The sequence below is a fragment of the Capra hircus genome, chromosome 18 (assembly GCF_001704415.2).
Source record: "Capra hircus breed San Clemente chromosome 18, ASM170441v1, whole genome shotgun sequence".
Classification (NCBI taxonomy): domain Eukaryota; kingdom Metazoa; phylum Chordata; class Mammalia; order Artiodactyla; family Bovidae; genus Capra; species Capra hircus.
Genome location: NC_030825.1, coordinates 25,107,790 through 25,238,042, shown reverse-complemented (window position 1 = coordinate 25,238,042; position 130,253 = coordinate 25,107,790). Strand labels below are relative to the sequence as shown.

The window sequence follows — 130,253 nt, the reverse complement described above, 5'->3', positions numbered from 1 at the left end:
AAGTTGTGTCCAACTCTTTCGAGACCCCATGGACTGTAGCCCGCTAAGCTCCTCTGTCCATGGGATTTCCCAAGCAAGAATACTAGTGAAAAAGCGAAGTCGCTCAGTCGTGTCCAACTCTTTGCGACCCCATGGACTTTAGCCTACCAGGCTCCTCTGTCCGTGGGATTTTCCAGGCAATAGTACTGGAGTGGATTGCCATTTCCTTCTCCAGGGGATCTTCCTAACCCAGGGATCGAACCCAGGTCTCCCACGTTGTAGACAGACGCTTTACCATCTGAGCCATACTAGAGCAGGTTGCTATTTCCTTCTCTAGGGGATCTTCCTGACCCAGGGATCAAACCAGGTCTCGTGCACTGGCAGGCAGATTCTTTAACACTGAGCCACCAGGGAAGCACTTGGAAACAATACATTTACCCCAAATGACTGTATGAACTTCCTAGAGCTGCTGTGACAACGTATCACAAGCTGGTGGCTTTAAACAAGTTCCGGAGGCTGGAAGTCTCAAACTGAGGTGTCTTCAGGGCCTTCTCCCCATGAAAGCTCCAGGAAAGAATGCTCCTGTGCCTCGCAGCTTCCAGTGTTTGAAGGCAATCCTTGGAGTTCCTTGGCTCGGAACCGCGTGGCTCCAATCTCTGCCTCCACTATCCTGTGGTTGTCTTCTCTTTGTGTGTGTCTGTGTTGGACTAGGGCCCACCTTAACAGACTCATCTTAAATAAATTACATCTACAAAGACCCTCATTACAAATAACTGCAGATCCTGAGTACTTACGGTTAGGACTTTAACATGTCTTCTTTGCAGGGGGGATACAATTCAACCCACAACACGTACCAAGATCTCTGCCAGTTCTAGCCATTGCTGTTTTCCAAGCTGATAACTGAACGATGTCCTCAAAGACAAAGGCAGTTGAAATGTTGCCATGAATGACCCAAGACTAACAGTGCTCAACAGCCTACACTGGTCCACCCAGAGGTCCATTAAGGGGAGGTGTGGATGCCAGATGCAGGGTTTCCTCCTCTCATTTAATCTGTAATATGCTGTTCTGGCCAGGACACCTGAGCATGCATGGTGCTAGGTAATGTACCAGCCTATCTGAGCAGTCTGTGGTTTGGTTCCAAAGCTCAGGACCCTGAGATTGTCATGTACTTTCTCCTCCCTGCATGCATGCATGCTAAGTTGCTTCAGTCATGTGCAACTCTTCACAACCCTATGGACTGTAGCCCACAAGGCTCCTCTGTCCATGGGATTCCCCAGTCAAGAATACTGGAGTGGGTTGCCCTGCCCTCCTCCAGGAGATCTTCCTGACCCAGGGATCAAACTCATATCTCTTATGTCTTATGCAGTGACAGGTGGGTTCTTTACCACTAGTGCCATCTGGGAAGCCCTTTAATATTCTGAGTTGTTTCAGATGGAGCCTGAAAGCTTTCTGGTGGTTTCTCCTGATTGGTATAGGATTAAGGACCATAGACCTCTGGTGGTATCTGAATTGAAGGTTGGTCTTCTTTATGTGATACAGCTTTGAACCAAATCCATTCAGCTCAGATGATATCATATGATATTTAGATTTTTTCTCTGGTACACCAATTATAAAAAGAATTAAAATTTGACTCCTATTGGAATGGATTTATTAGTGGATGTTGGGGATAAACAGGAAGCCATTGCTTAGCTTTCCTTTATGATTCAAGGGGAAAATAATAATTGGTTTGATGAAAGCTCGAGAAAATGAGCTTGATTTTCTTCCCCCCAGTTTGGAGTTCTGGGGTTCATGTTACTGAAGTATCCCTTTTAACAAAACTGAAAAGCATGCTTGTTCTGAGGAAAGGAATTCATACTCAACAGGACATAGTAGCACTCAAGGCTGCTGCTAAGTCACTTCAGTCATGTCCGACTCTGTGCGACCCCATAGACGGCAGCCCACCAGGCTCCCCTATCCCTGGGATTCTCCAGGCAAGGATACTGGAGTGGGTTGTTATTTCCTTCTCAAATGCATGGAAGTTAAAAGTGAAAGTGAAGCCGCTCAGGCTTGTCTGACTCCTAGCGACCCCTTGGACTGCAGCCTATAAGGCTCCTCCATCCATGGGATTTTCTAGGCAAGAGTACTGGAGTGGGTGCCCTTGCCTTCTCTGAGTAACACTCAATAGACCTCCGCTTTCCCACCCCACCCCCCATCCAAACTACATTAATAGCTGTTGTTTGACCCCCACCTGGGATGAATCAGAGAGCGTCCCTTCATTCTACTTCTCTCCGGCTGCTGTTTGGAAGGAGAAGGAGCACCCATCTCTCCCATTCCCCCTGGTTCTACCTCTGCCTTTCTCCACGCATCTGCACAGTGGGTGTCCCAGGGCAGGAGGACAACATAGTCAAGATCTCTGCTAAGCTTTGAGATCCTTGGAAGGAAAATACCAGATTATATCCACCCGCGTTTCCAGCTTTCCCAAAGCTCAGACAGTAATGTCAGCTTTCAAGGAAATACTTTGTATTTGCATAGGCTGTTACACTTTGCAGGGTTTTCTCTTGCTTTCTCTCATATGCCCTCTCACGCTTGCCCTTTCTGTCTCCCCTTCCCTCTTTCTCTCTCTCACACACACAGAGTCTGGTCTGAACCAATTCACAAAATCTCAGTGACTTTATGCAAGTGAAGTAACAGCCTCTTTTTACAAATAAGGAAACTTGAGTCCCCGAGAAAGTGAGAGATGTGACAATATGTCAGAAGAAGGGAAGCCCCTCATAGCTCAGTTGGTAAAGAATCCTCCTGCAATGTGGGACATCCGGTTTTGATTCCTGGGTTGGGAAGATCCCCTGAAGAAGGAAATGGCAACCCACTCCAGTATTCTTGCCTGGAGAATACCATGGGCAGAAGAGCCTGGCAGGCTATAGACCATGGTGTTGCAAGAGTTGGACATGACTTGGTGACTAAACCACCACCATTATAATTGAGCTCAAGGCAGAAAATGAAATCATTCTCCAAAATGTCCTCTAGGGGCCAGACAGCTGTAGAACAAGACCTGTGATCTGGTTCTTTCCCTTGTGAGCCATTTATGTTTTATGTTTGAATGTTCCCACAACTGTCCTGCATTTGCCAAACTAGCTAGTAATGCCTGTGGTGCAGGCATTGCAGGGTGATGATGGGGAAGGGGGTAGTTTTGGCAGATTTAAAGGCAGCTTACTAGCTGGCTGGGTTTCTGTTTACACACAGTTTAAACAAAGAGTGAAACTGTCACTGGGGAAAGTGACAGGGCATCTCATTGGAGATTCCTATGCTTTGTTTCTTCATCCAGAAACTCTGAAGTTGAGAGTATTCAGTTACTTATGCATCCAGAAATAACATGGCAGAGTTGAGGAAGTCACGCGAGGCCTCTAAATGTGGCAGAATTTGGACAAAGAGGAAATATGATGTGTGAAGATAACATTGATACAGTATGAGAGGCTTGGGGGATTACTGAACAAATGTTGGGTTTTATTGCAGGTTGAATCTATTGTCTGAGGAAACACTTGTGCTCAAATAAATTTCCTGCATCAGAAATCCGTTTTAGTCTCCTAAACTTTCCCTTGTTCATTTTGTTTGACAAATCATTTGTTCTCCTCCAGTTTGTGAGTCTAAAAGGAAAGTAACCCTGAATAGGGTGAAAAGTGATTTCAGCAGTCCCTGCCAATGTTGTTCATAAGGCCTATGTTTACCTTTCAAAGGAAATTGCTTTTCCCCAACAACGGTGCTGCACACAGAGATTTGGCGTTAATTCTCTCAACTTAGGGGCTTCCCTGGTGACTCAGAGGTAAACCAGTGCAGGAGACACAAGAGATGCGGGTTCAGTCCCCGGACTGGGAAGATCCCCTGGAGGAGGACATGGCAATCCACTCCAGTATTCTTGCCTGGAGAATCCTATGGACAGAGGAGCCTGGTAGGTTACAGTCCATAGGGTTGCAAAGAGTTGTATCTGAATGAAGTGACTTAGCATGCATGCATCTCAACTTAATTTGGAGCACCTTCTAGTTTAAAACATTGACAAGCAGGTAACTGAATCTAAGAAACTTGGAAAAATTTGAAAATGTTTATTATGAACGTTTTCCATTGAAGAAAACTGTGTGTGTGTGTGCAAAATAAATTTAGAGGATACTTCTGGCTTTTCTACTATAGAGAAGTTGAATTCCAATTCAGCAATGCTAATTCAAACAACCACTTTGGAAGGAATTTAATCCTTCCCCCAACTCTAGCTCCCCAAACTCACTTGAACTTTCTCCATCAGACACATTTGCTTCATCTTTCTATCAATTCAGCAAAAATGCATCCAGTGACCTGTGAAGCTACCTACTGGGAAAATCAGTCTAGGTTAAAACTTACTAATGTTAAGAATATGAGAGTATATCATTAAGATTATATGAACATCAACAGGATAACACAGGAATATTAAGAAAAAATTTATTGCAACAAATTAAACAACTTAAGTAAAATATATAAATTTCTTGCAAAACACAACTTGTATTGACTTCACCAAATGCTAGTGAGAATGCAGGGCCATTGAGGTTTTTATTCATTGCTGAGGGGAATGTAAATTGGTACAGCTACTTTGGGAAAACGTTTTACAGTTTTATGCTTCTGGTGTCAAATTTCAAAACTCTTTGCCTCTCCATAGAGCACAAAGGTTTTCTCACACATTTTTCTCTGAAAGTTTTATAGTTTTGCATTTTACATTTAAATCTGTGATCGCTTTGAATTAGTCTTTGTAGAGGGTGTGAGGTTTAAATTGAATTTCATGTGATAACATGCAAATAAATTAATTACCTGTCAGAATAAAACTCAAAACTCTATTAAGGATGATAGCCAAGTCTAGACACTCGATAAGGTGGCATCTATAATGTACAGGATAAACTGTACACATTTGCGTACATAAAATAATTTGCATAAAGACATGTAAAGAAGGAAAATATGACCCATTATTTGGAGAAGAATCAGCCACTGTAAATAGACTCAGGAACGACACATAATGAAATAGGAAATAATGACTATAAAACTACTACTAATATTATAAGTATACTCCAGACGATTAAGAAATCTGTGAACATAATGAGGGAGCAAATAAGGATTTCTCATTAGCCAAGTGGACTTCCCTGGTGGTTCAGTGGTAATCCACTTGACAAACAGGAGATGCAGATTTGATCCCTGGGTTGGGAAGATCTCCCGGAGAAGGAAATGGCAACCCACTCCAGTATTCTTCTGGGAAATCCCATGGATGGAGGAGCCTGGTGGGCTACAGTCTGTGCTTGGTCACTCAACTGTGTCTGGCTCTTTGCGACTCCATGGACTGTACCCCACCAGGCTCGTCTGTCCATGGGGATTCTCCAGGCAAGAATACTGAAGTGGGTTGCCATGCCCTCCTCAGGCTACAGTCTATGGGGTTGCAAAAGAGTCAGGCGCTATGTAGCAACTGAACAACAAACTGGCCAAATAGAAACTAAGAGAAGAGCCAAACAGGACTTCCCTGGTGCTCCAGTGGTTAAGACTCCACACTCCCAATGAAGGGGGCATGGGCTCCATCTCTGTCTTAAAACATTTAAAAGAACAGAAAGTTTTTTTTAAATTATCAGAGGAGGATTTTTTTTCCCCCAATCTAGAACCCAGGCCAAGACAGAAAAAATTTCCTCACAGTCTTTATTTGCCAGAAGATGAATTTTTTTAATTCATTCTTTTACTGAGAGTAGCCCTTCAAGATTTTTTTTTTCTTCCCCGAGATCTCAGTTCCAAATCCCCACATCATATAAACACCTTTTGTCTCCCATAGCCACAAAATATAACCCTCCTGATTATTAAGATTGCTAAATGCCCCCAGGTCAATGATAACTCAAGCCTTCACACAGTTCCAGAGTCCAGCTCTGTTTTCATTTTTGACCTCTGAGCATTTCCTTTAGTTTCGTGCAAGCTCAGTTACATATTTCAAATATGTTGGTGACATTTTGCTTAACATTCTGGGGGTTTTGAGGCCAGAGGGTTTTCAGATTATCTAGTTTCCATGCTTCTGGAAACTTAATTTTTTACTTATTTTATGGGTTCAGGTTACATTGGCCTAATCAAAAGTTCCCTCACTTAGAGCCAGGCAGCCTTGGGTTTGATTCAGCTCCTGTACTCACCAGTTATATAACTCTGAGCAAGTGACAAAACCTCTCTGAGACTTATTCTCTACATCCGTTTCAAGGATCATAATCCCAAGTTTTCAAAGTTTGTTGTAAAGATGATCTCTATTCTAAATACAAGGCACAGTAAGTCAAAGATACAGTTATCATATTCATTCTTCAAGTACTGAGTGTTCACAGGTATACCCTCTAAGTACTAGGAATAATAGACAATAAATACATGAATAATATATTATATAAACATTATAATATATAAATATATATTTGTTATACATGTATATATATATAAACAAAGCCCCCAGAAGTTTAAGTGCACTAATAAAAAGAGTAATAAGAAGAGAAGCAAAAAGCAAAGGAGAAAAGGAAAAATATAAGCATCTGAATGCAGAGTTCCAAAGAATAGCAAGGAGAGATAAGAAAGCCTTTCTCAGCGATTAATGCAAAGAAATAAGAGGAAAACAACAGAATGGGAAAGACTAGAGATCTCTTCAAGAAAATTAGAGATACCAAGGGAACATTTCATGCAAAGATGGGCTCGATAAAGGACAGAAATGGTATGGACCTAACAGAAGCAGAAGATATTAAGAAGAGGTGGCAAGAACACACAGAACTGTACAAAAAAGAGCTTCACGACCAAGATAATCACGATGGTGTGATCACTCACCTAGAGCCAGACACCCTGGAATGCAAAGTCAAGTGGGCCTTAGAAAGCCTCACTACGAACAAAGCTAGTGGAGGTGATGGAATTCCAGTTGAGCTATTTCAAATCCTGAAAGATGATGCTGTGAAAGTGCTGCACTCAAGATGCCAGCAAATTTGGAAAACTCAGCAGTGGCCACAGGACTGGAAAAGGTCAGTTTTCATTCCAATCCCAAAGAAAGGCAAAGCCAAAGAATGCTCAAACTACCGCACAATTGCACGCATCTCACACGCTAGTAAAGTAATGCTCAAAATTCTCCAAGCCAGGCTTCAGCAATATGTGAATTGTGAAATTCCAGATGTTCAAGCTGATTTTAGAAAAGGCAGAGGAACCAGAGATCAAATTGCCAACATCCGCTGGATCATGGAAAAAGCAAGAGAAAAAAGAAAAAGCAAGATGTTTCAGAAAATCATCTATTTCTGCTTTACTGACTATGCCAAAGCCTTTGACTGTGTGGATCACAATAAACTATGGAAAATTCTTCAAGAGGTGGGAATACCAGACCACCTGACCTGCCTCTTGAGAAACCTATATGCAGGTCAGGAAGCAACAGTTAGAACTGGACATGGAACAACAGACTGGTTCCAAATAGGAAAAAGTACATCAACGCTGTATATTGTCACCCTGCTTATTTAACTTATATGCAGAGTACATCATGAGAAACGCTGGGCTAGAAGAAGCACAAAGGCCCCGAGGCTGGAACAAGATTGCTGGGAGAAATACCAATAACCTCAGATATGCAGATGACACCACCCTTATGGCAGAAAGTGAAGAGGAACTAAAGAGCCTCTTGATAAAAGTGAAAGAGGAGAGTGAAAAGGTTGGCTTAAAGCTCAACATTCAGAAAACGAAGATCATGGCATCAGGGCCCATCACTTCATGGAAATAGATGGGGAAACAGTGGAAACAGTGTCAGACTTTTTTGGGGCTCCAAAATCACTGCAGATGGTGATTGCAGCTATGAAATTAAAAGATGCTTACTCCTTGGAAGGAAACTTATGACCAACCTAGACAGCATATTGAAAAGCAGAGACATTACTTTGCCAACAAAGGTCCATTTAGTCAAGGCTATGGTTTTTCCAGTAGTCATGTATGGATGTGAGAGTTGGACTCTGAAGAAAGCTGAGCACCGAAGAATTGATGCTTTTGAACTGTGGTGTTGGAGAAGCTGAAACTCTAGTACTCTGGCCACCTCATGTGAAGAGTTGACTCATTGGAAAAGACTCTGATGCTGTAAGGGATTGGGCGCAGGAGGAGAAGGGGATGACAGAGGATGAGATGGCTGGATGGCATCACTGACTCGATGGACATGAGTCTGAGTGAACTCTGGGAGTTGGTGATGGACAGGGAGGCCTGGCATGCTGGGATTCATGGGGTTGCAAGGAGTCGGACACGACTGAGTGACTGAACTGAACTGAACTGAATAAAAAGAGTAAAGGATAAAGCAGGGAGACCAGCAAAGGCAATGCTTCGCAATAGTTAGAATGAAGGTCCTAGATGCTCCATTCTGGCTTTATCCTCAAGTCCCTCAAACTCTCCTTTATTCAGCATTTACTTTGTTCTGAGAGCAGAGATGTGACTGAAAAGGCCACTGCAGCAGAGGGACCCATGAGAACTAGAAAATGCATTCTTCATCACTACCCACAAAGGAAAAAGTTTACTATAGTATCTGGATATTCACCTCTTCTTTGGTACAGTAACTGGACTGTTCCTACAGGAATGTTTCAGGGTTTTCAGCTGACCTATCCTGGGCCCATGTCATGGGTTCCATGTCAAGAAGGGGTTGGGAGGGTTTCCTTGGCTAGGCTGTGGTTCGCCAATCTTTCTCAGCCACTGCTTGGAAGGAACCATTCTGAACCACCTGTTTCTCTTTAAGAACTAAGTCAAAATTTCCCACAAGAAGGAAAATAAATGGCAGATGCTCAACCTACAAATTTTATAAATCAGGCAGCTTTACTACTTTATATAAATTATCAGAAGCATGACCTTTGGAATCAAGACATAATTGGGTTTAATTGCAAGCTCTATCATTTAATGAATGACTTAGGGGTAGTTCTAAATTTTGTTTAATAAAACTAGGGACAATAATACCTTTGTTTCATTGAGTGTTTAAATGTGTATTTGCCTGTAAATCACTTAGCATAATGCCTGATACATAGTAAGGACTCCAAATTGGTATTGTTATTACTTATTGTAATAATCAGTAAGTCTATTACTCTCAAAGGGAAAAATACTCTTAAAAAGATGAAGCCTACTTACCTTGAAAAGATACGAATGTATAAACTACTACATGAAGTTAGAATTATTCTATGGTATCTAGGATAATAATTCAATTTTTTCCTGTAATAAAATTAGTTTAAAATAAAGTTAATAATTATAAAATCTTTAGGAAATTTTTCATTTTAGAATTCAAAAAGTATAAATAAGCCCCTTAGCAAACTATTCATAATTCAAAACTTATCATGGAATATAGAACTGGTTATTTTTAATAGTCCCAAGATGAAAATGAAACTCATAGTTTCAAAATCTGAAGTATGATCACATGATTATGTTACAGTTATCTGAAGGAACCTTAGGCATACATTTAAAATTTTACATTTCCAGAGAATTTTAATGATACTAGAAAATGTTACATTGCAAGTGGAATAGTAGGATATAAATAGCATATACATTGTTAATGATATATATACAAGATATGTATGTAGGATATATGTTAAGAACTTCGTGATGGCCTTTCCCTTCTATCAACTCACAGCATGGCATTGACAGAATACTCTGGTCTAACAACTGAGCAAAAAATGGCAAAGTCAATCCAAGCGAACAGAAAAGAAAAAAAGAATTATAAATACGTCTGCATTCCTAGGAAAGGGCTTCTTACTAGTAACTTTTTATCCTCTGTAGTGACACCCTTATAAGGATTCCACAAGGACCTTTGTGGTAAGGAGCCCATGTATTCTAATAGAGTCAGTGGTATATCAATTAACTGCCATCAACTAACCACCCTGCATTTCTAACAGTCTGAAAGGGAGAGTTCCTGAGTCTGAGAATCAGATAGCCATACTGCCATGCTTCATACAGACAACACACTATACGTCTTCTAAAAGGGGCTCATTTACTCCATTAGAGGTAGTACTACTAGCGATCATATTCAGCCTTCCAAGACTCTAAAAACACTGGCAGAAGAGAATTAAATATACATAAAGCAAGCAACTTGCTCTGTAAACATTCAGTGTGTCGTTATCCTTCAATAGAACTGTTCTGATTGAAAGTTTTATGGTGTATAAGTCTTAGGATCTAGTATTTCTCATTTCAAAGAGTAACTTGGGTCTTTAAAACTATTATATAAAAGCACGGTGCATTTAACTGATTTAATGAAATTTGATTGCTTAACTTTAAATTCTAAGAGAAGAGCCTCTTCGAAGAAAATCTTTATTTAGATGGCATGAGAGCAGAGGCCTAGTTGGTAGTAATACTAACAGTAATAACTTGCATTATTACATACACTCCATCAGTCAAAAGTCAACTTTAGGAATACGAACTATTGCTGCTTTGGCTAAAATTTGAGTCTTTCATTAGAATAAAATTATGTGTGATATTTCATAAGGCTTAAATGCAAACAAAATTGATTGATCACATTCACAAACATACAAACTTACATTCAAACCATATTAAAAAAAGTATATTATATTTGAGACAAAAATGGCAAAACCAGAATTTTTAATTGCCAAGAATTTTATATAGCAAGTTTGTTCAGTAACATAATAAAAGAGGAATAGTACATTGGCAGGAGTGGAATTAAAGAACATAAATATTACTCTGAAACAGTAAAACAATGGGATCACTTTCAAGAGCCTCATAGAAAGCTTGTAATTTAAAATGCTACTTTTTCATGATTAATGGGATTAACATGTGACTTTTCCATGATAAAAATCAGGATACCTGAGTATTATATATATTCAATTCCATGTGATAAACAATATTATAAAGATGAGCTTTCCTAATCACTTAAGCAATTGCTTTCAGCTCATTCCATTCTTTGTCTAAATAGCTTGCTGTTGCTACTGCTGCTAAGTCACGTCAGTCATGTCCGACTCTGTGTGACCCCATAGACAGAAGCCCACCTCTGTCACTGGGATTCTCCAGGCAAGAATATTGGAGTGGGTTGCCATTTCCTTCTCCAACGCATGAAAGTGAAAAATGAAAGTGAAGTCACTCAGTTGTGTCCGACTCTTAGCGACCCCATGGACTGTAGCCTACCAGGCTCCTCCGTCCATGGGATTTCCCAGGCAAGAATACTGGAGTGGGGTCCCATTCCCTTCTCCCTAAATAGCTTAAGATATGTAAAAAGCAAACAATCATACATATATACTTAAGGATGAAACTTCTTAGTAAGCATGCATGACATATAATATAGTGGCATTTGAGGGAAATTATTGCTTAAACTAAAGGAAAAAAAATTGCTAAATTCCTGCCTGGGGATTAAATTGCGGTCTTGCATTAATAAAGTAGGTTTTTGGATTTCCTAGCCTTTGGTGATATGTTAGAACCTTCCTATTTTTCCTGTTGATATTTCAGGCAAGCTCTCAGATGTTAAATAATCTGTGTGCAATGCAGGAGACCCAGATTCGATCCTTGGGTCAGGAATATCCCCTGGAGAAGGGAATGGCAACCCACTCCAGTATTTTTGCCAGGAGAATTCCATGGACAGAGGAGCCTGGTGGGCTACAGTCCACAGGGTAGCAAGGGTTGGACACAAACAACTGAGTGACTGACATTTTTCACTTTCATTTTCTCAAATTTGAGAGGACACTTAATAAAATTCCCACTTAGATAGTAAAATATATTAATTCTAATATTATGTAAATAAAGTAAATCTGATTCATTTACTGGGCAAGTACTACATTCTAAACTACCCAACTAAAATGAAACTAAATTCTGTGGCAAACAATTTATTTTCTCATTATACAATTAATGTTACCTTCAATAAGGCAATTCCCACATAGCCTTTGGCCACAGTTGTTGTCTTTAAAACAAAGTTCTAAATCTGTAGATCTCAAAAAAGGGTATGATTTCCATAGCACATGGTTAAGGAAATCAACAATAGGGATGCATGCTCAAGAGAATATGAGTTTTTAAGGAGTCTTTGCCAACAAAGGCCCATCTAGTCAAGGCTATGGTTTTTCCAGTGGTCATGTATGGATGTGAGAGTTGGACTGTGAAGAAAGCTGAGCACCAAAGAATTGATGCTTTTGAACTGTGGTGTTGGAGAAGACTCTTGAGAGTCCCTTGGACTGCAAGGAGATCCAACCAGTCTGTCCTAAGGGAGATCAGTCCTGGGTGTTCACTGCAAGGACTGATGCTGAAGCTGAAACTCTAATACTTTGACCACCTGATGCGAAGAGCTGACTCATTGGAAAAGACCCTGATGCTGGGAAAGATTGAGGGCAGGAGGAGAAGGGGACAACAGAGGATGAGATGGTTGGATGGCATCACCGACTCAATGGACATGGGTTTGGGTGGACTCCGGGAGTTGGTGATGGACAGGGAGGCCTGGCGTGCTGCGGTTCATGGGGTGGCAAAGAGTCAGACATGACTGAACGACTGAACTGAACTGATCTAATTAACAGAGCTCTCCCTTCCAATCCCCCCACATTCAGTGATCCAAGAAACTGAAATACAAATGGAAAAGATGAATCTGTGAAATTAAAGGTATAAAATTATGCAACATTCCTCAGGCTCTTCATTCTTATTTCCAGAATGGGAAGAAATTAGAATTAACAGAATACAACCTTATTTCTTTAGAGGAAGGTAGATGAAAAAGTGTCTATACTTTAAAAATTTTTACAGTGTTGATTAATGCTCCTCAGTAAACAAGGGAGGTCATTTCATTTATTTGGATATGCAAACTAACCTGGAAAATCCATAAAAATACCTTTCTCACCAGTAAGCCAATCAGTATAGCAAAATATTGTATAAAAGAAAAGGAATATTGATAAATACATGTGAATAGAAGTCTTTTAATAAAGAAAAATCTATCATTTTTATAAAAAAGCTATTTTAAACATCATCCTTACTCAATCACAAGTACAATATTACCAATACATGCCTTTGAAATTTCAAATAAAAGCCACCGCAGTTTCCTTATTAGGAATATTTGTTTTCAGTCGACCTTTTTATCTGAGGTGCTTTCTTCATGACTTTCAGGGCTGACTTTATTACTTACAACTGAGGGAGTTGCTTGGACTTCTTCTGGTAATGAAAACACATGGCATGTCTGGAGATCTAAGTAGGTTGTAAATATCTTAGCATATTCTGGATGCTTTAGGGCAAAACTTTTAAATTCCTCTAAAAGAGGAGAAAAAAACAAAATTCAATAAATTGAGATAAATCTTCTTTTGGCATGATGCAGATTAACACATGATCTTAATAATATAATGATTGCAAAAGTCTATTACTCAACCCTTATAAATTATACAACTGCTTTGGCAGATAGTTTTTTCCATTATCCAGTCAAGTTGAAGATATGCATACTTGATTCTCAAATAGATAAGCTAGAGGATTTGTGCATACTGTATTCCGGGAGACATGCATGAGAATGTTCACAGCAATGTTATTCATAATAGGTGAAAAATGGAAACAATTCAAATGTTTGTTAACAGTTGAAATAGAGAAATAAATCCTGGCATATTCAGAGAACATAATGCTGTACAGCAATGAAGATGAATGAATAGCTTTGTTGTAACAATGTGGATAAATCTTAAAACCATAATGTCGAATGAAAAAAGCCAAATACACAAGAACACATGTGGTATGAGGCTACTATGCAAAATTAAAAAACTTAGGCAAAACTAAAATTTATTTAAAATTTGTACTTTTGTGGTGAAATGCTAAAGGAAAGCGGGCAGAGATTCCTTTTTAAGTCAGGTGAGCAGTTCCCTCCTTTAAGACAGAGGAAGGGGTTGTATTTTTGGAAGGGGTGCATGGAGCCTTCTAGAGTTACTGAAAAATTCTATTTCTTGATCTGAGTGGTAGTACACAAGGGTTCATTTATAAACCTTCATTATGCTCCATGTTTATGTTTTATTGTTATATATAATTTTATTATTTCTCTATAATAAAAAATGTTTAAGAATTTATTCTCCAGGACTTTCTATTGTGCTGTGCTGTGCTTAGTCACTCAGTCGTGTCCAACTGTTTGCTACCGCATGGACTGTAGCCCACCAGGCTTCTCTGTCCATGGGAATTCTCCAGGCAAGAATGCTAGAGTGGGTTGCCATGCCCTCCTCCAGGGGATCTTCCCAACCCAGGGATGGAACCCAGGTCTCCTGCATTGCAGGCAGGTTCTTTACCAGCTGAGCCACCAGGGAAGCCCAGGACTTTCTATTACTGACTTTTAAAATGATTTTAACCTTTAAAACTGGTAAAGAAATGAACCATGTTGAAAAGCTGAGCCCTGCCTGACTTATGATCAGTAAGAACAAGAAGAGTGTACAATATAGAATAATCGTATCACAAGACCCCTGAGTCATGGGCCTCCTTTTATCTCATGTGTTTTGATTTGCGACATAGGTAGAGTATAGAAATTAACTTATTAACCATCAGAATTTGAACCTTAGGCCCCTAATAGTTTCTGAAATATGATGCTACCCTCAACTTTGAAATCTCTCTCTCCTTTTCTGTTAGGATGGAGAAAGCTTTATTGAACTTATATAGCAAAGGAAGTGTGGTCTCTGAATAAGCTTGCTATTTGACTCTCTAATAAAAAGCTTTTAACCCAATATCCTATTTCTATCCATTAAAAAAAATCCTCCGATAACCAAGTGTCTACTTCATGGCACATTAGAGTACCTAGCAATTCTTGATGATATAAACAGGTCTTAGTGATGAGGAAGTTACCACATTGAGCCCAGATCATTCTCTGTAATTACAACATTATTTTGTATTAATAGACTTTATATCTCCAAATCAGGTAAGTTATTAATTATTCTTTCTTAACACCCAAAACAAAGATTTATCTGCATGAGTCTATTTCAGTGATGGAGGTAAAGTAGACGTTAAGTGATTTCTAAGATACATAGGCAGGAGAGTTGATCTACAGAAACTATGAGATTTAATTTTAAGACATGTGCTCTGGTCAAAAGATGAAGGTCTCTGTCTTCTTCGGGGATGCCAGTGGCATTAAAGAGTAACTCATTTCTAGAAGTGCTATGAACTGGCGATAAGTGGAATTTGGGCATTCATTTTGCTAAAGGAAAACCAAGAATAAAAACTTAAATGATCATATTTAAATAATATAAATGGCCACATTCATGATAAATTTTTATACCTATTCTTTCATAAAATCATATTTAAATACCTCAAACATTCCTGCAAAAAAAAAAAAAAAGTGGGCTTGCCTAATATTGGGGAAGAGGAGATATTCTTTGTATTCTAAAAAGTAAAGTATTGAATTCCAAAAATCAAAGTAGATTTCTATTAAAAAAATATTAAAATCAACAGGTAAACATATGACTGCCTACAAGTAATTCTCAGTATTAGCTTCCATTGAAATAATAATTCAAAATAGTTTTTCAAAATGTTGTAGCTTTGAGACTTCTTTGTGGTCTAGTGGTTAAGACTTTGTCTTCCAATGCAGGGGGTGTGGGTTTGATCCCTGATAGGGGAGCTAAGATCCCCCATGCCTTGAGGCCAAAAAGTCAAAGCATAAAACAAGTAATATTGTAACAAATTAAATAAAGACTTTGAAAATGGTCAACATAAAAAAAAATTAAAAAGAATACTAAAAAAAAAATGGTAGCTTGGAGTAATACAGTCTAAATTATGCAATGAAAATGGCTAGAGAATTAGTACACATGAGGTTTATGACTCTTTAAGTTTACATCAGTACATACTTCCCATTTTATCCTTTCTTATTTTTTTTAAATGAACTTAATAGAGTAAGTGCTCTAGGCATTTAATTATCTAAAATAGAAGAAAAGATAGCCAAATGACAGTAATTAAAAACAGAGAGTAAGCGTAGTATGTGATCTAAAGCCCCCATTCAGTGAAAGTTATCAGGCTGAAACTCTTTGAGCAGCAGAAGGAAAAAGGCATTCAAGAGGAATCCTCCTCCAGCCCACCATAGAAGACTGGGGAAGATAAGCCATGTCTATGACCACATCAAAGCTCCACCAAGTTGTGTTTCCCAAGAACATTATGAAATACATGGAAACTGATGAACCATTCCTTCATCCCTTACAGGACTTATTTTTAAATTTTTGTTTTTACTTAATTTTATTTGTTTTTATTTTTTGGCCACATCATGAGGCATGAGGGATCTCAGTTCCCCAATCAGGGATCAAACCTGCATCCCCTGCCTTGGAAGGGCAAAGTCTTAACTACTGGACTTCCAGGGAAGTCCCAAGGGCACTTACTTTAATTCATGGACTTGAGTCATCAGGAAAAAGGCTGGTGGACAGACCTGCCGTCTGGCCTCAAGGTCTTCCTCCATGATAGTCCCTCCCTTACAGGGTTGCCATCAATGTGACATGATATAATGAACGTGAAAGCTCACCTAAGCTACTAACAGGAAACATTAATAGATGGTTTAGTTACTGTTATTACTGTGGGCCCCTCAGCCTGTATCCCTCTACTGTGGCTACAACTCTGACATTTTCTGGTGAATTCTTTGCATCTTGAGAACATAAGAATAATGAAGAGTACTGATTGAATAGGCCTGCTGTAAAGAATAAATGAATTAATATATATAAAATGTTTGAAGAGTGCTTAGCATATGGTAATTTCCCAATAATTAGCTTCTACCATTACACCACTACTACTATTACTGGTATCATCATTGTTACTATTATTTCTATCAGTAACATATTAGAGGAGGGAAACAACACTTGTATGAGGGTCAGTCATAGTCTGGATGTCCTCTTCATACACTGAATCAGGTGCCAAACTGCCTACTCACCATAGGAAATAGAGTCCCCCTGAGCTATTTCCTTGAAGAGACCAGAAACATCAAGGTCAGGCACTCCAAGGGAAGCCTGCAGGATGGTGGAGAACTCTTCCTCTGTTATGAAGCCATCCTCATCAACATCAAAGAGCTGAAGGAAAAAGAAAATAAAACCTAAGAACGAGCTCCTCCAGAGCAATGGCAGTATGGAATAATCTTGGAAAATAAATTCTTTAGTAATTCAGACATTCACTGTGCCAGGGGCTTGGGATATATGTCTATATGTATGATCTCCGCTGCCTTCACAATACTTACAGTTTAGTGGTAGAAAGAGATAAAATTAAAATAGGGGCTACAACCGCAGTAAGCACAGAAGCACATGGGGGTCCTCTGTAGAAAAAAATGAATCCTACCTGGAGAGGTCAGGGAAGGCTTTATGCCATAACATGAAGGAAATATACAAGGAATATGCAAGGAATATATAGGTATTGGTAGGTGACTGCTTGGGGCTCGAGTCAGGAGAGAGAAAGACAACCAGGAACCAGGAATCAGATCATAGTGTATCATCTAACCCTGCAGGATGATCATGGGAAGGACTGTGGCGTGATTGACTGTGAACTGAGGGAGCTCTCTAAGGAAGAGGGTGGAGGATGGATTGGAGGCAGAAGGTTGAAAAGACTTCTGTTCTTGTTCAATCGCTAAGTTATGTCCAACTCTTTGCAACCCCATGGACTGCAGCATGCCAGGCTTGCCTGTCCTTCAGTATTTCCTGGTGTTTGCTCAAACTAATATCCACTGAATCTATGAGACAAGAAAAACAATTAAGAGTCTGGGGTGGAGAAGCATGAAGGGCAGGAAGAGAGAATTTATAAGGAAACAAAGGTGGGACTTGCATTTCAGTTAGAGGTCTGAAGTGATAGAAAATAAGGAGCCGGTGATGGCCGAGGTGTTCTGACTTGAGCAAGGGGTGAAAATGTTATGTTACCCAGACTGGGAGAACAGGTACCCAATGAGATCAAGGGTTAGACCTGGACAGGTAAATTTGAATCAGAAGTGTCAGTTAGAAGTCTAGCACATCAGCACAGGAGAATGATGAGCCTTGAGATATGAATTCAGGTAAGAACTGAAACTATGTGTTTGAACTTCTCTGTGGAAAATGCACAAAGTAAGGCAGAGTCCTGGATACTGTAAAAGTTGAGGTGTGTGCAGGGAAGAGGAGCCAGCAAAAACAATAACAAAAGCAGTCAGAGTGATGGAGAAGCAGAAAGAAAGAACATGCATCTTGGGAGCTAGGGGAGGTTCTTAGGAAAGAGGAAGATACTCTGACTGTGGTAATGGCCAACACAGTAAAATGCCATAGGAAGGCCAAGCAAGGAGCAAAGAGGTTTGCTGGATTTGGTAGTTAGGAGATCCTGATGACAGATGGTAATGGGAATCAAGGAATGAATAGATGTGAGGTATGGAGGCAAAGGCACGGGCTCTTCTTTTAAGAAATTATGGAGGGCTTCCCTGGTGGTCCAGTGGTGAAGAATCTACCTTGCAATGCCTGGGATACCAGTGGGTAACATAACTCACTTTTACCCATTTGCTCAAGCCAGAACACCTCGGCCACCACTGGCTCCTTCTTTTCCAGTACTACAGACCTCTAACTGATATGCAAGTTCTGTTTTTGCTTCCTTATAAATTCTCATTTCCTGCCCTTCCTGCTTCTCCACCCCAGACTCTTGTTTTTCCTGTTTGATCCCTGCTCTGGGAAGATCCCACATGCCACAACTACTGAAGCCCGCTCACACTAGAGTCTGTGCTCCACAACAAGAGAAGCCACCACAATGAGAAGCCCGCACGCTGCAACTAGAGAGTAGCTCCTGTTCTCTGCAGAGAGAGAAGCCTGCTCAGCGACAAAGACCCAGCACAGCCAAAAATAAGTAATTAATTTAAAAAGAAATTATGGAATAAAGGGCAGGAGAGAAATGGGGTAACAACCATGCGCAAAAGGAGGCTGCCTACAGGAAGGGAGAGACTGAATATGTTTATAGGCAGAGGGGAAAGGGTGGGATACACTGAAAGTCAAGTTGCAAATCAGGGATAGTTGATATGTCATATTCAAAATCTTCTCTAGGGTATTCACATTTTTTAAATGATATCAACACTAAATCGTTGCAGGCACTGATCCAACATGTTCAAATCCCTTCACACATTCATTTAACCCTGATGACAGTCTACCCTAACGAGCCTTATGTAAGGGAGGGGTTGTTATTAGTCATATCTCACAGATGAGAAAGCTGAGGAACACAGAAGCCAGGCAACTTTCCCAAGGTCACAGAGCTTGTCGGTGGTCAAGCTGGCACTCAAAGGCAGGCAGATAATATCTAGAGCTCCTGCTGTTAAGGTATCCACTTCTGACCAAACACACAATCAAAAACAGGCAAAGGTAAGGTGTGATAATTGCGAAATGAACAACAAGCAAATATTGAATAGTGCTTTAATTGTCCACTAGGGTGGGAGGCACGTATAGATGTGAGGTATGGAGGCAAAGGCACGGGCTCTTCTTTTAAGAAATTATGGAGGGCTTCCCTGGTGGTCCAGTGGTTAAGAATCTACCCTGCAATGCCTGGGAGAAGGCAATGGCACCCCACGCCAGTACTCTTGCCTGGAAAATCCCATGGATGGAGGAGCCTGGTAGGCTGCAGTCCATGGGGTCGCTGAGTTGGACACGACTGAGCGACTTCACTTTCACTTTTCACTTTTATGCATTGGAGAAGGAAATGGCAACCCACTCCAGTGTTCTTGCCTGGAGAATCCCAGGGGTGGGGGAGCCTGGTGGGCTGCCGTCTCTGGGGTCGCACAGAGTTGGACACGACTGAAGCGACTTAGCAGCAGTAGCAGCAGGGTGGGAGGAGAAAAACAGAATTTGAAGTTGTGATTTCCTGTCCCTTGATGAGAAGACACAGACTCCTAGTCCATTTTCTACACTCAGCCCCTGAATGGAGGATAAGACAGTTGCAAAGTACAAAGCGCATTAGCATTTGTTTTCACAAATGGTAGCCCCAGGGCTCTTTATGGGCCTCGGACTTCAGACATGAACAGCCAGGTTGTCACACATCCCACTCCCATAAATTCTAAGTTTTCTATAAAAGTCTTCCATTCCTAAACGGTTCTCACCAACTCATCAAATCGTCTAAATTCCTGCCACATTTGGTGCTTTGATGGCTCTCTCTTCTGTATAAGTTCCCTTCACACGTCCATCCTGGGGCTTTTACTTCCTATCACAGTCGTTGTGACAAAGGACATTTTGCCACAACGACCCTATAATACCCTTCCATTTCTCTCAATTCCTCACATTCCCAATAGTCTCTTTGCTACACAGTTCCCAGATCTCAGGTAAATCCCATCCTCTGGGCTCTGGTAGAAGGTTTAACATCCCAGTTTCCTTGGAGAATAGGGGAATGCTATCTCCCCAGTGTACAGAATGCTGCAGGACTCTGTATCCATTCAGCCAGTCTCTGTATCTTGGTTGGAGCATTTAATCCATTTACATTTAAAGTAATTATTGATATATATGTTCCTATTGGTATTTTCTTAATTGTTTTGGTTTTGTTTTTGTAGGTCTTTTCCTTCTCTTGTATTTCCTTCCTATAGAAGTCCCTATAGCATTTGTTTGTAAAGCTTATTTGGTGGTGCTGAATTCTCTTAACTTTTGCTTGCCTGTAAAGCTTTTGATCTCTCCATCAATTTTTAAATGACATCCTTGCTGGGTAGAGTAAACTTGGCTCTGAATCAAAACATCCTGTCTTCCCTAGCAAGCCTGTGGTTCAAGACCACCAGGACCCTGCCTGGAATCTGAATGATGAACAGAGTTTGTAGTTTGTCTCTCTGACAGCAGTGCCCAAGGGAAACGTAGAGCAGTTCCCGCAGCTGGGACCTCTGGAGCTGCCTGCTTCAGGGTCTTCCCAGGAGGCCTGCTTGTTGTCCTCACAACTGATTCCTCAGCCAGTCTACTGCTAACGACTGAAGAATGCTGACTAATATTCTACCTCTAAAGGTCACCATGGTGATGAAATACGATCAAAGATGGGCAGTTAACTGTGAAGCATTACTCAAATAAAAGGGTGAGAATGGATCCTGTATATATAAAATGATACTGCTAAATGAAAAGCATAGAAGCATGCCAAATTCATTGTCAAAAACATCAAACACCCTTGAGAAGGTTAAAAAAATAACCAAAATAAAGCGTGACACTTGCCTTACTGAAAAAGAGAGCTAATTATAGTTTTAGGTTCTCCTTTCCTTTCCCTACCTCTCCCCCCAAAAACCAAGGTCTAGGCTAGAGAAAAATCTCAGGACTTCTTTAAAAACAATAATTACTATGATTAAGGGCCAAATTTTCTATCAGGTCTTTCATTGGTAAGCCCAAAGTGACCACTTACCCAGCTGAACTTATAATCACACAGACAATCCCAGAACAGGAACAGAAATAACTGGATGGGAATAAGTTAGCTATGTGCATAATTTTAGGTTTTACAATGAATAAGTATGTAAAAGCCAAAAGTTTTCAACTTGGAAAGTGTTCTGGCCCTCTCCTTGTGACCATCTGCTAAGCATCAGCCTCTTAGTTTCCTTATAGTCCCGGCAGTTAATTCAGTTGAAAACAATCTGAAATAAAAAGTCAACTTGGGGGCTCTCTGTCAATGACAAAACACATGGCAATTCCTGAGGCTATCCAGGATGGTCTCTAAGACATGAGAAAGGACTCTGGGAGGAAGAGAGCCTTCCTGAATAATAGAGGGGAAGACACTTGTTGAGGGCACAGTGGGATATCCTTCTCTGAGAAAATCAGGAAGAAATAAGAGTAGGAAACAGACACGGGGAAGGCCCTCAGGCATATGGTGGATGAAGCAGAGACTCAAGGGGCTGAATGATAAAATAGTCCACATAACATGACTTAAAAGACACATAGTGAAATCAAGCTTTTATTTTACTTGAGAACAGAGCATGTATGATTAGAATTTGTAAGGGAATATCCCATTCAAATACAAATTAGATGAAGCAACTTTCATCTCTAAAGAATTGAAATACACTTTGGGAATGTATTCTTTCCCTTTTTGCACATATAAGTGATAAATGAAATCTGAGTTCTCATCATTTAAACCTCCATTAAGTTCTGCTGGGGATGGGGGACATGGATTTTATTCATTGCCCCCTAATCCCCCATCCTGCTATGACAATATATATGACGTAATAGGAAAACATACAGGGTGGAAATCCAAGACATCATGGTAGAGAGGAAAGGTTCTTCATCTAATTTATATTTGAATGGGATGTTCCTTTCCAAATTCTAATCATACGTGCTCTGTTCTCAAGTAAAATCAAAACTTGATCTCACTATGTGTCTTCTGAGTTATGTATGTGGACTCTTATCACTTGATACCATCACAACAAAATAAACTTCATCAGGAAAAGATTGCCAAAAACATCTCTGACACATAGAGTGAGAAAATAAGGATGGGTCAAAACCTTCTGCATGGCAAATTAGGATGACAAGAGACAGGTCGTGTTTATTTATACAACTCACTTTGGGGCTCCCAAACCAGGAGGCTGAAAAGAAATAATCTTTAAGCTAATTTATTAAATCACCTGCTCTTCAATCTTGATGCTGCTAACTGGGCTGCTTCCAAAGACTTTTTTTGCTTAAACGGATGCTTGTGTTTTCTTTATTCTCAGTAGCGATTGTCTTAATCACATTATTCTTGTGTTCATGTCACAGCAAATCTATAAACACTTGTAATGGATGTACTGATTTTCAAATAATACACTTAGAGTCAACACTTGTTTACGAGACAGATCTAGATGCTTTCAGTGGGGCTGACAGTACCTTAAATGCCACCTGGATGATCTCCTCTGTGTTGGCGGGGTTGCACAAGACAGCCAGGCCAATTACATACTCTCGGAAGTCGATACTGCCATCGTGGTTCTGTGAAAGGATGAGCGAAATCAATTAGCAGGGCCATTGGTTGAATAACTATTAATCACAAGGCGAAATTCAGGTATGCCATGCAACTCAGCATCATTATGAACTAAGTCTATTTGGAAAAAAGCTCGCACTGAGATAGAACAGCTAGTGAGCAGCCCAATTCAGAGGGAAGAAAAATAGATTTGTGTTCAGTGATAGACGTAAACATTTTATCACTGAGGGTCATTAAGAGTGATTCTATGGATATCAGCATGGGGTTTTGAGCTCAGCCTTGATGGGAGTCTCTCTGGGAGGCAGGATGGAGGATTCATTCCTAGGTGAGACCAAAGCCTTCATCCCGCCATTGATGGTGGGCATGCCATGATGGCCAACACTCAGTGGGTCACGAAGAGACCCTCTACAGGTAGGAAACAGAAGGGAAAGGAAAAGGGCAAATTGAGGCAATAATCACAGCTACATTCTTTCTTCTTTCCAGGCTTAATCTGCAATAAAGCAGGAGCAAGTAAGCAAACATGAGCAATGGCAAGGGCCCTTAGTGATATCAGGCCCTGGAAGATCCTGCACTTCTAAGCCTCTGGAAACTATAACTAATTCATACGATGTTAATATCTATACACTTCAGCAGGTATTTCATGATGGCAATACAAAAGGATGGGTTGGTAATTCTAATCCACGCTGATGAACTACTCACCTAGACAGGAACACTGAGGGGATGAAATGTGGAGAAAGGAGAGAGCTTAAGGAAGAGAGGGAGAAAAGAAGAGAGAGGCAAGGAAGAGAGGGAGGGAAGACAGAAGGAAGAGATAAAAGAGGCAAAACTAACAAGAAGGGGAAGAGGAGAAAGGAAAAGTGACAGGGAGAGCGGAAGAGAAAGATGGAGGAGGAGAGAGAGGAGTAGGAGGGAGAAAGAAACAGAATAACAAGCACAATAATTATAATCCCATGTGTGAGATCATTTTGGCAGCAAAATCTTCAAGTGATGAGTTTACAGATAAGCTCTGAACTAGTAACAACAATGGAGAAGGCAATGACACCCCACTCCAGTACTCTTGCCTGGAAAATCCCATGGATGGAGGAGCCTGGTAGGCTGCAGTCCATGGGGTCACTAAGAGTCAGACACGACTGAGCGACTTCACTTTTCATGCATTGGAGAAGGAAATGGCAACCCACTCCAGTGTTCTTGCCTGGAGAATCCCAGGGACGGGGGAGCCTGGTGGGCTGCTGTCTATGTGGTTGCACAGAGTCGGACATGACTGAAGTGACTTGGCAGCAGCAGTAACAACAAAGTTAGTGTGCTACTTGATAAGTAAGCAGACTTTTGGTACTGATAAGACCATAATTAGGAGTTCCCCTAGGGCAAGGGTTGCCTTCCCTTTTCTGTGCAGTGTGTTCTCACTGCCTAGCACATACAGGTAGGTGATAAAAACCATGCTACCTTTTCCTCATCTACCCTTACCTACTACTTTGGATTCACCTTAACACATTCAGGCAGTGTTCTTCACTAGAGTTTCACAGATGAGCTTGAAAGGGAAAGCCTTGAAGCCCCTGAAAGGGTGTGCCTTTTCTATATGTACATTATTTTAGGGAAGATTTTTGTAGCTTTTATGAGTTTGGTTTTGGCTTTGTCATGGTGGCATGTGGGACCCAGTTCCCTGACCAGGGATTGAACTCAAGCCCCCTGCAGGGGAAGCATGGTGTCTTACCCACTGGAGCACCAGGGAAGTCCCCTGTCAGCTTCTCAAAGCAACCAAGTCTATCACCATGTTACCTTTATTTTGCTGCAGGGTAGGAATGAAAAAAAGTAATTTACCTTCACCAACCAGCCCGCTGGATAAGGTAGAAACAAAGGTTTCAAGAGTTCCCTAAAGTAATAGGGTTTCTTCCTGAGATTAAAAACTCAGATCTGACTTCCATTTTTGTCTGATTTATTGTTGTTGTTGTTGTTTAGTTGCTAACATGTCTGACTCTTTTATGACCCCATGAACTGTCGCCTGCCAGGCTCCTCCGCCCATGGGATTTCCCAGGCAAGAATACTGGCTTGGGATCTCCAGTATTTCCTTCTCCGGGGATCTTTCCGACCCAGGGGCTGAACCCATCACTCCTGTACTGGCAGGTGGGTTTTTTTCACCACTGATACACCTAGGAAGGCCTTTTGTCTGATTACCAGTCTCTAGAAGAGTAATTTTTTTCCTTTAATCAACTTCATTGAGGTATCATTTACAGTCAATAACAAGCATTAGTTTTCAGGGTAGAGTCTGAGGTTCTTTGAAAAAATGTAGACACCAGGGTAACCACTACCACAACTGACAGCGACATTTTCATCACCCCGGAAGTTTCCGAGATGGTAGACTTTTAAGGGACATAAATATTCCTTGTTGTGACTCTATTTAATTTTCTTATGTACTATGGAGGGCTGTTGTTCATTAGGCCTTAGAGGTTGAATAGCTTATTGAATATGCCTAATAAGGCAAATTTCTTGTGCAATTGGTTTTTTCCAGTAAGAAACAAAGAAGTGTTAAATACAAGTTCTGAAGAATAGATATAAGAATGATCTATGACTATATTCAATATCCTGTGATAAACCATAATAAAGATATGAAAAAGAATGTGTATATATATATATATGTATAACTGAATCACTTTGCTGTACAGCAGACATTAACACAACATTGTAAGTCAACTTAATATTTGATTAAATAAATTTTTAAGAAGAGAATATCTATGGACACTGAAGATACAGCGATAGGTAGTATGGCTACTACCTATTGAAATACGCCTTTGAATTTATTGATGGCATCCAATTTTTATTTGCACTACTAAATCCAATGTTATAATGCAGGTAAAGCATTATAACTTATTTTTCAACGGAGCACCAGAAATGTAAAGAACTCTTAATACTACTGCTATTGATTTAATTAGTAATAGTAATATTACTGCTATTCACAAATAAAGGTAAAATTCTGGACCCCTGATTTTCATTAAGTTTTATATGAGTGGCTTTGACTAAAAAAAGAATATTAAAGCAGACTCTTGATAATCAATTACATGAGAAATTATATGTGAGTTTTTATCCTAATAATGTGAAGGAAAAAACATATTATGGAAATTATTCTGAGATATTTTATTACTGGACTAATAAAACAATACATTTTTTTATACCATACAAATTCAGAATAACAAAATTTTGAACTGAGGTGTATCTTAGAAATCATCCAGTCAACTTCCTCATTTTTACTAATAAAAAATTAAGATATAAGTTTTACTTGAGGTCACAACACTCACTATTGCCATAATGACAATTAACATTTAGGTAATCTGACTCTCATTCAAATTAAAGCAGGTCAATGATAAAATATATTCAAAAACAGATAATAAACAGTGTAAGTAAAATGCACTCCTTTAAATTTTCAAGTTTAAATTAGTCCCATAGTAAAAAAAAAAAAAAGATTCCTCAAATCTGTGGGTTTGTTCTGTAAAAATCAATTGAACTTCTCAGGAAAAGTACTATTATTCAAATTCAATAAACTCTCAGTTATACAGGAGAGTCCAGGAAGAGGTACTGTTTCCCTCAGTATTCTTATTAAGAGCATATTTCTACCTACCTGCATAATTACATTATCAATTGCTAGGAATTAAATTGTTTTAATCCACTTAGCATTAAAACTAGACATTTAAAAAAAGTAATTCTGAAAGCACTACAGGATCAATAGGTATATTTAATATCAGTGCCCTGCAGGTGCTTGAGCAAATATTTTTTAAGGCCCTACTGTGGGTGAGTTGTGTAGTATTACTGATGAAATTTCTAACTGAAGTTGATATATAAATCAACTTTTACAAACACAAGTACTATTACTCAAAAAATATTTTTAAGGTGAACTTTGAGATGATATACAAATTTTGAATGTTTTTGGACATTTGCTGTGTTTAGGTACAGAACACACAGTTCTTTTTCCTGCTGTTACAAGTTATCAAATTCAGTGGATTGTATCAAGATTAAGGTGTATTCCAAAATCATATGAGATACTTTGCAATTTAAAAGTGTAAATGTATAATGTAACATTTAAACAAAATCATTATTATTTTCTACTTACTAGATTGATTGCATTGCTCTTAAAAATTTTTAAATGATAGAGTTATATGAATCAAAGTCCTTCATCTTAGGCTATCAGTAGTTTTCCATGTAGGAAAGGCAAAATTTTAAAAAAGTGTTAGGTAAACTCTTCCTTTTATATTGAAAATCTGCCTTTAAAACATCAACTGAAAAAAAAAAACATTGAATGGAAACTAAGAAATTCAATCACTTCTTAAGATAATTGGTTTGACACAATGCCAAAGGTTGGGTTACTTAGAAAAATCCAGACTTTGGACTAAATTTTCTGGGGTCAACTCTAGTGCCTTGGGTCATCTATACAAGTTTAATACAAATTCATAAGAGAATAACAGAGAAACTTAAGTAATTTCAGAATGTTTTGCCCTGGCATGCAGGAAGAGAATCATAAAAGTAGTAATCCTTTAACGTGAAGAGGAAGAGAAATACTCAGTACCCCTCCTAGTGTGAGATAATTGTCTTAACTTTCATAAAACATTTAGAACAAAGTGAGGGGAGAAAAGTGGGCCTACATTTTCTTTTCCCCAACCATCACGTGGAAAGGTTAAATTATAAACTTAATATTCTTAGACCTTAAAAGGCATCTTGGCAGCTTTCCCCTTTCCTGGCTACATTACTACATCCATGCCTAACATATTAGTGGCTTTATTCTAAAATAGGGATCCTGGTATTAATGTGTGGTTGCTGGCAGCAGCCTCACTCTTATATAACCACACCTGGTTTAAGTAGCTCCTCAGACCAAGCTTAAATTACAACTCTCTTGAGGAAAGTGGACGTGATCTCTGTGTTTGGCTCAACTCAGAATCACACATATGTGGTATTTAATAAATATTATATGATGGTGATGATGGTGTACACAGAGGCCAAATGCCAACCTCTCTCAATTTCAATGGGGATTTCTAACAGGCAGCTGAGTCTGTTAATAGGCCAATTACATAATTTTAAGAGTTACAATTTTCCTCTAAATGAGTCAGAAAGGAAGGATTTATCTTTGAATTTAGGATGATCTTCCAAAGTAGAGTAGAAGAGAGGGAATGAATTAAAAACCAGCGAAACAGGAGGGGTAGAAATCAATTATATAGCAGACAGATGAACGGAGAACTTGCAAATGAGCCCTCTCTAGCTGAGTCCACTGGCCAGGGGATTCCAGATTCTGGTTTACCCTGCTATCAACACCTGAATCAAAATGAAGAAAGCCAGGGACTTCCCTGGAGGTCCAGATGTTAAGGCTCCATGCTCCCAGTGCAGGGTGCTCAGGTTCGATCCCTGCTCAGAGAACTAGACACGTGCTGCAGCTAAAGATCCCGCATGCTGCAATGAAGATCCCATGTACCACAACTAAGACCCGGCGTAGCCAAATAAATATTGAAAAAAGAATAAGCCAAACCGACGGGCATTCACAAGGAAGGCCTCTGCTTTTGGGGTGGCAGTTTCTCCAAACTCCTATCTTCATTCTTTTGGACACTGGCAACAATGACTCCTGCGGGGCCTCAGTTTTCAGCTGAGGCTGATATGAAAAATACAGTAAAACAGCCTAAACCTTAAAGCACTGTCAGACAACCTTGGTTGCTCATTAGAATCATTTAAAGCTGGGGATCTTTACTCATCTTTGAGCCCCACCTCTAAAGATTTTTCCTTTAACTTGTGTGGAGTGGGACTCAGCTATCACTATTCCTGAAGAGCTCTCCCAGTGATTCTACTTGCAGTCAGGGCTGAGAAACACTGCAATAAAGACTCAGCAACATTTATATACATATAATGATTTATATAAGTGTACATTTATGTACACATATGATTTGTGTACATGTTCTTTTTTTGTTCTCTTTGTTTACTTTTTTCCCTGTCTGCGGATTTCAAACAAATGAAAGAATATTCCTTGCTAGGAGGCAGGGCAAGACATGACAAGAGCTGGCTAACATCAGCTGGGCATGCCTGATTTTGTGTGTGAAGTACATGTAAGAAGGATCATTTTGATTCATTAAAGCAATCAGTGACATTTCAACTACGACCACACCCTTTCATTCCTCAACACTCTCGTCGTCTATAAATATATCAAAACAAAACTTTTACATGTTTATTTTACTGAAAAAATAAGACTAAAGAATTCTAGATTTTAGATAGCTGCTCCACCATTAAAAAAAAATAGTACCTTATATAAAACTGCTTAATTTCAAATTTCTGAGCCTGTTTCTGTACAGTTAAATATGTTTTCAGGAAAGCATATTTTTAATGTAATGGGAAGACCAGACATGAATTAAGAGAAAGACAGATTTTGAATTTCCCACCTCCTCACCTTTTTGAAGGAAAAATATACATCTCTTGAGAGCTTTCTTGATTTATCCTAGGATTTTTCCCCAAATCTCATTCTTAACAGTAACAACAACAAATTCCCCGCTCTTTGGAATTAATTCACCAAACAAGCAATGACCTCTTAAAATGTACTCCATGAGAGCCTACCCTGCATGCCTCCCCATCACATATATAGGTCCATATAAATTCCAAATCTCAAAAAGCCAACATACAAACCACTTAGAGTATTTTTCATGAAAAATCTGTTTTAATTAAGCAATAAAGGGCAACACAAGTTCAGAAATAGGTCCTGTTGTGAAAGAACTCGGCAGAAAATGACAGCTCCAGATGGGGTATCTGCAACCATGCAGAGAGAATGGCTAGGCTTCTAGCAGTCCTATCCTCCAGGGAGGGGCCTGACTTAATGCCCACTTCAGGAATACATGGTCAGCTGCAGCCACTCTTGGATAGAAACCTGAATCAGGCCATCTGCATCTCTATCCAGGGATTTGAAGGCACGGAACATGGCATCCAGGCGAACCAGGCAGCTGATGAAGTTGTTAAAGTCCATACTTCCATCCTCCTCGGTGTACCGGCGGACAATCATTTGGTAAAGTTGCTCATTTAGCTGGAAGCCTGCTGCCTGCAGAGCCCCCCGAAGCTGAGAACTTCCCAAAAATCCAGATTGGTCTCTGTCATACTGCTTGTAAACACACTGCCATTTCTTGATGTTGTTCCAGAGATACTTAAATTCTTCAAAGCCCAGCTTCCCAGTCGTGTCACTGTCCATGACAGATACAATGCTCCGGCAGGTGTCAAGACTAAAGCCGTCAGACTTCAGATCCTTGTGCTTAGAAAGGACTTTGTTGAGAATATTCATTAGGTCAGTGGCACCCACCTCCATGTCTGGTCCAGCCAGCTGAGCAAACTGTTGCCGAAAACGCCTAACTTCCTCACTTTCATTGGCCTCCACGTTGGTGAAATGTTGCTGAGTAGGTGGTGGTTCTGGGCTATACTGAGCAGCCGCAGCTTCACTGATAAAATTCACAATTCCTCCAACTATCCCTCCAATATTCCCTCCTCCTCTTCTCTGATCGCCTCCTCCAAGAAGGCCTCCAAGGGCTTGTCCAAGACCTTGATTTGCTCCTTCCAATAGAGCCTTTGCAAGAAACATGCTTTTGGTTTATCCAGCAAGGATAAAAGCTGCTGAAATCTTGGAGGTGGTATGAGAGATGAAATGGAGTCTAAGTAGCTTACATGTGGAAGAACTGGCTTTTCTGTACCTGCCTGCACTGTACCACACCCTGGGGTGTGATGCTTCACCTCCTACTGAAGTTGCCTGAATTCCACTAGGTCCTAGCTCCTGCCATTTTTCAGAGGGCCTCAATAAAATATTCCTAAATTATAGTATATCTGACAAATTAGAAGAAATCATGTTTTAAGTATAACATATTAAACTATAGATTTTTATATGCTGTTAATTATTCTTAGTTCTCTTTCTCAGCAGATGACATGGATTTTCCTGGCAGAAGAAAGTAAATGACCTAAGGATATCAAGAATTTCTTCTCTAAGGAATATTTATTGCTAGGGCACAACTGAAGAATTCTTGGGCATTAGAAAAATTTTTATCTAATTCTCTTCCTTCAGCAGATTTGCAATATCTAATGTTCTTAAGAAAAACTTGGAATGGAGATTTTTTAAAATGCAGGGTCCCTAGATCCCATGCTCTGAGATTCTGATTCTGCACAGTTTGGTATCGCATTCATGATCTACATTTCTGGAATCTTTTGGAAGTGTAACAGTCACATAGAAAACTGCAAAAATCACAAATGTATAGCTCAAAGAATTTCACAGACTGCAAATAGCCCATGTTATAATACCCAGATCAAAAAGTAGAACATAAGCAGGACCCCTGAAGCTTCCTCATGTCTCTTTCTAGGTACTCTCCTCTTCCAAAGGTAACCATTATGCTGACCTCTAACACCACAGATTCAATTTTGTACTTTAAATAAATGGAATCATAAAGCACATGCTTTTTTTTGGTATCTTGCTTTTAAATTTCAAAAAACTGTGGTAAAATACATATAACATAAAATTTACCATCTTAACAATTTTTAAGTATACAGTCCAGAGGCATTAAGTACATTCACATCGTTGTGCAACCATCATCACCATCCAACTCCAGAAATTTTTTTCATCTTGCAAAATAAACTCTGTCCCCATTAAATATTCCTTCTCCCCCTAGGCCCTGGCAAGAACCATTCTACTTCATGTTTGTATGAATTTGACTGTTTTAGGTATCTCATATAAGTGGAATCATACAGTATCTGTCCTTTTTGTCTGGCTAATTTCACTTAGCATAATGTCTTCAAGGTTCATCCATGTTGTAGCACGTGTCAGAATTTATTTCCTTTTTAAAGCTAAATAATATTCTATTGTATGGATATAACACTTTGTTTATCCATTCTTCCACTGATGGATGCTTGGGCTGCTTCCGCCTTTGGGCTTTTGTGAATAATGCTGCTATGAACATAGGTGTACAAATTATTTCTTCAAGTCCTTACTTTCAAATCTTTTGGATGTATACCCAGAAGCAGAACTGCTGGATCAAATGGTAAATCTGTTTTTAATTTTTTGAAGGACCACCATACTATTTTCCACAGTGGCTACACTATTTTACATTCCCATCAACAATGTACAAGGGTTCCAATTTTTCCTCAGGCTTTTTTTTTTAATCATAGCCATCCTGATGGATATGAGATGATATCTTACTGTAGCTTTAATTTTCATTTCCCTAATTTTCATAGACCTGTTGGTCACTTGTATGCCTTCTTTGGAGAAAACGTCTACTCAAGTCCCTTGCCTATTCTTTGATGGGGTTGTTTGCTTTCTTGTTGCTATTTTATAGTTCCTTCTACATTCTGGATATTAACTCCTTATCAGTTATATGATTTGCAAATATCTTCTTCCATTCCATGAGCTGTCTTTCCACTCTGCTGATACTGTCCTTAATGCATAGAAGTTTTTAACTTTTATGTAGTCCAGTTTATCTAATTTTTCTTTTATTGCTCATGTTTTTGGTGTCATATCCAAAAAATCAACAAGGAATCCAATGTCACAAAGCTTTTCCTCTATGTTTTTGTCTAAGGCAAAACATAATAGTTTTAGCTCTTATGTTTAGGTCTTTGATCCATTTTGAGTTAATTTTTATATATGACATAGGGTAAGAGTCCACTTCATTCCTTTGCTTGTGGTTATCTCAGCACCATTTGTTGAAAAGATTATTCTTTCCCCATTGAATGGGCTTGGCACCCTTGTTGAAAATCATTTGTATGCACACACATGAGTTTATTTCTGGGCTTTCTATGTTATTCCATGGGCTTATATATCTGTGTTTGTGCCAGTACCACACTACTTGGATTACTATAGCTTTGTAGTAAGTTCTGAAATTTGGAAGTGTAAGACTTTCAACTTTGCTCTTTTGCAAGACTATTTTGGCAATTCAGTCTCCCTTGAGATTCCATATGAATTTTAGGATGGATTTCCCTACTTCCATTAAAAAATGTTGTTGAGACTTTGATAGGGACTGCACTGGTTCTTAGATCACTTTGTGTAGTACTGACATCTTAATATTGTCTTCTAATAGATGAACACTGATGTCTAATCACTTATTCATGTCTTCCTTAATTTCTTTCAACCACAGTTTGCAGTTTTCAGTGTAGAAGGCTTCCACATTCTTGGTTATATTTATTCCTAACTATTTTATTCCATTTAATGCTTTCTTACTTTCCTTTTCAGATTGTTTATTGTTAGTTTTCAGAAACACAACTTAGTTTTGTGAGTTGATTTGTATCCTGCAACTTTGTTGAATTAGTTTATTAGTTCTAACGGTTATGCGTGTGTGTTGTCTGCAGGGTTTTTTACATCTAAGATCATGCATTTTGTGATCAGAGATAATTCTACTTCTTCCTTTCCAACTCACATTCCTTTCATTTCTTTTCTTGCCCAACTGTTTTGGCTATGACTTCCAGTACTGCTTTGTATAGATGCAACAAAAAGCAGGCACCTTTTCATGCTCCTAATCTCAGAGAAAAAGTTTTTAGGCTCTTACCATTGAGTCTGATGTTGGCTGTGGGCTTTTCATACATGATTTTTATTATGTTGGGGTACTTTACTTTTATTCCTAGTTTGCCAAGTGTTTTTATCTGAAAGAGTACAGAATTTTCTCAAATGCTTTTTCTGTATCAATTGAGATAACCATGTTTTTCCCCTTCATTCTGCTAATGTAGTTTATTACATTAACTGATTTTTCCATGTTGAACCACCCTTGCATTCAAGGAATAAATCGCACTTAGTCATGATGTAAACTCCTCTGTTGAATTCTGTTTGCTAATATTTTGTTCACGATTTTTGAATCAGTATTCATATGGACATTAGTCTTTAGCTTTCTTTTCATGTACTGTTGACTCTTGAACAAAATGGGTTTAACTATCTGGGTTCATTTCTACTAGGATTTTTTTCAATATGTATGTACTACAATACTACACCATCTGAGGTTGTTTGAAACTGTGGATGCAGAACCATGGATACATAGGGCTGATTTTAAAGTTATATGCAGATTTTTGACTGTATGAGGGGTTGGTTCCCTTAACCCCTGCATTGTTCCAGGGTCAACACTAGTATCTTTCTCTGACCTTGGTATCAGGATAATGTTGGCCTCACCGAATGAGTTAGGAAGTATTCCTTTCTCCTCAATTTTTGGAAAGAGTTTGAAGAGGACTGATACTTAATTCTTCTTTAAACATTTGGTGGAATTCACAAGTGAAGCCATCTGGTCCTGGGATTTTCTTTGTTGGGAGGTTTCTTTAAAATTACCCATTCAACCTTCTTACTAGTTATAGGTCTGTTCAGATATTTTATTTCTTTGTGATTCAGTCTTGGTAGGTTGTACATTTCTAGGAATTTGTTCACTGTATCTAAGTTCCCTAATTTGTTGGCACAGAGTTGCTCATAGTACTCTTTCCTAATACCTTTGTTTCTGTGAAGTTGGTAGTATTGTCCTCTCTTTTCTGATTTTGTGTGTCTGGCTTTTTTGCTCAAAATTACATTTGTGAGATTCGATTTTTTGTTTCTAATATGTATCTTGAAAAGTCAGTCTATGACAGGTAGTCTCAGACAATACCTTGAGAAACCTCAGCCTGACTAGGTAGTGTCAGAGTACAAGTCCTCCAGAAGTCTCTGGAAATTCTATTGGTAAACTCAGGGAAAAGTAGCCAGGATGTAACTAAATCATTATATCTCTGAGCATTTTGGACTTCAATTTCAATCTCCAAAATGATAATAATAGTATCTCCCTGTCTACTTTATAATGATTCATTTATCATTTATCATGCTTCAGGACTTAGACTCAATATTTAAGAGAGAAAGATTAATGCATCAGGGTCACTGTGCTCATGGGTAAGAAGACCTACAGAAAACTAGGTGTTGTAACTATAATCTGAAGTCTATTTCACATCTATACCATTAATACTAAACTATTACATTTTTATATAGTATTTGCATTTAATATTCTTTGGTATCTATGTCTCATATAACTCCTCTGAAAGACACAAAACACTCAAGATAAGGAAAGAAAAACTCAAGAGATGTTAAGCTACTTTGAAAAGGTCATATAGCTAATGTTATCTAAACAGTGGATTATCAAACCACTATGAGTCCCCAAAGGGGGAGCAATAAGTTCTGTTGAGGCAAAGGATAGGAGAACATTTACCTTTAGACTGTAGCCCACCAAGCTCCTCCGTCCATGGGATTCTCCAGGCAAGAATCCTAGAGTGGGTTGCCATTTCCTTCTCCAGGGGATCTTCCCGACCTAGGGATCGAACCCAGGTCTCCCACATTGCAGGCAGATGCTTTAACCTCTGTACCACCAAGGAAGCCCTTATAGAAAAGGTAGGCCTAACTATAGGCTAAGTCAGAGTTCTCCAAACAGACAAGGGATATACATGAAGGGGCGGTATTGTGAAAAGACAGAAGAACTAAAGGATGTGTGGAATTCAATAGATGGTAAATAGTTCAACATGATGAGAGTTTATTGCTGGAAATGATGGGAGATAAAGGCTCAATAGGATAGAATGAAATTGGAGAGGACTTTGAACAGCCATTTGACAGAGTCTATCTCACAGGCTACTGTGGAAACTCCTAAGCTTAGAGTATGAAGTCAAATAGTACTCCATTATATGAATATATCACAATTTTGGTTACTCATTCACCTGTTAGTGGATATTTAGGTTTTCTACTTTGGAACTATTATGTATAGTGTTGCTAATAGCAATCATGTGTCACTGTTAACTTTTTAAGTTCAATAACTTAATAACTTTTTAAGTGCAAATAGGAGATTAAACGAAAAATTACTTCATAAACTGTATAATTCTTGAATTAAATAGTGATTATTCTATCTATGACTGGAGAGAGAACAGTAGCTGGGAGACCCTGCTCTGTGTAGGACATGGGGGCAAGGTCTCCTTCTGCCACACCTGTTTTGTATAAAATTCTCTGCCAACTAGTTTTATGGCACTAGGACTCCAATAACTGGTCTCAGGGGCACCATGAAACAGTCTCTGTAAATACCAAAGGCGAAATGTCTTCCTTTACCACACTGAGGAAGCACCACAAAAGGACTTCTTCCCTTTAGGGGATTACAAGGGGCCATCTGGCCTCAGACAGATTTAAATCCATTCATATAAGCTTCTCTCTGAGGAAATTACATGGGCTTTGTTTTTATGATATTGCAAAATTAACTTGACAGCATCCATTGCCATATAAAATGTGCCTCCTTATGCCCATCTGAAGTGTTTTTTGCTGAAGTTTAAATCCAATTCTTCTCATTTATTTTCTGTGAAGATGGAGAGCATTTGGCTAACAGTTTCTCATAAGCCATCACGGAATAAAAGACTGTTATTAGATTAACAAGCCTTTTCTTCTCTGGACTATTTAATCCCCTACGGCTATTTATTAGACCATTAATAGGAACTTTGGTTGCTGTCTGGGCGAACTCTACTATCCAGATCTGGAGAGAAAGAGTAGGAGATGAGGCCACATTCAATGGAAAATTTAACCTCAGTTTGAGGGGGGAAGAGTTACTGAACTTATTGAACTTAAAAAGTCAATAGTGATACTCAGATGCTATTAGCAACACTATTCATGATAGTTCCAAAGTGGCAACAACCTAAATATCCATTAACAGGTGAATGAATAAACAAAAATATGATACATTTATATAATAGAGAACTATTTGGCAATAAAAAGGGATGAAATTACTGATAAATACAACAACACAGATGGACCTCAAAAACTGCCAGACATGAGACTATATATTGTAAGATTCCATTCATTGAAATGTCCAGAAGAGGCAAATCTATACAGACAGAAAATCACTAGTGTTGATTCTAGACCAAGTCTAGAATAACACATGGGGACTTACAACTCTACAGTGGTTGCCTAGAGATGGGAGATAAGTAGGTGACAGGAATGAACAGTTAAGGACACAAGGAATAATAATGCAGTGATAGAAAAACTCTAAAACTGATTTATGGTAAACAATAAGAAAATCATAGAACTGTATGCTTAAAATGGCTGAATGTAAAATACGCCTCAAGAAAGTTATTTTTTTAAAAGTCCAAAGACAGTCTGTAGTAAAAAGAATACTGAACTAGGACTTCTGGTCCCAGTCCTGTGACTAACTAGCTGTGTAGTCTTGAGCATGCAACTTCCTCTCTTGAGCTGGAAGCTTTCTGCAAAATGAGGAAGACGGGCAATTTCACACTAACCATCCTTTCAGCTCGAGAATTCTGAGTCTAGATCTTCATGTGCTATGAAGTAGCAGCTTCATTCTTGCATTCTGTTTCCTTCTCATGCCTGAGTATTTTTATGCAATATATGAATTTAACTTCGTCTTTTTGTTGGGTCTGATTCTATAACTTTTAAAGACATCCTTACTTACTCTCATTTTTGCTTTGACGTACTGTCTGGTTTTCAGAAGTATTTCGACAACCTATCAAGTATGTTGCTCCTCCAGACAGAATTGCAAGGTGGGGGGACTGCAGTGGTTAAAACACAGAAGGACACATGGCTCCCACTTTCAATGAAGGCTCTCTGTCAAGTGGGGCTTTCACCTCACTACAACATGATCTGAACCAGACCTTCCTAATTTATTGATGAGAATGTCATGTTGCATGAAATCAAAAGCCTTTCTAGAGTCCATATGCTAAGTCACTTCAGTTGTGTCTGACTCTGTGCAACCCCATAGACGGCAGCCCACTAGGCTCCCCTGTCCCTGGCATTCTCTAGGCAAGAACACTGGAGTGGGTTGCCATTTCCTTCTCCAATGCATGAAGGTGAAAAGTGAAAGTGAAGTTGCTTAGTTGTGTCCGACTCTTAGTGACCCCATGGACTGCAGCCTACCAGGCTCCTCCGTCCATGGGAGTTTCCAGGCAGGAGTACTGGAGTGGGGTGCCATTGCCTTCTCCGTATAGATAATATATATTTCTTCCTTATCATCTTGGACTGTCACTCTGTCATAGGAGGAAATTAAATTGGTCTGACACAATTTGTTCTTTACAAAGCCCTATTCTTTACCTCCTTACACTCTTCGAGGAGGCCAGCAACTGCGCACTTGCTCCAATAAAAAAGTTAAGCTTTAATCAATGCCCTCTCCTTCCTGTTTCCTCTAAGTGTCTCCTCGGTAGATTCACATTGCAAAGCCAGAAAGAAAGCATATAATTCTCATGCTTGAAAGGATATTTCTAAATAAAATATATAACTAATGAGAACCTACTGTATAGCACAGGGAACTCTACTGGGTGCTCTGCGGTGACTTAAGTGGGAAGGAAATCCATAAGAGAGGGGATATAAGAACACTGATTCACTTTGCTGTACAGCAGAAACTAACACAACACTGTAAAGCAACTGTGTGTGTGTATGTGTATGTTCAGTTGTATTCAACTCTTTACGACCGCATGGACTGCAGCCTGCCAGGTTCCTCTGTCCATGGGATTTTCTAGGCAAGAATACTGGAGCAGGTTGCCATTTCCTCCCCTCCAAGCAACAATAATCCAATAAAAATTCTTAGTACAAAAAAAAAAGGATATTTAGAACATTCAGGGAGGGAAAATATTAGGTTAGTCAAATGTTACAGAAAACTCAAATGAATGTTTTGGCCCACCTAATATTATGATGGACTACATGGGGGGATTGAGTTAACCTGAGAACCGAAGATGGAAATGGTTGGTCATATAGGACCGTCCAACTTTCAGGATGACTTGTACAACTGGATAGAAATGTTCATCTAGTCCACTCAGAAAGTTATATCCTTCTTCTGTTAATTATATCATATGAGCTTTAGAGTATATTTCATATAATAAATTCTATGAATTGAGATTGGAATCAAGATGAGTTCTTTTCACATGAGTTATGAAATTCTAAAGTATATATCAAACCTGAACTAGAAGTTTAAAGGGTAGAAGAAAGGGGAGCTAGGGGAGGGGTAAATTAGGAGTTTGGGATTAACAGATACATACTACTGTATGTAAAACAGATAAACAACAAAGTACTACTATATAGCACAGAGAACTATATTTAGTATCTCATAATAACTTATAATGGAAAAGAATCTGAAAAAAAATATGCAAATATAGCTGAATCACTTTGCTGTACACCAGAAACAAACACAACATTATAAGTCAACTAATATTTCAATTAAAAATTAAAGGATAAAAGACTTCAGTCATTGTTGCAACTATTCATATCTGGCATTGTGTAAGAAAGCAGACATGGACAGTATGTAAATAAATGAGCACGGCTGTGTCCCAATAAAGCTTTATTTATAAAATAAGCATCAGACTGGATCTCATCCATCAAGTGTAGTTTACTGACTGTTACTTTCTATATTTTCTAAACAGATGAAAATAAAATATGCTGGTAAATTTTAAGGACTGGATTGAAGGACTGCAGTCAGGGTTCATGGTGACCACCGTTCCACATCTGATTTAAAAGAGGTCACTCTGAATCTTTATTCTCGCTGTATCTGTCTAGTTCTTGTTGACATCCTCCCCATTTCTAATTAGTGGTATATCATTCATCTACAAAGATGACAGAAACTAATCACTCAGCTATAGCCTGCCACAAGTTCAGTCTTTTTACCGAAACCATTATGCACACGAGAGACTATAGGCTAAGAAAATTTACTTATTTATTTCCATTTTGTAAAAAAACATGAAAAGTATCATGATTTTTCCCATTTCTGCCTTCTAACCAGTACTTAATTCTTCTAGTTTTACTATGTACTTTGTTTAAATATTAGACAGGAAAGATGTGTGTGTGCTTTAGCACTTTGACAATCCAGCACTTTTGACTATTACAAATTTTCTGGAGATCTTTTAGGACTATTTCTCATTCTGTGGAATGAATGTGTTTCTTTATCCCAAGTTCTTCCTGTATGCCCTGTTCTTGACATTAGTTCAAGTGTTTAATCATGAGCCAACAATAAGCATCCTTGCTTGCCCTTCCCTGTTAGAGAAGGTAGGGTGCTGTATTATACAGATTTCCATGCTGAGAGTTAGGAAAGGGTACTTAAAAAGCTTAAGTGACTGGAAATAAACAGAAAAAAATCTTTCTAAGTGGGGTGGATTAACTATTTTATTCAGTTGTGCAAATTGTGCTCAAAGTTTAGGACCAAAGGTCCCACAGAGTCAAAAACATTTACTATCTGGCTCTTTGCTGAAAAAGTCTACTAACCATTGAAATACAGGTTTGCCACCAGTGAACACAAGAGATGTGGGTTCGATCCCCAGGTTGGGAAGATCCTCTGGAGTAGAAAATGACAACCTGCTCCAGAATTCTTGCCTGGAAAAATTCCAAGGACAGTGGAGCCCAGAGGGCTACAGTTCATGTGGTTGCAAAGAACTGGACATGACTGAGCACACACATACATATGCATGGTGATGTGTGCCAGTGGAGCATTACACTGAATGTATCATGAGATGCAGCCTAGACGAGATGTGACTTGTCCCTAGTAAGAGGTGGATAACATGGTATATTGTCAAACTAGCAACAAAGAGACAACATGCATCCTAAAACATATAAGGACTTTGTCTCATGGTTGTATAAAATACTGCTGGCAGGGCAGCACAGGTTCAGCTCAAGGAAACAGCACTGAAGAATGAATGAAATAAAGTGATGCTGTGTGGACACTATTATAACTATAAAAATGACTGTTATAATCATTTCTGCCTTAGCCAGTATTGTTTTTCAGTACCATTAAGTGCATTTAAATCCCTTTGAGAGTGCTGGCAAAAAAATCTAGTCTTGAAAACTGAATTATGAATATAAAAAATATTGAGAAGCCACTATTTTAAACTGTTGTCTCAGCTCTCAACTCTAACGCATCTGAACTTTTGACTAATCCAAATCACCCTCTGATTTAGAGAGTTCAGTGTACATTCAGGAAAATAAAGAAGGTGAATGAAACCTAAAGAGCAAAAGGGTCTTTTTTCTTTTTTTGTCAAAGAGATGAGACTTCTCATAAGGAAATTATCCCAAACTACTGAACCATGCCATGCTTTGGATCATGAATGCCACATTTCTGTTGAACCTTTAAATTATCTGCCATCACATATCTGACAATCTAAAAGAATGTGTGAGACTATCAGAAGGACCTGAATAGACAGAATTTTTTTTTTTTAGGAACCAGACTGAGATGAAAACCATTAAGAAGTTTTTTGCAGACTAGCCAGGAATGTATGTGGGGAAAATAAAGAGTAAGGGAATGTGGAGAGATACTTAGGTCTCTCTATTTCCCCCAAATAACAACCACAACTGCATGAGACTTGGGGAGAGATTGAGAGAAGTAAAGAAAAAAGGGGAAAAGGAGGATAAATTGGGAAAGGCACATGGGAGGAGCCCTCTGCCCTGCAAAAATTTATAGTTACTGACAGAACAAGAGGAACACCCCACCCTCTCTCTTTCCCACCCTTCTTCCTCCCCCACCCCTCATAAACACTGAGTTTAGCAAGATAAGCTACTCAGACAGAAACAAACTATGACATTACTGAACTTCTTTGTCTTTCCTGTGGAACACACACATACACACACACATTCCCCAGCTAAATCTCTGAGCGAGAGCCTGGAAGCGGGGATGTGCACAGGGTGTGGCAAGGACTGCATAGTTCAGCTCCTTAAAACAAAGCAAATCTTCACAGGCTCAGACATGCAGGTGTGTTAAAAACAAAAAAGGAAAGAGAGAAAGAAGAAACAGAGAGAAAAGAAGAGAAAGAAGGAAAGGAAGAAGGAAAGAAAGGTCAAATGCATCCTTTGTTAATTCTCCAGATTATCTTCTCTACCTTCCAGGGTGCTGGAGATCAAATGTGTTTTAAAGACCAGCTCATGGTCTATATCTAAAGCCAAGTCTACACACTACACAAAGAAATGAAGAAAACTCACAGAAATAATTTGTATCTGAGCCGACTGAAGGAGTATATGCAAAATTGTGATTGATCACACTGGCCACAAAGGCTCACCAGTCTCCAAACTGCTTGGAGTCAATTGTATTCTCTAGCTCACAGTGAGTCACTCTGGCTTACTAGGGCTTATTGTAATCCTTGGTTTACACTCCTTCCCTACTCCCAAATCTTCCCATACATCCCAGTGCTATAGAAACAATGAGGCCACTGGCAGGTATCATTAGTCATCAAAAGACAGAACTGGTGTCAACACAATCCTGTTACTGCTGTTATGACACTTCAACACCTGAAAGGCGGGGCAACCTCTATAGAGATTATTTTTAATCTTGATTAAAAATCTTGACAAGCATAATGTCTGCTGTGCTCTGAATTTCCTTGGTCCCTGTTTCCTGTCACTTCCCATTTCCACACTTTCTGTCCTTATTTGTATGTCCCTGCCATATTCCTTCCTGTCACCAAGTTCATATTTCTAAAAACTTTAAGACTGCTTTTATTGTTCCCAGAGCCATACTGAAAGATGCTATATAAATCTCATAGAAACACAAGTAATGGTACAAGTGAAAAGAGCTTTTCTTTTCCCAATTTGTACAGTTACATCTAGTAATCTATCTCTCCTTTCCCTTAAATCTTCATTAAATCTTCATACACTTTTTAGCAGCATCATTGCAGTGATACATGACCTTTTCTTGGACAAGGAAAGATTATTTGTATGCTGCAGCAAGCCCGGAATAGAGGTTTGCACAATCCATACAGAAGAAGGTTGCTTATCTGCCTCATGTTAAAGAATACTTCATCTAAGAGATCACAGAGTAAGTCATTAGGAACATTAATGAGCTCAGGATAAGAAGAAAAAAAGCTCTGTCCTGGTTTCTGTCATCAAGCTATAATTTCTTTGCAAAGTATCTTTTCCCAGTGATAGAGAACTGGGACTTCTGGCGCCAGCCAAGATGGAATGATCCCAGGGCAGCCTCTCTCCTTCTCGCTACAATCACAGGACTCTCATTGAAATTCAAAAGTCACTACTTCTGGGATTTCCCTGGCAGTCCAGTGATTAAGACTATTCGCCTCCAATGCAGGGGGCATGGGTTCAATCCGTGGTCGGGGAATCTAAAGATCCCACATGCCTTGCAGCCAAAATAATAATAATAATGTAAAAAAAATTTTTTTAAGACTTCCTTTCCCCTACAGAAGAAGGCGGGCAGGGAAGCAAGCACTATCTCTGGATAAAATACAGCAGCAGGAGGCAGTTGAAAAACAACTATTTAAGCAGCGCAATCATGGAGGCCTGAAGGCAAAAGATGAAATTATTAAATTGTTGAAAGGGAAGAACTCTATACAGAATTCTATATATGTACAACCAAAATATCCTTCAGGAATGAATGCAAAATAAAAAGATTTTATTTACCAAGTATTTACCCAACCCTAAGTGTTTACCCAAGTGAAAGGAAAATCTACATTCACCCAAAAACCTATATGTGAACACTCTGAACAGTTATATTCATAATAGCCCCAAGCTGGAAACCAAATGTTCCTCAGTTGGAGAATGGATACACCAAGTGTGGTACCCGATAGAAATACCACTCAGCAATAAAAGGAGACAAATTACTGATACAGGCAACAATATGGCTGGATCTCAGATGCATTATGCTGAATGAGAGAAGCCAGACCCAAAAGGATATACTAAATGATTCTATTTGTATGGCATCTGGAAAAGGTAAATCTAAAGGGATAGAGTGACTGCCAGCAGTTAAAAGTGAGGGAAGGACTTGACTACAAAAGCATACCTACAGGGAATTTTTTCCCCAATTATTGTGTATCTTGAATGTGGTGGTAGTTACATGCTTCTATGCATTTGTTAAAATTCACAAAACTATAATCATAAAGTGAGATTTACTGTAAGTTTTACATATTAAAAGAACAAATTGAAAGAGAGAGAACTTGAAGTCTTAATGCATTTTTCCTAAGGAAACTTTTGACAATTCAGTTATCTAATTCCATGTACATACATATTCATAAGCAGAAAACTGAATCCCCACTATAAGGACAAACAGTCATGCTTTAATTAAAAACTTTGTTATAAATAAACTAAAATCTATTTGGTCTTCAGATGTTTTGGGCAAAGTCCAGAAACCTTCAGAATAGAATAGTGCCACCAATGTCATCAATGTATGATTTTGACATAAATTTAAAAATTCTTGCTAATTATATAAACCTTTCCAATTCTATACACAAATATGGCTATATGGTGACAATATTTATTTCTGACCTGGTGTTTAAAAGAAACAGAAACTACAGTTGTTTGGGGGTGGGATGGGAAGGAGGCTCAAGAAGGAGGGGATATATGAATACATATAGCTGATTCACCACAAACTAACACAACATTTGTAAAGCAACTATACTTCAATAATAAAAATAAAAAATAGATACTCATAACTGTTGCCATACACATATTCACAATTATTATTCTATTACTATTATTATTACTACTAGTGCTACTACTACTGTTAAGGGGAAAAAAAATCAAAATCATGCAATTCAACTATGGGCTCAGTCTTGTTCTCTAACAGTGACCTAGCAAGCTTTCTAATGCCTGCCATACTGATTTATATTCTGCAGGGACTCGTGAAATAAAAATGTTAAAGATTAAACTTTAACCTACCCTGTCAAAGAGTGCAAAAAGTTGTCTCAAGACATCTGAAACAGGCAACTTCAAATACTCTGCAAATTCTTCAATTCCAATTCTTCCTCCTTTTGAGGAACTTGCAATAGCAGCATACTCATCCAAATGCTTTCGAATCCCATCCCAGTCCAATCTAAACAAAGAGTTATGAAGACACATTATTAGCCCTTCACAATCCACATGGACATTCTGAGAGCACTATTTTATTCATTTGTCTGATGGGAAAATATTTGAAGTGTTAATATCTGAAAAGGAGAATAAAATGAATATTTTAAAGCACATATTGGACATGATTACAGACTTCTAATTTTTTTTAAGAGTATTAGCATAACTGTAATTATCCCAAGTATCTGAGAGAAAGAAAAGTAACTGGGAGGATGAACAATGTGGTAGGATAATAAATGATTCGTGAGAAGAACACAAGGACTCACATTTTAATCTAAATATTACTTAGTATGCCAACAATACTTACTGAGTTGTTTTAAAAAAAGATATAATTCTTGCTTTCAAGGTAATTTCCAGCTGATAATGGACTCACATTTCACAAAATGTTGTGATGGGGAATTCATTAGACTATGCACACTTCCTCCAATGTTACTTATAAAAAACTTTAAAACCCTGGAAAATATACTGTGGCTTATATCACATCCTGTAGAATTAAACAGGTGACTTAACACATACCTCTACATCTAAGTTCATTGACTATCTAAATTTTTCAAATCTACAGGAATATTGTAAAAATATAATATCAAAACACTGTTATGTAGAAGGTATAAACAGCATTTCCTACATCAGTTATCAAAAAATATTCTTTTTAGATCTGATTTATTTATTTATTTTTGGCTGCACTGGGTCTTACTGCTGCACTCAGGCTTTTTCTAGTTGTGGTGAGGGCGGATGCTGTTCTTCATTGCAGTGCCTGGGATTCTCACTGTGGCGGCTTCTCTTGTTGCAGAGCATCAGCTCTAAGGCACATGAGCTTCAGTAGTTGTGGCTCATGGGCTCCAGAGCTCAGGCTCAGTAGTTATTGCTCGTGGGCTAAGCTGCTCCTTGGCATGTGGGATCTTCCCAGACCAGGGATCAAACCTGTGTCCCCTGCACTGGCAGGCAGATTCTTAATCATTAGACACCAGAGAATATTTTTTCTAGTTTTGAACTTTAATACAGTAACTGGTTCTGCAGCTCCCTCCAAGGGAGGATGCCACGGTCTACTGAAGTAATAAATTCTGCAGATCCCTGATGCGGCTGAAAACAATGAACTGTAATCAGAAAGGGATGTGGAAGCTACACCTTCATACCAAACTACAAAGGGAATGTTCTAAACAGTTTTAAACTAGATCATAAAATCACAAAGCAGTATTTTGCCTTAAAAAAAGATTATGTGCCCAGAAGGAGAAGGTTGATCTAGGGAAGCATTTAAAATGTAATGATGGCCAGAGTTGCTACTCTACAAGTCAATTCCTATTTCACATGAGAAGTTCTGACCACCTCACGCCAGTACCATATAACTGTGCCATCCTTCTCTTTCCTTATATGGGCCATTTTTAAAGTTTTCATTGAACTTTTAGAATATTGCTTCTGTTTTATGTTTTGATTTTTTGGCTGTGAGGCATGTGGGATCTTCACACCCCAACCAGAGGTGCACTCCACCCCCTGCATTGGAAGGCAAAGTCTTCACCACTGGACAGCCAGGGAAGTCCCTATGCCATACTTCTCATAAGAAGGTGGCAGGAATGACTAACTACTCTGAGCCGTTTCTGAGTAGAAAGGCAGATTTGTGCTGACCCATGTTTACTATCTCTTGTTCTCCCACTACTAACAAACATTTCTGAAGTGGCATTTCTTTAAAAAACAAAACTGTATAAACTAAATGGCTTTCCTAATAAACACCATGTAGGTTCTAGAGCTGGGCATTAATGAAACCTGAGAAAATAAACATACAGGATTTCAGATCTCTTTCAGGCACCTTTAGGAAAGTGTGGTGATTTAAAAATACGCTTACTTCAATTTCCGGCTGATCTTGGTAAATTCCACCAACCCAGCTTCCATAGGCAGTGTCAGCTGGCCTGCTGAGATCATCAGTCTGCAGTCTTCGTAGGTGTGATCTGTTACTGGAATTTTCAGAGCTCTATAAAGTATTAAAAAGCAAACAAACTCAACTTTTTTAAAAAGGTGATGATGTTTCAGTAAGCTTGAATTGGTCAACAAACAGTAAATGGAAAAGTATTTACTACCTTTTGAACCAGTGGCTTTGGCTTGTTATTGCCAAAGACACGTATTTCTTTACTTCACAGATTAACTGTGGCCCAAGTCAATCTCCTCATGTCTGTATGCTTCTGCCAGCTCGCCATTTTGGTGTTTTGACTACAATGATAATAGTAGTTGACTTCAGTCCATGGAAAGTAATGAGAAAACTTAAGTTCAAGACTCTGTGGAGTCTTTTACCAGCTGTGGAACTTCTGGCACTTACCCTAAGCCTCACTGTTCTCATCTGCGCATAGGAATAATCACTTCCTCCACAGGGTTACTGTAGGCTTCCTAGTGGCTCAGTGGTAAAGAATCTGCCTACAATGCAGGAGATGGCTGGAGCCATCTTGCCTGGAGAATTCCATGGACAGAGTTGCCTGGCAGGCTATAGTCTGTGGAGTCACAAAAAGTTGGACATGACTTAGCAACTAAACAACACAAAGCAACCACAGGGTGATTTTAAGGACCGACTAAGAATGCCTATGGACATGCTATTTAAACAGATAAATGACACCTAGACATTATAGTGAAAGTGAAGTCACTCAGTCGTGTCCGACTCTTTGCAACCCCATGGACTGTAGCCCACCAGGTTCCTCCGTCCATGGGATTCTCCAGGCAAGAATACTGGAGTGGGTTGCCATTTCCTTCTCCAGGGGAATCTTCCCAACCCAGAGATCGAACCCAGGTCTCCCACATTGCAGGCAGATGCTTTAACCTCTGAGCCTCCAGGGAAGGCCCAAAGTGAATAGTTTATACAGATCACTAGTCATCTGCATTTTTTCATCTTTTAAGTTTGAAGATTGCCTTTTTGCTACCTAGCAATTCTTCAAAAAATACTAAACAGAACTGATAATAAGACTGTATTTCTTACAAACCTAAACACCCTCCATCCTCAAAGAGGTACACAACTCCAACTACCTCCCTCCTGCTCAGAGATCTACTAATAGGGAACCAGACTTGGTAAAAATACATATTAACAAGAACTTGAAGAGACACTTGAGTGACAAGAAGAACACCTGTGCAGTACATAAATTTCCTGCAGATCCCTCTTGGCTAAAGTTTTATTTATACCTATTCAGTGACAATCATAAAATTATGTCATCAGCTGTTATTTGATTTTGCTGAATCATGGCTAAGAACATTAAATTTCCAACAAATGCAATATGAATAAACATTTTTTTCTTACCTGCAACTAAGATGATTTGATTAATAACTATTTGGTGTAAAACATATGAAGAATTAAAAAACACTCCAGGAATTATAACAGTGAACAGAACAAAACAGTCAAGAACTTGGGCTTTGGTAACATGAAGTATGGTTCTGAATCCCAGTCAAGAGACTCTCTCACTTCCCTGGTGGCTCAGTGGTAAAGAACCTGCCTGCCAATGCAGGAGACCCAGGTTCAATCCCTGGGTGGGGAAGTTCCCCTGGAGGAGGAAATGGCAACCCACTCCAGTATTCTTGCCTGGGAAATCCTGTGGACAGAAGGGCCTGGCGGGCTACAGTCCATGGGCTACAGAAGAGTTGAACATGACTTAGTGACGGAGCACGCATGCCAGAGACTCTCACTAGCCACCATGGTCTTGGACAGAACGCTTCGCCCTCAGAGCCTCTGTTCCTCACCTGTTTCAGAGCTGCTGTGAAGATCATGTTAGATAACACAAGTAAATGGTCTAGCACAGCGCTTGGTAAATATTTATTGGTGGTTGACCACCATGACTTACTTTGATTTGGCTCTTTACCATTTCAAATGCATTCAACAAATACTTTCCTACTTGACTCTCATAATAAGCAAAACCATGAGAAAGGCCAAGCAAGGATTAGAACTCCCACTTTTACACATGAGGAAAGGAGCCTTGGAGGGAACTTGTCCAAGTTTGTGCAATTAATTGAGGTCTTTCTTACTCCTTTTTTTTTTTTTTTTTTTTGGTCACCCCATACAGCATATGGGATCTTAGTTCCCCAAACAGGAATCAAACCCACACCACCTATGCTGGAGGCATGGTGTCCTAACTACTGGACCACCAGGGAAATCTGCTTCCTTATTCTTTATCCAAGGCCCTTTTACCTCCACGCCTCCAAATCCAGGAAAAGGATGCTTAAACAAATCCTTCCTCTGTTTTTAGGCACACACAAAAAAATGTTTTCAGACATTTCAGGAAGCCAAAATATCTCATATAAATTATGTCATTTCCTTATACTTATCTTCCTTCCTAACTTTTGGACATAAGCTAGTATGAAAACACAAGGGAAGAGAGAAGAAAACAATATCAAAGCAAATTTTGTAGCTGCTCAAGAAACTAGGTAAATCAACTACATGCTGGAACATAGAGTAACAAAACTTTTTCAGCCAGACTTAGACATTTATTTTTTTGAAAATAAAGTTAGTTTCCTGTGAAGTATTAATATATATAATATATATAAACATAGTGATATATATAATCTTGTTTATAATGCCAAATTCAGCTATGAAGCTAAATTCAGAGTTCTCATTGCATTTTCACTAAGAGAATAATTACAGCTGGTTTATTAGCTCCAAACCCACTGCTGGACATGACTGAGGGAGGTGGTACTGGGAAAGCGTGTACACACCTGGAGGGCTCTGAAACTGCCTGGGTGGCAGGGACAGTATTGGATTGGCCAAAAAGTTCATTAGGGTTTTTGAGAAAAAAACAACTCAATATAACACATTCTTTCATTATAGGAGGAGAGGTAATTTATATAATCAGAAAAGCACCCAGTTAAAACTCCTTTATGTGCAGGAAAACACTTGGCTTATGTTTTGCAGTTTCTAAATCCTAAATTTATAGCCATTCCCTTAGCGAGGGTGATTTCCCCCCTTTTTTAGGCAGCTAGTGTATTCCCTTGCAGACTTTTTCCTTTTAGTGCTGTAATCATTTATGCCTTTGAAACACCCGGCCTCAGCAGTTACATGGAGGCTGAGAGGATATAAGGTGGGTCACGGCACGACTGTTCAGACCATCCTTTGTCTGATGGTGAAAGGCCAGGTTGGGGGAATCCACCCTTTGGAAGTCACTGGCTGGTTTCTTCTGGGTCATGTATCCTTCCTGCTCCCATTCTGGCAGAGGCACGTTTCCAATAGTTTGGGGTTACATCTGGGAAAATATTTATAGATTGTCTTACTGACTACATTCCTGGGCACATTCTTTTTCCTTACCAAAATGAGTTAGGGAATGAGGCCCTCAGAAAGAAAAAACAAAAACTTCAAACAATAGTAAATGTCATTTACCAATAATTTAAAAGTATTTACTGATTACAATCATATATAGATACTTACTCTGCCATTACATTCCGGATTGTACTGGCAAAAAGGACAGGATCACTTCTTTCTTCATCACTTGGTACTTGAACAGGCATAAACTGAAAGGCAAATTAACCTTTCCATTATAATTGTGAGGCCTAATATTTTAATTGCTACATAAATTAATTTATAAGCTGTCATTATATGAAATCCCCTGCCTTTCTAGCACACAGGTTACAAGATAGAATGTAAAGAACACACTGTGCTTGGACTCAGATGTGAATTCAAGCTCTGGGTCTTTCTGTATGTTAACTATTATGACCTTTAGGTTTTCTGAACTGTCTCCTCAACTCTAAAAGGAGGGCTATGATCACCCACATCCCTGTTTGTGGTGAGGATGAAATAGATCAATATCTGGAATTCTGGAAGTCGTAAAGCTGAAACTGCTCAGATCTTATTCTCAAAGCTGCCTTGTCTCCCAACCAGCCTTTGTGTTTGAAAGTGTTATTAGGAGTAGCACTTTGTTTTTTGCAGTTTATCTTCTCTATCCATTTCTATATCAGTCATACTTTATCACTTGATCAAACTTTATGTTTTATTATTTCTTCTGCTTGTTTTTTAACCCTATGTAGGCTTTCTATCTTTTATCTAACATCATGTTTTCCTTTATCATTTTAAATTTTACTATTTTTCTCCATGTGATATTCTGTGATACCTCATTGATACTGTCCTTGTTTTTGATTATAGTTTTCTAACATTAACAAGGTTTTGGTACTGTATTTAAATCATTTTACATTTTTTGAGCACCTACTATGTATCAGATAAGAAGAACAGGACCCTAACTCCTGCTCTAAAGAAGATACATATTTTAATAGGGTAGACTGACACAACACAAACTGTCATTACCCTTAATGATAGGGCTTAAAAGCTTAATTAACTTACTTAAAGTTATATAGGTCACATGACCAGGATTCAGCCCAAGGCCTATCTGTCATATTTTACAGCTCTCCTGGAGTATGAGCATGAGTGACAGGAAATTATTAATTTGGTCAAGGGGCTGGGCAAAGCAATCAAAGAGGTTTTACAGAAAAGCTAACACTTGATCTTGACTCTTTGAGGATAAGCATGATCTTGTCAATATGTTTATCAATTATGAACCAGGCACCATGCTAGGTGTTTAATATGTATTGTTTTATTTCTCTAATCCTTTCAATTCTAGTCATAAGGAGTTGGGGTTCACAAATATTAAATGAATTGCTCAAGATTTCCTGGCTCATTTCCATTTAAAAAATATTTCTTAGGCACCTGGTGTCTTCCAGGTACTGCACTAAGCCTTGAGAACAGGACACGAAAGTTCTGTACTCAAGGAGGTCTTCATGCAGTGGGAGAGAAATGCATGACACAGTGAGCTAAGTCCACAATAAGAGTCACCATCCTTCAAGCACCTACTGTGTGCTGGGCAGTTTATATAAGGTTTTTTTTTTTTAATTAACTTCTATTGGAGTGTAGTTGCTTTATAATTGTGTTAGTGTCATACAGCAAAGCAAATCAGTTTTAGGTATACGAATATCCCCTCTTCTTTGGACTTCCTTCCCATTGAGGTCACCACAGAGCACTGAGTAGAGTTCCCTGTGCTCTACAGTAGGTTCTCACCTATGTTAAACTAGTATCAATAGTGTATATCTCTCAATCCCAGTCTCCTAATTCACCCCACCCTATTTCTGTTCCCCCCAACCCATACGTTTGTTCTCTGTGTCTGTGTCTCTGTTTTGTAAGTAAGATCATCTATACCCTTTTTCTAGATTCCACAGATATGCAACAATATAAGATATTTGTTTTTCTCTTTCTGACATTTCACCCTGTATGACAGTCTCTAGGTCCATCCACATCTCTACAAATGACTCAATTTTGTTCCTTTATATGGCTGAGTAATATTCCATTGTATATATGTATGTACCCCATCTTATTTATCCATTCCTATATAAAGGGTTTTATGCGATGAACTCTTTCAACAATTTCATGAGGCAAATTCTACCCATTTCCCTTTGACAGGTAAAGAATGTGGCTCTGAGAGGTTAAACAATATAGCTAAGGCCATACACAAATGACCAGGTCACAGCTTGAAAGAAAAGTGAAGATTTGTATAAATAACACCACTTTTGGACTCACACAGATCTGTTTTCAAGCCTGTTAATCATATTTAAGAAGTCTACGGGCAATGGTGACTCAGAGATAAAGTTTAAACAAGGGAGTGAAATGACCAGGTCCAAGTTTTTGAGCAGTAACTTCGGTGGCAGGTGGAAAAGGAAATGGCAACCCACTCCAGTACCCTTGCCTGGAAAATCCTATGGACGGAGAAGCCTGGTAGGCTACAGTCCATGGGGTTGCAAAGAGTCAGACACGACTGAGCGACTTCATTTCACTTCACTTTCGGTGGCAGGGAGTGGATAACCAAAGGGGAAGAGGACCAGAGCAGGGAGGAGCCCTGGAGACAACTGCAATCAACCTGTGAGTGATGGTAATAACATGAGCAGAGGGAGGGGGGTTGTAGAGGCCAGAATGGCCCCAAGGGACATTTTTAGGATAAAATGGACAGAAATCATAGGATAATGTCATTTTACCTCTCACATATTTTTTTTTAACATCCTCTCCAAGAGGACAATGTCACAGTGCGGAGAGAGCATGGGCCTGGGTTGACGCCTTGGCTCTGCTATGCGAGATCCTGGAAAAGTCATTTAGCCTTTATAGGCCTCAATTACCTCTACTGTCAAAGGAAAAAATTTGACTAGATTCCATCCTTTTCAACTGGACTTCTAAGTCTAGATTTTCACTTAGTACCGTCGTTCTTTAAGCTGGAAAAATAAACTAAGCCACCAGAGGTCCCCACATCACTTATATATCCAGAGCAACAAACAATCTGCAACTATTTCCAAAAGTTACCTCCATCCTGTTCAAGTTAAAATCTCTTACAGTTGCTTAGGATGAAATCCAAGAGAGAAACTATGTTAAAAGAGATGTTCACAGAAAAACTAACAAAATAATATGATCAATTAAAGTTTTAAATTGTCAAATAACTATTCATTTTTAAAAAGCCAAAGGATCATTTATAATACACTTGATTGGTGGGTCATAAGAGCACAAAGTGAAAACCCTAAAAAAATAAATTGCTGTTATACTGCTAACCGAACACAATACGATGAACTATGAGTTTGGTTGCTTTCAGTGCAGGAAATATTTTCCACAAAAACAAATTCCACTGAGAGTTCAAAATAATTAACAGTCTAGATTTGACACTCATAGGTCTTGGAGGCCCCCAATCCTTCTGAGAAGCCATTCAGTGGAAATTCAAATTAGTCATTTCTCCTTAGAGAAGACTTTGTCCTCTATATCACATTTCCAATTTGTACAAAGCCATTCAAGTTTCACTGCATTAACATCTTTTATTTGGAAGGAAGATCAGCCAGAGAGAGGATAACTGATTGCCATTATCTATCACTGAACCCTAATCCACACCTAAATACCCCAGTGACCCCAACCAGAAATTTTCTACCACAAAGTTTCTACCTTTATCTTCTCTTGCTATCCTCAGTATCCACACTGATGGCCTATCTTGATTTCACAGCCCCTTCACCTGGCCATAGATACCCTTCTCAACTCTGCCTTGGCCATTCTGATCTCCTCCTCTGACAAGGTTTTCCATGAGACTTTCTCATTATCTATCAGTGTTTACTCCTCCCTTGACCTAGTCATGCAGAAACTCTAAGAAACTGATGGTCTCTCTCAGCACCTATTCATCCCTCTCTATCCACCCGCTCCTAGCAACATCTGTCTGCCTGTCTACACTGGACTTTGGGAGTCAGACACTTCTATATGACCTTTCTGTCACCTAAATCTGCCACTTCTGCCACATGCAGGGTGCTAATCACATGCTCAGTCCCTCTCCTGATCCTGCCTTCCTCCTCCTGTTAGAGAGTGATGCTAACTGAGAGATGCTCAGCAAAGGTACAAAACCTTATTGGCTGAGGCTACTACAAATTCAAGTTTAAGTCCTTGGAGCTGCTTGAAAAATTATGTAATTTCTCAAGGTGACCATGCTGGCTCCAAATATAAAAGTACTTTTTTCGGAATTCCCTGGCAGTCCAGTGGTTAGGACGCCACACTTCCACTGCAGGGGACATGGGTTCAATCCCTGGTCAGGGAACTAAGATCCCACATGCTGCAATGAGACAAAAAAAATTTTTGTTTCTTATACTGAAGATCTTTTATCCTTCTAGTTTGTGCAGGTGGGCCAAAATATGTGATCTTAACACCAAGTCTATTTGTTCTTTTTTTATTGTCGATGTGATGGGAGAGGATCAAGGTACTTATATCGAACCTCATGCTGCTTGGAAGTCCTCTTATATCCCCCTTTGACCTGCTGCCATCCTATTTTCCTGTTTCAGACATGGTCCTTGTGTCTCAAGTTGCAATTCCACTTTCATTTCAATGATACTTCATTTTCAACTTTAGAAAGAAGACAGTGAAGGAGTTCAGGTCATGCTACAACAAATATGCCTCTTAGATATATTGATTATTTTAAGCTGAAGACACTTAAAAACAGCAATGGAGGGAGAGGCTTTCTCTGAACTCCCCTTATCAGCCTATGACAGATCTTCCAAAAAGAACTTAATTGTCCTAAATCTCCTCCTAGGGAGTTTCATCATACAGGCAAGACTGACTCTCATCAGAGGGGAAGAGACCAGAAGGCAACATCACACCCAGACAAACTTTATCACACACCATCACATCTCCCATCTCTTCTAAGAGCCTACTGTTCTTTCTTAAAAATCATTTATTCTCCCCTAAGCGGCCTATGCCTTCCCTCCCCTGCTTTTATTATTAATAATAAGGTATGCTGCTGCTGCTGCTGCTGCTGCTAAGTCACTTCAGTCATGTCCGACTCTGTGCTACCACATAGATGGCAGCCCACCAGGCTCCCCCGTCCCTGGGATTCTCCAGGCAAGAATAAAGGTATACAAGCACTTAAATCTCACTTTTTTTGGGTATTCACTTTTTATCCCCTATGATGCCCTTGTGCATACCATATGAAAAGTTAAAAAATCTGTATATATCTTTTCTGCTGTTAATCAGCCTGTTGTCAGTTTATTTCATAGACCCAGGAATCTAACCTGGATGGGTAGAGGGAAATCTCTCCTACCCTACAGCATCCCATGTGAACTTCAATTCACGTTCCCACTGCACCTGAGATAGGCTCCCCAGTCCCATTCCCCTCCTCACTGCAATCTTCTCTCCCCCCTCACCCTATTTACTCTGTACCATTCTGACCCAGACGAGGAGGAGGTCAGAGTCTAACTGGACTGCTTCCCACACTAGCATCCTTTGTACTTTTGGTCCCAAAAGTACCTCCTCAAGGGCCTTAGACTCCACACAAGATTAAGCCCCAATTCTCCCAAGCATTGTTTAAGGCTCTCTGTTACCCAGAGCCAGTCTTTTGCAAGAATACTCTGAACCAGTAAAGCTGGTTTATTCGTTGTTTAATGACCACATGAGCACACTCCTTTCTATTAAATAAATGATGACAAGAGGAAGATTGATTAGCAATGATACTACAATCAATCTTCTCCTCCTCTAAATAACAGAAAAGGATTTTAATAGGTGAATCTTAAGAAATGTGCAGCTCTTTGAAACAGTGCCATTTGCAGAGATATAGATAGACCTTCATACAGAGTGAAGTAAGTCAGAAAGAGAAAAACAAACATCATATAATATCACTTACACTTGGGATCTATAAAAATGGTACAGATGAACTTATTTGGAAAGTTTGCAAAGCAAAAATAGAGTCATAATCATTGGACCACCAGGGAAGTCCCTTGTGAGAGTCTTGAGCCATGGTGCACATATACTTAGTGCCTGGCAGGCCTCTGGGATACATTTTCCAATTACAGCCCTACTGTAATTCCAGTGAGGAATTCAGAGAAGGCAATGGCACCCTACTCCAGTACTCTTGCCTAGAAAATCCCATGGATGGAGGAGCCTGGTAGGCTGCAGTCCATGGGGTCGCTAAGAGTCGGACACTACTGAGCAACTTCACTTTCACTTTTCACTTTCCTGCATTGGAGAAGGAAATGGCAACCCACTCCAGTGTTCTTGCCTGGAGAATCCCAGGGACGGGGGAGCCTGGTGGGCTGCCGTCTATGAGGTCACACAGAGTTGGATATGACTGAAGCAACTTAGCAGCAGCAGCAGCAGCAGCAGTGAGGAATTAACATATTCAAAAGTCATAAAGTAGCTAGGAGTCCCCTGGGTGAAAGGTAGACTCATAAACTTCAAATTACAATTAAAATAATAATTTGGGCTTCCTGGGTGCGCAGTGGTAAAGAATCCATCGGCCAGTGAAGGAGATGCAGGTTTGATCCCTGAGTTGGAAGACTCCCTGGAGAAAGAAATGGCAACTCACTCCAATATTCTTGCCTGGGAAAACCCATGGACAGTGGAGCCTGGTGGGCCACAGTCCATGGGGTCACAGAAGAGTCGCACACAACTGAGCGACTAAACAACAACAACAAAAACAAGAATACCCAATTTGAACTCCACAAATTTCCATCTTCAATTCTTACCCCTCAAATCCCTACCTATTCAGCTGTTTTCAACTGGCTGAAAGCTATTTTGAGTGTGAAGTTGTCGAACAAAGGATATATTCTTTGCTTTGCAGGAAATATTATCTGAATGGTCTAAGAACTGGTAGGAGGATGCAAATACTGTAATTGAAAAGAAAGCAAGCAAGCTACGGCCCAGAAAGGAAATGTGGTAACAATGGTCAGGGCAAAAGCACGAGGAATTTGCATACCTCTGTTGTAACAGAATTTGACCACTGATATGTGTGTTAGACCAAAAAAATGAACAGTTCTGTGTGCATTTCCACATCTACTGCCAGATCTTAGCTAAAGAGGGGTAACTTAAGAGGAAGGAACTATATATATTTTATATATATATATATATATTTTATACTCAGGAAATTAAACCTGTTTCTCTGGAAACATCTAAGATCTAGTGTTTTCTGGTCATACGGAGAGATACTGAGCTGGTTATAAAAGTGGGGAAGTGTGACACGTAATTAATAAACAAGTATCTTCATGGCAGACAAGCAACCTGCAAGTCTCAAGAAAAATTTCATTGTAGTCAAACTCACTCTGACATAATTTGAGCTCTTACAACATTTGGCACTATTTACATCTAAATGGCTGAATAACCAAGCTATCTAACAAGGTAAAATGATTCTTATAACTTAAATTCCACAGTCCTGTCACTTAGAGCACTGGCCCCCACTCAGGACTCTGAATTACATATACAAACTTAAGGTTTTCATTACAAAAGCTGTGGATGCAATTGGAAAATCCAAGCAAAAATCTGAAGAACCATTATTCTGATCCTCTCTCTTCAGAAGCTACCTAAGGGTATCACCAAAGCCAACAAGATTCTGAACTCAAAGGCCCATTATTCCATGTCATCCCTAGAAACTAAGCAGAGTTCTTGGAATCAGTTTCCAAAGTCTTAAGAATCTGGTCAGAACTTTCAGAATATTCTGATTACTCCTCCACTCCCCACCTGCCACTGTAACTGAATGTGAAACAGTGTCCTGTGAATGACGATATGAGCTGCCTTTATGGCTCTTCTGCCTTAATGGCTCACATAACACGATTTCTTCCCGTTTTCCATGTACAGACTATTCTAAAAATGAGAGTTTCTGACTGTGCCTCTCTCACAATCTCTCAGATTTCGCAGAACATAAATCTTCAAGAAGCTGAGGGGTTCCACCAGCTACTGTGGCTCCTTTGGTCAGGATGTGAAGGCTTATCATGAAACTTGGCAGAGGTCAGCATTCAGTTCAGTTCAGTCACTCAGTTGTGTCTGACTCTTCATGACCCCATGGACCACAGCATGCCAGGTCTCCCTGTCCATCACCAACTCCTGGAGTTTACCCAAATTCATGTCCATTGAGTCAGTGATGCCATCCAACCATCTCATCCTCTGTCGTCCCCTTGTCCTCCTGCCCTCAATCTTTCCCGGCATCAGGGTCTTTTCCAGTGAGTCAGCTCTTCGCATCAGGTGGCCAAAGTATTGGAGTTTCAGCTTCAACATCAGTCCTTCCAATGATCACTCAGGAATGATCTCCTTTAGGATGGACTGGTTGGATCTCCTTGTAGTCCAAGGGACTCTCAAGAGTCTTCTCCAACACCACAGTTCAAAAGCATAAATTCTTAGGTGCTCAGCTTTCTTTATAGTCCAAATCTCACATCCATACATGACCACTGGAAAAACCAAAGCCTTGACTAGATGGACCTTTGTTGACAAAGTGATGTCTCTGCTTTTCAATATGCTATCTAGGTTGGTCATAACTTTCCTTCCAAGGAGTTGCTGCTAAGTCACTTCAGTCATGTCTGACTCTGTGTGACCCCATAGAGAGCAGCCCACCAGGCTCCCCTGTCCCTGGGATTCTCCAGGCAAGAACACTGGAGTGGGTTGCCATTTCCTTCTCCAGTGCAGGAAAGTGAAAAGTGAAAGTGAAGTTGCTCAGTAGTGTCCAACTCTTAGCGACCCCATGGACTGCAGCCCACCAGGCTCCTCTGTCCATGGGATTTTCCAGGCAAGAGTACTGGGGTGGGGTGCCATTGCCTTCTCCTTTCCAAGGAGTAAGTGTCTTTTAACTTCATGGTGGCAATCACCATCTGTAGTGATTTTGGAGCCCCCAAAAATAAAGTCAGCCACTGTTTCCACTGTTTCCCCATCTGTTTCCCATGAAGAGATGGGACCAGATGCCATGATCTTTGTTTCTGAATGTTGAGCTTTAAGCCAACTTTTTCACTCTCCTCTTTTACCTTCATCAAGAGGCTCTTTAGTTGTTTTTCACTTTCTGCCATAAGGGTGGTGTCATCTGCATATCTGAGGTTATCAATATTTCTCCCAACAATCTTGATTCCAGCTTGTGCTTCCTCCAGCCCAGCATTTCTCATGATGTACTCTGCATAGAAGTTAAATAAGCAGGGTGACAATATGCAGCCTTGATGTACCCCTTTTCCTATTTGGAACCACTCTGTTGTTCCATGTCCAGTTCTAACTTTCCTATCCTGCATACAGGTTTCTCAAGAGGCAGATCAGATGGTCTGGTATTCCCATCTCTTTCAGAATTTTCCACAGTTTATTGTGATCCACACAGTCAAAGGCTTTGGCATAGTCAATAAAGCAGAAATAGATGTTTTTCTGGAACTCTTTTGCTTTTTCGATGATCCAGCGGATGTTGGCAATTTGATCTCTGGTTCCTCTGCCTTTTCTAAAATCAGCTTGAACATCTGGAAGTTCACAGTTCACGTATTGCTGAAGCCTGGCTTGGAGAATTTTGAGCATTACTTTGCTAGCATGTGAGATGAGTGCAATTGTGCAGTAGTTTGAGCATTCTTTGGCATTGCCTTTCTTTGAGATTGGAATGAAAACGGACCTTTTCCAGTTCTGTGGCCACTGCTGAGTTTTCCAAATTTGCTGGCATCTTGAGTGCAGCACTTTCACAGTATCATCTTTCAGGATTTGAAATAGCTCAACTGGAATTCCATCACCTCCACTAGCTTTCTTTGCAGTGATGCTTCCTAAGGCCCACTTGACTTCACATTCCAGGATGTCTGGCTCTAGGTGAGTGATCATACCATTGTGATTATCTGGGTCATGATGATCTTTCTTGTACAGTTCTTCTGTGTATTCTTGCCACCTCTTCTTAATATCTTCTGCTTCTGTTAGGTCCATACTATTTCTGTCCTTTATTGAGCCCATCTTTGCATGAAATGTTCCCTTGGCGTCTCTAATATTCTTGAAGAAATCTCTAGTCTTCCCATTCTGTTATTTTCCTCTATCTCTCCTTTTCCTCTTATCTCTCCTTTCTATTCTTTGGAACTCTGCATTCAAATGGGTATATCTCTCCTTTTCTCCTTTGCTTTTCGCTTTTCTTCTTTTCACAGCTATTTGTAAGGCCTCCTCAGACAGCCATTTTGCTTTGTTGCATTTCTTTTTCTTGTGTATGGTCTTGATCCCTATCTCCTGTACAATGTCACAAACCTCTGTCCACAGTTCATCAGGCACTCTATCAGATCTAGTCCCTTAAATCTATTTGTCAGCATTAAAAGGAATAAAAAGATAGGAGTGAGTGATGAAAATATGGCCAACCAGGGTGGTGACATATTGGAAATTCCCTGAAGCTAGGAAGTTGTGCTTCCTAACACAAGTTTAAGGGCTAATTCTGACAGCTTGGGTTTAGATACACAATTTGCAAAGGAACAGGGCTTATTTTCAAGGTGGCAAACTTAACTTACAATCTTTCTACATCTGATTTCTCCAGACTGAAAACTCATTATGATAAGAAAGGCCAAACCACAAGTTTCAAGGGTACATTTTGAATCACTTACCTCAACTTCCACCCTTGTGAAGGGCTGGCACCAAGTAAGCACACAAAGTTGAATGCTGAGGAGAAAAGAGAGAAGGCCATTTTTATGTGGTAATACAAGTACTATCTAATATTGCTCAACCATCCTTTCTTGACAAACAAGCAACCTTGGTCACTCTGTGTGTATTCTGCATTTATAAATGCCACTCTGTTGCTTTACCACTTTTGGGGCTTAGAGAACTATTCTTTTAAAAATATTTTTAATTTTTTATTACACATTCTTTTAATATTCTTTTCCTTTATGGTTTATCATGTGCTCAGTTGCTCTATTATGTCTGACTCTTTGCAACCCCATGGATTGTAGCTCAACAGGTTCCTCTGTCGGGATTTCCCAAAAATACTGGAGTGGATTGCCATTTCCCTCTCCAGGGGATATTCCTGACCCAGGGACTGAACCTGTGTCTTGCATCTTCTACACTGGCAGGCAAATTCTTTATCACTGCACCACCTGGGAAGTCCCCATGGTTTATCATAGGATATTTTTTTAATTGGAGTATAGAGAACTGTCCTTGATATTCAAACGTTAAATTGCCAAACACAACATCAAATATGTTATTTGTGGGTCAGAGCCACAGCTCAGCAGAATGAACCCCAAATTTGAAGTCTCCTTGACAACTAAGTGAAAGTGAAGTCGCTCAGTCATGTCCGACTCTTTGTGACCCCATGTACTGTAGCCCACCAGGCTTCTCAGTCCATGGGATTTTCCAGGCAAGAGTACTGGAGTGGGTTGCCATTTCCTTCTCCAGGGGATCTTCCCAACCCAGGGATCGAACCCAGGTCTCCCATATTGTAGGCAGACACTTTACTTCCTCTGCCAGGGAAGTTGGTGGCTCAGATGGTAAAGAGTCTGTCTACAATGCAGGAGACCTGGGTTTGATCCCTGGGTCGGGAAGTTCCCTGGAGAAGGAAAAGGCAACCCACCCCAGTACTCTTGCCTAGAAAATCCCATGGACAGAGAAGCCTGGTGTCCATGGGGTCCAAAGAATCGGACACGACTGAGCGACTTCACTTTTCACAAAGACTCCTCTAGGCCTAGAGAAAACTACTCACAGTCACATTTTAAGATATAGTAATTTGTCTATAGAAAAACTCCTGAGTAGAATCTTATGTAACTAAATTTTTTTTAATAGTGAAAAAAAAATACGGGCCCATAAAAATAAAAGCCAATCCATATTATCTCTCATTAAGTAAATTGTTCTTTAATGATTAACAGAGAGCTTTGGAATTAATGATTTAAATATTGATTTGAAAATTCTGAACACTATTAAAAAAAATGAAACCACACACAACATCTCTTTAAACTCGACTTGTGTCCACACTACAGACAAACCAAACAGCATTTCTTATGGAATTCTCAAGGACAATTGGGGAAACTGATTTAGACATAACAGACACAGTGCTAAATATAACATGATGGAGATGAGAAGATAAGGTAAAAATGGGAGGTTACCACACATGAGTGCAATGTGACCTAAGATAAAAAAGTTGTTTATTTAGAAGATCTTGTGTTTGTTTACAAATCCTTAGATATCTTTAACTCTGAAAAAAATTTTTTTTTCCTTTCTTAGCTGTATTCTTTCTCCTATTTTTCCTCCTGTCACATACTTCTCAGGTTAGAAGCCTAGATTAAATACTTAACCAGTCTATTTACCCCCAATCTCCTATTTGACCTTCATTTCCACTGGACCAGCTGCAAAACCAAAAAGTCACAATGAGCCCAAAGTCACTATCTCTAAGTGGACTTAACTTGTAAAGGCCCTGAGGATGACATACCTCAGGAAACATAAATATGTTATCCCTCAATTTTCAGGTATTTTTTTCCTAAAATGTTCTCATACTATTTGTTTCTGAAAACCAGGAATTAGAAATTAGTGATGACAGGAAAGGTATTCTAGCCAAGGGAATAAATAGATATCCTTTACAGTTTATGTGCCCTATTTTTAGTGTTATTTACTTAACTCTGATGACCAAGGACTGAAACATAACAGGAATATAAATGTCTCACAAGTATCATTATTTATTAACACATGTAATCAGCCCATCTATTCTGATTTAAATGTATTATTCAAAGCAACTTACATACACAAAAATGGAGAAAATAAGTTTGTAGTGAAAAAAATCTAATTTTCATAAGTTGTTTGGATTGTCTACAATATATTTGAAGGCAAAGTATGATTTCTTTTAAATATTTCCAAGTGATGGTCACCTATCCATCAGTAATTTGAGCTCTGTGTGTAACAGTATCAAAAGGCATTACTGCATAAGCTCTGGGAAAGCCCTCAAACCTAAAATGTAAACAGGTTGTCTTTTTCACTTTTTTTTAATTTGGGGGAAGGTTTATCATTTTATTTTTCTCTTCTGCAACCCAAAGCCAGCCAGGTTCCTTGAGGTGAACACTGAGGGATGTCAATGTTGTCTGTGCAGGTAAAAGGACCAAAGGAGGCACCTGAATAGGGAGGGGTACTAAACAAAAGAACTTCTTGAGAGAAAGTAAGATTCTATGTGTTCTGCTCTTTTTAAAAGTTCTATTTCACTTCAGCTTGCTTAACAGTGAAACTGTATTCCTCTCTTCTCCTAACTGTTTACAGAAACTGCTGATTTCCCAGCCTCTCAAAACCCAAGAGTGGAAGTGAAAACTTGTTTAGCTATTTCCTCAGCTCAAATTAGACACATCACAACTATTTCAGGCCATATGACTAAACTGTTCTGGACTATTTAAATCAATGAAGTGAAAAAAAGATGGAGATACCAGATAACATTAAATTTGCAATGAAAATGAAACTACAAAATTTAAGCTAAGGAGGATGCAAATGAGATCACTGGAATGTTTCTTAAGAATTGGTAAACACTTGAAATGCATTAGAACTGACAAACAACTAGAATTCTGCACATAGGAGACACTGGGGTTTAATGGGCAAGATAGTTATGCTCTCTACAGAAACTTTTCAGTTATTTAAGGCTCTGATGAGAAATCTTTACTTCTATAAAAACAAGGCTTAAAAAAAAGAACAAATTCTTTCTCTTTCTTTAAATAAAATTTATATAAATGAATAATAATGTAAGCAACTTACAATGTATATCCTTGCCACGTCCAAGTCACAGTATCCTAGAATAACAATAGTATTTAAACTATTACAGAAAAAATATCAAACAAAACCAAAAATTTTATTTTGATATTGGTATTCATATACTTCCTTTTTGAATTAAAAGCAATATGTTGAAAAGCAAAATAAGCACTAAACAATAGTGAAGTGATCTATCAATTCTTGGATTATATATCTACATGGCAAAGATCTGTCTATCATCCATATGTAACCACGTATCTTTTTATGGAATTAAGTTGATCTGAATTTTTTAAAAAAAAGATTGTGTATGCTTAACTATTTTCCTAATATAAACATATCTGGATAATTAATTGGCTTACAAAAACCAGAATTCGTCAGTTCTCAAAAAGGAGTTTATATCAGAGAAGAGACTAAAGAAATAAAATAGTACAGAGTGAAAGAATTTGGATAAATAACATGCAGAAGTATATTGAGTAAAAATTTGATAAATTTTAATTTTTTAACTAAAAGTCTACAAAGCTGAGAAATCAACCACTGATAGGAAGTTGATTAAGAACTCAATCTTAAATAACATAGATCACGAATAATTACATCCCGCCTTTTTATGTAAATTCTGTAGTAAAAAAAGTTCCTCTCAGAAACAAAACATCTGTCTCCCTGCCAAAAAATGACTTTCTTTAGGAAAATGATGACACAACCAATATCCAGAAGACAACAATAAATCTTGCTGAAGCAAAGGCTATTTCCTGAGCCCACATGGACTTTCTGTAGAATGTGAAGTTCTTTGCAGCTATTTTCTTATTTAAGCTACTTGTCAAGTGTCACAGCTACTAAGTACTGAGTGTCACTGAACACCACGCCTCTTCCAAATTTATCCTGCTACTTCAATCCTTCTCTACCAGTAATGACCATTGAATCAGGAGATGTTTTTCCTTTAAAACTTTATAAAAAATCACAACTTTGTGAGAGCTTTTTCAAATCTTAAGAGACCCTGGAGCTGAGACATACTCATACCATCACAGGGACAATAGGGCAGAAGCTAAGGAGATATCTTCCTGTAGCTTAGTCGGAGAAGGCGATAGCAACCCACTCCAGTACTCTTGCCTGGAAAATCCCATGGACAGAGGAGCCTGGTAGGCTGCGGTCCATGGGGTCTCGAAGAGTCAGACATGACTGAGCGACTTCACTTTCACTTTTCACTTTTCTACATTGGAGGAGGAAATGGCAACCCACTCCAGTGTTCTTGCCTGGAGAATCCCAGGGACGGGGGAGCCTGGTGGGCTGCCGTCTATAGGGTCACACAGAGTCAGATATGACTGAAGTGACTTAGCAGCAGCAGCAGCAGCAGCAGCAGCAGCAGCAGCAGCAGCAGCAGCAGCAGCAGCAGCAGCAGCAGCAGCAGCAGCTTAGTAATAGCAAAAGCAGTATCAAAAATTGGTATCAACCAATTTCTGCCTCCCTCTCAAGTTTTTTTAAGAAAGTATCTTTTTTTTAAGGTTGTAAACCAGGCTTCAGACTTTTAAAAAGAAAACTTTATTGAATTTGTTACAATATTACTTCTGTTATTTATGTTCTGGTTTTTTGGCCATGAGGCATGTAGGATCTTAGCTCCTCAAACAGGGATCCAACCTTCACCCCCAACACCGGAAGGTAAAGTCCTAACCCCGGACCACCAGGGAACTCCCCAATCTCACAAATTTTTAAAAACTAAATGTGGCAAGGAGAATGAGACTGCCTACCTGTTCCCACCATTTACCTATTCATCAATTTATTCAAGCAAAAGGGGTCCTAGAGAATTTGTGCTGTTCGGAATGGTGAGATTCTTCTCATAGTAAAATATGATGCTTACCAGCTTGTTTGGGTATCTGAGGAGAATTGGCTGCACTGGAACTCCTGGAATGAAGGCTCCTATAACCACATAGTGAAATTTAAAACATGTTCTTTATATGAATACAAGTTTTACAGTGAATTTAAAAATTAATAATAAACAATATAAATATACTAAATGTTTTAAGAGTACACATAAACAATTGGCTGAATGTTGGTAAATTCCTAATGTTAGCCAAAATGAGAGATTTTTAAATTTAGAAATATGTAAGCAAAATATTAAATGTTATGCCTAAGTCACTTAAAATATTATTCTTATCTCCATTTGTTTTCATTTTCCAAATACCTATTATTCAAAAAGCTTTTTTTTTTAAGAGGAAAAGATAAAATTAAGAGAAGAAAATCTAGATGAAACTAAATGCTGAACCACTAACTATCACACTTGCTAGAGTGAGTTTTGACTTTGGTTCTGAGCATTCTAGCAGCCAGTACAAAAACATTTGAAAATATTAGTAATGACTGTTAAATAACATATGAAATTATAAGTTGCTATAAAATTTACAACTTCATAATATTTTTAAAAGGCATGACCCTCAGAAGGAATTAAAAGCATTATAATGATAATTGAAATAGGTTTTCTAACTTGATGACATGGACCCCAAGTGTCTGTGGGGGTTGTTCTTGGAGGAAAATAAAAATTGCTAGTGGTTTCTGCTCAAACACACACATACACACACACACACACACATGACATTTCAAAGAAGAAGGCGTTATGATACCAAAAGAGAAAGTAAAAGAGTGAGTTGTGGATTCACATTATTAAAAACATTTTATCAGAAAATAAGAAATGCTCCAAGCAAATTGATGAGTTATTTTGTATATTTATTATTAGCTCACTTGAGAAATCATCTATATTATTTTGTCAAAATACATAATTTAATTGATCTCACCTGGTTTAAAAGTAATCAAACAGGACCGATTAGTACAAGTACCTTCTGGGAAAACTAGTATCTTGGGAGAAAAGGAATAGATTTAATATTTCAGTCTAATTAAGAGATTACCTCTTTACTTGCTTTCTTATGACTTCACAGTTGCCAATTTTTATAAAGCAAAAATAAAGGCTAGCACTTAATGTCAGTGAAACCTAGAATCAGATCGTTCAGTTTTGCTCTAAAAGAAGTATAGTCTGACCATTAAGATAACCTGAAAATGAATTAAAGTTTTGAAGAGAGAATATACACAGTAAATGTTTCTTAATGATGATGCTAATGATCTGAAAAGGGTTCAAAGAAGCTGTAGACCCTGAATCATGGTCAAAGTTGCGTTCATTTTATACAATATTAAATTCTTTCTTCTACTGGTATACACCTTTAACTAAATCATTTGCTACTTCTGTTTCAATTTTCCCATTAAATGATATTCCCTCTTACAACATACAGTTTCAGATTGTACTGAGAAAAAAGGAGGAAATACCAACAATATGCTTTATGCTTACTTGAATTTGTTGACATATGGAATACAATTTAATATTCTTTTCTGAGGAGGTATTTTTAGTTTTTAATATATTATGATTTCCACACAAAAACTATGCACTACAGTTCCCCATTAACTGAATAAAACAGCAGGTTGATTTTTCTGAAGCCTTTGGAATTTAGCAATGAGTAAATTGCTAAGCACAGAAACAAAATCCCTGCACTTACAGCATTTAGTAATGGGTATTTTATAACAATTAAAGTAATTAGTAAGCTAAACTACCATAACAAGTTATTTGTAAAATAAAAATTGTGAATAGGTGTGATTCCATTCTCCAACTTAACAAACAAACAAACAGGTTTCCTATTCCTTTGGATACAATAACAAATATAATTCATGCAGTGGATACTCTATAGCTATACCATGAAGAATAAATTAATGTAGAGTAAATCATAAACTCTCAAAAATCCCAGGGACAGGGGAGCCTGGTGGGCTGCTGTCTATGGGGTCACACAGAGTCGGACACAACTGAAGCGACTTAGCAGCAGCAGTAAGAACTAGAAGGGGCATTAAACATCATATAGCATCTCTAATACTTGAATTCTTTTTATAATATCCCCCTCAAGTGGTTGCCTAGCCAATGCCTGAATATTCTAGAAAGAGGTTCCAAATCAGACCATTCTAATTCTGGACAGGAAGTTCTTTGAAACGAGCAAAGTGAACTGAAATCTTGTTTACTTTCACCCACCAGTCCTAAATTCCTTGGAGTCAAAGAGCAAAATCAAATCCTTATTCCAAATGTCATTTTTTCCCAGTCACTCTTTAAATCATTCCTCACATGCCTTGGTTTCTAAAACCTCCTGGTTGATCATACACCTCTTAGTACTTTAATATCAAAACATTACCACTAGTAGCCAGGTAACCTCAGGACCATGAGTTCTGCTAGAGATCACTTGTTTTCACCTGGGCAAAGGCAGGGGGGTACTTATCAGAATCACCCATGAGGCTCTATTTATGCAATAAATGTTGCTCCTTCCACACCTTCAAAAGCATTCCAGGGACTTCCTTATGGCCCGGTAGTTAATAATCTGTTTTCCAGTGTGGGGGAGGTGGGTTCAATCCCTGGGCAGGGAACTAAGATCCCACATGCTGTGGGGTAAGTAAGACCAGACACAGCCAAAAATAAACAAACTTTTAAAAAAAAAGCATTCCAGGGGAAGGAGGAGATGGGATGGTAAAATGTAGAAAAGTTCTACAGGTGATTCTGAAATGCCCCCCTGAACTGAAAAGCACTATCTAAATATACTTCAGATAATCTTAAAATATTAATCACTTTCAAAATATACCCACCCACCATACTTTTGAGTATAACTGAGCTTTAGTATCTCATCTTTAAAATGATAAATAAATTCAGAGGTAGAAAATTACTTTTTATGACACAAAGTAAAAACCAGTTCAAAGAGTCCGGAGAATAAAAACGAATGATACATTTAATTCTAGGATTATCTCATGCAGAAGAGGACTTCTTAATCCTTACTCATTTATTCTGCTTTTATTATGCTAAAGACAACTAGCATAAGGTATACCCTGATATAAGGATCCAAACGAATATATACAAGTGTACAAAAAATAAATTCTCAATATATTTAAATAAACATCTATTGTATTTTACCTGGGGCCATTCCCCTCCTGATGTGGCCCGCCTTATTATTTCATTTATTGTGTTTTTTCGAGAATCTGGATCTACACGGGACACCAACACTGGCTGCAAGGCCCGCAATATTCCTTTAAAACAAATGAAGAGTCATAAGTCATTTTTTGGGATACAGCTACTATAGAAATGATACCAAATTATAAAACAAATTGCATGGAAAATTAAAAAGATAGCAAATCAAAGAGAACAACTTAAAAAACCCTCTAACTCAAAGTTTGTTAGAACTTATTAATAGATTCTGGCTTCAAAAGGACAGGTGGCTATTTATACCTAAAAAATACTTCACTGATTTCACAGAAGTTAGCAACAGGAATATGGGGGAAAAAATGCAATTTTCTTCCTAAAAGACTTCTTTCTCAATTTACATTAAACATTCATAATACGCCATAGATTGTCTTGTTTTATTTTGGGAATATTCCTGCAATAATATTGCAAGCTGATTATGTGAAGCCATAGTACATGTGGGTAGGGGGCAATTGCTATTTATCTTAATAAAATTTTCAGTGCAATAGTCTTTTGAGTAGGTAGCTTCCTAGCACAATAAACCTCATTTCACCAAAAATCTATTGCTAAACAACTTTAGGGGAAAATGTCATGTTACACAAAGCAAGGTGGTTATCTTAAAAAAAAAAAAAAAAAAGAAAGAGAGAGTGTGTGTGTGTTTCTTAGCTGAATGACAAAGCTTTAAGAACTACCATCATTTTCTCTAGAATACCAAGGCAATTTTCAAACCTACCCTCTCACCACCTGATGCTTGGCAACAGCCTTGGGACAACTGGAAGCAGTTACTTAGAGACTAATCCCCAGGGGAGAAAGCAAAGCATCTGGTAGGAAAAAACATTCCACTTGTTTCATTATTTTTATGGCAGGAAGCATTTATTGTTCTACATCATAATTTTCAACAAGTTACACATTTTTCCCTCATGGAGATTTGGGGGCAATAATGAAGAAAACAGAGTTAGGAGAAAAGACTTATTGCATTTATCACCCTAATACCCTGAAGAGAAAGTCACTGAAATCCTAGGTAACTGGTGCTTTCACAAATTCTTCAATTAAATTCTCTCTCAAAAAATTTACCATATTTTGTATTGAAAAACTGTTCTTTTGGGCTTATATTTAGGAGCAGAAAGAAGTGATGGTGCAGCAGCAGAGGTAAGGTTTAAAAAGAATGATAGGGGATTTCCCTGGTGATCTGGTGGTTAAGACTCTGTGCATTCCCTGCAGGGGGTGCCAGTTTGATCCCTGGTAGGGAAACTAAGAGCCCACATGCTGCAAGGCACGGCCAAAAAGATAAATGAAATAAATAAATAAATATTTCAAAGAGTTATATCTGTAAGGTTTAAAAATTTTTTAAAAATTAAAAAGAATGATGAGGTATAGGTAGGGAGGTCTTTAATCTTTTTTCATAAATTCATTCTTTTGATATTATACCACATTAAAAGCAATAAAATATGTTTGAAGTGTTTTATTATTTTAAAGTCTTTAAAAAATTAATCAGTAAACTATACAGAATTTTCTAAATTTAAAGCATGAACATGAAAACATTTTCTCTGTTGTCTTACAGAGTACTTACTGCCAATCAGAGGCACCTGCACATTCTCATTTCGAGATACTATAGAAGGTAATCCAGCTGCAACACAGGCAATTCCATCAAAGAATGTTGAGTGAGGGGCAACGACAAAAATTGGTGCTTCCAACGGAGTTGCAATCTTTCCTTTCACAGTAACTACAAACCCCATTGAAAAGAACATGGCATGGCCTAGAAACTTCAAGACTGGATGAGTAATTTTCCTTTGGAAATAAATTAAAAAATGGACATAATTAGCTTTACCAATTGCAGCTAACAGCGGGGTTTTATTCTAAAGCACAAAGCAAAAACCAAAACATGTCAGCACTTCATTTAAAAATATCAGCTAGGAAGAACGGCTAACACGTCAGTGGAGCTCTTTCTGCCAGGCACTGTTCTAAGTACTTTATGCATATTAACTTCTTTAATCCCTAGCCCAATTTTATGAAATAGAGAGCATTTATCATTATTCCCATTTTACAGATGAGAAAACTGAGGCCCAGAGAAGTAATTTTTCCAAGACCACGTGACTATAAAGTAATAAGAATGAATTTTCAATATGCATCCCCCACTGAGAAATTCAAATCAGTCTTGTCCTTCATATGAGTCACCTTAGATGTCTATATTTGTGTAACAAAGATGCTGCTACCCTCGAAAACACTCTTAGAACTAGCATGCTGAAACACTCCTCAGAGTTATTTTAAAAATAAAATTTTAAAAGTAAGCCTAATTACTTATATCATTATAGCCCTTAAAAATCATGAAGAATCTTAAGAAGTAAATTTATTATCTCACTTCCTGGAACAAAGATGCACTTAATTCTGGTTATTGATTTATTTACTATTTTAAAAGAATCTGACATTAAAAATTAATTAAATCAAATTGTGCCAGGAATCCTGTTGGACACATAAGACAAGTAAGATCCAGTCTCTGTCTTTGATAAACTCAGTTGAGTAGAAAAACAAAAACACAGTCCTAGAAGTGCAAACACATGATGGACATCTCAGTATATGAATAAGCATATAGCTTTTCATGAAAAATATGGGTCTCCCATAAGACATCTGACAGGAGTTTTGAAAAATGAGCTTCCTATTGAATTCTCTCAACATTCACATAATAATATTGTGAGGAGCTATTAAGCAACTAACTCCCAAGGAAGTTTCTCTAACTTTTATTTCATGGTGAGGAGAAGTGAGACACAGAAAGCCCAAGTACTTTTCAGGAGGGCACAGGGAAATGATTGCTCTCTCCTTGCTCTGTAGTTTAAGAGCTGAGATCTTTATTAATTTAAAGATAAAGAGCTCACCCTGTCACAGAACTTTCAGACCTCCTGTTTTCTCTGTGTCACCCCATAGACGGCAGCCCACAAGGCTCCCCCATCCCTGGGATTCTCCAGGCAAGAACACTGGAGTGGGTTGCCATTTCCTTCTCCAATGCATGAACGTGAAAAGTGAAAGTGAAGTCACTCAGTTGTGTCCGACTCTTAGCAACCCCATGGACAGTGGCCCACCAGGTTCCTCCGTCCATGGGATTTTCCGGGCAAGAGTGCTGGAGTGGGGTGCCATTGCCTTCTCCGATGTAGCCTCTAACAAGGTCCAGTCCCTGGGTTGGAAAGATCCTCTGGAGGAGGGCATGGCAACCCACTCCAGTATTCTTGCCTGGAGAATCCCCATGGACAGAGGAGCCTGGAGGGCTACAGTGCATGGGGTTGCAAAAAGTCGCACACGACTGAGCGGCTAAGCACAATACAGCACAGCCTCTAACGACTGCATTCCAAAATATCCTATATTCAGAGCCACAATTGTTGATCACTGCCTAAATTTCAATAAATTCTTCTATGATTCACCTAATATTTAGACATAGTTACTTCTTACCTCTTCCAACCAGTTATTGGGTGGGTCAGCTTTTCAGGACAGCATGCTGTTGAAATTGCAGCCAGCAACCACGCCAGTAATAAAATTAATGCAACCAATAGGACACGAATTGGAAGCAGGATAATTCCAAGGAAGAAAATCTGAAAGTCAAAGTTGATTAAAAAAAAAATAGATGACATTTTAATGCTGTAGTTATCAAACAGATATACTTTAAAAATCTTAGGCTATTCAAGCTTTCACTCAAAGATGAATTGAGCATTACCCTGCACCAGGCAACGATCTAAGCACAAAGGAAATAAGACATTATATCTGATCTCACAAAGTCTGCTAGGTAGCAAAAGAAATAGGGGAGAAAACCAGTGAATGTGAATAGGGGTTGCTGGGGAAACAAAGAAAAGGTGTGTTGGGCTTAGTGGTAGTGTGGGATTAGTAGTTGTGATACACAGGCTTAGTCGCCCCGCGGCATGTGGAATCTTCCCAGACCAGGAATTGAATGCCATGTCACCGGCATTGCAAGGTGGATTCTTAACCACTGGAAGTCAGGTTGTATCATTTTAAAATGTCACTGGTAGTGTATGAGAATTTCAGTCACTGTATATCCTTGCTGACATTTGGTGTTTAAAATCACTTAAAAAAATCAATTTTATGAAGGCGTAATTTACACAAAATACAATATGAGCTTTTCAAATGTATAGCCCTATGCAGATACCACCATAATCAAGATATAGATCATTTCCATCACTCAAAAAAATTCCCTTGTGTCTCTTTGTAGTCAGTGTATCCTCAGTGTATGGCAACCACTGACAATCTTTCACTATAGTTTTTGTCTGTACCATATTTTCATATAAATGAAACCACATGCTATGTACTCTTTTACATCTGGCTTCTTTCACTTCATATTTTTGAGATTCAGCCATGTTGTCATATGTATCAGTAATACAGTCTTTTTCATTGCAGAGTGATATTCCATTGTATGAATATACTGCAATTAATTTACCCATTAATCTGTTCAGGGACATTTAGCCTATTATAAGTTCCTATCTATATGAGTAAACATCAATTTTTGAGACTCATACAGTTTCATTCATGGTGGATGGTAGTGAAATTGTCAGGCCAGGATGTGCTTAAAGTACATGCCAAATTGTTTTCCAAAGTTGTTGTGTTGTTTCATACCTCCACCAATGAAGTATGAAAGTTCCTGTTGCTTCACAGTCTCATCAATTTTCAGTGTTGTCAGTCTTTGTAGCCATCCTGGTGGGTGTAAAATGATATCTCATTGTGGTTTCCTTAATGAACAATGATGCTGAGCAAATTTTTTCATGTGCTTATTGGTCATCCCTTTAACCTATCTGTTCAAGTCTTTAGTCCATTTTCATTGGGTTATTAGTTGTTTTCTGATCAATTTTTAGGAGGTCTTCATATATTGTTTACAAGCCCTTTTTCAATATATATATTGAAAATATTTTCTCCTATTCCATGGTTTGCTTTTTCATTTTCTTATTGGTATCTTTCAACGAGAAGCATTTTAATTCTGATGAAGACTAATTTATCAATTTAGTTCTCTTCTGCATCCTTTCTAAGAAATCTTTACCTATCTCAAGATTATGAAGATATTTTATATCTTCTTCTTCTAGATGATATATAGATTTTGCTTTTATGTTCAAGTCTATGATCCATCGTAAATTACTTTCTGTGTGGTGTACAGTAGGGATCAAGTTTCATTTTTATCTACAGATTTATCTAGTTGTTCCAGAACCAGCTCCCCCGGCCCCTGCTTTCCCCACCGACCCCAGCTTTGAGGCCTGTGGGATATTAGTTCCTGGACCAGGGATCAAAGCTGCGCCCCTTCCAGGGAAGTGCAGAGTCTTAACCATTGGACCGCCAGTGAAGTGCCATCCCCAGAACCAATTTTGAAAAGACTTCACATTCCCCAATAAATTTTGTTGGCCACTTTGTCAAAAAATCAGTTGAACATACATGTAGGCTCTCTATTCTGTTTTGTTGATCTATTCATCTGTATGTCTGTCAATTCCCTACTCTCTTAATTGCTATAGTCTTGCAATAAGTCTTGAAATCTGGTAGTATATGTCTTCCAACTTTTTTATTTTTCAAACTTTTTTTGGGATAATCTAGATCCTTAGTATTTCTACATACATTTCAGAATTAATCTGTCAGTTGCCACACAAAAAGCCTGTTGGAATTTTTGTTGAGCTTTCGATGAACCTATAGATCAATTTGGGAGGAATTACCATCTTAATAATGTTGATTCTTCCAACTTACAAACATGGTATAGATCTTTATTTTATGTAAATCTTCATTAATTTCTTACAATAGAGTTCTGTTGTTTTCGTTGTAGTGGTCTTGAATCTACCTGCAGTGCAAGAGACCCTGGTTCAATTCCTGGGTTGGGAAGATCTGTTGGAAAAGAGACAGGCTACACACTTCAGTATTCTTGGGCTTCCCTGATGGCTCAGCTGGTAAAGAATCAGATGCAGTGTGGAAGTCCTGGGTTTGATCCCTGGGTTGGGAAGATCCCCTGGAGAAGGGAACAGCTACCTACTCCAGTATTCTGGCCTGGAGAATTCCATGGACTATACAGTCTATGGGGTTGCAAAGAGTAGGACATGACTGAATGACTTTCACTTATTGCTATCATGAGATTATTTAATTTCATCTTGCGGTTGCTGCTAGTATACAGACAAAGTTGATTTAAAATTTTAATCTTTAAACATTATTAAGATGACAAAACCAATTTTGAGTAACTGTCAGATTAAGAGGATTATGCATCATATTTTCTTTTGGTAATAAGTTATCTCTGTAGGAAGGCCTTCTTTTGACACTATTGTGATTATTTTCCTCTCTTTCTTCATAGCACTTACTAAGACACGGAATTATATATATTTCTATACTTGCTTGTTTAACTTTTTCAGTGAAACACAGGCTTAAGATAGGCAGAGTCCTTGTTTCTCTTGTTCATTATATCTCTGTCTCCAGAGAGTAACATTGTGCCTGGCATATGGTAGGCATCCAACAAATATTTTTGGTATGGTAAATGACCCACAGTTACAATTCCATATTCTACTGAGGAAAGAAAAGCTAGGCTAATTTTCTCCATGCCACTATGGAACAGACCCTTAAACAGTCAAAAAGAGAGGAGGAGCAGTAAAGCTAAGCCCTATGAGATGCAGAAGTGACAACAGTCCTTAAACAAGATATTGATCATCATTTAAGATCAAATTTAGCCTAAATTCATGATATTGAGTCATCCTTAAACACAAATATAACAATCTTTTAAACTGGATAATACAGACAACATTGTTTTTCAGTCGTGTCTATTTAAATTTTCCTTTACCCAGACAGTTCAATCCATTGAAACTACTTTGGAATCTCTGTCTACATGCATTTTAACATTTTAAAAAATATTGCAACTATATTCATTACTTGAAAGTGCTCTCTAAATGGTTGCAGGCATGCTATTTAAAAAAACAAAAACCAAAAACTCAAAAATTTAGTAATCCAGGTACAATGTACATACTTACAAACATGCCACTTTGAGCCTCTCTCCAATACATGAAGCCAAAGAGATGGACATACCTTCATTTAAGTATAACTGATTTGATGAACTCAGGCCAAAAGGAATTCTGAATTAGAGTCAATGAATTTGTTAAGTGTTTCTGAGTGACTTTCACTCAGAAATTTTAAGATATCATGGGAATATATTTTAAGACATAAATATAATTTTAAGACACATTTTAAGATCAGGTTTTTAAACATTTAGTTTCTTTACAAAGAGGTATTGCTACATTCATTGTCTTCCTCTTCCTTTCTCATACCTTCAGACACCCATCAACCATTACTGTAATCACCACCCACACTGCTTAGCCCAGCACTTAACCTATCTCTGCCATAGAGGACAATGGTCTCAGTGCAGATAAGTGTGCTGTGCAAAAATTACACTATTTCAAATCCAAAGTAAATAAATATGTAAGATGGACAGGAAACATTAAAAAAATTTTTCCCATGCAGAACACATAGGACAAATGTAGCCTGCATAGTCTATCTTGTTCTCTGATCACTAACTTCACCAAAGAGGAAGTCCAAAGAGTGTAACTGCTAATGGTAAAAGCAGTGCTTTACAAGAAAAAGGAAAGGACAGGAACTTCCTTTTTGTATAGAGCCATTTTTAACAACCAGAGAGTCTCTCGTCCTTGAATCTAGGAGAAGTGTTTGGGTGAAAACCGATTCAGGACCAAAAACTCTTGACTACCTTAAGCGGACCCATATTATTCCTTTTCTTAGGTTGTGATTTCCCATCATTGATACAACTGCTTAGCCAAAACATCCTACCTTTCTTTTGGTTCTAATTCCAGACCCGGGTTCTCTGCCTTCTCCCTCACTCTTCTCATCCCAAAAGGACTCCTCTCCTTCCCTCAGACAAAACAACAACAAAAAGCTCCCCAAACCCACTCTCCTGCAGTACGATGAGCTCCCACTACACTTCCACACACTCAGGTTGAAGTTCTTCTCCCAGAGCCCTTCCCTCTTCTCAAGACGTAATGTTTCCTCCGCCACGGGCCTGCTCAGCCTCCTCCTGTTTAGCACCTTTTCCCAAGACCCACATGTTCTTTGCATCTTCTCTTCTCACACACACACACACACACACACAGACCTCCAAGCATCCTCCAAGGGTCCTAAATTCTCAGCGCAGCATCTCTGCCCCCTGCAGACTCCCGGCCCCTTCAGAAGCCCTTCCCTCTCAGATCTACATCCCTTTCTTCCTCGAACCTGGCTTCCCAGACTCACTCCCCTCAGTCATTTCCCCTTTGCACCCACACTGCCCTCTAAAAACAGCCTTCCCTGACTGACCGATGGCCCCCCTCAAACTGCCTCCTCCCTCAGATCCACACCCCTGCCCTGCATCTGTCTCCCCTGTCAGGCGTTCCTCACCTGGACTGCCTCCGTTGTCAGACGTCCCTCACCTGGACTGCTTCCTCCCTCAGACCCGCTCCCCTCACTTGGACCGGCCTCCGCTCTCAAACTCCCGTCGCTCACCTGAATCTGCTTTGCCGGTCAGTCTCTAGTCAGTCCCCTGAATTTTCGTCAGACTCACATCCCTCACCTGGGTCTGCCTCCCCTGTCAGACGTCCCTCACCCGGATCTGCCCTCGTCCCTCTAACCCATGCCCCTCACGTGAATCCACCTCTCCTGTCAGACCCTCGCCCCCACCTGGATGCGCCTCGCCACGCCCAGCCGCGTCTGCTGCACGAAGGGATTGGGCACAGGTGGCGGGAAGAAGGACGCCTGGCGGGGCACCATGGGCGGCCGCAGCCCCGCGTTCCCGACGCCAGCTCCCGGCACAGTGGCCGCCACGGCCCGCGCGTCAGCGCACCGGTTCATGGCAGACCCTGGCGTCTGACTAGAGCGAAGCGACCCACGCGGAGCGCGCGAGTGGGCACCGCCGCCGGGACTCAGTGGGAGCCGCTTAGGAGTCCGGGGCTTCTGCGCAGGCGCCAAAGTTACCTAGCCGCCCTCCGCTCTCGCCCCGCCCCTCTGGCTCCGAACACGCCCAGGTTCTGGCCCCACCCCAGCAACCCCACCTCAAGCACAGCCCCACCCTTTTAGGTGTCTGGCCCTTCCTTTTGGGATTCATAGCTCCGCCCCCTTGGAGGTGACTTTTTCCCTTCAAAGCGACGCACCCACAAGAGAGAGTTTAGACTGTTCTCTGCTCCAGCATCAGGCCAACCTGGCTTAACTTTCGCTTTTATTGGCTCTTAGGCCAAATCATTGTCTCCATGAACCTCCGTTGCCCCATTCGTAATACCGAGATAAACAGAACCTGAATCCAGCGATCTGAGGAGCAACTCTAGGGCTGTTCCATTAAGAGGGTTCATTATCCAGGGTGGATCTGATTTCTGGCACATGTTTTGCTTTTGCTTAAACCAGTTTGAGTGTCATGTTTATCAGTTACAGCTGAAAGAGTCCTGACTGATAGAAAAACTGGTGCCAGGAGTGTGCTGTCTTCCAGTCAAAATATAGACTGACAAAGTGAAGATAGTTTTCCCAAGGAAAACTGAGCTACAATGACTAGAAAAATACAAAACCACCATTGCCCTCTGAATGAGATGAGGAACCTAGTCTCAGAAAAAAGAGAAGTAACTCGGAGACTATTTGTCTCCACTTTACTCACATCAGAGTCTGAAAAGAAATAAAAAGCATGATCAGAAGGTCCACCAATGGAGCTTCCCCCAGGCTGGCTTCAGGAGAAGGCAGGACATAGGGACAGCAAATCCATGGAAGAAGGGAAGCATTTTGATGTCCCTAAGCAAATGCTCATCAGGCAAAAATGAAATCAGGTGGCATGATCAAGGTATGAAAAGTGACTCTTGAGAACTGAAAGTTGCTTATGGCAAGTTTCAGGGAATCAATTGAAATATGTAGCACCTTAGAAACAAACATCCTGCCTGTAGCACTTCACTGTCAGAATCAGAGAGATGATGTGGTCTGGTGAAAAAAGAGCGCAGACTTGGAAATCCCAAAACCCAAAAGCAAGATTGAGGTCCAGGGTTAACTCACCACAGACCCGTGACAAAAATCTCTCCCCTTATTGAGCCTTTGTTTTCATTTATATAATGGAGAGAACAGAGTTCAGTTCAGTTCAGTCGCTCAGTCATGTCCAAATCTTTGCGACCCCATGAATTGCAGCACACCAGGCCTCCCTGTCCATCACCAACTCCCGGAGTTCACTCAGACTCACGTCCATCGAGTCAGTGATGCCATCCAGCCATCTCAACCTCTGTTGTCCCCTTCTCCTCCTGCCCCCAATCCCTCCCAGTGTCAGTCTTTTCCAGTGAGTCAACTCTTTGCATGAGGTGGCCAAAGTCCTGGAGTTTCAGCTTTAGCATCATTCCTTCCAAAGAACACCCAGGACTGATCTCCTTCAGAATGGACTGGTTGGATCTCCTTGGCCCCTAAATTCTGCCTCCTGAGAATTCTGTATATAGGTCAAGAAGCAACAGTTAAAGCTGGACAAGGAACAACAGACTGGTTCCAAACCAGGAAAGGAGTATGTCAAGGCTGTATATTGTCACCCTGCTTATTTAACTTCTATGCAGAGTACATCATGCAAAATACCCGGCTGGATGAAGCACAATCTGGAATCAAGATTGCCAGGAGAAATATCAATAACCTCAGATACACAGATAATACCACCCTTATGGCAGAAAGCAAAGAAGAACTAAAAAGCCTCTTGATGAGACTGAAAATGTTGGCTTAAAATTCAACATTCAGAAAACTAAGATCATGACATCTGGTCCCATCACTTCATGGCAAATAGATGGGGAAACAATGGAAACAGTGACAGACTATTTCTTGGGCTCCAAAAATCACTGCAGATGGTGACTGCAGCCCTGAAACTAAAAGACACTTGCTCCTGGGAAGAAAAGCTATGGCCAACCTAGACAGCAAATTAAAAAGCAGAGATATTACTTTACCAACAAAGGTCTGTCTAGTCAAAGCTATTTGGTTTTTCCAGTAGTCATGTATTGATGTGAGAGTTGGACTATAAAGAAAGCTGACCACTGAAGAATTGATGCTTTTGAACTGTGGTGTTGGAGAAGACTCTTGAGAGTCCCTTGGACTGGCAACTCGATGGACACGAGTTTGAGTAGGCTCCGGGAGTAGGTGATGGACAGGGAAGCTCAGAGTGCTGCAGTCCATGGGGTCGAAAAGAGTCAGACATGACTGAGCAACTGAACTGAACTGAAATTAAAAATGAAACGAAGGGGGAAAAAAAAGCATACCTATCGCCAAAAATCTGCTCCAAAGTAGCTCCCCTGTGTTAGAATTGTCTCCATAGGAGCTTTTAATTTATTTTTAAATTTTGTTGGACTATATTTGATTAAGATGAGAGCTGAAGAATTGATGCTTTTGAACTGTGGTGTTGGAGAAGACTCTTGAGAGTCCCTTGGACTGCAAGGAGATCCAACCAGTCAATCCTAAAGGAAGTCAACCCTGAATATTCATTGGAAGGACTGATGCTGAATCTGAAGTTCCAATATTTTGGCCACCTGATGCAAAGAACTGACTCATTGGAAAAGACCCTGATGCTGGGAAAGATTGAAGGCAGGAGGAGCAGAGGATGACAGAGGATGAGATGGTTTAATCGTATCACTGACTCGATGGACATGAGTTTGAGCAAGTTCCAGGAGTTGGTGATGGATAGGGAAGGCTTGCATGTTGCAGTCCATGGGACCGCATAGAGTCAGACTGAGTGATTGAACTGGACTGATTTACAATGTTTTGTTTGTTTCAGGTATACAGCACAATGATTCAGTTATACATATATTTATTCTTTTTCAGGTTCTTTTCTCATACAGGTTATCACAGAATATTGAGCAGACGTACCTGTGCTATATAGTAGATCCTTGTTGGTTATCTATCTTATATATAGAAGTGTGTATATGTTAAGGAGAAGGCAGTGGCACCCCACTCCAGTACTCTTGCCTGGAAAATCCCATGGACAGAGGAGCCTGGTAGGCTGCAGTCCACGGGGTCGTGAAGAGTCAGACACGACTGAGCGACTTCACTTTCACTTTTCACTTTTCACTTTCATGCATTGGAGAAGGAAATGGCAACCCACTCCAGTGTTCTTGCCTGGAGAATCCTAGGGACGGGGGAGCCTGGTGGGCTGCCGTCTCTGGGGTCGCACAGAGTCGGACACGACTGAAGCGACTTAGCAGCAGCAGCAGCAGCATGTATATGTTAATCCCAAGCTCCTGATTTCTCTCTCCCCCCATTTCCCCTTTGATAACTGTAAGTTTGTGTTCAACATCTGTAAGTCTGCATATGAATCTTTTTAGATCTCACAAAATTATTTTAGGATAATAAACCAAGTGATGATTAAAACAGGGAATTATTCTCTGGTGGTCCAGTGGCTGGGACTCCGAGCTCTCAACGTTGAAGGCCCAGGTTCAGTCCTGGTTGGGGAACTAGGGTCCCACAGGCCACATAGTACAGCCAACAGAATAAACAAACAAAACCAACAGAAAAAAACAAGTGATGAATAAAACAGGAAAAGCAAGAACTATCATGGGGCAAGGACATGCATTATCTTGGTATTTGTAGCTGATTTCTTTAATATATTATGAAGAATCGAAAAACAGCAAAGCAATTTCACAGTTTTCCCATTAAGAGGTTGTCTTTCCCCATCCCTAGAATCTGGGCTGACCTCACAACTTGTTCTGATCAATAAAATGTGGCAGAAGTGGTACCATGTGAGTTTTAGAGCCTGGGCCACAAGGGACCCTTATAATTTTTGTTCCCAAACTCTTGCCACTGCTTAGGGAGGCTCAGGCCAACCTGCTGAATGACAAAGAGCTCATAGCGAGGGAGAGGCCCAGTGAGCAGGTAACACCAAGAAAGTGAGAGAGGAGCTTCCCCAGTGGCTCAGTGGTAAAGAATCCACCTGCTGATGCAGGAGACACAGCTTCAATCCCTGGTCCCAGAGGATTGAACATGCTATGGAGCTACGGAGCCCATGTGCCACAACTAATGAGCCTGTGACCTATAGCCGGGGAAGCACAACTACTGAGCCTGCAAATCACAATTCCTGAGCCTATGTGCTACAGCAACCGAAGCCCACATGCCCTAGAGCCCGGGCACTGCAACCAGAGAGTAGGCCCCCTCACAACTAGAGAAAAGCCCATGCAGCAACTGAGATGCAGAACAGCTAAAAATAAAGTAAATTAAAATTATTTTAAAAAGAAAGACAGAAGGAAAGTGAGGGAGGCCTCCTTGAACCCTGGGCTGCCTTTGTGGCTCAGCTGGTAAAGAATCCACCTGCAATGCGGGAGACCTGGGTTTGATCCCTGGGTTGGCAAGATTCCCCTGGAGAAGGGAAAGGCTAACCACTCCAGTATTCAGGCCTGGAGAATTCCATGGACTATATAGTCCATGGGGTCGCAAAGAGCCGGACACAACTGAGCGACTTTCACTTTTTCACTACCCTGAAGTTCAAGGGCCTAGCTGGACCTTTTGCTGGTAGGGGTTAGGGAAAGGATATTCCCGGTACCTGAGACCAGTTCGTCAAGCCCTGAGTGGCTGAAAGATAGATGGAGTTGGTGAATGACATGTTTATCAATCAACTGCTCAGAGAAGGTTGAAGGCATGATGAGACTCTGACTCTGGGCCCTGGGATGGCTGCTCCTTCCAAGGTATTCACTGTAGAAATCTCAGAATCTTCCTACCCTACCAGACAGATGTAGCCTTTAGCTACTCAAGTGACCTCTCTGAGCCTGCATACTCATCTCAGAATGGGAAGATTCATTCCTACCCCGAATGGATTGTGATAATAAGTAAAATAATGCCTGTGTAGTGTTCATAGAAGTGCATGCAAGAAATGGCACCTTTCAGGTATTACACGTGGAGCAGCTGAATTTTCTCAGTATAAAAAAGAACCTTAATGACAATGTATGACAGCCATGATATAAACTGTCCCTAGGGCTTCCCCGGTGGCTCTGTGGTAAAGACTCTGCTTGCAATGCAAGAGATCCAGGTTTGATCCCTGGGTTGGGAAGATCCCCTGGAGAAGAGAATGGCTGGCAGACCTGTGTGGCCCTTCAGCACAGAAGGAAGCCTCTTGAGTCCTTAAGAACCTGAGTGATTGGGCAGGCCCCAGGAGAAAAGAGGACTCCACTGAGGTCACCTCCAGAGACCTGTCCATTCCTCATCCCCTCCCCACCAGCCCCACCATGAGAAGAAGTAATAGACTGTTGGAACCAGGGAAGGTCTCTGAAATAAACCCAAGCCTTATGTTCTCTTAGCAGCTCTAAGAGAGGGCTCCCTGGTAGCTCAACTGGTAAAGAATTCTCCTGCAATGCAGGAGAGCCCAGTTCTATTGCTGGGTGGGGAAATTCTGCTGGAGAAGGGATGGGTTACCCACTCCAGTATTTTTGGGCTTCCCTGGTGGCTCAGACGGTAAAGAATCTGCCTGCAAAACAGGAAACCTGGGTTCGATCCCTGGGTTGGGAAGATCCCCTGGAGGGCATGGCAATCCACTCCAGTATTCTTGCCTGGAGAATCCCATGAACAGAGGAGCTGGCAGGCTACATTCCATAGGATCATGAAAGGTTGGACATGACCGAGTAACTAAGCACAGCACAGCTCAGCAGCTCTAGAATTTCCATATAGGAGGGGATTAAGGATGGGCAGTCTGCTGGGAAGGAAGGATAAGGAGCTTACCCATCAATAGAAGCTGTGTTAAGAATGCACACACAGTTCTCCCCTGGCTGTGTTTATTAGAGAGTTTGGGGGAGGGGAGATGGAGGGTAATGCTACTGATGGAGATACTTGGTTTCCGACTAAAGCTTCCTCTCTCGGTCACCTTTGGCCTTGACTCAGGATGTTATTCAGTATCTATGGTACTCTCGGAAAATCACTTTTCTCCAAGCTTTAGTTTCCTTATCAATCAAAGTTGACTGATAATAGCCTCCCTTTTTCAGGCTGCTGTAATCTAAATGAAGCGATGCATGCGAAGGGTCTGGCACATAGTAAGCACTGTATTAATGGAAGGGGTGTTACTGTTAAATTCACTACTATTAGTATTAGAATTTATGTTATTGTTAAGGCAGAAACTGAGACTCAAGAAGGAAGGAAACTTTGAACAAGACCGTGCAATCAAATAACAGAAACTCTGCTGTGGCTCTTTCCATGGGACCGAGGGACTCCAGCTCACCTACCCAGAGTCTCTTGTTGATTACTTTGGCAGCTGTGACCTTTCCAGCAGATGTCAACTATGCCCTGCAGGGAGCAGAGATTTAGACTTTCTACGTTTTCTCTTTGAGCTGGGGCTGGGGCTGGGGCCCCTCTCTAGGCTCCGCTAGAACAGCCAGCAAACACATCCACTCAATTAGTGTCTTTATTCGTACTCACTGATTTTTCCCACGGGGAAACTGTTGAAGGGACTGGAGGGGAGGGCTGGGCGGGGGGAGCCATGACTTGGTTTTCCTCCATCCAGTGAAGGAAGTGACAGAGGAGGGACATAACTAAAGAGAGTGACCAAGGGGACCATCAATATGTGGACTGAGATGCATTGTGCAGTGACTTCAGACAACCTGAGTCCTTCTGTCGGGGAATGCAATGTCAAAGTGGAAAAGTAAAAAAAAAAAAAAAAAAAAAAAGATCTAGAGGAAAGAACAAAGTGCATACGAAGCAAACTGCTAATGTAGGGACGGTTCTAAGGCAGCCAGCAGGGAGAAGGCCAAACGTCTGGGATGGTCACCCGACCGTGCCCCACTCCCACTGCCCCATGCCAGGCCAGACTGTCGGGCCACCAGTGCCCTCTCGACATAGTCTCTGTTGGTTCCAAGGGTGCTGTAAAGCCACAGAAGGTTGTGGAAGGAGGAGAGCCTGAAGTGTGGCAGCACCAAGGCAGCCCAAGGCATGGCTGCATTGAGAATCTCAAGGCATCTCTTTGTGGGTGGCTCTGGAGGGCCGGTGAGATATGGAGGGGGAGGGACACCCAGGAGGGGTACAATCAGCACCTTTACTTAAGCACAGGGCAGAGCCACTCTAGGGTTTCTTAAATTACCAGGTGGGGGTGAGAATGTTGATTAATTACAGAACTGAGGGCTGCCACGCCCACCCGGGTCCTTCCCTGGTGCTCAGGGCCCGGTGTGCAGCAGGTGATGGAGGGGCAGGCCCTGGGGGAGGCAGAGCCAGCTCAGCAGCCCAGCCAATCGGATTTGATGCTTCCGAACTTCACGCTCTTCAGACTTTGGTTCTCCAACTTCAGGTAATAGGCACCCTTGAAGAAGTAGCTGTGACCTGGAAATGAGAAAGAGAAGAGCCTGTGACCAACCCATCCTCAGACATTATAGCACGGAGAAGGTTCCTGAGAACTTTACAAGTCTGCCTGTTATAGGGAAGATGTTTTCAATTTTTAAGATGTTTTTGTTTTTTTTAATGTGGACGGTTGCTAAAAGTCTTTCTTGAACTTGTTACAAAACTGTTTCTGTTTTATGTTTTGGTTTTTTGGCCAGGAGGCATGTAGGATCTTAGCTCCCTGACCAGGGACTGAACTTGTACCCCCTGCATTGAAAGGCGAAGTTTTAACCACTGGACTGCCAGGGAGGTCCCCAGGAAGAAACTTTTAAATCACAGAAGACCCTTCTGAGGCTGGAGGAAGGAATTAAACTCTCTGAGTCCCTGTTTCTTCATCTTTGAGATATGGCTAAAGATACCACCTCTTAGGGGTTATGGTGATGATAAAATGAGATGATATATGTATTATTAATATAAATAATAGCACTGTGCTGAGCACAAGCACCAAGCTGGGCACTTTGCATTCCTAGAGGTGGCAAACCAAGAGACTGCTATCCCTATCAGATGGCCCACATATGGGTTTTGTTTAATCCACACAAGTTTTCTGTTTTGTTTTGAATAATCTGGAAATTTCATATGAAAATACGGATTTCTCATTTCTTTTTAAAAGAGCTAGAATATCTAATAACACTACTCCCCTTTTCTCTTTTTGGGAGGCCGCACCAGGTGGCATATGGGATCTTAGTTCCCCACCCAGGGATCGAACCTGCACCCCCCCTGCAGTGGAAGTATGGATTCTTAAATACTGGATTGCCGTCCCTACTCCCCTTTTCTTGCAGGGCAGAGATCGTCAGAAGCAGAGAAGCAGCTGTCCAGAAAACAAGCCATGTACTCTCTGATGCTCCACAGACCACATCACTTCCCGCTGTCTGCCTTGCCTGCTTCACTCATTAATGCACCAGCTTGGCCCCTCAGGGTTTTGGAATTTCTTACTCCTGACACATATGACCTCATTTACTTCCTTTCAAACCCCTGGCATACAGGAGGTGCTCAACAGATGTTTCTTTCTGAAGATAATCCTTAACCTGACACCTGGCTGTACCCTGCTTTTTCTTGGACATGTGAGAGGTTTAGTCAGGGCCATGTGCTTAACATGTGATAGGAGCTCAAAAAGCATCTTTGTGAAATTTCATTGAAATCTCCTCTAAAAAGCCAAACTGGACTCATTTCCAGGGCCCTAGAGACCTCCCAGAAGCCTCCTCAGGAATCTGGTTTCCAAACTCCAAATTCTAGCCCTTGCTGGTTTGGTTGTTTTATGCTGCAAAGGAACAGAGACAAATGGGCTATCTTTGCCACCTCAGCATCAGGGCCTGACAAAGTTGGTCCTGTCTCAAATGGAGCCATCCTTCTGCTAACAGGAGGCAGTCACAAGGCCTCCTGTGGAACCCTAAAGGGCCTGGATCAAACCCCAGAATGAATCCAGGGCACCAAGCCCAGGTTTCTCGCCCGCCCCCGGCAGGCCTCCCCTCCTCCCTGCTCTCTGGCTCCCAGCTCCGCAGCTGTGAGGGGCCTTTCTGGGTCTTACTGCCTGGAGCCGGCTGAGTGAGCAGAGGTCAGGGGTCTGGATGCCTTCCCAGCGCTGGGCTGAAGGGGCTGGTTTGTTTTCCCCGGGCGCCGCCTGCCTCCGCATACAATGAGGGAGTGTGTGCTTGCAAGGAGTGGGGCCCTGGCTGGGGGCAGGGAGTCCTAGAAAGCGGCCAGAAGCCTGGGCAGCTCACCCCCGCCCTGCAGGTCCACCACAGCATCCAGGTTATCAGGGATGGCATTCCAGGCATCAGCGATGAGCTTGGGGAAGCCAGGATCCATTTTCTTCTTCACCTCATTGTATCTGCAAGGAAAATGGCCATGGTGAACCAGTGGGCCTCCCTCAAGGCCAGCCCTTCCGCAATGTGACCGGAGGGTCCGGCTGATGGCTCCTGGGTGAGCCTGGGAGGCCAGCTCTAACACTTCAAGGAGGCCCCTGACTGGAGCTGAGGGGCAGGGAGTCAGACCTGGGTAAATCCTAATTCCACGACTCACTTATTAGGTGACTTGGGATAGTCCCGTAAAAACAATCTTATAATGACTACTAACACTTAAACAGTGTGTTACCCACCTTCCATATACTTTCTCAGTCAATCCTTATGGCAATCCTATGGCAGTTACTACCATAATACTCATGTTATATACCAGAGGCTTAACAAGGGGACCCAGTTTCTAAGTGGGAGTCCAACTCAGGCCTTCTGGCTACAGGGTGGTAAATTGCTCTCTGAGCCTCAGTTTTACCACGTGTTAGATGGTCTATATTTAATGTATTGATATTTAATTATCATATATATGAAACGTAATAACCCATGCAAAATGCCTAACACAATATCTGAGAAATGTTAGTTTCCTTAGAAACTCTGATCTCTGCTGCAGTACAAAGAGCACAGGACCGGGAGCCCAGAGACAAGGTCCTGCCCGGCACTGCTCGGCTTGAAAAACTGCTGCTGCTTCATCTGTTGAGTGAGTTGACAGTCCACATCTTGGGCAATGATCTCGGCTGGGACATGAGGTTACAGTACAAGGTGGTGCATGAGCCCAAGCCCTGTGAGTCACAGAGCAACTTCCTGTCATCTCAGGCCCAACGGCAGCTCCCAGGGCAAGTCGTCATCCGGGCTCTGCTTTTAATTTGTGTAAATACCTGGAGTATTAGTTGGCATATTCTTTTCTTGGCTAGCAACATCTGTCTTTTTCATTTTAATTTTGGGAGAACTTTTAAAAGGCTGGGGTCATTTTGATTCCACTGCTTCTCCACTTACACTCCATCTATTTATTATTCTGCAAATATTTAATGACCAGGAGCTATGTCGCTGTGGATACTGTAATAAACAAGATAAAGTCTTGCCCTCGTGGTGCTAATTTTCTAGACAGATCTGTGTTTGAATTTCATTCTGGTGACAGCCCAGTACCAGCCTCATAGCTGACTCTTTTCTTCCCCACAGCCAGCTTGACCACCTCCAATCCCAGACGCCAAAAACAGCTTCCCCTATGAGCCCCCTTCTGCAGGACTCTTCCCCCTCTGCCCATCACCCTCAGAACTGCCAGAAATGCCTTTCTTAATCCCATCTCTGTCATGAGATTTCTTGCAAAACCTAACATGCTTCCTTGTGACCTGAGGTACCAAAACCAAGTTTCCCAGCTTGGGAAAATTCCAGCATCCCATCCACATTCTCTCTAACTACATTCTCTAGAGTGACAATGGCTCAGAGCTATGTGCCCTTGAACTTGCCCTCATTTCTTTCTCACTCTACCACAGAAGGCAGGGAGGGCAAGAATCAACTGAGGCTCAGAGAAGTGAACCAATTTGCTTCACAGTTCTTCCTCCAGGAAGAATACAGCATGGAGGCATCGGAAGATGCTGGCTCTGAACAGGACCATGTGTCTTCACTCTCTGTCCCCAGAGCTTCCTCCGACAGTGTTTCCTGCTCACTGGGACACTTTTTGAAAGGTTTCTCTGTGACCCTCTGACCTTCTCCTCTCCGGCTGTAGAACTGTAGTGTAGAGTAGGTGTTACAAATACAGACATTTGTGTCAGAGATTTTTCAAAGGTATATCCTTGAGGCCACCTGGAAAACGCAGCTAATAATAGTGGCTACCTTAAGTGAGAGATACAGGTGAAATGCATAGCCCCAGGATGTGGTACAGGGCCCATCATGAGAACCATCACTGTTTTATTTGTACATGTTTATATCTCTTCCCTTCATGATACTGTAAGCTCCACCAGGCAGAAAGCAACTATTTCTTTTTTCTCCTTTTTTTAAAAAAGTTCTGTGCTATATTGATTTCTTTGCCATGTGGGATCTTAGTTCCCCGACCAGGGATCGAACCTATGCCCCCTGCATTAGGAGCACAGAGTCTTAACCAGTGGACCACCAGGGAAGTCCCAGAGAGAGCCTACTGCTTGACCACTACCTTCCAGCACCAAGGTAAATGCCTGGCACATAGGAGATATTGAATGCATTTTTCTGGGCTTAGTGAAAGCTTCTAGAAGCAAGGACTAACCACTCCCTGGGGTTGCCCAAGCTGGAAGCAACTCCTTGTCCTGTATCATTCTGGAGCGATTTCTCCTTTTCCAGCAAGGAGGCCTGGGCCTCTGTAGACTCTACCAGGACCAGTGTCTCAGGCTCATTAACTACCTCTCCTGGGAAAAAGATCTGTCTCCTTTAGAAACCCCACCCAGAACCTCCAATAGATGTTTCAGTTCTGCTGCTTTTAAGGAAGATTTACAGAGCTTTCCCTGTGGAACAGGCTGTCTGTCCCAGATCTAGGCTTTGGCAGGTAGGCTTGCTATTGAAAAGGACTAGAAAGCAGATAACTCTGCCCAATACCCAGCAAGATGCCAGCATAGCCTGAGCATCAGTGTGTGTGTGTGTGTGTGTGTGTCTGTGTGTGTGCGTGCGCGCGCGAGTGTGCGCGCACAAGCGATACTCATGATTACACACAGACACGTCTGTTCCCATATGTTTACATTCACAGTGTGTGCTCCAGGATGATTATAAATGTCCTTTCAACACTGTGATTCAAAGATACTAGGGCTCTCTGATTCTAAGATTTGGAGATGCAGAGTGACTGCTGTGCCGAGATACATTTCCACACAGTACGTGCATGTGCCTGGGAGTGTTCCGGAGCCTGTGGGCAGAGCCTGTGGTTTCCTGGCTGTTTCCTTTCCTGAGGCTTGAGATATCAATCAGCTTAAGTTGCTAAGTATCTTAGCAATATGTCTGGAATTCCACCCTGACACGGCAGCCGGGGACATAAACAGCTTCTGAATGCAGGGCCACTGGGGGCAGGTGGTGGGGAAGAGGGGGGAGGACAGCAGACTCCGGAGGGAAGCAGGATTGTTCCAGGAGTGGCAAAGGTTCAGATGCAGACACAGGAGGAATGTGAGAATGCTAGGAGGCAAAGAGGAAGACCACTCCTCCACAGACCCAATAACCCGGAAGGTACAGTGCCAGGGGCCCAGGGTTAGACGGCAAAAGAAGCAGTTAAAATTCTATAATCTGCGTAATCAGTGGCCAACACACTTGCCTATAAATAACTTAGACAAGTTAGTTCATCTCTTTGGACCTCAGTTTCCTCATCTAGGAAATGGGAAGATTTATAATGAAACTCCTGAGATCCAGGCTGCCTCACTAACCTTTCCTGGATATTGGACTCCCTGGCCCTCAGCCCTGACCATGGTCTCTTAGAATCTGACCCTTCCCTTTATTTTTAAAATTATTTATTTATTCGGCTGCACTGGGTCTTAGTCGCAGCATGCAGGATCTTTTTCAGTCTCAGCAGGCTAGATCTTTAGTTGCAACATGCGAACTCTTAGTCATGGCTGTGGGATCTAGTTCCCCGACCAGGGATTGAACCTGGGGCCCCTGCATTGGAAGCACAGAGTCTTAGCCACTGGACGCACCAGGGAAGTCCCTAGACCCTTCCCTTAGATGAGCTGGGGCAGAGAGCTACATGCTTCCAAACTGGCCTCCTGCCAGCCTGCCCCCACAGCCAGGGGACCTGTGGAAGCTGGGCCAGAGGGTGCCGCTGTTTCCAATGAGGCCAGATTTGGATGCTAGCTCCTGTGGGTACCCGTCTCAGTTTTCATTCTGTGTTTGCCCTCTGCCATCCCTGCCTCCACCACTCCCATCTCTTGGGACCCCACTACCTCAGGTACAGTATAGAAAAGTGGAGAATCGCATGTTCTCTGGGAGCCAGAATTCCAGGGTTCAAATCTCAGCCTGCCACTACTTGGCTGTGTGATGTTAAGCCAGATACTTAAACTCTCTGAACCCATATCCTCACCTATAAAATGGGAAGAATAATAATACCCACCTCATACATAGGATCAGAGTAGCAGCTATTATTTTTATTTTTATTAATCCCTTCTTCAGTGAGTCACCCTAAAATACAAGGCTCCAGACCAGACAGTCATGAGCCCAATCCAAAGACTTCTGAGCAGAGAAAGGAGGCTCAAACCAGAACTGTACCAGTGATGTGCCCAAGAATGGTTCGCCCTTTGGTGACTGCTCAGAGGGCCTGTAGCCCTGGTGGATTAGAGACCAGAGAGGGGCCGTCCACAGTCCACCAGCCTCTGAACTCAACCCAAGAGGCTCAAGGCCAGTGTCTTCTCTCTGTCGACACGGCCGGCGGTGCGGCTCTCCTTCACACTGCCCTCCCTTACCTCCAGAATTTGTCTCCAGCGAAGATGTATGTCTTCTTGTTCTTGCTCCAGTTAAAGGCAGCATCCACCTTCTGGACATCAGGTGGGAGCCCCAGGCTGGTCAGCGGCTTGGGGTACCCTCGCTCCAGGGTACTGGCTGAATAGACCCAGTATTCGTTCCCTGGGATAGAAGCAGAGGGTGCGTTGGCGGCAAGTGTTCAAGGCTGTTCCTCCCACCACCAATCTGCCAGCGACCCCACTGTGACCTTTCTCAACGGGGACACGAGTTCTGCTCACTTCTGGATTCAGTGCCCAAAATCCGGGCCTCCATGGAAGGCTTTGCAAATTGGTTATGGAAGGTCCCTGCCCAAGAAGGTGAGCAGGAGTGAGTCCCACCCTGGCTTCACTCATCAAGTCAGAGATTCTAAGCGCCACGATTGCTGTGAAGAGGCACCTTTTTCTAATTTGCACTCAGGTCCCCTGTGAGCCAGCAGCTGCTCTGGTCACTCTGGGATGGAGGAGCTGGGGGGTCCGCTGGTGAGCACGCACCCACAGTGCTGTCTGAGCCTTCAGCGTCAAGGAAGCTGTCCCTGTGTTCCCATCTCAGCCTTCACCCCACTAACCACCACAGCTCTTCCTGCACCCCCTCCTAACAGCCTGTTTTTCTGTCTCCCCTCCTGGCTCATGAGCTCCCTGAGAGCAGGGGTTTCAGCCCTGGCACATGGGAGGTGCTTGAATACAGAGTAAAGAAGCAAGATTGCCCCAATGTTACCCATATGGCCCTGCTGCTGTTGTTCAGTTGCTAAGTCACATTCAACTCTTTTGTGATCTCATGGACTGTAGCCCGCCAAGCTGATCTGTCCATGGCATTTCCCAGCGGATCTTCTCGACCCAGGGATTAAACCTGTGTCTCCTGAATTGGCAGGTGGATTCTCTACCACTGAGCCACCTGGGAAGCCCATATGACCCTACCTCAATGATTTTTACGACTTATAGAGACTCCTCATAGGCCTCCCTGGTAGCTCACTGGTAAAGAATATGCCTGCCAATGCAATGCAGGAGACGCAGATTTGACCCCTGGGTTCAGAAGATCCCCCGGAGAAGGAAATGGCAATCCATTCTTGCTTGGGAAATCCCATAGACAGAGGAGCCTGATAGGCTGCAGTCCATGGGGTTGGAAAGAGTCAGAACTTACCAACTAAACAACAAGAGTCTCTTCGTCCTATGACTTAACTCAGTATTCTGCTTTCAAGGAATTCATTTTGAAGTCTATAGAAATAAGTGTAAACATTAAAAATAAAAACAAATCAGTGTTTAAAAAATTCTAACTAAAACTGTCATTTGCCGAAGGCACTAGCATTAGGAAGGTATTAAAGGCAGTAGCACTGAAGTGTCATTTTCCTCCGGAAAAGGAATCAAAAAGATTGAAAAGTAAGTAAAAGGTTACTGAAATGTTCGTTCTGTGAGCCAGTGCTGGTTGATGCTGGATGTCTGAACCAATCTGCCAGATGATGGTTGAAAGAGTGGATCTGTAACTAAGGAGAGCACCCACCAGTGTACAGGAGTCGTGGTACAGCGCCCCCTGGAGCCGAGGGCCAAGAAGGTCCCCTCCCACAGACCTGCAAAGAACACAGCCTTCTCCTCCTGTGGGTCTTCGTACACAGCATCGATCTTTTCCGGTAGCTCAGGCCAGAATGTGGCTACTAGCAGGGGCCCTGTGGGCTTGTCACGTGGTGTCACTGTTCGCCAGATGAACCTGGGTGGGGGAAGGGAACACAGGGAACCACACCTTCAGTCCCTCTGTAGCTGTACCCACACATACCTCCCCAAGCCCACTCAGAAACATCCCAGGATAATTCCTTGGCTGGGTAGCGGGAAGGCAAGATCAAAGGAAGGGTGGAGAAGGACTGGAGAATGAGCAGAGTCCCCTCAGGAAGACACCAGAGCAGAGAAGCAACCACTTTGCTCCCCCACCTGCTCCCTCCTCCAGGAAGCCTTCCCTAACTACCTCTCTCTCCATACTGGACTCTCCCCGCTCTGAGTCTCTCAAAACTGGCAACACCAAGTGCCTGTAACAGTAGTTTGATTGTCTGTTGTTGTTTTTTTTTTTAAGTGTTTTATCTTTCCTGCCAGATTAGAAGTCAACTGAGGCAGGAGCTGATGGCACTCAAAAGCACTTCCCGAATGGAAATGATGGATTCATACACTTTGGCAGGAGTAATAAAGTGTGTGTGCATGCTTAGTTGCTCAGTCGTATCTGACTCTTTGCAATCCCATGGACTGTAGCCTGCCAGGCACCTCTGTCCATGGAATTTTCCAGGCAAGAATACTGGAGCAGGTGGCCATTTCCTCCTTCAGGAGTAATAAAAAGCCATCATTTATTGAGGGCCTACTAAGTGCGAAGCATTTCATGTGGCTTGTAAAATGTCAACCTTACAATATTATAAAATAATATGCACTCTTGGTGGTCTACCCAGCACCTATTATTTATTTCCCTATAATCATTCCTCACAAAATACCCATACTTATAGTCCCTCCTTTCCTATAGAGAGAGCCAGTCGCCATTCTGATGAGTTTAAGCTACCCGTTCTCCAAGCGAGACCTCCAGACCAACATGTGGAACTCATATGAAATGCAAATTATTGGGCTCCACTTACGACCCATGAATCATACCCTCTGGGCTTGGGGCCCAGTAATCAGTGACTTAAGAATCCTTCCAGCCGATTCTAATGCATGCCAAAGTTTGAGGACCACTGATCTAATCCTATCAGAGCTTAGCATTCCCCGGCAACTGTTATAGATTCAGCAGTGGCCGTATGTCTTATGTTGACACAGTAAGATTGAAGACATACACTTATTTCAGATCTGGAGATCTTTCTCTCTCTAATCTCTCTTCTGCTGCCTATGGGTAAAGAAGTTTACAGCCCCAATTGCCATTGGTAGTCATCGTGTGACCCCAAGGGACTCAGACTGAGGACGAAGTCAATGCCAAGGACGGTAGTGGACAAAAAAATCACTGAATCTGTGACCCTCTTTCCACCCCTGGAGGCAGCCCTACCCCTGGACTGTGTACCACGTGGGAATACTTTCTTTCCATTGTTTAAGCTGGTTTGAGTTGGGATTCTTTGTTCTGTCAGTTCAGTCGCTCAGTCGTGTCCGACTCTGCGACCTCATGAACTGCAGCACGCCAAGCCTCCCTGTCCATCACTAACTCCCGGAGTTCACTCAGACTCACGTCCATCGAGTCAGTGATGCCATCCAGCCATCTCATCCTCTGTCGTCCCCTTCTCCTCCTGCCCCCAATCCCTCCCAGCATCAGAGTCTTTTCCAATGAGTCAACTCTTCGCATGAGGTGGCCAAAGTACTGGAGTTTCAGCTTTAGCATCATTCCTTCCAAAGAAATCCCAGGGCTGATCTCCTTCAGAATGGACTGGTTGGATCTCCTCGCAGTCCAAGGGACTCTCAATCAAGAGTCTTCTCCAACACCACAGTTCAAAAGCATCAATTCCTCGGCACTCAGCTTTCTTCATAGTCCAACTCTCACATCCATACATGACCATTGGGATTCTTTGTTACTTGTGACCAAAACATCCTGATACAGGAAAGTACCATGATCCTTACTTGGCAAATGACGCTCAGAGTGGTGGTGGAATTGCCAGGATTCAAATCCAGATCTGATGCCAAAGTTGGAGTAGAATTATCCTTCAATACTGCCTTTCTAGTCCCCCACAATGTCCAGCACCAATTTCTGCATATGGTCAGTGTTTAAATACTTACTGATCAATTCAAGGAGCCCATTAAACACTCATCAACTTCCTTTTGAAAGAAAGTGGGATGTGTCAGACCAGCGATGGCTCCGACCTGGGCCTAGGCACCACACCACACCCTTTCCCAGCTCTGTACTCAGACCCACCAGTGTGGTCAAGGTCTCCTTAGGGAGAAGTGCAGCAGATCAAGGGTAGTGCTAGAGTGTGGGTTCCCTGGGCTCACCTCTTCCCCATCCCTGAAATGAGGGCTGCAGGACACACTGAGATCTGTTGTTACATGTCCTGGTTTGGCATTCGCGGGCTGATGGACCTGACTTCTCAGTGCATTATGGGTCTCATTTCTCTCTGGCATCTGCCCCACTCCTCCCACCCCCAACCCAGCACTTAGCCCAATGCCTGGAGCAGAGGACCCCCTTCACAAGAGTTTTTGGAACATCTTCAGCCTCACCAGGCTCTCCGGGGATAAGCCAGTAACTTTCTCATCTCTCCAGCTTTGCTCTTCCAATTCCTTCGTCTCAACCACGCTCCCACCCTGCCAGCCCCTTCACGTCTGCCTGCATCAGCTTCTCCTCTAATGTTCCCACTTGGGTATCACTTCACCTGTGGAGCCTTCCTGGACTCAGATGTGTCCACAAAGTGTTGTGTTAATATCTCTGCAGTCACATCTCTTTCATTCTGCCATGATGGTCCTCTCTGCCTCTGTTCCCTAAACCAGACGAGTGGCGCTCAAACTTTAATGTGCATCAGAATCATTTGGGACATTTTTTTTTTCTCTCTTTTTGGCTGTGCCTTGCAGCTTGTGGGATCTTAGTTCCCTGACAACAGGGTGAACTTCACCCTTGGCAGCGAAAGCAGAGTTCTAACCATTGGACCACCAGGGAATTCTCATGGGGAAATTTTTTTAAACGTACATGCCTGGGACCCATTCCCAGAAATTCCAGTCAGAGGGCCTGAGGGTCGGGGAAGAAACTTTTAACTCTCACACTCTAAGTGATTTTTGTTGGGGAGATTCATTGACCTTTTTTCTTGAGAACACTAAATCTAGGCATTGGGCTTTCCTGGTGGCTCAGCGTAAAGAACCCTCCTGCCAATGCAGGAGATGTGGGTTCAAACCCTGGGTGGGGCAGATCCCCTGGAGAGGGAAATGGCAACCCATTCTAGTATTCTTGCCTTGGACATGCCATGGACAGAGGAACCTGGCGAGTTATGGTCCATGGGGTAGCAAAAGAGTCAGACACGACTTAGTGACTGAAACAACAATCCAGGCATTAAGCAGCCCCTCTGCCCACAGCACAGAACACTCACCCCCAGATGCCAAAGCTTAGCAGAGGATCTGGCACAGTAGAAGCCAAGTAATTATTTATCAATAAGGACAGCTAGTATGATTGAACACACTTAGTCTGTGTCAGGCATTGTTCTAAGCACTAAGCTCATCTAATCTTCAAAAGAGCCCTATGAGATAGGTTGGACTATTAATCCCATTTTGGAGATGAATGAAGTGAAGTGAAGTGAAGTCGCTCAGTCATGTCCAACTCTTTGTGACCCCATGGACTGTAGCCCACCAGGATCCTCTGTCCATAGAATTCTCCAGGCAAGAGTACTAAAGTGGGTTGCCATTTCTTCCTCCAGGGGATATTCCCGACCCAGGGATTGAACCCAGGTCTCCCTCATTGCAGTCAGACACTTTACAGTCTGAGCCAGATGAGTAATTTGAGGTAAAAAGAAGATACACAATTAACTTGCCTACAATCATGCCACAGGTTAGTAGCAGGTCCAGGATTCCAACCTAAGCAATCTGGCTCCAGAACCATTCTCTCAACTATTATGCTCTATGGATGGACAGATGATGAAGACCTGATGATGTGCATGAATACATAATGATGATGGATGGACAGATAATGGATGGATGGGTGGATACTGGGTGATAGATGCGTGATGGATAGGTAGAAGAATGGAAGGATGGATGGATGCTTTAAGGTAGTTGTAGATTTGTTGCCTGCCTCTAGGACAGCTGAGTGAATCACAGCCCTGGTGGATTGAGTGGGGCCCTTTATTTATAGCCTGAAGGATACCACCTCTCTGCCCTGTGGTGACTTGTTCCCCATACATAGAACATTTGAGGTCAAGGCCATTCCAGGAGGTCTATGGTAGACGCATTGTTCCTAATTCTTCCCTCCATCCCTGTTTTAGAAATCTATATACATGTGTGATGTCACATGACTGTGCAGTACTACCCCCTAGAGTAGATAGTGGGCTTGGCCATGTGACTAGCTTCAGCCAGTGAAGTATTCTCAAATATGCTCAGAGTGGAGGCCTGAAATGTATTTGTGTGGTCTGATCTGGACTCTTGTGCTCCTGCCATTTGTCATGAGTAGCTGCTAACCCCAGGAGAAGGAGTGACATGCAGACCATCCCTGAATGCATACTGCAACCCGAAGCTGAGACACCGAGGAGACCCACAGGCCAGCAGACAGCACAGAAAGTGTCTGTTGTGGTAGCATCAAAATCTGTCCAACATGCAGCAAAAATGGGTCTCATACCGGCCATTCTGTGAAGCCCCCAGTGGGGTCCTTGAGCAAGAGATGGAGGCACGAGAATAATGGAGGCAGGGCAGAGGGCAAGGAAGCCAGCTCCTACACTCACCGGTCCTTGAAGAAGAAGATCTCCCCACGGATCTGAGAGATGCCGTCAAAGACAATGTCCTGTTTGCAGAGCTCAGGAGTGACGGGGCCGAGGGTTGGGGTGGGGCCGGTGCCAGTATCAATGTCAGGGGAGGCCCCTGGGGGAAGACACCCGACCTCAGACTCTCTCCAGCCCCAGGGGTTCTTCCCCACAGGCTGAGCCCCGAGACTGGCCCACCCAACCTGCTAATGGTCAGAAGAATAGTATTCTGGCCTCGGTGTCAGCCCAGGGAAGACAGGGGGATGAGGCCTGGACTTGGAAAGGTTTCTGAGCCCACAAGAGAGTCAGAGTGTTAGAGGGGAGACTGTGTGGCCAGCATTGGGGGTGTGGCAGGCACCTCCTTCACTCCTGAGGGTAACCAGCCACCATTTAGAGGTGAGGAAACTGAGTCCAGAGAGGTAAAGACCGGCTCCATCCCTTGAAGCCGGTGAGCGGCAGAGGCGAAGCTCAAACCCAGAGCCACTCACTCACTCTACTGCAGTTCTTTCCCAAGTCTTATGCTCCCCATGCCCTGTCGCTCCAGAACCATTTTCACGATTTCAGCCTTGTCTAAGTGCCACCAGTACTATTATACGTTGACTTATTTTAAAAAACGGAGTCACTTTGTAAACTCTGGCCTCATTGTAAGCATTAATATACATAAATCAGTGGTTCCAGGTACTAGCTGTACTGATCCTATTACACGTTAAAACAAAAGAATTGTTTGGAGAACTAGAAGCTTTGTAATCCTGTATCATTAAGGTCATTCCAGGTGCTGGGAATTTCTACACTATATTTAGCTATTAATACTTCTCCTGGATTCTAAACCTCACTTGGATGCATAAACCTCATTGACCTTGGGGCCAGAAGGTTACCTTTCTCAGACCTCTCTCAGCTGACTCACCTAGAAAATGGAGAGCCCATTTCTGCCCCACCTGCCTCACGGCATGGCTCTGGGGAGCCAAGCAAGGCTCAGACACTGGTGTTATTTGGAAAGGAAAGGGCTGTCCGAGGGCCTTAGAGTGATGCTCCAATATCCCCAGAGCAGGTTAATACTCCTGCTCTTGTCTCCTGCAGTCCCAGATCTGGCTGGTTCCACCCCCTGGCACTCTACCTCCAGCAACACGACCTCCCCAAACCCCTGCCCCGGGGACCCCAAGCTGAGGCTTACCATAGAGTTCTTGGATGCCCTGGATGTCATCATGGGACAGGCGGAAGTTCTTAGTATAGGTATAAATGGGCGCCATCAGGGCTCCAGGGTCCTGTGAGTGCTCCAGCCCCATTGCATGGCCAAACTCATGGGCTGCCACCAGGAACAGGCTGTACCCTGAGGGCCGTAGGGAGTGGAGGGGGGCAGAAGGACAGGGAGAGAGATAAGAGAGAAAATCAGATCAGGGATTTCCCTGGCGGTCCAATAGTTAAGACTCTGGGCTTCCAAACTGGGGGGAGGGGTTTGATCCCTGATCAGGGGACTAAAATACTACATGTGACTCGGTGCAGCCAAAAAAACAATAAGTAGTAGTAGTCAGGCCTGGCTCTGACAATGGGGACATTTGAGGACATCTCCATGGTAGGGTTCAGAGCATGGAAGTGGCACATATTGATGTTTTCTTGTGAGAATTCTGAGGTTAACAGACCATACCTTTTACTTTCAATTAGAGTCAACCCAGGTCCCCTCATCCCTTTCCATGTGGACCGCACATGTGCTATAGAGGGGAGCACGCAGCATTGGCAAATCCTTTACTTAAAGGCCCATTTGTTTAAAAATCCCATTTCCTGGCTCTTCGTTTTCTCTATAAAGAACAAGGGCAAAACCTGCTCTGCAGTCTCCAGAGAGGAAACCCTTGGGTCCACCATTTCTTCCCCAGGGAAAGCAGTGAAAAGATGCTCACTTGGAGTGGTTGCCCAGGCTCAAGCCAGACAGTGGGCAAACCCTATCATTGCACTCGATTGTGTGTTGAACTGTGTACCTGCAAAAACACGTTCAGGTCCTAACCTCACATACCTGTGGCTGTGACTTTATTTGGAAGTATTGTCTATGCAGATAAATTCAGCTACAAGTTAAAATGAAGCCATACTGCAGGAGGGTGGCCCCTTAATCCAGTGTGACCCACGTCCTTAGAAGGTACATGGCCAAATATCAACAGAGGCAGAGACTGGAGTGATACAGTCTCTAGTGAAAACGTGGCCTTACCCACACCTTGATCTTAGACTTCCAGATGACTCTAGAAGTACGAGGGAATAAATTTCTGTTGTTTTAAGCCATCTGGTTATGGCAGCCCTAGGACACTAAAATGGGCTTCCCTGGTGGCTCAATGATAAAGAATCCACCTGCCAATTCGGGAGATGCAGGTTTGATACCTGGGTGGGGAAGATCCCCTGGAGAAGGAAATGGCAACCCACTCCAGTATCCTTGCCTGGGAAATCCCATGGACAGAGGAGCCTGGCGGGCTACAGTTTATGGGGTCACAAAGAGTCGGACACAACTTAGCGACTACACAACAGCAATGGGGCACTAATACACTGCCCCCTCCCCCAACCAAGTACACTATACGTGCTCTGGAGCCTTAAATCACTCCGGCAGGTGGAGAACCCCACCTTTAGATAGAGGCTGGAGCAGAGCAGGTAAAATGAGGGTAAGTCTTAGCATGGCACTTGGGGGAGGATAAAAAAACTCCCTTGGCCAGCCTCTGTCAGCTGGCATTCTCCAAGTTCCATCTCAGTGAGAGTGAAAAAGAAGAAAAGTAACTTAAAAAGAGGCTGCCCCAATACTGGCTGTCCCCAGCCCAGCATTCTCACCTGGTCACCTGGGGCCTTGAACCCAGTGACACTGGGCCTGCAGCCTAGTGACTCCCTGGTGCCCCCAGGGATCCTGTTCATTGCAATGACCACACAGTAAGGTCACAGCCTGTCTCCTGGTCACTCTCTCCCTCAAGTCTGTGAGCCCTGGAGGGCAGAGAGCTGTCCCTGGCAGCTGTGTTTTCAGCACCCAATACTGACAAGGACCCCTCCATTCACAATCTGGCAAAGGACGGTGCCCATGGGGGCAGGGAGGGCCGTGAGGGTTTCCCCATTCTGCGTGGAGGGTGGGGAGAGCAAGGGTGAGGCAGGCGCCTACTGTATTCCTCTCTTCTGCCCACCCAGCTCCCTGAAGGCAGCTCTCTGCTGGAGTGGGAATGTCTCGCAGGAGAATCATCTCTCTGGAACAGGGTTCCCTGTATCCAGCACTGAGATGTTTGGGGGTGACAGACCCATCTGGAGGGGTACAGAGGTGGGAGGGGAAAGCAGCATCTGCTGGGGAAAACTGACTCCCACCCAGGAACTGGGATGGATCGGGTCTTATTTTGGAGGCCACCTCTTTGCCCAGAGAAGCGGGGCTAAGCAGGCAAGAGGTCCCCACCAGAAACTGGCAGCGTCACTGCGGAGTGGGAGGGTCCGCAGTAGAGATGCTGAGATGCCGGTAGGTGGGTGTCTAGGGGGCGGTGCCTATGGCGGAAGTGGGTGGGGACTCTGGACGGTTTCCCCGCCTACACATGGGCGGGGCCGGATTGCGGCTTCTCCTACCTAAAGCCAGGGCTCCTCATACCTTGGTCGGGGCAGAAGCCCCACTTGCGGTCATCATCGTAGTTGGAGGTGGTCGCACACCACAACTTCCCATCACTGCGGCCAGCGCTGGTGCAGCTCTCATGCTTGTTGCCCAGGAAGGTGAAGGGGAAGACACATGGGGCACCTTCCGAGTTCCCGCCCACAGTGGACATGGCTGTGGGATCAGGGACATGGGTCAGCAAGAGGCAGGGGGTCTGAGGCCACCACCCGGAGCAACGACAGGACGTGGACATTACGTGGACAGACGTACTGAGTGCTCGCTCAGTCCGGGTCACTGGGTCAGGAGCTTTATGCACATCTCACATCCTGGCCCCCCTTAAACAACCTGGTGTGGTAGGGACCCTAGATTACCTCCTGTTGCATAGATGGGAAGACTGGAGCTCAGAGAGATTAAGTAACTTGCCTAGGCAGTGCTGCTAACAAGTGGCAGGGCTGGGATGCAGACCCAGGCTGCCAGACTCCAGAGCTTTTTAAATTAGCTTTCCATGGGTGGGGCCATGGCGGGGCCAGAGGGAGCTGAGCGGAGCTGAGGGTGCCAACACCCCTTCCAAGACTGGAAGCTCCATCACACATGGGCCAGTGGGAGACTTACCTGTGTCCTCTGCAGAGAGCAGGGACTCGGCAAATATCCGTTGAAGGAAGGGAGGAAGGAAGGAAGGGAGGGAGGGAGGAAGGGAGAGAGGGAGGAAGGGAGAGAGGGAGTTCTTATTGAAAAACAAAGATCAAAAGAGATATAGACTAAGACAAAGAGGGGCAGGGAAGAGAGACTCTGGGATGAGGGAGAGGAAGAGACAAAGACCAGAGAGGCTGGGAGAGTGCAGGTCATTCTGAGGGAGTCCTGTGTATCACCAGCCAATTCGGCTGAACTGGCCGTAGGTGCCCAACGTCTGTCCTGACTTTGGTGTCCGTGCTGGGCCAGCCGCTGAGCGTCCTGATTAGCAACCCCTGTCCTGGGGAAACGGGGGTTGGGGGAGGGCGCTCTCGTGGGTCTGCTATCAGAGGGCGGGGAGAGGCGCGACACCCACCAGTCTCCGGACAGAAGCCGTACTTCTTGTCGCGGTCGTAGTCCTCGGTGGTGCCACACCAGCGGTAGCCATCCGTACGGCCCTCCGTGGTGCAGCTGTCGTAAGATGTGCCCTGGAAGCGGAATGGGAACTTGCAGGGCTGTCCGTCGGCGTTGCCGCCCATGGTGAACAGGGCTGGAGTGCAGGAGAGAGAGGGAGGGTGCGAATGTGAGGGAGATGGCCCACCTGCCCACCTGAGCATCTGCTGGGCACCTGTGTGGATGCAGAGCTGGCTGCCCACCTGCCCACTCACCAGGGAAGTCATAGCATTGATAAAATATTTTTTAAAAAAATCTATACTGGTTGGTAAACTGTTGCTTCTCTGAACTTCTGGGGGTAAATACTCCTTCCTCCCTTGCCAGCCCCATCCTTTTCCTTGGACCTTATGGATCGCCCCCCTCTGCCCCAGCAATAAAGTAGTTAACCCCTGGCACATGGTGGGGGCCTCCAGAGCCCTACTCCAACCCCAGGGTCACCGTCTACTTTGCCTGATTGATGCCTGCATCCCTGCAGATTGCTAAATATATCATCCAAGGTGGGCAGGATGGCAATATCTCTCCATTTGACAGAGGGAAACTGAGGTTTGAAGAAAGCTGGCTCCAGAACTAGTCGTGACCACCTAGATGGATGAAGGTTGTACAGAACTACAAAACACACTGATCTCCATCTCTCCCTTCCTTGCTCTGTCATTCACGCTTGCGCACACAGAGAAAACTTCACCTCCCTCCAACCCCAGGCGTTTTCCCAGATGCTGTGGTCCCTGCAGGAGGGAGAGGAGAGGGAGGGCGGGCGGGGGAGGTGGTATCTTTGTGAACCTTTTAATACACACCCCAGGGTCCTACTCTGACCGCCCCAAGACATGGGCCATGACTGGAGGGTTCAGGGGAGACAGTGGGATTAAGAGTCTGGGCTTGTCTGTCTTGGGTTCTCCCCCTGCTGCCCCGCACCCTCATCCACCCGAAGCTACAGAATGGTGTGTCTTTGGATTTGCCAACTAGCAAAACCACAAGTGAGTAACAAGGACCATCTGTGAACAACGGTGCCAGAGGTGACCTCAGCAGCCCCCGTTAACTCCACCATGGCCAGAATCAAGCCCAGTCCCTGGCCACCCTGACAAGTCTCAGGGCCCCTTACCCTCACTACTCCCTTCTCCCCAACCCAGGGACCTTCTCCTGGAACGCCAGAAACAAGACAAGCTGCCTTGGTGGCCTTGAAATGGGAAAGGCGAAGTGTTAACCTCGATGGAGACCAGTCTCCACCTTTGGCCTCCCATCAGCGGCATTTCTACCACCCAGGAAGCCCCCATCTCCTCCCAAATCCTGCCCTCAAAGGGACGGAGAGAAGCAGACACTGACTCAGCAGTCAGGAGGGGCTGAGTAACCAGAACCTCTGCCCCAAGACCCAAACACGTGCATGTCGTGCGTACTTGCATCTGACTAAGCACCAAGTCAATGGTTAATGTCCAAAACAGGGAAAAACCCTTCCTCAACTTATGAATTACAGCTGTTTCCCTTCTATTATCAAGACATTCTGTTCTAAACACAGGGATTGACACATGGAAGGTTAACGCCATCCAAATCCCTACTGGGAAATGCAAGATACATTAAATATTTTTGGTTCTAAATATTTCTGACGTTAATGGCCAATGCCTTGAACTTTACTTAATAAAATGTATTGCACGAGTTTTGGGAACTAAAAGCGTAAACAGGGACACATTTAACTAGCTCTTTGTTTCTTTCCTTCTGTCAACAGGGCTGGTAGTTAGGGTTCAGTTGCAATAAAGTCAGAAAGATTCACAAATGTGTAAAATTACAGCTAAGAAGACAGAGGTATCTATAGATCAAGGAGTCTTTATGGACTAGTAAAGAAAAAAGGTATTTTAAAAGGTTTTGGACTTTTTCACATTTTCTCCACATCTTCCCAGCTTTGAACCTCCTGAATCATTAAACATGATGACTTGATAAGAGTATCAGGTTATATATGCTGTCCTTTCATGATTTCTGATTATGAAGTATGTCAAGGATAAATTAAAAAGAATGAATGTATATGTCAATACCCTCACTCTTTAAAAAAAAATTTCCCTCTACATTGTTTCAAAATATCTAGAGCTTATGTCTCAAGCACTGACAAAAGCACACACATAAATACTAGGTCAAACCTGCTGCCTCTGCCAAGACCCAGAGCTGCAGTCACAAGCCAAGATAGATGGAGACCAAGAAAGGCAGATGGAACAGCCCCCAGACACAGACACACAGAGTCAGCATCAGAACCAGAAGCAACGGCTGAAATCCCCCAGGTCTGTGTCCCCAAGCCAGGTGGGTACTGGCCTCAGTACCAATCCCATTGTTAGGCTTCTGATTCATCCCAAGGCTCTCCTCAACCCTTGAACCTCCAATTCTGCTAGAGGGTAGAAAGTAGTTCTCAAGAGACCCATTGGGCATTTTAATCATTCTAAGTTCATTTTAATGTATGTTGGAAAAAAATAATTAGCACATCAAACTAATGAGTTCAAAAATATTGCTAATGGTGAAGGTTAAAAGAGGAATCGATTTAATGAAAGTATTAAGTGAATAATGGAACAGATGAGAAGGGCACAGTGATGGCTCAAATTGGGATGTGGGGGCTGAAGGAAGTGGAGGGAACACTGGCTGATTGGCAGTGCCAGGCCTGGGGAGGGTGGAGGCCGGAAGGTCAAGGCCTGAAGCCAGGAGGACACTCACCTTCATGGGGGCAGAAGCCATACTTGCCGTCCTTGTCAAAGTTGTATGTGGTGGAACACCAGAGGAAACCATCGCTGCGGCCTGTGTCTGTGCAGCTGGTGTACTCCTTGCCGTTGAACAGGAAGGGGAACTTGCAGTATTCCCCGTCAGCATTCCCGTACTTCACACGGACCACTGAGGAGCCACACAGGGTGGAGGGTGAATCTCTCTAGGCCTTTCTTCGGAGACCAGGATTGTGACTCATTTGGGGTGTGTGACCTCCCTCCCCCTCCCACCTGAGCAGATGAAGGGGTCTACAGTTGCCAGGGAAGCCACAATCTTCATTGCTAGGTGACAGGGAGGCATGCAGAGAATCAGCGAGGAGGTTCAGGCATGTAGATGGTCATATTCTTACCTTGTCCTTCTCCCAGGGTCCACAGCTCATCGTCGTCGAAGTGGGAATCTCCCCCAACTCCAGGGCCCGGGGCGAAGGCATGAGCCAGGAGCCCGTCTTTGCCATCAAAAGGGTACCCATCTCCATGTTCTGAAACACACTGGATCTCAGCTTCTAGCTACCCCACTGGGGGCTGAACCCCAGCCACATCTCATCCATGGTTGGGGCCCTTCAGCCCATCTACCTTCTGACCCCTTCCCTCACCCTGTTGGGTTATCCAGGACTGAGGACACAGCAGGCCAGTAGAGTGTAGTCAGCATCCTACGGTCTACACAGCCCTCAGAATCTCTACCACCAGCCTTCACTGTCTACACTACTGCTGATGATACTACACTTACCCACATGCCAGTGTACGGCCACACCAGTCTCCTCGCCACCACCCTTGCTGTCCCCAGCGTCTGTACCAAGGACCTTCACATTCTTTCTTAGCCATATCACCTCCCTTCAAGTCATATTATTCCCAATGGCCACAGCACTAACCCTCATATCCACTATGCCACCCAGGGCCATACCATCTACCCACATACCTGCACTGTCTCCTGTGCTACTTCCCCTCATCACTTTCCACTCACAATGTCTACACTGCTTACCTTCATGTCTACACTACTGTGTTCCCACCCCAACCCACCTGGTGCCCTAGACCCCGGCATCCATTCTGCTTACTCTCAAGTCTACACTGGTCCATTGTATCCGACCCAATTTCATATCTAGAGTTCCACAGCGTCTATGAGTGTCATCCAACAGAACTCCTTGCCGAGATGGGAATGTTCTTTGTCCAAATTACTAGCCTCATGTGACTACAGGGCACTTGAACTTTGACTAGTGTGACCAAGAAACTGAATTTTAAATGTTATCAATTGTAACTAAGAGTAGGTAGCCTTGAGGATCCAGGGGCTACCATCTTGGACAGTGTGGGGAGACAGTTTGCTTTCAGTTTTACACCACCTCCAGGGGATCAGATCATCCGTTTTGCATCAATGTGGCTTTCCAACGTCTGCTCCAGTCTACACCACTCTAGTGTCTACATCTTCTGCCCTCCTAGCTAAGCTGGAAAGGAGAGCCCCCCGTGCCTCTCTAATATCCAGATTGCCCCTTTGTCTCTACACTGACCCCCCTGCGCCCCTCCTCTGCCTACCCCAGCGGCCGAAGTTGATCATGATGTCAGCCTCTCCATCATGGATCCGAGAAAACCGTAGCGGGGTCACATCGCTCCAGACTTGGAAGGCACGAGCAAAGGCATCATCCACTGTCTGGGGGTCCAGATCTGGTGTGTAGCCAATGATCCTGGAGGTAACAAAAGTGCATTTGAATGTGTGCAGGTGTGCAAAGGCATGTGCGTATGCCTAGGCCTACAAGTGTGTATGTATGTGTGCAAGGGTGTGTATATGTGATTGTGTGAGTGTGCAATGGTGATTGCGTGTGCACAGGTGTGTGAATGTGTGCATACATGTGACAGGTATGTGTCTGCATGAGTGTGTGCGTGAGTATGGATGCACGTGTGGGCATGCGTGTACATGTTAAGTAGAGCTTTCTGGGAGAAGAGCCCACTAGAGCGCCTCTAAGTCCTGTGGAGCCTTAGATCAACCCATATGGATAGGAATGTAAACAGTGCATTCTGGGACCCAGCAGAGGTGTCATCCTTGGAGTGCAACACGAGCCCTACAGAACAAAGCTCTCAGCCCAATTAACAACCAATTACAACAACTCTATACCATGAAATCCAATTATCAATAGCAACCAATTATCAAGTTCTCATTACCCACTCAATGACCTCATCTAATAATGACAATGACTAGCACTGACTATGGGCTTCTGTGGTGGCTCAGATGGTAAAGAATCTGCCTGCAATGCAAGAGACCTGAGTTTGATACCTGGTGTGGGAAGATCCTCTAGAGAAGGGAATGGCTACCCCCCTCTCACTATGTGCTGAACACTGTGAAACCCCTTTATATACGCAGTCGGCTTCCCAACCGACCCATAAATAAGGTTTTGTTTTAATTCTGTTTTGTAGAGTGGAGAGCCAAGGGTCAGAGCACTGAAAAGGAAGTAGTTCAATGCCCCACAGCCAGGAAGGGTGAGATTCAAGTCCTGGTCCGTTTGACTCCATTCCTAAGAACTTTGTACGCAAACTCCTTAGGATGCCAGGTCCTCCCAAGTTCCCTCCTGGGTCCCCGGAGAGGGGAGAAGACAACGCCCAACGAGACACAGTGTCCCTTGGACCAGGGCCCGCCCTGCCTCCCACAGCCCTGCCTTGGCACCTGTATGTGATCTGGTTCTTGTCCCACTTGGGCTTTCGGGGGAAGAAGTTGTAGTTGGCCACGTCGGGGTTGCCACAGCGTGGCTTCCGCATGGTCTCAATGGTGCTCTGGTCCAGTTCACCTGTCTGGGGTAACCCGAAGAACTTCTGCATCTTCTTCAGGGTGTCCTTCAGCACAAACAAGTTACAGCTCTCCTTGGGGCAGCCGTAGAAAGTGTTTAGGTATTGCTAGAAGAAATAAGGACCCCGGCACAAACAGCCACATTAGGATGGTATAGTATTGGCCAAAGGAATCAGCAATCCCAGGGCACTGGGTAGAGTCCCAGGTTCCCAAACCACTGGTTAAGTGACATACACACTCCCAGATGGCCCCACACTCCCATTAGCCGAGTGACATACAAACTGTAGATACTGTGGTTTGGGAGTACATATTGGGTGCCCACTATATGCCCAGGTACTGATGTCAGCATGTGTTAACTCATCTGATGCTCACTGCAGGGGGCACGGGTTTGATCCCTGGTCCAGGAACTAAGATCCCCCCAGTGCTGCGCAGTGTGGCAAAACAAAACAAAACTTCTCATAGCCTCTATCATGTAGACATTATTACTATCTCCATCATACAGAAGAAGAAACTAAAGCACAGAGAGGTTAAGAAACTTGCCTAAGATCACCAGCTCTTAAATGGCGGAAATGAACTGGGACCCAGGTAATTGGCTCCAGAGCCCAGGCTTAGAACCTTTACCTCTCTACCACCTCTCTTTACCTCCACTGTCTCTTTTAATCCACCAAAATGCTGATGACATAGGGATTATTTCCCTCACTTTTCTTATAAGGGCTGTGTGCCCTGGGCTCCAGCAAGAGACAGACCTGGGTTCAAAATCTGAATCTGCCATTTTCCCAAAGAAAACAGTCCTGTCCCTCAGGGACTGTGCAGCTGGCTCAGTCCAAATGGAGGCCAAAACCAAACAGTCCCTTGCAGGGGGTCAGAGACCAATCAGTTCATCTATTTATTTGACAAATACTTTTTGACACCTACCAGGTACCAAGCCCAGTGTTAGGGATAAGGGTCAAGTGGTGAGCATGACAGATGTTTCTAGTCTCAGTCTCCCTATACTGGGTTCAAAGCCCAGTATAGGGAGGCTGACGGATCACAAATAACTGAAAAATTAAATATGTGATAGGAATGGTGGGGAGAGCCAGGAGACCTTATTAATGGGGCCCTAACCTTGTTTAGGAGGGTAGTTAGGAAAGAGGAAAGAAACAGTATAATAATAATATTAATAATAAATGATAATAACATATGATGACTAACACTTATTGAGTGTTTTCCATGTCCCAGGTACCCTTCAAAGTGTCTAAGATTACCTCTCCTTTATTTTCCTTTATTTACTTTTTGTGGTCATGCAAAGAGGCACACAGGATCTTAGTTCCTCCACCTGGGATCCAACGGTGCCCTCTGCAGTGTAAGCATAAAGTCCTAATCACTGGACCACTAGGGAATTTCTTAAGATTATCTCTCCTTTAACCCCAAGACAGGAACCCTTATTACTCTCAGTTTGCAGGAGAAGCTCAGAGAGAAGTCACACTAGGCCAGTTAGTTAGTGCAACCCCTGATTTGAAGTCAGGTGGTCTAAGTTCAACTTTTGGTTTCTCAAGCCCCCCACTGTATGTCTCTGGGCAACATGGACCTCCATAGGTTGTAGAAGGTGTGGGGACCCAGGTAGCTTTGTGACTGATGCTCCAAAGCTCCACCTTCACCCTCAACCACAGCCCCATCTTTATGCAGACCAGCTCCATTTGTTCAAAAAAGGCAGAGACCTGGATGCTGGAAAAGGGGCAGGGGTGGTGTCATAGCTTGAGAAGGAGTTCCCTGAGTGATCAGGTGACCAAGGGCGTGACGATCCTGTCCTGGACAGTGTGGGGAGAATAAGGGCTTGCTAAGGCGGTTGACTTGGCGACTAAACAACAACAAAGGGTGGTTGAAGCAATTAACAGGGCAGATGTGCGCTGGAAGGAACGTGTTGAGGGGTCCAGACCCAGCCCGGGTGCTTACAGGGGGAGGGGAGTGCCCTTCCGCTGCCCCCATCCCTGCTTGTGCAACCTCTCGGCAGGGATGCCGCTCGCGCCAGGCGCGCGCGCTCGCGCGCTCTCAAAACATTCGAGCTGCAGCTCGGAGCCCCGCCAGGAGGGAGGGCTCCCTGGCTGCTCTCCCACCCGAGCCGGGCTCAGTCCGCCCCCGCCCCACGCGCCGGGGCCCTCGTGCTGCCCCTCCCTCCGCCCTGCTGGCCAGTTCTCTCCAGCCGTCGTCCGACTCCTTTGGAGAAGTTCGAGGAAACTTTCTGAGGTCCAACCCTTGACCTTCGTTGACCAACTTGTTCACTGAGCCACTGAGAAAGGATGCGCTGGTCGTTTCCCATCGGCCCCAAATACTTGCCAAAAGGACCCCCGAGGGGTTGGTCCAAGGACCCCTCTCCAGATGTGTGCAGAAGGTTCCTAGACGTTGGCCAAAGTTCTGCTTTGCCCAGAGCTCCCACCCTCACGTGTTCAAAGCTTTATCCAAATTGTGTGTCAAAGGCCCCCCTCTTCCTTAAGATGGAACCCCTAAACAGGGGTTTCAAGGATCCTCCACTGTTTGCAAAAGAGACCCCTTCAGGCTTTTTGCCAAAGTCCTCCCAGGACGCTGGCTAACTGGCTTTGTCAGCCAACCCCCCAGATGTGTCCAAGAGTTGTTTACAAAGCCGCCCCCGTGTTGCCAAATCCCAGATCCTGGACAATGTTCTTGTTATTTGCAAAAGGGGCCCATTCCAGAGGTTTGCCATAGCACCTCGGTTCCCGACCCTGCTGGTGGCGCGCCCCAGCTCTGGGTCCTGAAAGTTGCCAAGCTGTTTATCAAAGGACTTCTCCTCTTACAGCAGCTCCACCACCCCTCCTTCGGCGGTCCAAAGACCACCCCGCGCGGTTTACTGAAGCCCCTCCCCCACGCTGTAAGCCCACCGCGGGAGTGGGGGGAGGGGTGGCCTTTCCCCCCGCTCCAAAGTTTCTCTAAACTTGGTTGGATGAGGCTAGCGTCGCAACTCACCACAGCCAACTCTTTGTCCGTTTTGGGGGCGACATCGCCAGGAAATTTGATGATGGGCGATGGCGCGGCGGCGGCGCGGCCCAACAGGCAGCCCAGGACGCAGAGCGCCCGCAGAGGGGCGGCCAGCGCGCCCCGGGACACTCGCGCCTCGGTCATTGCGCTCCCGGGCCCCGCGCGTCGCCCGGGGGTGGCTGGGTCGGTGCGTGTGGCCGCGTCGCCGCCTGGCTGGCGCCTGCTCCCCCGCGCGGCGCTGCGCTCCGAGGGGCTATTCGACTCGGTCTCCTCGGCTTTGCCCGGCTCAGCAGAGCATGGCCCGGCTCCCAGCCCGCTCCGCCGCGCCTGCTCTCGCCCCGTCCTGGCAAAGCCTTTTTATGTTTAAAGCTCCAGATGCATAGCCTCCAGCCACCGCCGGAGGAAGTCTGGACGCAGCGGAAACAAGGGAGGGCCGCCGCCAGATGTGGCCGGCTGGGCTGGGAGGACGCTGGCAGGGCTGCGGCGGGTGGGGTGGGGGCGCGCTCGGGCCCGCCCCTCTCCGCCCCATTCCCCCTCTTGCCCTCCGCCTCTTCTCTCCTTTCTTTTCTTTTCTCCGCCTCCTCTCCCCTCAGCTAGCTGCTTTGGGCCTCTGTGAGCACCATCAGTGCGCGACCTCCCAACCTCTATACTCTCCAAGGGGGCGCAAAACCTAAGGACCCCCGCCTAGAAACATCCGGCGCGACCACTCTAGACTCTCGACGTCCTGGGGAGCAGGACGGCCTGCACTCCAGGGGCGTGGGTCAAGAGATGGGGAGGAACGGTCAAAAAGATGATCAGCCGCACCTACAGATCATCAGAGAAAGAGTATTTAGATCATTGGAGATGAGAGAGATGGAAAGAGGTACAGAGATGGAAACAAAGGGAAGGGCCCCTCCGTCCTCTCCTCCTTCCCTCCTTTCCTTCCTTCGCCTCCCCCGCCCCCTTTCCTTCTCTCTTCCCCTTCTTTCCTTCCTTCTGTGAATGTTTAAGCATTTATTTGGTCTCAGGCGTAACGCTAGGTGCTAGGTATCCACTCGGAAACCCAGCAGTCCTGGTCCCTGTCCCTGAGGAACGTCCCCTTCCTCTCTCTCAGGAAAGAGAATTCACTACCTGCTAAGCTGTGATGGGAATCTCCAGCAGGTGTGAGAATACCTGACCTCAGTCCCTAAACTAGTATGGGTGGTCAGGGGAGGCTTCCTGGAAGCAGTGACTTCTGGGCTGGGATCTGAAGACATGAAAGTGTTAGGTGGGGGCTGAGGGTGGGAGGGATGCTGCGGGATGGTCTGTGCTGTGCTTGTGGCTCAGTACTGTCCTACCCTTTTCCACCCCATGGGCTGTAGCCTGCCAGGCTCCTCTGTCCATGGGGATTCTCCAGGTAAGAAAACTGGAGTGGGTTGCCATGCCCTCCTCCAGGAGATCTTCATGGTCTAGGGAACATCATTTACAAAGGTCCAGAGATGAAGGACAGCAAGTTCCCTCTGTCTGGAAATTGGGGGTGAAGTGGGGGAGGGGGGAGATGGAACTGAGGGGCAGCAGGGACCAATGTGAGGAGCAACATCATGGGCTGAAATGGACAGTGACAATTTGCCTGTGAGGGTGTCGGAAGTCAACGTGATGAATCTGGTCTTTATCGTAAGATCCAGGGCTCTGCAGCTTGGGTCTCAGTGGGTTTCAGACAAGTACAGGCTTGTCTGACAGGCATGCGCTGCTGGCTGGTCAGAAGTCAGTCTGAAAGGAACCCCTTGGGAGGGACTTCACCCCACAGGAGGGAGCCTGGCCCATCATCCTAACCCAGAGAGAAGCCTTGCCTGTTTGGGGGAGGGTGAGTCTGAGGTCAGTGGGGGAGGGGGATTGCCTCCTGGCTTAGCCCAGTTTGGCTCAGGTCCACAGCCTCTGGATTACCAGAGAGCCAAGTTGGAGAGCAGAGAGCTGGGAATGAAAATGGAAAAAGTTGTCTCACTAAAGCAGGGCTTACAAACTCGTGGCCTGTGGGCTGAATCCCGCCTGAACAGCATTTTGAAACTTGTAAAAATCTGACTTTCTGGTTTTCTTTCAGAAATTCCCCCAAACCTGGCAGTACTGGGTGCCAGTTTCCACATGGGAATGATAGCTGAAGCCAAATAGCTGCTGCCTTCGTTAGATGAGGTGCGGGCTTTGGTTTGCCACAGTCCCCACCATTCTCTATTGCCTCACATGTGACTCAGCTCAGTCTTGGTCATTTACATCACTTGCCCCGTTTGAGGTTTAGTGTTTTCCCCCAAAACCTTTGTAAGACATTGGGTACTGCTGGAACAGGGCAGCTTTGACTATACCTCTTCACAACCTGTGCAGTTTTGGCATTTCAAGGGTATTGGTGCCCAGTGTAGGTGCTTGGTACCCATTTGTTTGGTGGAAAGTTTTCCTTTCATTTCAGGCTTGAAGGATTCATTAACAAAGGAAACCGCTTGTCACACACAACCATTTCAATATTTATTAGAGGATTCTTTAACTTAATTTCAATATGCAATCATTAAAAGAAAAGAGAAATAGGAACAATACATATACATCAACAAACTGGGCCAGCCAACACCTAGACTTAAACAGTGTGCTGGGAAGTCCTGAGTAACTGCAATCAGGAGTCCCAAATGGGAAATGGTCTCAGGCAGCGTGTCCATGCCACAGGTGAAACTTCAAATTGTTATTTTGGGGGTTCCTGCTTATAATCCCAGGCCGCAAACTGATATCATCATTGGTTTGTGCCCCCAAATGCAGCTCTGGTTTGACTTTCACCTTTTTAAAATGCTGTTTGTTTCACCTGTGAGTCATAGGATTTCCTTAGACCTCAGAAGTTTGGCCATACTCTCAGGGGCTCAAGGATTCCAGGATCTACTCTCTTATCTAAAGTGCTGCCTGACTTCCTGTGCTTGAGGGAAGATCCAGAATCTGGGCAGTGTCCAGGCAGGTCAGAAACAAGGTCGGAGGCTTGTTCTCCTGCTTCTGAAGCCTGAACAAGACTTCTTCCATTTTAATTTCCCTAAAAGTCGACCTCGGGATTATTTAGGTTGGAGAGCATAGGAATAAGGCAAAATAATGTGAGCAATCTTCTTAATTCTATAAGTCAAGTAACAATTGCAGATAGTCAACAGAAATAAAGTGACCAAGGACACAAGTAACGGGTTAAACGTTGCAGAGAACAAGTTTTGAACAGTAGAGGATTTAGTAAAGAAAAAGTTTCAACATAAGTGAGAAGTATGCTTTCATACATCAGCCCTTACTTCCATTATCTTATTGGCAGCAATAGTGGTAACGATAGAATGTCCTATCAAGGCACAATTGCAGTTATCTGTGAAATTTTGTAACTCTTTGGTTCCTTGCAAAATTTTGCATAAAGGTTCTAAGGAAAATCTAATATTAGGAATAGACAAAGTAGGAAATAACATCTGAGTCCTTAATAAAAAGTTCTCATAGGAGGAAAATAATAGGTGGTCCCTTTTCAATATAAATGATCAACATGGTTTCTGGAAAACCTAACTGATACATAGAAGTAGTTTCTACATCACTGGTTACAATACATATAAACTGAGGGACTATTTTAAAAAACATTAAAGGATTTAGGGAAGATAGTCCATTCACAATAGTTGGTGGAGTACTCCAATAAGCATGGTTCCTCAAATGTGAGAAGCTGGTCCAGGTAGCAGTCCCTAGGTAGCTTTGTCACAATCTATCAGTAAGTGGGTACAGTTATTAAAGTAACACATAAAATTGGCACATAATACTTGTATTCAAGGCTTGAGCTGTAGCTTTAGCAGTGCTGTGTAATCTAGAAAACAGATAAATTTTGTTCATAGACAGTCAGAGTTAAGAAAGGACAGACCTTGTTGGCAGGGCAAAAGTTATCCTGAGTTCCGGTCTGGCTCATGTTTCTCCAGCCTGAAGAGTCCCCAATAGCTTCCTTCATATTTTTCTTTTAATTGTAGCCTATCCTTTAAGGTTGAGGTGTGAATGACAGTCCTCATTACAGGCTTAGCTGAAGAATAGTCTTTATGTTCCTTTTTCTCCCAGATGGCCACATTTCTGATGTGCCCACGGAGTCAAAACTTTTAAGTCACTGGAATCTGGATAGACTTCTACTGCTTGGATTCAGGCTTGTTCATCTCTAATAGAGTTATACTATCATCCCGTAGAATTTGGAACCCTGTGAGCATCTACATGAAAGACTGAAATGTTAGTACTTTTAACAATTTCCCAAATGTCAGACCATAATTCTCCCCATAGCTCTTTGGAGTCAGTTACTCTTTACCTATAGGGGAAGCCAGGTGGCCCATCCATTGGCTACCAACCAAGAATCTGTGTATATATGGCATTCAGTTAGATTTTCTTGCTTTAATACCTGATAAACAGCATCAGTTCAGTTCAGTCAGTCAGTCATGTCCCACTATTTGGGATCCCATGAACCACAGCATGCCAGGCCTCCCTGTCCATCACCAACTTCCAGAGTCCACCCAAACCCATGTCCATTGAGTTGGTGATACCATCCAACCATCTCATCCTCTGTTGTCCCCTTCTCCTCCTGCTCTCAATCTTTCCCAGCATCAGGGTCTTTTCAAATGAGTCAGCTGGCCAAAGTATTGGAGTTTCAGCTTCAACATCAGTCCTTCCAATAAATACCCAGGACTGATCTCCTTTAGAATGGACTGGTTGGATCTCCTTGCAGTCCAAGGGACTCTCAAGAGTCTTCTCCAACACCACAGTTCAAAAGCATCAATTCTTCTGTGCTCAGCCTTCTTTATAGTCCAACTCACATCCATACATGACCACTGGAAAAACTATAGCCTTGACTAGACAGACCTTTGTCGGCAAAGTCATGTCTCTGACTTGGCAAATTGGCTACTTTTACTTTCCCCAGTAGTTGTGATTTAGTAGTGACCAGATTATATGTCACCACAGTGGATCCTATATATTTAGCTGAGCCATCACTAAACCACGCATGCTGTTTTTCTTGCACAGTCCAAGGGCATACACCATTTTACATGTAACTCAGTTATCTTAGGCTTAATTAGAGCCTGTTGGTTGAGCCCTTTTGTAAGACTTTTAGAAATTCTTTTGTGTAATGCCATGAACCCATGTGGCCCAGGTTTGGCTTGGTCCTGAATGTATCATTTCCATTTTATTATGCTGGACTCCTGGGCTTGCCCAATCCTGTGGGTTTTGGGTGAACTTTGTACTCATTGAATGATTGTCACTTGAGGTCTTAATATTACAGTATGATCTATAGTCAATTGTTTCATATCAATCAAAGCCCAGAAGCTAACAACAGTTTTTCAAAGGGAGAGTAATTTGTCATAGCTTTTCTTCCAAGGAGCAAACGTCTTTTCATTTCATGGCTACAGTCAGTGTCTGCAGTGATTTTGGAGCCCTCAAAAAGAAAATCTGTCACTGCTTCCACTTTTCCCCCTTCTGTTTGTCATGAGTGATGGGACCGGATGCCATGATCTTAGTTTTTTGAATGCTGAGTTTTTTCACTCTCCTTTCACCTTCATGAAGACACCCTTTAGTTCCCTCCCACTTTTTGCCATTACAGTGGTATCACCTGCATATATGAGTTTGTTGATATTTCTCCTGGCAATCTTGATTCATCCAGCCCCGTATTTCCCATGATGTATTTTGCATAGGAATTAAATAAGCAGGGTGGCAATGTACAGCCTTGTCATTCTCCTTTCCTAGTTTTGAACCAGTCCATTGTTCCATGTCTGGTTGTTTAACTGTTGTTCCTTGACCTGCATACAGATTTCTCAGGAGACAGGTAAGATGGTCTGGTATTCCCATCTGTCTAAGATCGTTCCGCAGTTTGTTGTCAATGGAATATTGTGTTGAGAAATGGAGTATTTCTTGCCATATCAGTAAATTAGAATGTCACAGTCATCAGCAATTACAGTCTTCTAATGGGAAAGATTGAAAGTAGGAGGAGAAGGGGATGACAGAGGATGAGATGGTTGCATGGCGTCACCGACTCAATGGACTAGAGTTTGAGTAAACTCCGGGAGTTGGTGATGGATAGGGAGGCCTGGCGTGCTGTAGTCCATGGGGTTGCAAAGAGTCAGACACGACTGAGCGACTGAACTGAACTGAATGTGAGCCTGTGAGCCCTAAGGGCATGCAGGAAGGAGAATACCTGCTATCTAACAACCATCAGGGGCTTCCTCAGCTGGTAAATAATCTGCCTGCAGTGCATGAGACCCGGGTTCAGTCCCTGGGTTGGGAAAATCTGGAGAAGGAAATGGCAACCCACTCCAGTATTCTTGCCTGGGAAATCTCATGCACAGAGGGGCCTGACAGGCTACAGTTCCTGGGGTCACAAAGAGTTGGACATGACTGAGTGACTGACAGTTTCAGTTTTCAGCAACCACCAGACTACAGCCATTCCCTATGGTGAGCCCCGAGGAAAAGAAGCTCAAGATGGGAAAATACAGGATATGCATATGAAAGGAATAAATTCAGTGAGCCCAGACTCAATCTTCCCATATATAGGAAAGAGCTAAATTCCTCAAGTTGGGATATCTGGTTTTCTTTAATTAACAATAACCTTTTGATGTTCAGACTACATGCCCTTTGTTGGAAAACTTCTGTATAACCTGGCTCTTCCCCTCACTTCCTGGAAGCAGTTCTCTCAGGGGTCCTTGAGATCCTGTCTCTTGGGCTTGAAGTCCTAAAAGTTCCCACTCAATAAAACATAAATCTCATCTTTTAGGCTGTATTTTTTAAGTCAATACATGTAACTAGAATTATGACTGATAACATTTTATCAGGACATGTCAGAGCCTTATGAATTCTATTTAATTTCTAAAATAGCTGTATTAGTAACATTTGCCATACAATATAACCTGGGAAGATTTATTACTTATTTGACAGTATTTCCTATGTACCTTTGACTTCCCTGCTGGTTCAGATGGCAAAGAATCTGCTGCCAAGCAGGAAACCCAGGTTCAACCCATGAGTCAGGAAGAGCCCCTGGAGAAGGGAATGGCTACTTACACCAATATTCTTGACTGGAGAATTCCGTGGATAGAGGAACCTGGGGAACTAGAATCCATGGGGTTGCAAAAAGTCAGGCACGACTGGGCGACTAACACTTTGACTTCTTTTCCATGTACTTTTAACACACCAAATGAACCTAATTAGTTTATCTTTCTTTGGGATGCCTCAGGGACCTCTGAAGCACCCTCAAAATTAGTTAGAGGTCAAAAGGGCTTCAGGCAGGGCTTCCCTGGTGGCTGAGACAGTAAAGAATCTGCCTGCAATGCTGCTGCTGCTGCTAAGTCGCTTCAGTCGTGTCTGACTCTGTGAGACCCCATAGACGGCAGCCTGCCAGGCTCCCCCGTCCCTGGGATTCTCCAGGCAAGAACACTGGAGTGGGTTGCCATTTCCTTCTCCAATGCATGAAAGTGAAAAGTAAAAGTGAAGTCGCTCAGTCGTGTCCAACTCTTCATAACCCCATGGACTGCAGCCTACCAGCCTCCTCTATCCATGGGATTTTCCAGGCAAGAGTACTAGAGTGGGTTGCCATTGCTGCCTGCAATGCAGGAGATGCTAATTCGATCCCTGGGTTGGGAAGATTCCCTGGAGAAGGAAATGGCAACCCACTCCAGTATTCTTGCCTGGAGAATCAATGAATAGAGGAGCCTGGCAGGCTACAGTCCATGGGGTCGCCAAGAGTTGAACACGATTGAGTGACTAAGCAGGCAAACAGACAAAAGAGCTTCATTAGAATTAGATTTTAGTAAGTTGTGTCAAAAATACCAAAGGGTTTAGATTACTCAGTTAGATAAAATCATAGTCACTATGAAACAATAGTTATTCATTCAGCCAAAGTAACAATAAAAGATTTCAAAGGCAAATATAGAACAGATCACTTAAGAGGAAAAGAAACTTAAAATCTGTTATCAAAGACAGTTCAACATCCCAAGAACACTTGTACCATGCCTAGAACACTTTTCTCGTGATCTACTTTCCACAAACCTTTCTTACCACTGTCTGTATCCATAACTGTATTTTCCCACTCAAAAACAGACACCGGTAAGTCTCACCTACTTCCTTTTCCCTTAACAAAATGCAATTCCATTCTTCATACCTTCTTTACTAAAAACACACATTCTACTTTCCTTAAGCAACCATGAACTGTCCTTTATATTAGCATTCTATAGGTTAGTGGGAGAAGGAATGGCACCCCACTCCAGTACTCTTGCCTGGAAAATCCCATGGATGGAGGAGCCTGGTAGGCTGCAGTCCATGGGGTCTTGAAGAGTCAGGCATGACTGAGTGACTTCACTTTCACTTTTCAGTTTCATGCATTGGAGAAGGAAATGACAACCCACTCCAGTGTTCTTGCCTGGAGAATCCCAGGGACGGCGGAGCCTGGTAGGCTGCCATCTATGGGGTCGCACAGAGTTGGACCCGACTGAAGCGACTTAGCAGCAGCAGCAGCATAGGTTAGTGACCATAAATACCAGTGCTAATTTCTTAAAAAAGTATTTACTTGCTTATAGAGAAGATCTCAGGATGGTACCTAGCATATTCATTATGTCAGCCACAAATTGGCACTTACCATGCCGACTTGCCATCTACCTCTACAAGGATTTCTGCCTCTACAAGGATGAAATCAAGTGCCACTGCAGCTGCTGACATTCAACACTCCCTGAAGGAGTTCAAGGTGGAGAGCAGAAAGGAGGCACTCTGTGCTCTGGGAAAACTGGTAGGACAGGTCTTTAGTCAGTTAGATATTCTCAGGAGCTAATTTTATGAGCTCAATTCTATCTCCTCACATCTAGAAAAGCACTAACTTTGTTCATGGTGACGATTGTTTCTCATGAGTAGCAGAAGCTTCATGAGACCAGCAGAGACTTTCTACAAAAAATTTGTGCCTGAATGCTTGCATTCCCCCTTTTACCGAAATCACTTATACACTGTCCCTTCCCCCCACCTCTTTGAAACAGTTTCTCAGAGCTACCTGGGGTTCGGTCTCCTAGGCTGCAGTCCTCATATTGCCCCCAATAAAACTTAACTCAGCACTCTCACTTTGCGCAGTTTTTTTAATTGACAATTAATAGTCCAAAATAGCGCTAGTTTCTCTGCGGGAGGAAGCCAGTGTTTAGTAAGGTTTTAGCATCTTATTTTATTTGGAAATGGCCTAATTATTTAATAAACTTGCATCACATTGAGCTACTTTGTAAAGTGGACACAATATTTGACTCAAATGTGGAATATCTTGTCTCCAGAAACCAAATGGCCTAATATATTTTTGAGTCTCCTTTTTGCCTGGGGAGTTTTAAAATTCCATCATCTGTTGTTTAGCTTTAGGTAAAACCTCTCTAGGGCTTCCCAGGTGGTGCTAGTGGTAAAGAACCCACCTGCCAATGCAGGAGACGAAAGAGACATGGGTTCAATCCCTGGGTAGGGAGGATCCCCTGGAGAATGGCATGGCAACCCACTCCAGTATTTTTGCCTGGAGAATCCCCGTGGACAGAAAGGCCTGGTGGGCTGCAGACCATGGGGTGGCAAAGAGTTGGACATGACAGAAGCAACTTAACACTCACGCAAAATCTACGTCCTTTAGCCCAGTTAGCTAAAAACTTTACAGTCTAAGCAGGTCCTTGAATTTTGGAGGGATTAATCTCCCATCCCAAGCATCAGGGTCCCAATCCCTTCCTGCTTTAGCTGTCACCAGATGAACTTTCTTGCACTGCTTTTGCTATTTAACGTCTGCAAACTTTACGGTAGCTTTTCTGGCTACTGACTGAAAAGTGGAGACTTGGTCAGCTAAAATGTAACTTTGACATTGTAACATGGACAGTTATCCTTGTAAATTGCATAACTCTTTATCCAATTTTAATTTCTCTTCAGCCAATTTTAATTTGGCTTCCTGTACCTTACAGGTAGGCAGAGAGGAGGATCTGGCCTCTCCGACTCAGCACTGTACATTCTTGTTGTTTCTCAGTTGGCACGAGCCACAAACAATCCATAAATTCTAAAGCTTCAGTCTGCTTTAATTTGGGGTCTCCATTCTCACACAATCCAGTGGCTATGCCCCATTCAGTAGCTAATGAGCAGTAAGGTAAATCTTCCCATCCAGGAATAAAATCTTCATTAATCTTAACCTCTTTCTTCTTGAGTGGCATTTTGTTTCACGAATCCTGCTCATGTCGCCAATTTATGTTTTGCTAAAAGTTTTTCTTGTTTCAGTTTCAAAGGGTTCGTTAACAAAAGAAACCGCTTATTACAAACAATTTCAATATTTAATAGAGGATTCTTTAACTTAATTTCAATATGCAATCATTAAAAGAAAAGAACAATAGAAACATCAGAGAAGAGTAACAGAATATACATCAACAAATCCGGCCAACCAACTTCCAGACTTAAATAGCATGCTAGGAAGTCCTGAATAATAGCAATCCGGAGTCCCAAATGGGAAAAGGTCCCGGGCAGTGTGTCCACTGCATGGGTGAGACTTCAGATTGCTGTTTTGGGGGTTCCTACTTATCATATCAGGCCGCAAACTGATATCATCATCAGTTTGTGCCCCCAAATGCAGCTCTGGTTTGACTTCCACGTTTTCACAATGCTGTTTGTTTCACCTTGTGAGTCATAGGATTTCGTTAGACCCCAGAGGTTTGGCCAGACCCTCAGGGGCTCAAGGATTCCAAGACTCACTCCCTTCCTTAACTAAAGTGCTGCTTGACTTCCTGTGCTTGCGGGAAGGCACAGGATCCCGGGAGTGTCCAGGCAGGTCAGTCAGAAGCAAGGTCAGAGGACTGCTCTCCTGCTTCTTAAGTCTGAACAAGACCTCTTCTACTTTAATTTCCCTAACACTATTTAGAGACATTGAACGCTGCAGAAGCAGGTGTTCATGGTGACCAGCAGAGCCGTGGCAGTGCCCAGCAGTGATTAAGGCCCAGGGGACTAGGGGAGCATAGGAAATAACTAGTGGTAGTGAACTTGTCGGTGAGCACATGCCATACATTCCAGGACCCCTGTGCATCCATTTAACTGTCTCTGCCTTGGCGACTTGCTGTGATCGCCCTGGGAGCTGTGGTGACCCTGAGGGCCCCATGGTGATGTGGCAGAACCACAAAATGAAAGCAACCAGTCCCACTTACCACTGCAGGCTTGGTAAGTGGAAAAACAAACTTTGACGTAAAAAACCACAGAGATCTGGAGATACGGTTGTTACCGCAGCATCTTTTAGCCAATCTTAATATGTATAAATGATGTCCCCCTGGGACTTCCCTGGTGGTCCAGTGACTAAGACTCCTCACTCCTAGTGCAGGGGTCTGGGTTTGATCCCTGGTCAGGGAACTAGATCTTACATGCTACAACTAAGAGAGTGCAAGCTGCAATGAAGATTGATAATCCTGTGTGCGAAGAACAGGCACAGCCAAATAAATAAACAAGCCCTTAAAAAATTGTGTTCCCCCCAAAAGATGTGTTCTACTCCTAACCTCCCGTACCTGAAAATGTACCGTGACTTGGAAAGAGTCTTTGTAGAAATCGCCAGGTTTAGATGGGGTCATACTGGATTAAGGTGGGCCATAATCTGATGACTGGTGTTTTTAGCAGAAATTTGAACACAGAAACACACATGTGACCATGGAGGTGCAATCTAAAATGACACAGCTGGACGACCAAGAATCCCAAGGACTGACAGGAGCTCCTAGAAGTTGTGAGGGGCGAGGAGACATTTTTCTCTAGAGCCTTTGCAGAGGGCGTGGTTCTGACAACACCCTGATTGTGAACTTCTAGCCTCTGACAGAATAGATAATTCTATTATCTAGAATTATGGTAGAGTAAATTTCTGATTTAAAAAAATGTTTTTTTAAGTATTTGGCTGTGCCAGGTCTGAGCTGCAGCAGGTGGGATCTAGTTCCCTGACCAGGGATTGACCCCGGCCCCCTGCACTGAAGCACAGAGTCTTAGCCACTGGCCACCAGAGAAGTCCCACTTTCTGGTGTTTTAAACCACTCAGTTTATGCTACTTTGTTACAGAAGCATTGGGAAATTTATACAGGTCTCAGTTAGGTGACAGGCTTCCCTAGTGGCTCAGCTGTAAAGAATCTGCCTACCAATGCAGGAGATGCAGGTTTGATCCCTGAAGTCAGGAAGATCCCCTGAAGAGGGAAATGGCAACCCACTCCAGTATTCTTGCCTGGGAAATCTCATGGACAGAGGAGCCTGGTGGGCTACAGTTTATGGAGTTGCAAAGAGTCAGACACGACTTAGCGACTAAACAACAACGATTAGGTAACACCAGGATATGGCATCGATTTCTGCCATTCATTCATTTATTCAGGAAAACTTTAATGAACACTGTTTCAGGTGCTGGAGTATGGCAGCATTGAGATGAAGTCTGTATCGCTGAAAAGGGAAAGCAAGGATGTGAGATATTTAACATAAGAAGACTGGACCCAGGGGAGGTAGTGGCCATATGTTGTTTATTCCTTCCCAAGACCCTGTCTTCTTACTTCTTGTGGTAGCTGCCACCCCCACCCCCACCCCCCGCCCCGCCGCTTCATTTTCCTTTGGGGAACTTTCTGTCCCCAATTCTTGGTCTCTGAGGTTCAGTGGATATGACCTGCTTCCTGATTCCTGACTCCATGTGACCCAGGCCTGGCTAAAAAGTGAACTATTACTGGTTAGGTGATGATTCAGAGGGAGGCTTATGAGTCCATTGGAGCCCATGAAAATTAATTCCAGGACTTTCACTGGAGGTACTTGGGATGCAGCTACACTTTCGGCTATAAATGGTGTGATGCAAAAGTGAGATGCTCTTAAGGATGGAGGCTTCCTAAGGCTGAAGCTACGCCCAAAGAGAGCAGATTCGGTGATGCTGAGCGCCTGTGGCATCTGCAGAACTCCTGGACCCAGCCCTGCCTGAAGCCTGAGTATCCTGAGCTTTTGCATTTGTGAATCAATATACCTTACCCCACTGCCCCCAACTCCTAAATTTGCATGTGGTTTGTTATTTTGCTGAAGCCTGTGTAGGTTGAGTTTCTGTCACTTGCAATCTGAGATTCCTGACTGATAGTGAAAGACTTAGCTGAGAAGTCAGATCCTCCACTGGAGGTCACAGACCTCCCTCATTTTTTCTCTGCCTCTGGTCCCGGAGACATCTGAGAAGCAGCCGTGCAGAAACACGAGTATGTGACAGTCAGTCCTAGAGGAGCATAGTGGCCGTTCCCTGGGCCCAGGGAAACCCTTTGAGGTTCCCCAACCACAGCCCAGGTCTACACATTCCAGGGCACGTCCTCTCCACACAGTCAGGAGCCCAGGAGGGAGCAGTTGGCACTCTCGGAGGAGGATAATTCAAGGAGAGCTTAGTGAGGAAGGCATTAAATACAAAGCGTGTGGGTGGAGTGTGGAGAGGGGGGCAGTGGGCCGGAAGCAAGATTGGGGTCAATCGGGCCCAGAAGGTTGACAGAATGGTGCAGCTACGGGAGAGCAGGTGCCTTCAACGAAAGGGCAGTCCCCCCACACCCTCCCCTAAAAAAAAAGAAAAAAAATCCCGGGGACGGATCCTGGAATAAACACCCTCCTTTGTCCTCCTGCCTAATCTTTGCTGGGCTCCCCAGGCGCGGGAGGAGCTGGGCCCGGGGCGGGAGATGGAGCGCCACCTGGAGGAGCAAACGGGAAGCTGACCCGCCTGCCCGCCGTCTCCTGCCTCTGCTTTATCTGCAGCCACGCTGGCTTTCTCTCTGTTCTGAAAGATTGGCAACCCCCTGGTGGCGGCCGTAGATCTTTCAAGAAAGAACACGCTGTTCAGTGGCAAAGAGTGCACGGAGCTAACCGCTTACAGCAGCAGGAATCAGCCTCAGCTTTTGAGCCTACGCCATTCTCATTCGGTCAAGGCTCAGAGGGTCCGCGAGCACGCAGGGTACCTGGGTTTCAGAGCTCCCGTCTGGGGCCACCTGACCTTTTCGGAGGAGCTGTCGTGGAAGCTGAGACTCTCTGGCCCATCCTGCTTCCCCACTCTTTTTCCTTCTCTGGCCTTATCTTCCCAAACTCCTTGGACTCCCCATCCCAGAACGTATTCCCTGGAGGACCCAGATGAATTATGCCTGTCCTCTTGGCCTGCACCAATCTCATCCATTAGATCTCAGCTCAAATGTTGCCTCCCCTGGGAGGCCTTCCTCGACTGACCATGCCTGGAAAGGATCCACCTCCTTGTGTTATTTCCTTCCTGGCAGCTACAGCTGTCTTGAAACCACCTTGTTAATTTTCATTTCTTGATTCATCTTTGACTCCTGAACTAGAATGTCAGCTGTGGCCCCAGTACTCGAACAGCGAAAGAAACAGCCTTTGCATATAGGAGGTACTCAATTCATAAATTAATGACTTTCACTAGATGTGGGGAGATGGCAGGGTAGGCTAAGAAAGCAAAAGTGGGAATGGTGCAGTGATCCCTGGAGTATTAGGAAAGGTCAGAATGAGCACTCAGGAACTCTGAGCTGGGTTAACTAGGAGTCATTTTGGATGACTCAAAGCTCTGGGGCTTCTCTTGTGCTGTAAAGGCACAGGCACCATCCTAGGTCTTCCCTTTTCTGCCACGTGGAGGTCAGGTGGGAACAGATGGCTTTTGGAGAGGCTCAGGGCAGAGTTGTTAATTTGTAACCAACAGCAGGAGAAACTCAGGGTAGACTTCAGGTAGGACTTCCTAAGAGTGACTCAAAGGAATGAGGCCTTAAGTTGTCCATAGGTTTGGCTGAGACAGTGGCTTCTCTAAGGGACCTCAGGGAGACAGAGGACAGGTGAACCCTTCTTTTGCCTCGCCTGGACTAGTTGGGTGGACGCAAAAACCTTCAGACAGCAAAATGACCCTGACTAGGCTGGGAAGGACAAGTGGGCTATTGGCTTCTGTCCCTGCCACCCCCATCTTGCCCTTCGGTCCTCCATTTCCTCTCCATCACACCCACATGGGATCTCTGTGCCCCTGGGTCACTGCCTGCCCTGAGATTGCGCCCCTGCCCACTCCCTCCTCCCCTCACTGCCACGTTTGTTTTTGTCCAGATATGTGGCTACTGGCTGTGATCATCAGGATAGAATGTAGTACTGGCACAGCCCTTGTTTGTGCCTGCTCCACCCCTTTTCTCCATTCCTGTTAACAGTACACTGCGTTCTCCTTGGGAAACTACACCTTTCTCCCACATGGCCCAGGCCTGGCCAGTCGGAGCATCCAGCCCTTAGGATACAGGAGCCACTTGCTGGTTTCTATCCAAGGGGTAAAACTGGTCTCACAGTGGAGGCAGGATCAGAAGATGGATGAGGGAACAGTATCTGAGACCCTGGATCCAGCTTTTCCTGAAACCATCTCGCCTGGTCTTTCTGCTTGAGGAACACTTTTAGACTTCATCCGATTTGGGTAGCAGTTCCATCACTGTACCTAAAAGTGTGCAGGTGAATCCACCTGGTTCCTGGACAAGGCTCAACACTGAGGTGCTTCTGCTGCCAGGCTGCAGCCACAGGGGTAAGCATGTTCGGTGGATGAGGCTGTGACAGTTTCAGTTTGTCACTAAGCCGGGCAGAGAACCCTGCCTTCCTCAGTTCCTGGGGGTCAGATCCTCCTGTGGAGACACCACGCTGTGGAAGAGACGGGGGAATGCAGATCCTGCCCGTGGGCTCCAGGGCATCCGTGAGGAAGGGCCTGCATTCCTGCCGCTGCTTGAATGGCTCTGAGAAGCACAGGTCTTGGTGGGAAGGTAGATGGAAACCAGGAAGTGAGCTACCTGTCATTGGATGTGTTCAGACAGGCTGCCTCCCAACCCCCATTCCCCATCAGAGAGGTCGCAGAGAGAACTCTTGAGTGATGACCTCTGCTGTGAATGCAGTGATGTTTATGCATTTGAGCTGTCCATTCATTTGTCATCAGCCGCCTTTCCAAGCTGGCCATCCTATAGGGTGGAAGGGCACACTGGTCTGGGGAAGGGGAGGCCCAGGTTGAAACACATAGTCTGAGGTTATGGGGCTTACCTGGGCACGCTGGACCCCAGATGAGAGACGGGTGTAGTCAAGGGGAAAAAAAGAGAAAAGAAGTAAGACGCTGTTAACTAACGATGAACCAGCATGTCAGATCTGGATGGGTCCTAAAGAGGCTCTGATTACACCTCTCAGTTTAATGGCAGTCACCTCTGGAAAGGGGCCTTAGGCACTGGGCCAGGTCTTTTGTGAATGTTGAATTCTCATGGTGCTCCTCTGACCAGGTCGTGTGCTTAGCGTCTCTGATTCATAGTTGAGGAAATGAAGCAGAGAGAGATGGACATTGCTAAGGTCATTGCACTTAGTATCAGCACTGGGATACCCACTGGGGCTCCCTGACACCAGAGCCCTTGCAGTCAAACAGTATGCTACACAGATGCCTCGGAGAGATGGGGAAGCTGAGGCACATGGGAAGGTTTGCCGGGGTCACACAAGGGAAGGGAAATGAGCCACCTGCAGGGGCTCAATATGATCCAAGGACTGAGGCAAGCACCTTCTCAGAGGTCACTGTGCTTAGTCCTCTCATTAAACTCGTGACTAGGCTACGAATATGAGGGGAAAGGGGCTTCTCCAGTGGCTCAGCGGTAAAGAATTCCACTTGTAATGCAGGAGCTACAGGAAACACAGGTTCAATCCCTTCAATCTGAAAAATCCCTTGGAGGAGGACATGGAAACCCACTCCAGTATTCTTGCTTGGAGAATGCCATAGACAGAGGAACCTGGTGGGCTACAGTCTATCAGGTTGCAAACAGTTGGACATGACTGAAGCAACTTAGGATGTATGCTGGCGAGTGGGCCTACGTGAGCCCAGAGAAGGTAAGTAACTTGACCAAGGACACACAGCATGTAAGTGTAAGGCTGGAACCTGAGTCCATTATTCTTTCCCCTGCAGCAGCTGCTCCTCCCTCAGCTCAGCAGTCCAACCAACCCTACAATCTTCCACCCCTCCCAGCACCTCTGTGGCCATACCCCGCCCTGCCCTCTGCTACCCTCAGCTCACTGGTTTCACCCTTGCTCAGGGGTCTTTTCCAAATGCCCTCACTCCATGACTGCACTTGTAGAGCTCACCCCCAGGGAGCCGTCCTTGACTCAGAGTCTTTGCCCTGTAACCACAGCCCAGTTCTGACTATGACTTACTGTGTGACTCTAGGTGTCTTCACCTCAGAGAGGCACATTCTCTTTATTTGCCCAGTATTCATAACAGTCATCTCTCAGGACTGGGTTGAGGGTATGTTAAGTGTTATGAAACATTTAACAGTGTGTGGCATGCATGGAGTAGGTACTTAATAATCGAGCACTTTCTATAATAATTGTGTTCCCTGCAGGGCTCATCAAGTAGGCGTGTGTGTGTGTATCTGATTAACAGTCTTTGTTGAGCACCTACTGAATGCAAGTCCTTTCAGTTCAGTTCATTTCAGTTCATTTCAGTTGCTCAGTCATGTCCGACGCTTTGCGACCCCATAAACCGCAGCATGCCAGGCCTCCCTGTCCATCACCAACTCCCAGAGTCCACCCAAACCCATGTCCATTGAGTCGGTGATGCCATCCAACCATCTCATCCTCTGTAGTCCCCTTCTCCTCCTGCCCTCAATCTTTCCCAGCCTCAGGGTCTTTTCCAATGAGTCAGCTCTCTGCATCAGGTGGCCAACGTATTGGAGTTTTAGCTTCAACATCAGTCCTTCCAATAAACACCCAGGACTGATCTCCTTTAGGATGGACTGGTTTGATCTCCTTGCAGTCCAAGGGACTCTCAAGAGTCTTCTCCAACACTCCAACAGAAGCATCAGTTCTTCTGCACTCAGCTTTCTTTATAGTCCAACTCACATCCATACATGACCACTGGAAAAAACGGCCTCGACTAGGCAGACCTTTGTTGGCAAAGTAACGTCTCTGCTTTTTAATATGCTGTCTGCTGCTGCTAAGTCACTTCAGTCGTCTCCAACTCTGTGCGACCCCATAGACGGCAGCCCACCAGGCCCCCTGTCCCTGGGATTCTCCAGGCAAGAATATTCTGTCTAGGTTGGTCATAACTTTCCTTCCAAGGAGTAATCGTCTTTTAATTTCATGGCTGCAATCACCATCTGCATTGATTTTGTGCCAAGACCACTGGCAGATGGAGTTTTCTGATGAAACAAGGGGTTGGAAGCCCATCACCCTGAAATAGAACTAGGTCTCCCCTGGCCTCAGAGCTTCTTCTTGAGGCTAAAACCCAGCTCAGCAGGGAAGCATATCTGTACCCCTCAGGCCACTGTTGTAAAGGCCTGGTTACCCTCCACTCAGCTCCACAGTTGGGAGGAGCGGCTCCTTCTGCAGACAGGCTGCGCCATCTGGTGGCTGTTCTTGGTGAAGCAGCCGCAGGCGCGGAGCCCGATGAGTCAGACCATTATCTGGGCTTGTGGCTCCGTCTAGTGGCTTTAATATACAATCACACTCAGCTTCAACCTCAGAATCACCTGCGTGTGTGCGTGCGTGCTAACTGGCTTCGGTTCTGACGTTATGGACTGTAATCCGCCAGACTCCTCTGTTCATGGCATTCTCTCGGCAAGAACACTGGAATGGGTTGCCATGCCCTCCTCCAGGAGATCTTCCCGAAAGATCGAAGGATCGAAACCGCGTCTCGCTATGTCTCCTGCATTGGCAGGCAGATTCTTTCCCACTAGCCCTGGGAAGCCCCAGAATCACCTGAGGAGGTTCGTTAAACGTTCTAGGACTCCATTGTAGAACGAATGAGGCAGATTTTGGGGGTGGATGCATGCTAAGAGCATGCATTTTAGGCACGATTCCTAGGTGATTCTAAACTCGAGGATTTGAGAAGCAGGACTGCAAAGGGACGTCTGCTGATGTATTTGTACCTGCTCCCACGTGTTCAGGAATAAAATCATCAACCCACTCCACATCTGAGAATCTCATTTTTGTGTTTAGAGGGGGAGAAACCCGAGGTCCAGAAAGTAGCAGTCACTTATCCACGACTACCCAGTGAGCCAGCAGACAACTCACCTCCCAGCTGTAGGGCCCATGGGTGAGCAGGAAGAAAGCATGGGATTGTCACCTGCACTTTGCATGAAGGGTGCTGCACAGGTGAGCTGGAGCGCTGTGGCAGGATCTCCTGGCCTCTGGTCCTGTGAGCTGCAGGGTGTGTGTCTCTCTGTCTGATCATTACTATAACTGTCTTGTTGTCTGTTCTTCATCTTGGTTGCCATAAGGGTGGGATTGGATGCTGATCTGTCAGTCAATAATAAGGACAGAATATCTAGAATAGTAAAACCTGGATTATGATATTGTTAGTCTCTGTCCTAAGCACTTTCTTTTTTTTTAAGTTTTTTATTTTTTAAATTTTAAAATCTTTAATTCTTACATGCGTTCCCAAACATGAACCCCTCTCCCACCTCCCTCCCCATAACATCTCTCTGGGTCATCCCCATGCACCAGCCCCAAGCATGCTGTATCCTGCGTCAGACATAGACTGGTGAGTCAGTTCTTACATGATAGTATACATGTTAGAATGCCATTCTCCCAAATCATCCCACCCTCTCCCTCTCCCTCTGAGTCCAAAAGTCCGTTATACACATCTGTGTCTTTTTTCCTGTCTTGCATACAGGGTTGTCATTGCCATCTTTCTAAATTCCATACATATGTGTTAGTATACTGTATTGGTGTTTTTCTTTCTGGCTTACTTCACTCTGTATAATCGGCTCCAGTTTCATCCATCTCATCAGAACTGATTCAAATGAATTCTTTTTTATGGCTGAGTAATACTCCA

General features: G+C 43.0%; 3 protein-coding genes across 3 annotated transcripts; all 3 read right to left on the bottom strand.

The window, feature by feature from the left end:
* On the bottom strand, positions 12,856 to 77,349 carry LPCAT2 (lysophosphatidylcholine acyltransferase 2). The gene is made up of 14 exons (XM_018061999.1): positions 77,074 to 77,349; positions 71,848 to 71,987; positions 69,980 to 70,197; positions 68,365 to 68,477; positions 66,170 to 66,230; positions 65,242 to 65,300; positions 63,399 to 63,433; positions 60,290 to 60,344; positions 49,878 to 49,960; positions 46,335 to 46,460; positions 44,312 to 44,465; positions 22,641 to 22,739; positions 16,784 to 16,919; positions 12,856 to 13,173 (listed from the first exon to the last, which is right to left on the bottom strand). The coding sequence occupies exons 1-14, from the start codon at positions 77,242 to 77,244 to the stop codon at positions 12,989 to 12,991; spliced, it is 1,635 nt and encodes a 544-aa protein (XP_017917488.1). The 5' UTR covers positions 77,245 to 77,349; the 3' UTR covers positions 12,856 to 12,988.
* CAPNS2 (calpain small subunit 2) lies at positions 29,391 to 30,418 on the bottom strand. The gene has a single exon (XM_005691986.3). The coding sequence runs from the start codon at positions 30,308 to 30,310 to the stop codon at positions 29,570 to 29,572; it is 741 nt and encodes a 246-aa protein (XP_005692043.1). The 5' UTR covers positions 30,311 to 30,418; the 3' UTR covers positions 29,391 to 29,569.
* On the bottom strand, positions 83,744 to 110,982 carry MMP2 (matrix metallopeptidase 2). The gene is made up of 13 exons (XM_005691985.3): positions 110,483 to 110,982; positions 107,405 to 107,631; positions 106,282 to 106,430; positions 105,108 to 105,236; positions 104,714 to 104,887; positions 101,955 to 102,128; positions 100,910 to 101,083; positions 98,495 to 98,650; positions 97,306 to 97,441; positions 92,515 to 92,651; positions 90,917 to 91,076; positions 86,445 to 86,554; positions 83,744 to 84,669 (listed from the first exon to the last, which is right to left on the bottom strand). The coding sequence occupies exons 1-13, from the start codon at positions 110,636 to 110,638 to the stop codon at positions 84,566 to 84,568; spliced, it is 1,986 nt and encodes a 661-aa protein (XP_005692042.2). The 5' UTR covers positions 110,639 to 110,982; the 3' UTR covers positions 83,744 to 84,565.

Bases quoted from the DNA above. Each gene is read 5' to 3' on its own strand.
- CAPNS2 (XM_005691986.3), bottom strand. From the start codon at position 30,310: ATGTTTCTTGCAAAGGCTCTATTGGAAGGAGCAAATCAAGGTCTTGGA.
- LPCAT2 (XM_018061999.1), bottom strand. From the start codon at position 77,244: ATGAACCGGTGCGCTGACGCGCGGGCCGTGGCGGCCACTGTGCCGGGA. The intron at 70,198-71,847 runs GTAAGAAGTAAC...TTATTTCCAAAG, and splicing joins CCAATAACTGGTTGGAAGAG to GAAAATTACTCATCCAGTCT. The intron at 68,478-69,979 runs GTAAGTACTCTG...TTTGTTTTAAAG, and splicing joins GCAGGTGCCTCTGATTGGCA to GAATATTGCGGGCCTTGCAG.
- MMP2 (XM_005691985.3), bottom strand. From the start codon at position 110,638: ATGACCGAGGCGCGAGTGTCCCGGGGCGCGCTGGCCGCCCCTCTGCGG. The intron at 97,442-98,494 runs GTAAGCCTCAGC...GTCTTCCCCCAG, and splicing joins GGGCATCCAAGAACTCTATG to GGGCCTCCCCTGACATTGAT. The intron at 92,652-97,305 runs GTGAGTGTAGGA...TCCCCCACCCAG, and splicing joins ATCTTCTTCTTCAAGGACCG to GTTCATCTGGCGAACAGTGA.